The sequence below is a fragment of the Esox lucius genome, chromosome 8 (genome assembly GCF_011004845.1).
Source record: "Esox lucius isolate fEsoLuc1 chromosome 8, fEsoLuc1.pri, whole genome shotgun sequence".
NCBI classification, from domain to species: Eukaryota; Metazoa; Chordata; class Actinopteri; order Esociformes; family Esocidae; genus Esox; species Esox lucius.
The window spans coordinates 18,468,985-18,571,619 of record NC_047576.1 but is presented as its reverse complement, the minus strand read 5'-3'; the positions used below and the strand labels follow the sequence as shown (position 1 = coordinate 18,571,619).

Sequence of the window (102,635 nt, the reverse complement as noted above, 5' to 3'; positions counted from 1 at the left end):
GCTTTTCCCTGTACTTGCAACTTTCCCGTTTTTTGAGATGATCAAAAGACACAAAGCTGATGTATCATCAAATCAGTTTTTTCATTCCATAGATATATCTACATGAAGTCAAAAAAAGTGAGATTTGTGATGAGGATCAATCTTCTGACCTTGAAGGCTGATCATTGATTTTACCTGAATCATGTTATGTTCGGGAAGAGCAGTGATGTTTTTTTTACCTCATGTAGCGTCTATGCCTGTTTATGAAGACTGTAATTATGTTATAGTTTTGTTAAAGTGTGCTGTTACATAGTAACATTAGTACCCCAAACACTGACATAGAGTACACAACCAAAGAATGCAGTGTAGCCAGTGAATCGACTGCAAATAACATTTCTAATGCCAATATCCATGGCTTATGAAGCTATTTCCCTCTTGTCACACCAAAATGGCATGCAGTGAAATAGACAATAGTATGTTCATGCTGGCCCTCCATCCGGATAGTAAGCAGTCCTATTGAGAAGAGGACCAGGCAGAAAGGGAGGAATTAGCCTGATTCCTGTGTCTCGAGTAATGTAATGTAGAGGGAAGAGAAAACAGGAAACACAGAGAAGGCAGAGAGAAGAGGCAGATGTTGCATCGCTGTTGTTACTAGAACAGTCTTCCCACCTCGTGGTAGCAGAGTGAACTGTAGCTGCCTGCATGAAAGCGGGAGCGAGCGAGTGAGGGGGAGAGAGCGACACAGAGAGATGGAATGAGAGAGGGAGAGAAAGGGACGAGAGAGGGAGAGAAAGCGTGAGGGAGAAGGAGTTTAAACTAAGAGCTATGTTTTGGGACAAGCTAATCTGCCAGAGAGCAGTGTGAGGATCGGAGCACATTGTGTGAGAGAGTGTGCGGGGGACAGATAAGGGAACAAGCCCGCCAGCCCGACTGCTTGTTTTAATGTGCTGACTCTGGGGAGATAAAAAAAATATATTATTGACTCTTCAGTCGTGTGCCGAGACCCTGGGCACAAGCGCCACATCCACCAGAGGTGTACCAAAACAGGGGAAAAAGGGGACAAAAATTTGACACAAAACAGAAATTATAGAGGATTTTTTCCCCCATTTTTTGTATTTTTATTTTTTACATTGATTAATTTTTTTCTTTCTTTTTTTCTGGGACTGGCTCCCATTTCCAGTAGACAGAGGGAGGAAAATCACTGAAGGGGAACCGTTAGAAAATAAGAAAAGGACGAAAAAAGCATTAACTACTACAAGATGTTCGAAATCAGCCGAACACTCAACGCTGCTTTGTTGAGCAATGAGGTAAAGAAATTGGCTTTGTGTTTTTTCTCACCTCACCACTGTATGTGCTACCTTCCATTCTGTTGTACATTATATAGTAAGTCTGTATGTGCATTTCTGCGCTCATGGTTTTAAGTGTGAAGACTCATGGTTGACTAATGACTACATAGTGTATTAGCCAAGCTTGATGCTTGGTACTAGAAGAAAGATCGTTAGACTTCTCACTCATTCTTGCTTGCCTTTAAGAAACAGGAGGGAAAGGCGGCTGGCTGTTTTATTTCCCCCTAATTCACCCAAAGCAAGGTGGCTATCAACGCTAAGCTTGCTTGACGAATTGCCCATCTAGGGCTTCGGAATATGCGCGTGTGTGCGTATGTTTACGAGTGAGTGTGCCTGTCCGCATGCATGTGTGAGGGCGTGTGTGAATGTGCGTGCGAGTGCATAGTGTACCGTGATTGCCCTCTACCTCCTCTTCCCCTCTCTCTTCTTTCGTCTCCCCCCTCACTCACGTTGTCCTTTGCCATTCGGTTCCCATCCTTCCCCCCTTCTGGTTCTGTTCTTTCCTTTCCCTCCCTCTCTCTCTCTCTCTTGCTATCTGTGTGAGCGTTGCACTCTGTGAGCAGCATCTCAAGATGATGGTGAGGTACCCCCAGCTCTCGGGACTAGCCACTGCTGACGGCTCCGTCCCTGAGAGGTTCTCGCCGCTATTTCCCAGGGATCTCCCATCCGCCCAGATGGGATCCAGGTCACTTTTGGTAAGAGGATAGACAGAAATATCTCTTAAAAAACACACTAATTAAAAGAGTGAGAAAAAAAGACAGAGAGAGAGAGAGAGAGAGAGAGAGAGAGGAAGAGGGAGAGCAGCATGGAATAGCTACATTTAGGATGAGGACAATTGTATTAGCAGTTATTTACAATCTTCTGTGTGTTGAATTACATCCGCCTACTCTGCCTTAACCCTCTGTCAATCAGCCTGTCATCTGGGGAGTGAGTGAAGCTTGCGAATGTATGTGCAGTGTGTATGAATTCAGCTGTAACATCCTGACTGTGCGTAGTTTCCAGTGCCTGCATCTCTGTGTGCAATGTGTGTGTGTGTAATTCTGTGTGCGTGTGTGTGCGGGTGCGCGCTTATGGGTTATATGTTGTATGAACATTAATATATTGTTAGAGGAATATTGATAAACAATAATTGTAACTACATTTTTATCTGAGGCGGAGAATATGTTAGAATATGGAAATTAGTATCAAATATGCGTCAGGTAAAAAGTGTATGGTTGGGTACATTCACCGTCTTGACACTTGTAACCAGCAGACGTGATGTGGAGCACTTGAGAAAGACACAGCTACTGCAAGTACGCTAAAACCTTGCCACCATGATGAGATACTGTTAAACATAATTGTTAACATTATTTTCTGTACGGAGAGATTATATAAGTATGGATATGAGTGTACTTTAATATCATCTTTCCTTAGATGTATTTTCTGAATATGAGATTTGTTAAGGCAAGATACTGGACTGATTTCTTGATGTAATGCAGATAAGTGACTCTCGTAAAGAAGGAAAATAAGACAACCTGAAGTTAAACCATTGCGGACATTCTAGTTACATTCTGTGCAGAATGAGAAGAGGTAGCGGCAATGCAGGTACATTAAGTCTGGTCTCATTGTTTGAACACAAGTCTGCAGTACGTGTGGTTCATAATGTAGAGAGCACCAGTTCAAGGGAATGAGAAAACCCTCAGTGGAAAGCATTGGGAGAAAATCCCTTACTCGGTGCATTAAATCGACATGAAACTGTGGGTGTCTAATCTGTGATGGGCTCTCATTCGGCTCCCCTTCAAACAGGCTCAGCTTCCCACCCTAAAGCTTTCCTGAATTATTCACAAATCGTTGTAATGCTGACAGCATTGGGGTCTGCTGTACACTATACACGAACTCAGAGGAAATGTCTGGTCATCTACTGTATAACAACTTAATATTCATATTTACCTAGCAGAACCATCTTATTCACTAAAAAAGACTTGCATGCTCACTGGCTACCTGTGAAGAATTCCAGTGGTTATGCTATTGAGGGAAAAAAGGCTTGAATTCCATATGAGTAGTAGCTTGAAGCAATAATTTCTTTTTTACATTTAACAATGTAACACAGCACAACACAGTGGAAGACAGTGCCTTAATTTGTAATTAAAACTGATTAGTAGATTGTAATAATAGATAGTGAGAGGTTATGGCAATTATTAAACTATTAAATTAGCTTTTATAAGCCTTTTAGTTGCAGCATATCAAGTCATTGTGCATTTGGGTGAGCTGAAGAACTTGGTGTGGATGGTTATGTACATTGTTAAATAATTATTACATTTGTATTCCCTTTCACTGTATGCATACAGTTCTACAGTTACTATGAGAGTATATGTTTGATCTCCCTGTTTCTACATGATCCAGAAAACAAGTATGATGCTCTTTCCTGTTAAAATCCATTTGAATACAAGAGTTGCATGTAAGTCAGAATATATGAGGCATGTCTGAGGTTGGGATTACTCTGGTTAAAACAGACCATCATCACAATGATGAATGGTACCCTCATTAACCACAGTGAGAGCAGTTGCATACATTAGATAAATGAGCTGTAAGAATATTGAGGACATGCTATTGGATGGTTTACTAATACTAGAGACCAAAAATGTTGAGTCCTAGTTGTCAGATGTGACCGGTGGTAAACTGCGTGATAAAACTGTATGATGCCTATGGTAATGTTACAATATGATATCAGAATACAAGACAAAATTAAAACTGTGAATCATCTTACAACACCAGTACTGGTATGATAGCGAACACCTTTAAATGTACAAAGAGAATACCGTAAACTGAAGTAATAAAGTGAAAGGTGTCCCTTGATTGAGCAAAATAGCTAGCAAAATAGCTGCAGTCTCGAACAATGTCCCTGCAGTAAAGGCATCCATTTGTCAAGTTCTAAGCTAGATAACATTATGTTTTGAAAAGATGTCTGACATATTCTAGAACACTAACGACTTCTCTACCAGAACATAGTGGAGCGGGCCATCATCGACGGATAGGAGAATGCTTAATTTACATTATTAGCCAAAATGTATCGTCTTAGACAGATCTTTTTTTTTTGTCAGAGGCAAATACGGTTAAAGAACATACAATGATTTCTTATTTATGTAATGCCATAACAGTGTCTGCTTGGTAGTGAATTCTGTTAATTTGCTAGCTACTGATTACAGTCAACATGCAGCTGTTGTTTTTCATAGAAGGCTTGCACTTTGTTTGGCTAATTCATTCTGGGTCAAAAAAAAGTTTGATTTTTGCGGGGAGAGGGGTGTTTCAATTGGAGACATTATCACAGAAGATAGTAACATGTCAAGCAGAGAGGGAATTGTACAGCAATTGGCAAAAAGGTGTGCTTGGCACCCCAGAGATTTTAAGGGTCATCTCTATTTCACAACAATGATTAGCTCCTTCCATCTGCCGCTTCCATCACTTCCTCCTTTCCTGATTACAGTGTTTCTCTGGTTAATCTACCCCAGGAAATTAGTTCATTTGTGCTCTGCAACCCTTCCTTTGCTCATGCAAAAACAGGTGCAGTAGCACATGTATCATCTCGAAGAGAGGCAGCGCACCGTGCCAAGGAGTTGGAATAACCTGCCTATGCTGCAACAGATATCTTCAATTCAAAGACCACATATTGATACCGAACAGGACCGTCACTTTAGGATTAGATAATTGGATTCTGAAAGAACCTGGATTAATTTGACAATTGGCTCTGTACCAATATTAAGTGAATTGATATCTTAGCTCATAACATGCTGGTGCCAACACAAATCAGTAAACTCTGTGGGTAGACCAGAATTTGATTATTCTGGGGGGAAAAAGTATAACTAGATAAGAGCCAAGATACAAAATCCCTTACTGTGTGTGCTTGTCTGAAAGCATTTCCTTGTTCAGCGTAACCTTTACCAGAACTTTACTAAATCATCTGTGGCTGAGGTAATGTTTTTTGGCAAACTCTATTCTGTTTTAAAGAGGACTGCACACACAAATCACTAAAGAAATCCTTTCAGGTCAACCGGCAGTCATCTGTACATGCAGCTGAAAGATAAATACCCAACTCACACTGAAGAGCAACACTCAAATACATATCAACTTTACAATGTCTTTCATTATTGTAGTGTATGTCCAATAAAAGGGACCTTGAAAGGGAAATAGCTGTGCTAACATGATTACATTCAAGCGTGTGTTCTAGTGTGTAACCAAAAGGTTGCTGGATCAAATCCCCAAAGCTGATGGGGAAATTCAGTCGCTTAGCCCCTGAGTATGGCCTTTAACTACAAATGCTGCAGGATCACAGTCAATAATTGCTAATTCCCCTGCTGTGACCCCACTCTCTGTGGGTGTGTCAGGGAGAGTAGGATATACAAAAATATACATTTCCTATTCAAACATGCATATAACACACATTGTCCTCATGTGAAATAGGACAAATATAAGCACCCACCTAATTATGTTATACACTCTTACTGCATATTAACCATGCCCATACAGAAACTATAAATGTTGGGCACTATAAAAGTGTATACTCCCCCAGCTTCTTGTAAAGAACAAAGCAATAATCCAGTCGATATCCAGGATCCTTAAGTGCTATCACTTACTGTAACAACTGATATCTGATGTCACCCAAAAAGGCTTGTTATCCGGTTACAGTTACAGTTCACAGGACTAGCTTCCCAGCCACCCTGCACCATTCCATTGGCGGACAAGTTCCCTGAGACGGGTGTGGCTGCTACTGTAGCAGTGTGTGTGCCATCGGCAGGCAGGGCCTGGGAGGGGCAGACTGACAGTGCCAGTGCTGGGGGAGGGTGCTGGGGCCTGATGAGCAGCAGCTGAGCCAGAGTCCCGCTGGGAGCCGTCCCTGCTGAGTGGAGCAGGTGTCTCCAGCCAGGCAGAGAGCTTCCCAACGCCAGAGGAGAAGAGACATGGGCCGGCCACCACTATGTGTGCCCCGCAGTAAACTGGTGGATCTCAGTCTCTTTCCCTTTTTTCTCAGTTTTTATTCTCTCTCTTTCTCTCTCTTTTTGCCCCCTGTCTCTTGCTCTGTCTTTTTCTCCCTCTCTTTCCCCGTCTTTCGGAATAGCAATTGCGCTGTCCATGGTGCTGAAGCTCCAGATGGATATACACAGGGAGGCGGTTGTGATTTCATAGAACGTAGCCTCCCAAAAGAAACAGCTGAAGCATTCACCCAGCTAAGGGTCAGCTTTCTGGATACAGTTACCCTGACCTGGAAGTAACAGTCTGTGATTTCACCCGAAAAGAGACGAATAGCAAGGATCAAGGTTTCTGAGGAGAAACAGCTCATGTTGCTCTGCGCGTGTAAATGACAGGGGTCTATTTATCGACTGAGAATTGTCTTTGATTGTGTTGCTGAGGGAATGAACATCTGAACAGTGAAATTGGCGAACAGTGAAAGCTGTGCAGTAGAAATAAAAGCTTTTGTTTGAAGACAACAGTGCCAAGAAAAGACTGCAGAGAAAACACAGAAGAATGCACATACAATTGTGATGATCATTTGACAATTATGGCATCATTTTTTTATATTTCTTTATCATTATGTAAGAACGCATAACATAACAATAATTTAAAACCGCAAACATTAATTGTGTGTTTTTTCCTCTTACTACCCAGAAACATGATTCTATTGTTTTGATTTAACCGCCATTTCATTTTCAAGCAACATTTAGATATGTTGTGGCAATTGTTTCATTTCCAATCACAGTTATTTCAGGGCTGAAAAGGAACAATGTTGAAAAGTTTGGTGGGAAAAAACTGAATTGTATAGTGTCTTTAATGCCTAAGAGCAAAATTTCCTCTCGACTGTGTAAACACAGTAAATTAATGTTACTGCTAATTAGAGTGGAACGGCGAAAGGGTATTGAGGAAAACTGCCATGGCTTTATGCCATTCTCAGTCAACTGTTTACATACACTCAGTTCCAGCAGCATGGGCCACACGAACCATCCATAACAAAGGAAGCATTACCAAGCTTTAGCCTCAATGACCAGTGTAGTTCTATTGTAATCTCTCTTCGACGGCTGGGTTCAAAATCCACTCCTTAAGGGAAAAAAATTACAACTACTATTATGCTGGAGTCAAGATTATCTCCAAAAAAAACACAAATTCAAACTTTTTACGGAGATAAACTAAAATATTTAAATATGCATTTACATCCTGTTTTTTTGCAGTGTATATTGGTGCAAAGAAATACGTGACATCAACTGCCAGTCAAATGGATGTGCCTGCTATTCGAGAGCCATCAGTACTGGGCCGCCATCTTAAGAGCAGAGATTAGAGAATGCTATAGCTCACAACTTGGGTAATGATAAAGGTGGCTTACACTTGAGTGATAGGTCGCAACCAAGTCTTGACACGTCAATGAAAAAGCGCAGTATTTCAGAATTGATAGTGTCTTAGATGCCTTTTATTGATTTACTAATTGTTTGGGAACTAGAAAGTGACTGCTGCTGTCATGAATAAATGATATGTCCTGACATGTATGCATTATCGAGGTAGAGCTGCAAGGCCAGGCGTTACTTCCTTAGAGACATAGTGATTCTCTTTACAGCCCTGGGAAAGCATTATCCCCACTAGTTTTCCAAGCCATTAATAATGTATCCTTTCTAACAGCAGCATTCAGGGTTTAAATGGTTTACCATAGAGTCTGCCTAGGACATCAATGACGAGACTCTAACTTAACCAAATTCAAAATGGGAGAGAAACATATTTATATATGTTAATTATTCCTTACGGTATTCTTTTCTGCTCTCTCCATTCTCTATTTTTTTACTCTGCCCATCTCATCCTTCAGAGAATGTGTGTGGAGGGGAGAACTTTGCCTTAATTAGGAACTATACTGTACAAAAAGAGAGACTGACAGAAGAACACAATTTTCGTTCCATTACAGCTGCAGTAGTCAAGGGCATGGCATATACAATAGGTGGTTTGTCTAGAATACGGCACTTAGGTTAGCTTTGTTCACTTGCTTTCCTGCGAGCGCTATAAGAAGGAGCAGTAAACCATGAAGTGACATTTAGAAAAGATGAAATGTGCAGTGCGGACATGCTTGAAGGGCTTCAGCGCTCAGAGGCAGCACAGCGAAGAGCTGGGGCCAAGCAGAAGAACGGGTACCCGCTCTGAGGGGAGGCGCTGATTAAAACCACATCCAGATGGACCGCAGCGGTCACCCTCAGAGCATGGAGGTACCCCGACTGGGATCAAACACTGAGCGAGTCCACCCCACAGCCAACCACTACAAAACCATGGCAGCACTCACAACACATAATGGCAAAACAAACGGAGTGCGCAAAACTGATGATGAGAGGGGGAAACAGACAACGCGTCGTTGCCGATGAATGTCATTGATCAAGTGGCGGACACAGCTGTAATCCACGTTTTCTCCTGCTGTGGCTTCACCGTCTGTGCCAGAATACATTTCGACCATGCAAAACCCTCTGTGCCACTTTACAGTCCTCTCATTTCCCTAAAAGGTTATGAGGGCCTCCGTCCCTTTTTCCATAACCAAGGTAGTTATGATTACTCTACCATGGCGTTTTTGGAAGTAAACATAACTTGTGCACAACTTACATTGGTTAAGTATTCAGTAGCACGGCCATTGTCTTTTTTAATAACCAGCTATTGATATCATAATAACTTAATACTACCTGTATTTTGAGATAATAGTTGCTATAACTGCGAGCATTATATACAGTATGGGGCTTTCTCGAATCACATGGCGTACCACAGATAAAAATACCTTAGGCAATTAGACAAGGCAAGTCACTTCTGAAGCCTAAATACTCAAAATGGATTTGAGTTTAAGGGAATGACAGAAACCTGTGACAAATGTGACACAGCCTTATCCAGAAGTCACCATGACAAACTCATGTCTTTTTGAGACGTTTCTCTTAGGTAGTGACATAAGCATGAGTGGAAATGGTCATGACTCATGTTCAATAACACAGAAAGAAAGCTATTTACCGGAGAAATGTTTTTCAGGCAGTTTTAAGGTGTTGACTAAGGACTGGCAGATTTCTTGTCCATCGCCTTAAACATTAAAGATAACAAAATAAACTATTGCCAGCCAGGTCTAAATGCAGATTTGTAATTAATGCCTTATCTTTCAGTCAGCAATGCTGAGTTTGACACACTATGTCAAGACAATAGCTCTGACACCATGATTGTAACAGACCGAGAATGTAGCCAAAGAAGTTGCAAGGGAAGGTGCTGAAAATATGTATTATTCTAGTGCAAGTCAAACAGAGACAAATACGCTCCTGCATACTAACAATGAGACAAACATGGATGTTATTAAAAATAGTCAATTCATTTATGAGGCACATCATTGTACTGGGATTTTCCATGATAGGCTCAGATCCATGGAAAGTCCATGATGAAGAAAACATTTTGGAGGTTTCTCTTTCTCTGCCAGATTAGGCACAAATGGGCTAGAAAAGCAGTCAGGGGATGACACTTCCAATCCAGTTAGTGTCCCTCATAGGCATACATACGTAGGCTGGGAGAGGTGAGGCATCCTGTTAGCATTGCCAAAAATATCTAAGTACAGTTTGTGGTGCCAATCAGTGGCAGTTGAACTTTAACTGACCTGGTGATCTAGTGGCATGGTTAAAGTTAGGTTAGGTTGCAGAAACATCCAAACATTGGATTGTTTGCAAAAACCAATGGGTTCCTTCTGATGGGTCCCAGAAAGTAATAGCATTGAACACAGCCAAAACACACGGGGGCAAAGCATCAGCTTGAAAAATTGTCATACTCTGATTGGTTACAGATTATCCAATCAATAACAATTTTGATTTTCACAGCTCCCATTATTTTGATCTGAACTATTCTACTGCAGTGAAAGTAGTCTCAGACTGAAATATGTAGCCCTTGAACAATAATCAAGCTTTCAGTTTACTGTTAATTTAACAAATGAATGCGACAAATTCTGAAACTTCTATATAATCTTTAGTCAAAGTACATGTAGTGTTAAACACATAGCGTGGATGAGCATTGCACATTCAAACTTCTGACAATGTTAACAGTTCTTGAGAAACTTGACACATTTCAGGTGACACCTACACTTTGCTACCTCTAAATAAACGTGTGATTATTCAGAGTGAATCAGGAGAAGGGTGCCAAGATACTGCCTGGATCTAACTGTTAGATTGGTCTTAGATTCTATAAGACTAGCTATATCTGCTACATATCTAAAATGTTTTCATGCTAGGATTGGTTGCTGCATATTATCTTACAATTTTGCTATTCTAACCTTAATATAAAATTGTGTGTGCATGTGTGTAGTCAGCAGTCCGAATCCATCAATCCTTTGTTGAAATTCAAGTCAGCACTGAGGATGGGTCTCCATTTGCATCAGCAGAAAAACACATCCACTGGATCTTAATCCGTGGAGCAGTTTTGAGTGGGAGGGGATTGGGGTGAGTAGGGAGGGCAGAGGGGAGCAGGCGGAGTTCATGACAATTAGCCAGATTCTGGTCTTCAAAATTAGCAGGCTTTAAGCAGAGGCAGGAGCCGTGCTGCTGGGCCTCTATAATTGGGGCTACAGCAATCCGTGCGTCAGGTCGAAGGGACTTTAGGAACAAAGGGTTGGTGAAGGAAAGTGTCTGGGCCTGTCCAGGCAGACACGATCAATTGAGATGGGTTAGAGCCTGCAAAGCTCCTGGGCAAAAGCCAGTAAAGCTTTCTGCTCTCAGAAATGGACGAATAAACAACAAAGTGAGAAAAAATCTTCCAAAATAAAATATCATGGTCTTTTGTCAAAACATATTAACACACACAGCACATAAGGCTAAAGCTAAATCTACCTTTATCTTATCTTCACAACGCCTGCCAAAACCCCAAAATGAAATAATTTGATATGTTGTACTTGATGTCTAACACAAAACAATAAAACATTTAGGGGTGTGCAAATTGTCTCAGCATTGACCGGGATTGGGGTGAGGGATTGCCTTGCAATATCTGGACAAGGGTGCCTATGGTAGATCATGCTCCAGCCACTACTTGTGGTGGGTCGGGCATCTACAAATGCAAAGTCCCATTTACTGTGTACCTATTATTCCAATAGTTAGATTTGACAGAGTGACCGTTATTAATCTGTGTAATGCTCTGTTATTTAAAGCTAATAATTAAAAGGTGGAAATAAAAACACTGTGCCAGAAATAATATTAAATCCAGTGAAGCAGATAAATATTTCCTGAGCTTGCACAGAATGTGCTGAATTAAAAAAAGGTCAAGTCCGGGAAAAACAAAAGGGTAAAAAAAAAAACTAGTCTGGTATTCACAGCAGGTTTCTGGACTTAAGCACTGAACCAGAAAAACTCCCCCAAACAAATAGGCAGTTGGTATCTGTTGTTGTCTCTGGCAATAAGAGATAGAGTAAGATAACACACATAATTAAAATAATTCTAGCAAACGCATCCATTCGGGGAAACACCTGGGTCCTGTTGATTCCTAATTGAGGGTGGCAAGGCTTTAGCGGTGGCTTTAAAGCTCATTAGTATTTCAAGCACATTATTGTGCCTCGCTTTAGTACTCGATGTGATAGAGGAGACAGAGGTGAAGTGCAGACACCGGACAGCTTCATAGCTCTCCCTAGCAGATTCACTTTTCTATGCATGGGATGCAACTGTGGGCACATTCGGTGTCTTGTGATAGATAACTAACGTCTTGTCCTCCTTGTCTTTCATTGTATCTATGCATAAATACAGATTCGACATAATGTACAGGCGATAGGAGTAGAAATATACATTCCGTTCAAGCACACATATTCAAAGAAACTTTACATTTTTAAGTAACTTAAAGAGCAAATTGAAGCTCTCATCAACTCAGCTTTGTTGTAGTAGTGTTGTGATATGTTTTAAGGTTGTACTGTATTTAAAATGTTTGCTATTTTGGGATTTTACAGATAATATTGATGTTAGGATTGTGATTGTGTGTACTATTCAGTTGAGAACTGCTAGGAACCAATAAAACCTACCATTACCATTAGATTTTGAGATAATAAACCAAAGGGGGAAAAAATACTTTTTACTATGTAGGCTGTCAAGAGCTCTGTGAGATTTCCCATCAGCGCTTGTTCAGCTGTAGATTGGTGAACTCAGCCAGAGGTTAATGGATTTACTCAAGTTAGTCTGCCTGCCATGAGAGCCTCCTCCTTCTAATTGAATAAAACCAGCATGTGAACGAGAGGACCAGCAAGATGTCTCTCTGTCTCTGGTGTTTGGAATGAAACAAAATATTGAAATGAAGCAGGCTTGAACGACAGATAGAATGATCTCTAAAATAGTGCTGCTGCCTAAAACAGGCAAGTGCAGTAACACAACAAACAACCACACAGCAAATCGTAATACACTGTTCCCTGTCAACTAAGTGAATTAGCAAATGCAGGTGCTCGCTCCCTTTGTCTCTGTAAAGCTAGGGCCAGCTAGGATAAATCAGGTTCATATTTTTATTTTTACTTTGGTCCAATCACACAAGGTCTAGCTAGGTTTTAAGGCAGATAAGGTACATAAGATGATGTGATACTGTATTGAAAATACTGTGCAAAAATATTAATGGTGACCTAAATTGTAAATAAGATAATAACAATTGTTAGAAGTTGTTTACATTGAATGTATACATTGAGACAATCCCACCCCTTCGTGTTGGAGGCCATATTAAATACATTTATGAAGGCTAAGCAATGGCATTCTCATAATACAATGTGGACTTGTAAGTGGCATTACTGTGGCATGCATTAAATAGGACTGCAGTAGGCCTAGTGTTTACATAGGCTTTACCTGGGAGCAACAGATATATTCTGGCACAAGGATTCTGGAAGGCTGTAGGTATGGGATGTGAAGAATTTCAGATTCTGGTACAAAATACCTCCTACCAGAATTCAACAAGCAGCAGAGTTGAAATGGTTTTTGTTAGAGGCTGGAGCTGAGGGGCCTCATGTTAATTATTGATGATGCTTTCGTGCTGCTGTAAGGGTAACACGTGGTTGAAGCTCACGAAAAAAGACGGGAGGTTGCACAGGTGGATGGTGTAGAGATCACGCAAGGCGGTAACATGTAACATGAACAACGTCATAACGATAAGCAGCATCAAATTGGGTAAATAACAACAGTAAAGTATAGGGAAAAACTAATTTTCTCTGCGATTAATTTTGGTGGTACCACCCATGCCTAGGACACAAAACCTCGGAGGTGGACATTAGTTATATTTTTCCATTTTATCGCACTGATCTTATCTTTACCGCACATTGGTCTTATCTTTTGCCGCCCGGTGATTTGGAAGTGACATTAACAGCAGTGCTTTAGTGATTGTAATACTGTGTAATAGCAACTTACGTTGGTAGCATCGCCCCCCGTCGTCAGTTATACTCCTCTCATAGCCCTCCTCCTCAAACACTCCTCCACTATCGTACCACCCCTTCTCTGCTCTATCGTAGCCAATGAGATTCTACACCCGACTGACTGAATTCCCCATAAATAGATTGTAGGAAAAAGGGATGCTTGCACTAGCGGTTTCGTTTCAGTGAAGACCATACCCTTTTCTTTTTTGTTTTCTTTTTGGGACCGCTTCTTTCCTCCGACGCTCAAGAAGTGAAACGACGAGATTTCCACCCACGGCTCTCACAGCCGCCGACACACACTGCAGGCTCATTCATCTACTCACACGCGCCTTCTCTATCCGATTGTCCTTGGGACCACGCGCGCCCCGCACTAGGACCGACTCTTTCAACAACAGATTTTCTTTATATACACGAAGACTAAGCACTTGCCGCTCCCCTTTCGCTTTATCTTCCTCAACCCAAAACAAGAATGGTCATGGTGAGTTGGGAACCAGTTCTTTAGCATATGCTAAGTGTGTCTGTTTTTAGGCTACGTTGAATAATTATATGTCGTATAAATTTGTCTGTATTTTATGCTTTGAGTCACCTTCTACATCATTGCACCTCCGCACCATTAACCCAGGCAGGTGATGAACTTGGGTGTATCATGGTTGTGGTTGAGTCCGTGGTGAGCCTATCCCAATTTTTTTATGGCTTTGTTGTTTTTAGATGTGCTGCTCCTGCAGGTGTGTGTGCATTTTTTTTTTTAGGTGAGTTTCACGTATCTGTAGCTTGTAATAAGTAAGTCTGGCTAAATATTTTTACTAATGAATTAGGAATAAATATTTTCTTAAAAGAAAAACTATAACATTATTGACATGTTGAATTTGCTTAATTAATACATTATTTATTATTGTGTGAAGTAGGTTGATATGGATTGTTCATACAGTATCATCCTTTCAATAAGTAAAACACTCTATATTAAACAACTGTGATAATTGTATGTATGTATGAATGCATGTATGAATAAGAGTATTGACTATGTACAGTCTTTTACATTCATGCAGTAATAGCTAATTTATATACGTAGTGCTGTGCAGGCATCCCATTAGCATAGTGCCTAAGGGTGAAATCACTGTTAGCGCTTGCTCAAGCAAAGACCTTAGCCGCGATTGATTGCTTTGCTGCATGGTACCAAAAATGCCCAGTGCTTCTTGCATTTAAGGCTGCCAAAGTGAAGGTGTTAACTTTGCGGGGAATAGGGCTGGACAGACAGGCACAGGAGCCAGTGAGAAAGCTGTGGCGCACCCTTTCAGAAAGGGGGAGTTCTGACCTCACAGATGAGGAGGAGACAGGGGGAGGGCTGCAGCCCAAACCTCACGCTGAAGCTTTTCGCATTCTCACCCAGCCTCTCTGGAAGAAGGGAATGCCTGCTTTCACAAGCCGCCTACTGTCTGACCACCACTGAGGGAGAAAGAAAGAGAGCGAGACAGAGAGAGCTCCAAGTAAGGGGGACTTTTGCTCAGGCGCTGGGGAGAGAAGACTGCCGCGGCTCACAAATGGAGTGGAATGGGTTTAAAATGGTAAGGAGGCTGCAGTCAGCTAGCCATTCGTTCTGCCCTTGCATCCATCTGCCTGCAGTAGTAGCAGTAGCGCCTTACCTCACTCACTCGCAGTGTGCTTCTCCTTCCCTAACCGCTAAGGAGGTGTTATTCATTCAGATTTGGGTGGAGCAGATGGTATAGTCCTTGCTACTGAGAGGAGAAGCATGGAGGCGAGGGGCAGGGGGAGGTATACGGGGATCAGCACCCATTTTACTATCATGGTGTGTGAATCAGCGCTCCTCCCTGTAGGTTTGCACAAGTCTTAGAAAACTGTTCGTGTTACTTACTGCACAGCAACATTAGGTTGTTTTTATGTCTGAAATTGTGCCATCGTTAAATCTCGTTTTCATGTGCTTTTGTTGGTTTGGCATATTCATGTAATCAGTAAGTATTGTAGAGCACATTTTGATAGGTTTGATATATTTTTTCAGATTTTAATGTTTGCAAGTGTATTTAGGCCTACAGTTGTCAGTTGTGAGTTTGCAATTGTAAAAGGGTAGCAAATCAAATATATTGTGTGTATGCGCGTGCGTGTGTGGTTTTGTAACACGCATGCCTGCCTCAGTGTACATTTCCTTTCATTTAGATATGTTTCTATAGCATTGCCTATGACTCCTCTTATTCGGCCCTTGTCGCTGCTGTTAGCGTTTGCCCGTGCTGCCTGGTGGATGTGTTTGTTTGCGCGTCCATTACTGACAAAGAGCTCCGAGTTACTTTTTTCCGCGGCAGTCCCCCGGCTGGTTGGAAGCGGTGCCTGCCAGGGACTCAGTTTAATTCTCATCCATATACAACAACACAACAGCCAAGTGACAGGTCTGACTAACCAAATCAACAAACACATCATTTTTTCCCCCCTGAAACCTATGTTATTGCATTCACAAGAAGGTCTTTCTCTTTGACCTTTAAATTCCCTTAGCTCTAGCAAATATTGTTTTATTGTATGCTTTTAATAATGATCCTCATGAAAGGTTCAGGTGGCATTATACAGCCATTAAAAAGGTGTCCCTGTCACAAAGTGAATTCACCAGCCACAGAATGTGGGAAGCATTATGCATTTCTTCGAGAGGAATATTTGATTGTTTGTGTGTGGGCATTTTCTGTGCAATCAAAATGCTAATTGAAAAGGAAGCAATTCCCAACCATGGTGACAGCGATAGCACCCTGTCTCCTTGAAGGCTCATTGTAGCGCAGGGATGGAGGTGCTTGCCAGTAACTCAGTCCTAATGGGGGGGGGGTGTCCTGTGTTTACGTTATGGTTCTGAGCTTGTTTCTCTTTGAGCGGCACTTTGCTTTCTGGCAGTGTGGCTCAAGCGCTGGCTATTGTCACCACACTCAGGCCTACACCACTGCCCTCCAGTACAGCCCCAACACTCGTGCTGCAGTCCCTACTGTCCAGCACCAAGGTCATACTTCAATGCTAATGAGTACAGAGACTCCAATGAATATAAAGTAGGGTTTCGTGAGCAGGTGGATAGCATGAGAGAGGGAGAGGGGAGGGGTATGCTGACCTCTGCATTTGAGAACTCTGGTTGAGGGGTGAGAAAAGAGCTGTGGGGACTTGGCGGTGCAAACCTGAAGGTGGCAGAGTTTGCGCTTGACTGTACAGCGCTAACACACATGACACTGAAGTGTCAACGGAGCTCCCGGATTCTCCCAATTCTGTGAGTTACAGAGAGATGGTGGAGTTAAAAATAATATTTATATTAAATTAGATTTGTGGTTTATTTAGTTAGGCTTACATTGTTGTGAAGGCAAGTTTATAAAAAATTGGCTGTTCAAAACAAAATAGGATCAGATGTCCACCCAGGGCAATTATATATTTATTCCTGAATCAGTTCATTTTTAAAGAAGGTATATGTATGTAATATGTGCCACTATTAAAATGTGTAGTTCAGCCAAACAAAATGGTGGTGATTAATGGTGATTCAATTAGCTTGTCTTTTGCCCTCTTAGAACCTGTGCTCTTGATAGTACAGCTCTTCACAAAAGTGTTCTTAAATCAAACACGTAAAAGTATAGTTCAACTTGCTGAGTGCTGTTTCTCTCCAACCAATAAGATACCAAAAATCCTGTTTAGATGTGTAATGAAACGTACTTGAAAGGATTACATGATATTTAGAGAGCAGCAGATAGAGCCTCTGACCAATAAACGTAAGGTTACTAGAGCAAATCCCAGAGCTGGGAAGGTGAGATAATCTTTCCCTCTTTCTTTCTTTCTTTCTTTCTTTCAAGTTAACCTTAATGGCTTTAAGTCTTTCTGTAGAATATGTACACAATGAATAGTAAATAACATAATGGCGATGAAATGACACTGAACAGACCAGAAAAGAACACAAAGCGTAAATAAAATGTAAGGGATGTCAATTAGTTCTTATGGACACCGTTGCATTTTGGCCTTTTCTGTACAGATGCAGTTGGTCATAAAGATGAAGTACAACTGACGGGTGAACAAATGCTGACGGACATTGTAAATGTGCACCAGATGAACAATTAGACAAAGTAATAGAGCCATGAGACAGACTCGAATGGACAGTGGAATAATTCTCAATTTCTCCACAGGGCAGTTTATTTCTACCAGTCTACATTCAGTACTGTCCCTGTTATAGAGAGAACCAAACATTAATTACAGCAATAAAACTGACCTGGCCTGGCCTCTCACAAAGCAACCAAGTCATGCCGTAGAATCCACTGAATTGGCCAGATGTAGACAAATCACCAATGAATGCTCAGTAGCTCTCTAATGTTTTTTGTGTGATGTGATTGTACTTCTGCTGTTGACATGGTAAGGTGTCTCTGAGAGTGGACGTGGACTGAGTCTCCAGTCCCTGAGCAGCATGGGTAATTAGGCACAGCTGTGGATGGACATTCACTTGCAACTCCCAGCTGAAATGCCACACGGCACTGTTCAATCGTCTAATGCTATCTGTCTGCTGCCTGTCTTCCTCCAGTCAGAGACAATAACTAACATAGGAGTATCTGAATCAAATTGATGGTTGTTAGGTCATTGCATGTTTGGAATATTTAAATACTGCAGGAAATCTGTAGTGAAGCCGTCAAACTGGGATTTGAAACAGGGTGACGTATGTCTGAGTGTATGGAAGTGAAACATTTGCTTTGTTAAGAAGATCGACATTTGAACTTCCAACATATGGCATAAATGATGCTTGTGTATAAGTCACTTACAAATCAGCACAATTTATTGATTACTTTATACATTTGAAAGCTATGTAACTGTAGTGACACATTTGAATCCTAAAAGGATTGTCTCTATAAAGGTTTTGGTGGGATATTACTGTTGTACAGAACAAAGCCAGATGTTTTCCAGTAAATGTACTCACTTCAACTCACTTTAGCCTATATTCAGGAAATTAACTTAAGGAGTAATGAGCTAATGCCTATTTAATAAGCCTTTGTGAACTATTGTCTCAATTATCTGTCTTTTTTCTTAAATAGTATTATTATATTATAAGAATAAACATACACAAATATCAACAAACTGTTTCATGAAAAATGTAATAGGCTTCCGCAGACAAAGGAATTCAGCTGTGGTGGGGGTGCTGCTTCTCAAATGCAAGTCTGATTCCTTTGGCGGAAATTCAAAGTGCCACAGACAGACAATAATCAGCTGCAAATTCTCAGCACACACAACCTGGTAGTAAACACAGGGTCATGCTCATGTTTGTTGCTCCTGCTTCTCTGTGTGCTGTAAGTATTCCAAAGGGAAAACTTGGTCCATAAATATTCATATATCCTATCCATATCTGTTCCTTCAAAGATGGAAGTAGAACCCTGACTTCCTTATTTCTACAGTTTCCTGCTTCATCCTTCTTTTCTGCATTTCGTGTATTTGTATTCATATAGACATTTGGGTTCGAGTGACAGTTTCTCATGAGACTGTGCACAAAGCCAACACTTTTCTGATCTACATTTTGCATCATGGCAAAAGGAGAAAAGAATGCAGGAAGCTTGGTGTCGCTAGCACTTGCTCTGTCTCTCTTTTCAGAGCTGCCAAGTAAAGTGTCCTGTTTCCGTGATGTTAAAGGACGTCTCAAGGTCGTGCGTCTGAAGAGGGATTTTTTTTATCCAGCCTCAAAGACATTAAACATTGATATTTATGTTGCTGAATGAATTATACATGCAACATAACAACATGTGACAAAATGGCACTGCTGGTTGGATTACAAATACATTAGGCCTAGCACTTCCCTTCTTTACACACATACCCATAAATTCCTTGTGTCAATATAGTGGGGGAAGAAAACAAATGTTGCTGTAGATCAAGAGAAAGGGGCAGTGGATAAGAATGAGATGTTGGAGAGATGTGTATGCCCTCATACCCTATAGATAGCATAGCAGTTAGACCATCTAACCAGTAACCAGAAAAGTTGCTGGAACAAATACATGAACTGGTCCTGATGAGGTGAAAAATCTCATTCTGTCCCAGAGAAAGACAGTTAACCCTAATTGGTCCTGTAAATCGCTCTGGATTGGACTGTCTATTAAGTGACTAAAATGTATTGGACAGGGCCTCCACAGACAAAGCGATCAGAACTGTGGAACCGACAGTAGCTTTCTCAAATACCTATTGAGAAAAAACAAGGATATCTTTGCTGCCTAGAAGTATTCAAGGATGATGAAGAGGAATGTAGCTCAGACCTTTTTTTTCTAGCTGTCTCTATCAAAAGCTGAAGGAAGCGTGAGGATGAGGCGATTCTGATCACTGTCAGTATAGGTTGTTTCATCTGGGAAAGAGATTCATCCGTGTTACATCTGATATCTATTAAGACAGGTAAATATTTGAAGCATAAACAGAACCATCAAGTTAGAATCCAGCGAGCTAGATGTGTGCTACACGTCTCCTCTGTGTGCTATGTAAATAACACAGTTCCAGAATTTTCCACGGAAATAACGCTATATATTCTGGCACAAACTATATGAACATAGTCTCCTGTGGGCATTTTCAATTACACTGTACCACGGCAGAAGGAGATTAATCTTCTATTTTGAATGCATGCCACATTTTATGGTTTAGTTGGTATGCTGGAGGGGTAATCTTTTAGCTGTGAGTATACATTTAGGCTTTTTGTCTTTTTGCTGCAGCAAGAAGTAATTTATGATTGAACCCCGTTGCAATCTACACAGAGTAGGTTTTTATTGGAGACGTGCACCTTAAATATTGAAATTCCAATTTTCAAATGACCTTATATGGACCAAGTATATTATAGCAAGAGTAATTGGAAGGTTAGTTTAGCAGTTTTTATTATTTTTATAACTGTAAGATTCATAGAGCTTGCACTACATAATATTACCAGTAAAATGAAAATTAATTTTCCCAACATAGAAAGATGAATCAAACAGTGGATTCAAATAACAAACATTCCATTAAATAGTCATACAAGTAAATTGTATTCAATGAATCTGTCTCTTGCGTTTTCTAAAAAATAACCTATTAACTGTGTCCACTTAGGCCCTGGCTATTCTGGATTTTCTATCGTATTATTTAGTTATGAAGATGGATGATCGAAGGTTGTCCTTTCGTTTTGCAGCTATTTGATTATATGAGCTCCGGTTCAGATCCTAATCAATAACCGGATTAGCTCCTAGCAGTGCACTGTTATCGTGTGCCTTGGAATAAAAGGCCTGTGCAACGACTGGTCTCTGTGTGATTTAGCTTCCTGCATGAGCTGCCGGGCCCATGGCTGTCAGAGCAAGGCAAGCAAGAAATTCTGGCCATTGGAGACAAACAGGCAGGCAGGCAGCTTCATGGGGATGCAGAGATCAGAGGCAGTGATTAGATTTGGAGGCGACTTGCTCTGTTTGGGGTGGGCCATTGTATTCGTCTGTGTGTGAGCCTTGGACTTTTCGTCTTACTTTTACAGGTGAGCAGGCTTTTCTTTGCTGCAGATTCTTTACTGGTCTTTTACCTACAGTCTGTGCATTTTTAAATACCTGTTCTACCCGAGCAAATATGACTCATCCCAGCTTCAACATTAATTAAAAGCACAGTCATAGAGAAGCTGTTTAAGCATGCTCACAGGTTGGCTTAACTGAATTCCGACCTGTGAGCATGACAAGGCTGCTGGTTTTTACATATATCTTTCTATTTTAGACTTTACTACGTAAGCAAGGAGAGGTGGTCAGGAGCATTAGTGCCTGCACCAGTGCAGTGATCTGCTCTCGGCTAGTGGTCTTCATAACATCTAGTGCTGATGTTGTGGAACCATGCGTAACTTCTACACAGGTTAAAGACGTCCTCAGGAGGAGGACGAAATCAGGTTTTGCTTGGCCACATTGTACTTGAGTGCAGGTAGCTTTCCTTGTTCTCTAAATGCAACGTCACCTCTATTCAGATTAAGGCTTTTACAAAATTAGGATTGATCTGTTATTTAATACTTTGATTCATTGGATCTAAAAAAAAACATACCAATATTAACAGTTTTTCTATAAAATATTTTTTTGACTTTTTCATAACTTTGCCTAACGCTCTATTCAAAACAACTTGAAATAGTGTTTATCTTTATTGTATTACAATTCATCCAGAATTCCGTGATATGCTTAATGAACTTGTACAACGAGGCTGCTAACAAGAACAAATAGGGAACGATAAAACATCACTGAGAATTTGCGTCGCACATACAGTGGGGAGAACAAGTATTTGATACACTGCCGATTTTGCAGGTTATCCTACTTACAAAGCATGTAGAAGTCTGTAATTTTTATCATAGGTACTCTTCAACTGTGAGTGACGGAATCTAAAACAAAAATCCAGAAAATCACATTGTATGATTTTTAAGTAATTAATTTGCATTTTATTGCATGACATAAGTATTTTATACATCAGAAAAGCAGAACTGAATATTTGGTACTGAAAAATTTGTTTGCAATTACAGAGATCATACGTTTCCTGTAGTTCTTGACCAGGTTTGAACACTCTTCAGCAGGGATTTTGGCCCACTCCTCCATACAGACCTTCTCCAGATCCTTCAGGTTTCGGGGCTGTCGCTGGGCAATATGGACTTTCAGCTCCCTCCAAAGATTTTCTATTGGGTTCAGGTCTGGAGACTGGCTAGGCCACTCCAGGACCTTGAAATGCTTAGTTGCCCTGGAGCCACTCCTTAGTTGCCCTGGCTGTGTGTTTCGGGTCGTTGTCATGCTGGAAGACCCAGCCACGACCCATCTTCAATGCTCTTACTGAGGGAAGGAGGTTGTTGGCCAAGATCTTGCGATACATGGCCCCATCCTCCCCTCAATACGGTGCAGTCGTCCTGCCCCCTTTGCAGAAAAGGATCCCCGAAGAATGATGTTTCCACCTCCATGCTTCACTGTTGGGATGGTGTTCTTGGGGTTGTACTCATCCTTCTTCTTCCTCCAAACACAGCGAGTGGAGTTTAGACCAAAAAGCTCTAATCAAAAAGGTCATTGACCAGGTCCTGCCGTGTAGTTCTGGGCTGATCCCTCACCTTCCTCATGATCATTGATGCCCCACGAGGTGAGATCTTGCATGGAGCCCCAGACTGAGGGAGACTGACTGTCATCTTGAACTTCTTCCATTTTCTAATAATTGCGGCAACAGTTGTTGCCTTCTCACCAAGCTGCTCGCCTATTGTCCTGTAGCCCATCCCAGCCATGTGCAGGTCTACAATTTTATCCCTGATGTCCTTACACAGCTCTCTGGTCTTGGCCATTGTGGAGAGGTTGGAGTCTGTTTGATTGAGTGTGTGGACAGGTGCAGTTAATACAGGTAATGAGTGGAGAACAAGAGGGCTTCTTAAAGAAAACTAACAGGTCTGTGAGAGCCGGAATTCTTACTGGTTGGTAGGTGATCAAATACTTATGTCATGCAATAAAATGCAAATTAATTATAAAAAAATCATACAATGTGATTTTCTGGATTTTTGTTCTCCCCACTGTAGATCTAACTAATGAATAATGAAATTCGTTGCCAACTCTTTTTTTTTTTTTTTGCAACTATTTGACAATCCCACTCTCGTGCATGAGGGTCCAGTTGAAAATGTTACTGCAATAGAGTGGCTAAGTGAATGTGTGTGTGTGCTTGTGTGTGCTGCGAGTGTAACCCTAACATTGGGAAATCACCCTACGCATGGGGCTGATGGGTGATATAGTCCAACAAAATCTCTTCTGTGCTCTCGCTCTTTTGCTGTGGTAAATGGAAAGACGATATGTTATGAAAAAATAATAACCTACTAAAGAATCAGTCGTATCCCCCTACGAGCGCTATGATTAGGCCACTGAATGTAGTACTGACATTCAGTCGTTGACGAGGTGGTCCCCAGAGTTCAAGTCCCAGCAGGACTGTGGCAGCCTGTGGAGATCATTGCTCCTCTCCCCATGCTGGCTCATAGACAGGACATTCAGAGGCCCCTGGGCACAGGGCTGGGGGTTCAGACATGCAAGCCCAGAGTACTGGGTGCAGGTTACGGCCAAGCTGCCAGGCAAGAGGCGAGGTATTCGGGGGCAGGGCAGGGGGGGCTGGACAATTCACTGGAGCCCCACAAATTGAAGTATCATCTCAAAATCAAGATGCTCACCAATTTTCTGCTTCCATTCATGGAAGCGGAGTTGGGGTTCAGCCAACATCCAACTGGCTTGAGTCCATCTAGGGTTTGGCTGTGTGTCACCATGGTCAATGTCCATAGGCTGTTCATTCTCTAGACTGAGGCAATTTACGACTCCAATACCACAAGAGCAATCAAAAGGAAATTGCACTGCAGAGAAACTAGATTACATTTAGATTGAATTCAGACCTAATTACAATTTGGTTGTGTAAGTAAAAGTTTAAGTCCCTCTGAACTTTTCCATACTGTGGATTTTAAGTTGCATTTAGTTTACTGTTGTAACCTTTCCTGAAAGTAGCTTGCTTGAAATATTTTTTTTAAATAAAATGTTTTCCCCATTACCATCAGATCTAGGAAGGAGTGAAGAGTGATATAAGACGATAGCGTCAACCAGTGAGTATTCTATTTGATGTACATGGTGTTTTTATTGGACTGTAACAAAGCCAGAGACCCAGCTGTTTGATCTAAGACTGAGCCCATAGTCAAAGAATGTCAGGCTATGACCTTCAAGACAGCAGACCTCGGGTGCACTCACTTCGTATTTATTTCCTAGGGAATATTTCACTTTTGTCTTGAGAATATATTCTCAGATTTAAGTAGGGTCTACATTTGGACAATAAGACAGGGAATGTGTCAATTTTAAAAATGTAGAACATGTCCAAGAGGTCTGAGATTTGTGAAGATATCATCTGTGGAAAGATATTTAAAGAGCTTATCTCTGCTTCTGCAATTAAAAGCAGCTCGATGCCTTCTCATCTCCTGACCTTTCACCCTAGGAAGCATGTGTAGATTACCGAGCGGAGAGGCCAAGAGAGGGTTCTGGGAAAGTTGTATTGATTCTTACGAAACAGTGGACATCATAAGGGAAAAAAGTCAAGCCAAAGTTAAATGAAAGATTGCTTACATACACCACAGGAACATTCTGAGATACATAGTGAGAAGGGGGTGGGGGAAAATCCATTTCGCAAAGTAGATGCGGATCGATGTTAGCGGAGGCAGGCGGGCTTGGTGTCCCAGATTACTTTTGCTGATTGATTCAACCCAGCTTCCGTCTGACCTGCAGGATGTAAAAGAGCCAGGATGTGTCTGATGGAGGTGGCGAGGCAACCTGAAAAAAGATGGAAAATACAAATCAATAGCATTGAGAGAACTTCATTGACCTGGAGTTTAGATACAAAAAAAAATCATATAAATCCCTGTGTCGGATGGGCTTGACAACTCAAGCACTCAGAAGCACTTGGAGGGAGTTCAAAGGTTTGGGGTTTCTGATCCACCCTCAACTATCTGGAAAGAGCTTTTCAATGGATGGAGGACACTTTGTCCTATCACTGCGTTGAGTGTTTTGAGTGCATTTAGATGAGAGAATTACAGATTCCCATAGTGTATGAGCAGCCCTGATAATATTGATTCAACAAGAGGATATATTCAATAGACTGGATTTAATTACATGTTTGACAATTTCCCTGTAAACAGGAAATCTGAAGAATAATTTTACTGAATGCTGGGATGTGATGAGACAAACCACCATCCAGCTGACCTCCATTTTGAGCCAGGCGCTATCTGTGAAATAATACTACTTCCGCATTCTGATCCACTGTAGTGTCTCCACTCTGCATCCATCCCAGCGAAGTCACAGGAAATTGATTGTCTAAGCTCGTTTGGGCAGGGGAGGTCTGGCTGGCAGTAAAGCAGTGGTTTTATGGCGTCACCATGGCAGAGGAGAGGCTTCTGGTTATGTGAGATCTGCTAGATGACGCAGCCTGCGGAGAGAGATTATGTCCTCTCTGTGGGCAGTTATGACATGTCCTACATGACTGCCATATCAGACACACACTGCTCATTTCAGGAGCTCAAGGAATGAGGGAACACTTACAGGCTGTCAAATATTTATGGCACACTAGAGCATATTGATTATATAATAAGTCTGTTTGATGTCCGCCGAGCACAACCAAAATGTATTCTCTGAATAATTGAAACTGTACCCATGAGCGATTTCTCATCTCAGTGGTTTTTTTAGCATAATTGTGGTGTCCCTTTATTCGTGTGTTGAGATGTTATCAAGAAGACCGCGTGTGTGTTTGTTTGTGTGTGTGCGTATAATGGAGAAAGGTAGGAAGATATATAAAGAGGAAGAGAAACAGTGTGGCATTGATATATATGGCTGCATTTCTTTTTAGGTACTTGTTATAAAACAAAAGGACACAGCAAATTCTCCAGTGGTGAGACGTCATCAATAGTGAATGCTAGGTTGATGTGTATAAGGGTCCACACTTTATAGTGCAATTAACACTCTGCTAGCTACTGACACTTTTACACATTGTCAACGAAATTAACACATTTAGTGTTATCCAATACCACTACTTCTTATTTTTAACACTAGAAAGTATATCATTTACACCTATGGTTGTTATGCAAAGGCAACACCCTCACATATTTTTAACCACCATTAAGCCAAGGGATTGTGAAATTACATTAACTTTCCCCTAAATTCTCAGATGTCCTACAACATGAGCATCAAAACAACTAGAACATCAGTATCAAGTGCAAATTAATTCCTGATTGGATGAGTTCAGGATCATTTATTATTTCAGAAATATTTTTTATTTATCTTTGCAAGGCAAAGTATTGCAAAAAAAACATTTAACAACATTCCTAAATAATCTACCTACTTTAGACAATGCATAGGTTTTTATGGGAGTATGTCAAAATAATACTCTCACACCCAAAGCAGTTTTTTAACACCAAGTGTTAATTTTACACCGGCCAAGTTCATTTAACTGAATCAGTAGTGACCCTGGACATTTGGTGTGTGTATATACATATTGTAGTTTACGGCACTTCCATATTTCATAATCTGTACTGAAATCTCACAATATCTAAGACAGTTTATGCTTGCATAGAAATTGCATTTAGAATAGATACAGTGTTCTTGTTTGCATGAAGTAAGTCATGTTAAATCTATGTAAAAATAAAGGAACACCATCTACCCTTCAGCTGCAATACTACCACAAAATTCTCAGAAACCATAGCAAATGTTTCTAACTACACATGCTTGCTGCTTTTCACCACATTCTCTGCATTTTATGCTTGCTTCGGCAAACCCATTTCTTTTTAGACCAGCCTATATAATGCTATCCATAGCAGATGAGGTGAAAAAGCTTTTGATGTTTCACCTCTGTCTAACATTTCTCTTTTTCAGGTTAGCTTTCAAATGTTGAAATGTTATTGAAATTCACTTACAACAAAGCATGGTGCCTGTTTTATATTCATTTGTATGTATAATTTTATGTATAGTCTTCCAAGCCCTGGATGTTGGTTCACATGGGCTGCTGATTGTCCAAACCTTAAGGGCATATCTAGCTAAGAAAGACTAGCCCATGCTGGCTGAACTGGATAAAAATAGCTGGCTTGGTCATACCTCTGTTAACTATGACATTATAGCATGTACGTGGACAATGTGGTTTTGGTTGACTCAAGCAGATTGTAATCGAAAGCTGGATCAAAATTGCATATTAACATACCTGCTGATCCCTCAAACAAGAATATATGATTAATAATAATAATGTGTGATATAGTGTATGATTTTGTTGCTATAACCTTCGGTCTTCACCTGAACTAAAACAGAGGTGGCATCTGGTAAAAAAAAATAATGTTTTACCCTTAATACATTTTCCCCATCTACATTTGTAAAATGATCAACCCAAACATCCTGACACACTGTCATGTCAGCTGACCCAAGCTATCCTACCCCAATCCCACTCACTGCATTTTCCCCTTTCCAACTGACAGCCCCATTCTCATTTACAACCCCATTAAGCATTCCCTTTAATGTTGTTAAGATGTATGGGGATCAGTAACATACCCAGTCACCCTCCCTCCCCTCCAAGAGGGTTAAGAGTCTCTTCCATCACCAAGGCCTGGCTGGGTGCCTCCCATTGCATTCGCTACCTTCTTATCCTTATCCGGAAAGTAGATGAAGTCAGAGGTCAGCCTCAAAGTCTTTTCCTCTTCTCCTAAATTGGCTGTTTTTTTTGCTACTGACGATCCATCCACGACTCTACATTGTGTAGAGAACGCTGCCCACTGCTGCTGCTGCCTGTGGCTCATTTGAAGTGCTGTCTTTGTTAAGGGCCTTGTTTACCAGGAGTGAGAGAGATACCCGCATCATTAACGCTGTGGAGGTCACCTCAGTTCCCATGTCAGGTTCCATCCTCCTCTCCCCAAATATACCACTCCATACTCCACACCAACATTACAGTAATTGTCCCCTGTCTTAATCATGCCCGATATCCCCAAACAAAGTGTCAACGAGCAGTATTCCATATCAGAATAAAAACGACCCCTACCTTGAAGGAAAACCAAGCCACCTGTGTTTTTTTGGGGGGGACCGGTGAAAGCTTTTGTGAAAAAAATATATTAAGAAAAGAGTAATGTTAAAATGTTGACCCTGAAACCCTTCTAGGGATCGACAGAGACACAGTGGCGTCAGGCAGAACTCCCGCAGCTACAGGGCTGGGCAGAGAAGGGACTGCTGACTCAGCCAAAGATGGTAAGGAGACAGCCACAAATGGCCTTTTTACCCAACACTACCGAATACTGATCACAGTGCTGCTGAAGGAGCAGTGCTGTACTCTGGGCTGGAGGGGAGTGGGCCCTGATGTCGGCCCAGCTACTGTAGGAAGACACAGTGCCAGCTAGTTTTTCCTGCCAATCTAATGTACAGTTTTTCCAGGAGTAAAATTCATCCTGATTTTACTCAGGTCTTAAAAAAACGGTTATGCCTGCTACTTACTAAAACAAAAACAAACATAACTAATCATTAAAAACATTACTCACTCTAAGAAATATTTATATTTTTGTAAAAAAATGGTAAACAACAGATAAATACTAGTACATACTAGTATTTGTACCAATACTGAAAATGCATCATATGATGCACAATTGTTTCAAGTTGAGACTGCATGTCCCCTTAAATGACTGAACATTTTAAGATGACAATCATAACATTAAAAGCAAAATAAATGATATTTCACATGCAATAAAATAACTTTTCAAATATTTTTTATATACATTTTGCAAAAATTGATATAAAACTGTCATACCTTATGTATAAATTATTTATTGCTGTTTTTTTAGGCTAAATTATTCCCCTTGTATAATTGGTTTATTGCTTGTGCTATAAATATGTTGAATAACCAAGACAGTCTAGGTGAAATTATGCATTTTGTCAAGCTATGATAAAAATACTCCAGCTCTACAAATCATGCCTTACCTCGCCCACAAAGGGAGCTAATATTTCATAGCCACATAAATACATTATAATGTCAAATGTAAATAATACACAAGACTCTACTAACAAACCAATGACATTAAATCACCTTGTAGATTAGTATTATGGATAGGGCTAGATGATGAAGGAGTCAGTTCCTGCCCAACTCGTACCTCCGAGGGGTGAACTTTAACCTACCCTTTTAGACCTTTATCTCCTTTGTCCGCCTCCCCATAGACACACAGCCTCCAGAGACACCACTCTCCTTGCATGACTCACACACATTAGATGCATGAACCAATATTTATCCCTCCACTTGGAACTCCTTAAGGGCTTCATTCAAGTCCAGAGGAAGCAAGTCCCTCCCACACTATTCGCCAAGTGGCATTAACAGAGGCTGTAAATACAGCATTGTGTTTCGACCCGGTCAGGGGAAACAAGTTGTAATCAGAAGGTAGGTCTAGCTTGCTAGCTAAGAGTTTTGTGGAATCAGCTGGCCGGGTTCCTCGTGGTGTCACTAGAGCTATACTCTGAAGACTTTCAGAGTATAGCTCTAGTGTGTTATGCCACCTTGGCCAGGAACTCAGATCATTAAGATAATTCCTTCCTTGCCACTGGCCTACTCAGAAGGAGAGCACAGACACCCAAATACTGACTAAGGAACAATAGACTGTCCAGCCTGGGTAGTTCTGGTGGCAATGGGTTGTAGGATGATTGGTCATTACGACTCGACAGGTCTTGTGTAATTAAAGGTAGCCATTTTGTTTTTGTTCTGGTGAAAACTCAAAGCACACGTCCAATGGAGTTGAAAGTGTTTTTGACAGAATGGAGCCCAGCAGGAAGTGTAAACAGATTTAATAAGGCCTCCCAATCAACTTCCTTACCGCTAGGTACTTCATCCTTTATTCCTCGCTGTCTCCATGGTACCTCTTTGGTAGAGCAGCGAGGATACCTTAAAAACACAATTTGCATGCCCACAGATCTTGAGAGCTTTTAAAGAGGAGTTTTTGTGTTTGTATTCTGCTGTGGGCTCCAGGCATTGTATTGTCGTGTTGTTCTACGCTAGAGTAGACTGCGCATGGAATGAGAAGATGGAGGCTGAGACAATTCACATCGTAAGGCATTGATGACACTCTACAGTAGAAATATCTCGGTTTCGACACAGGCTGGAGGATAGCTTCAGAAAAATAGTCCAAATAACTATAGCAATTGAGCCCATGTGACTGACAGTGATTGGTTTAGAATAATGTAATGACATTTTCTATTTTAGTTTCAATCTAAGATTTCAGCAACATATCCAAACATATATTTAGCTCCAGTAATTCATATGGTGAATTTGAAGGTGTATGGTGCTTTAATTCTTTTGCTAATATTTCTAAATATGCTGGTTATGAATAGAGAGGGCCAAGCTTCAGTGCCAATTGAAATTATTTTTACACAGTTATAAATAAATATGCCCAAACCTCTACTAAAATTTTTACTTTTAAGTCTGCTCTATGATAATGCACTTTTGATTCAATCTGCAGGAACACGTAACCTATTTTCTTTGTGTTTTAGATCTTTATTTATATCACATTAAATTAGCCACGTCAGTCATGCTACAGTTGAGCTTTATTCACCCAGTACTGAATTTGGTTCTCCTCTGGAAGTGTTGGCCTTACATTCCATTTCATCAGTTAATTATTTTGTGTCTTATTTTCTTTGGGTCAGACTGACAGATATAACTCACACTTCACACCTACTCCCCAGTGTCTTTGCCTTATATACACTTTCAACAAAACCAAACAAATGATATGTGCTCTTGTTAATACGCCTACATTTCCTCTTTTGCTCACAACCCATCAAGTTTACCCTTCAAAGAATCTAGTTGTGTTTCTGTTTCACCTCCATGTGGGGTGAACACTTGTAACAGCAGGCACCCTGAGGTCCCTAGCCTGTCACCCCACAGCTCAGAAAACAAACACACGACACACGCCGTCCTTAAACCTCTTATGCTCAGCTTCTCGATCTAACTAGATGATGGAAATCAACCGACTGTAACGGAGAATCAACTAATTAAATTAAATACACACATTTTATGCTAATGGCTGAATACATTCGTTGGCAGTCTTGGGATCTAGAAATAAGTATTTGCCGGTTTATAAGCACAGCAGACTGGCTTTCCTCTATGCGTCCTCCCTCAGGGGCCAGCAAGCTCCACTTCAAACACCTGCTCTTAAAGCGCACTGCAAAACCAGCCGCAAAGATTTTCCCTGTGACAGGCAGCAATGCCCTGCTGAAGGGCTCACATTGTTAACCCTCTCTGAATGCACCAGCTATCAAAGGACAAACAAAGTATCACTCATATGTCTCTGACAGATATTTATGCATGTTTGCATGCATATGTAACAGTTTAAGTTGCACGTGTATTGCATTGTATTCACTTAAGTCAAGTTTTGATGGTCTAGAATACAGACAAAATGTGAAGTGCAATAACAAGCTCTCAGATTGAGAAGCCCTTCCTCCTGCTTCCCCTCTGAGTGTTCTTCTTCCCCGACCCGTCCATTCTCACAGATAATCAGCAACATGGAGCCTCAGGTGACGAACGGCCCCAACGGCACCACGGCCAACGGGCCATCGAGCAACAGCCGCAGCTGCCCCTCGCCCATGCAGACCGGAGGCCCTACCGACGACAGCAAGACCAACCTCATCGTCAACTACCTGCCCCAGAACATGACCCAGGAGGAGTTCCGTAGCCTGTTCGGCAGCATCGGAGAGATCGAATCCTGCAAACTGGTTCGGGACAAGATCACAGGTACGCTAAGACACAAGCCGCCGGGGGGAGACTAGTGCAGTGACACACAGGGAACAGGGAAATGGGCATGGCGCACCCTGGTAGGCGGAGTTGGGTATACGTTGGTACGGCGTGGCGCTTGAGGCCAATGATCCCGGGTGGTCTTCCAGCTGGTTACTGCGCAGTAAGAGGCTTGGGGCATGGGGTGGAGCTGGCCATTCAGAGGCAAAGCGACGGAGCACGGCGCCACGTGACATGGAGGTGTTTCAGCAGCACTTCCCAGCTAATCATGCCTCTAATCCTGGCCTAGTGGCTGTGTGGGTGGCATAGCAGATGGATGGGGAGGCTGCTTTGAGATAATGCCAGATAATGGCTTTCATTTTAGATCCTACTTAGTAACACTTCTTCCTTGATAATCTCATTAAAAAGGACCGGTGTTGAAGAGCAACATGCACTCTTGACCATGACATGTAACCAGGCTAGACTTTTGCTTGGGCAGCAGCAGGCTGATGGAAGTGCTGGGTCGTATTTTACAGTAATGGTCCTGAGCTGGCAGGAAGATAGTGCATTCCATAATAGCACCTAGAAACCACACTCCTAGCTACACTTTTTTTTACGGTACACAGTAGCAGATAATATCACTGAGAGTACGGTTTACCAAGAAGCTCTTACTGGCCTAAATGGGGAAAGTGAGGACGTTTCTGAGGATTTGTGAAGTTCTTCTCTGCCATGGAAGGTCTTTGATGACTTCGGAACACAAAGTATGTTATAAATATTCCTCTCCTGCGGTGCATGTCTATGTTGTGCTCCCATGGGTGCAATTTCGTCGTTCAAACTTTTAGACTAACAAAGCGCTTCTCCCTCTGTAGAGGGAATGCCAGGAGGCTGCGTGCACAACCAGTTTTGCATTATTAACTGACTAATGCACAGTTCAGACAACGAATCCAACTGAATAGAAATTAAGAGCGGGATGGCATTGTGAAATGCTTTGCTTGACGTAGGCTAACTATTTGTTGAATACAACCACTCTAAACCTGCTATTACCACACTGCAGGAATACTCATTGTGGTGAAGTGCATTTGGCAAAAGATCCGTTTGTATAGCACTTCTGACTTATTTCAGTCAGAATTAAAAAAAAGGACATCATCATTCTGGAGGTCATGTTTTCTCTGCGCATTATGGAATCAAATGAATTAAATGAATCTAAATGATAATTGTTATGACTGAATGCGTCAAAGATCTGAGTCAGTAAAAATAGTAAAACTGCTATTCACTACACTTTTGGTCAGATTCAGACATAATGGCAATGTTGCTTGCTCTTCAGGGACAGGCAATATATTGGTATGGCTTGTATTCAAAGTTAACCCACTAAGTTTATTGGACGTGAAAGCCATGAAAGATGTTTAACAAACCTGTGCAATGTAGAAATTAAGTACTATTTGAAATTGAAACTGTGAATATGATCGGTTTAATGTGTCTCTTGCTTAATGTAACGTGTCTTCAGATTTTATAACTCCTTTTACTAGGGAATCACAAAGAGTCTTGGTCAGTAAGCTTTCTGTAAAAGCCTGGCAGAATTGCTCCCTTCCCTCCAGATAGAAATCCTTGCACATAGCTCAAACTGCCTATGATTGTGCTTCTCCGGGTGTTGCAGGCAATTAATCCAAAGGTGCGCCAAAGGTGTAGGAAATGTTCTGTCAAACAGTATTAAACAGAGACGTACTTATTATTACAGAGACATACTACAGAGGATGCCGAACTACCGTCAAAAGTCAGAGAAGGTGCTTAATTTTCAGATGGCACGCTGTCCTCACTCTTCTAAAAAATTATGATTTTTATTTATTTTGGGGGGGGGGTGGTGCAGTGATTACGTGCTGTTTAAACTAAGGCTTATCTATGTTTCAAGGAGGACGTTAGTACACACTAGAGATCCACTAGTGCATTTCCAAACAAACCATTGAACACATTTGACCACAACACCATTTGAACAATACATTCTCTAACACCACATATTGGACATTAATGTGTCGAGACCTCACCCTTCTGCCCTTTCAGTTAACTGCATTTTTTAAGGGCAGAAAGCAAATTTCCTTTACGCAACAATTCAAAGGGAAGGAGGATGTCTGCATGGACAAGGTGAGAAAAGCCAGCTAAGCCCGAGCGCCATCAGAGACAGGCTTCTCCTTTCTCCGGACCAGGGCCTGTCAGCTTTGATGAAGCGAGAGCAGCATGAGGTACCAGCCGACCTGGCCACTCTGCACTCGTCTGTCAGGCCCGCTGACTTCAGCTCAGTGAAGTGCCACCTCAGATTGTTTACCCCGCTCCCTGCGCCTTCCTGCTACTCATATAATACACCCGAGACCTGCGGGTTTATCTTTTATTGAAGACAAACTTGCATGCGCTTCGCTAGAACCCACACATGGCCTCACTGACACTGGCACATCACCCCATCAACTTTTCTAAAGACTGAACTGAAGTGGGACACGGAGTGAAGTGTATGGGGTTGTAGAAGGTTCCACCTTTCTCTAGGAAGGGAGAAGCTGCCTGTCGTTATTCAAGCGAAGGACAGAATACGTTTGAGGCATCGACAAAAACAGATGGTCCGCCCCAACAGACTCTGTGAATATCTTTAAAGACAGCTATTAAGATGAAAATTCTCAGTCCAAGCGCATACTGTACATCTCCAGCCAAAGCAGGAGAAGCAGCTCTATTAACATAAATAAACATACACCCTTAGGGAGAGCTAGGGATTTTCTTGTGGACCTGGCAACATATTGAATGAAAACTTTTAATGGAATGCATTAGAAAAGTGTTAGCGCTTCTGGCCATCAGCACACAGAGAATGGAAATGACTGATCAGGCGCCTCCAAGGGAGAAGTTGGATCCTTGTCAGCTACCCATTTTTCGGGATCATTTTCTGCACTGGCTGCATTTATTTTGGAAAATGAATGCGTTTGTATTTATAATGACATGGCAGAAAATAAATGACTTTCATGCAGGAAACAGAAATTGATTGTGCCTGCGATTTGGTTCCTGATAACAGAGCGTCTTTACATATGGAGACAATCATTTGTTCATATTCCACACAGTAAATAATTACTGCGCTCTAATACGAGAGCCATCTTCTTCAAAGATTTCCTTTGCCAGAAGAGACCATCACGGGCTGCTGTATCCTGTCTTTGTTTGGTTTGCCCATTTGGTCCTGTAGTGATAACACTGGCCATTGTTTGACAGCGTCGAAGCCCATTATTGGGCACACAGTTATTGCTGTTGCCATTTTGAGCTTGGCTGTAAACTAGGTTAAGTTACAGTCTGTATGGCCCCACCAACCGCTGAACCCTGTACAAATCAATACTTGTCACCTTCCCTTAGTTTAAGCAATATTCTGCAATTAAGGCAAACTATACTGACAATGCACAATAAACATGCACATGTACTGTGTCAAATAGACCTCCTATTTCAGGCTGTGAAACCCCTCACTGCATCTGAGAGCAGAGCTGAGTGTAAAGACATGCCTTTAACTCCATGGGCGTGTGGAGTCTATTTGATTGGCTCTTTGATAAACACTACAGTACCTGTTGGTCTGACAGAAAGGAGATGAAATGAACAATTTACTGTTTCACTCACTTTAACCTAATCTCCTTGTAGATACTAAAATATACATTCTGAATGGGTTGGCGCACAGCCAGTGCTGTTTTATTGACTTGCAACACTTGGTTTGTTGCTGGAACTGTCTGTTTACCAAACTTTTGCACAATCTAAGCCTTCCATAGTGATGTGCATTAGGAAGGAACGATGAGGAACACAGTGTTTATTCGCTCTCCTGTGGTTCATATGAATCTCACTGGTTCATATGACAACATGATGCAAGCATGCATAAAATAACTTCCTCTGTTCAACACTAGCGATAAAAACAGTGTGATAAAAAACACTTAATATTTAAATTACGCTGGGTAGCTCATACATTGGACCAAAGTGAAAGATGGAAAACAGACACATTTACAAATAGCTATCGAATATTGCAACCCCAGATTTTCTTTGATTAGACAGAAATTATTGACTGTTTAATTAAGTTTAGATTATAAACTTAATTATACAGTCAATATGGATGGATATGTATTTGGTATAGCATTCAACACAAAGCCCAACTTCTGCTTTTGAACCCAAACACCCTGAATTGGAGAGGTGTGCAGTGCTGCTTATGTACATTAGGTAACAAAATACCTGATTAACAAAATAACATATCAACGGATCAGGCACTTTAAACTGTATCCATTCACATTTGTCATTTCAGCGTTTTTATTGGTCTACCTCATTGTGATGGTATTGTTGCAATGTGTTTGAATCATTCAATAGCATTTATTAAAGTCTTCATTGTTCGAGTTACATGCAGCCAAAGTGTTTTGATCTTACATATAACCGTCAATCCTATCCAAAGCAGCTTACAAGAGCAAGTTGGTATTAAGTGCCTTGCTCAAGGGCATCAATAAAAAAATGAAAATACCTTGCTAGCTACCGGATTCAAACTGGCAGCCCGTCGCTTATCAGCCCAATGCTTTAACCACTAGGCTTTCTGCTAGTCCTTTTCACATTCATCGTATTTTAAGGAATGAGGATATGTGCAATGTTCACCTACAGTAGGCTAGGCAAGTACATTTTTACGATTTTGAAAACTAATCCGAGCTGTATTGTTTGAATGTGTAAACCAACATTAACCCTGCAGAAAACACTAAACAGATTGTAGGATAACTACAGGCAGCCATGTGTCGTCATCCACTAGGGTATTACAGTGGAATTGAACAAGCAAAGAACCCCAAACAGTGAATTTTTTTTCCAATTCTGGTCTCTGCAAATATAAAAAATAAAGTAGACTACATTATTAAAAACTCATATAACAGAGAGCGGGAAGGCATACTTAACATTCACACTACTACATTTCAAACAGTGAGAGTTTTGACTGGGCTCATACATTCTAAGTAAGGTCGCTACAGTGTCAAAGATAGATCTATGAGCATAGTTATACAAGAGTTAGTTATAAAAAATAGACGTAAAGGTTCTTCATTCATTCTTAATGTTAATTTTCAAGGTGAAAACTGCAATTCCCCTTCAACACAATATGAACACGTCAATGGAATGAAGATTCAGGCTCAAGTGATGAGAATTGTGAAAAATGTATGCAGTATCAGTTATGGAGCTAAATGTCCTGACAAGACTAGTGGTGATGTTGTTCATTTATCAGAACATGTTGGTTGAGTCTTGGTAACAATGTTTTAGTAAGGCATGTTGGATTACCCTCAACTACAGTATGTAGATGTAAAAGGATTTTAGTTACCACATATAATTAGTTTTGTGGTTCCTTTGACCAGGTTGGTCTATGGTTAATTCTAGCGTCTAACCATTTTGGACCAATTGTTTTGGAATATAAAAAAATAACTGTTTCAGCAAAAGTTCATGAGTATGACTCTACTGGGTTTTCCCGCCAATATGTGTGCTGTTTCATTGGGTAATACCTCGTTGGGAAATTTGGCCAGTTAGCCAGTCCCCTGTGATCTGGAGGGCCTGAGGGCTGGTGCTGGCTCACGTCCCCTTCCCACAGGACTCCCCTGGCCTCGACTGCTGCTGTCGCTTTTGTCACATCCAGGCCTGACGTCACGGAGCTGGGGTGTCCCAGATTCACAGGGGCTCCTCTCCCTCCTGCCACGCCGTCATCCTCCCAGACATTCCACAAATTTCAGGCTTCCATCCAGTTCGCCTCAGGCAGCAGCAACGGAAGGGAGGAGGGACTGTGGGTGGGTGGGAGACTCCTGCATATTACAGTTGCTGCTACCTTGGCAACCCCGGAGAACAGACATCCGAGCGGAGGCAGTGCATGTGTGGTGCTGTTTATTTGGTCAGCAATTTAGTCACACTAATGTAAGCACATAAAGGTTTCGTGAGGCTGTATTAGCATTTGGATGCCATTATAGTCAAAAGGTTTGAATATATTATGACCCAATGTTAGTCAATTGTAGAGCCTCGCACTGTCACTTTATGCTGATAGTGTGGCATGAAACTGAGAAATATGGCCAAAAGGATATGATAAATAGTGGCATATGAAATTCGCTTAATAGCTTCGTAGGTCCAGGTTTGCTGTAATCAAATTACTTTTGCTATTAACTGCTGGTCAGAATGGCCTGTCAGCTTTTCATATTTAACACACTTACAGCAGCAACCAGTAAGTGGTTTATGTAGATTTAAAGTATGAATTATAAATGTATATTCAATCATATAATAATACTGCACATTAGGTCATTTAACTTTCTTTAGTAGATTAGCAACAAAACCAGCATTTTTTTTAATCTCTCATCCAATTTAATTTAAATAATATGCAATGATTTAAGTAGGAACCTTTGAGGATTTTCCACCAAACATATTTTTGTGGCAACAACTCCTGCAAGTATTTTGAGGAATGCTAGTGTGTCAGAAATAGCACTGTCCCAAGTTGTTGTTGCAGCAAGGGCAAAATGTCATGGAACCGACACAATGATACACATCTGTTTTGACAAACTGAAATATTTTCCTTCTTTCTCCACATCTTAAATGTGGCTAAATTTAAGACTGACCAAAGCGATTTGCCTGTTTCTACCTTCGGAACCTGGTGCTATCAAGGTGGGTTACCGTCAGCAGTTCATGGCACTGTCATTCTGCGCAGTGCCCCTTTCCCTCTCCTCTCTCATCCCATGGCATCCTATAAGACAGACTGAGGCCATGTTCACTAACAGGGATGGAGTGGGGACGGAAGTCTCATGTTGTCCGGGTGTTCCCTAAATCCCAACCCTAACCATGACTGTAACCCTTACCGTTCAGGGAGCAGAGGTCGTATAAAGCTAATGTTCACGACGCTGGTCATATTACTGCAGAGCATCACAATGTTGTGAAATATTAAGGACATTTCATATTTATTTTTAGTCATAGAATAATATTGTTTTCTAGATAGGAAGGTGCTATTGTGTACTGTCACACGTTAATGAATGGAATGGAAGGTACTGTCAACATGTAGAGGGTACTACAATATTGCAGGAGGAAAGAAGACAATGAGTGATTGTAGACAGTAACTGAGAAGGCCCAGTGGTCTCTTTCTCCATAGTGGGTGTGGTCATGTATATTTGCATGTTTTTGTACAGCATGATATAAGCGATGTAAGTCACCACATCGCAAGTGGCAGGACACCCACTGGAAACACGCTCGTTTTCTCATCTCACACATTCAGCGACCTGCTGCTCTCCAGGAAACAAATAATGGCTTAGTCATAGTGTAGCACCACCAAGAGGAGCCACTCGCTGGAAATAGCAGTGATTTGCCAAGGAAAAAACATTTGGTATGCTACCTATTTCCTGCTTGTATTTATTTTTGACTGTACAGAGAGTGGTGAAGACCTGGCAAGGTGGCCTCAATTAACCCGGCCCTCTCTCTCATCAGTAGTGGTTAAGGCTATAATGGGACAGCTGTTTTGAAGCATTATGGCACCACTGTGGTAATGTCACAACTAATGAGCTCAATTACCCCTACGCATGCCTGCTACGAAACCAACGCACCACTCTGAATCATGAGGGGGGGGGTGGGGGGGGCAACTATTAGCCCAGTGTTTTTAACTCAACTCATCCTAATGGAGGAGCTCCGCGTGAACCCACCGCTAACATTACCAAGCTGTTTATTTATGAAAAATATCCCTTTAATTGATGTTAAGCATTGTCTTTTTACATGTCATTCAAATGTTTCCAGATTTAGGAATGGGATGGGACTGCCATGGTTAGGAATTGAAAGTCAAGGAAAAATTTACATCTATCCTCATTAAAATGTCATTAAAACAGCAATGCATCATTTCGGTTTGCAGTTTTAATTGACAATTAAAATATATAAGTTAATGCATCCATTAGATTAAACGGCATTGGGATAATTTTCTGTTTGCTTCACCATTAGAGGGTATTTATTATGCTATCTTAATGGGTTCTTTTAGCTTCCTGAGATGCCTTTTTTTGTTGTTTGTCTGTAATTACCCTTAATGGTGTTTGAAGAATCCTTCAAGATGGCAGGCAGCCTTTCTAGTCACACATTGATCTAGTTTCCAATTTCACACAGTAAACAACCAGAAAAGACACCTTTAAATGAAAAAAGAAAGTGAAAACTAAAACACCTGTGCTACCCTGTAATGTACTGATAACTGATCTCATAGCGGTTGCTTTAACTGCGTTAAGGCATGCTGTGTGCTGCATTGCGCTGCGCCGCGCTTGGCTGAGCTGTGCTGTTCTGAACCACGCCGTGCTGTGCCAGGCCTGTGTGTTTATTTCAGGCAGGCAGCACGCAGAGATGAACCCGCTGGGCTGCTTGCGTGCGTGCGAGGCAAGCCGTTGTTGTGACAGGCCGCAAGCTCGCCCGTCTATGTTGGCCCACAGTCTGTGCATCGCCTGCATTGTGACCTTGTAAGGGTGTACGTACGGTGTTTGTGTATACTCTATTCACCGCGTTACTTTGAGCAGTGGATAATCCCCTCCGCAGCTCATAGTTTGCTCCGGTAATTTCAAAATGTTCTTTAACTTGCACGTATGCGTACTGTGTGAGTATCTGTGCGTTGGCGTGGTCTTCGGGAAGCAGCTAGCCCATGTATGGGCTGTTCTGTAACTGGTGGGTGGAATCCCCACGTGGAAGTACATCGTGCTGAAAGCAGCTGCTTCGTCTCAGCTCTCTTCTCACCTGGGGAGGGTTCTCGGCCAGGCAGAAGGTGGGGGGCGGGAGTAAACTCAGATCTCCCCTCCTGCCTCGCCAAGATCGGATTGGGTAGTGACTGGTGCCAATTCCCTAAAGACACACTGGACAGTGAACCTTGAAACAAAGGTAGTGGGAGAATTTCAACAGCGACGCATCCATGTGTTTGTTCAGAATCCACTCCAGCTCAGTCGTGTGCACACACGTGTAAATATAGTGCAAGTGCTTAGAAATATACATTACACGCTAATACGAGCACACAAATGTCTATTGTTGAAAGGTGATCGGCCAGTTTTGGGGAGTAGTGAACTACAAATTACAATTAGTAATTGAATTACATTTTTCAGTTGCTTGGGGGTAGATTAAAGCCCAGTATTACATTCATAATTTTTCGAACTGAACTACAATGGCCTGAACTTATACATTATTGTAAAGTGTTTTTTTATTAAGTATATTTGCATGTTAATAATTTAGCATAGCCTTTCAGGAATGTTTGTGCCAGAGTCAAATTTGAATGAAACGGAAGCACTGTATGTGTGAACTTCTAAATAGTGGACATTGACCAATACGTAACTCCTCTTCCGCAAGGGACCGTCAATACAATCAGGGGGACTTTTTCATGAGGGTTTATGCCACGGACTGGCAAGGGTTTGCAGACATGGCTTTGAGAAACACAGGTTTATGCACCTACAGATTTTAACAATTTGTTTGGCGTCAGGCCTGCCTAATTCTTACTTTGACAATTTTTTGTGTTCAGTAGGCTAAATTACACATTCTGTTTACATATGACCCCAAAGTGATCTGTTCTTGCAATATGTATTCTATGACATTTCAGATTTACATATTATATATATTTTGAAGGATTAGTGTAGATTTTAAGAGAAGCTTTAGTTAAACTTCTTTCGGGGGGTAGTAATTGAGGGCTTGTAAACTCTTCTCAAAGTAGCTTCCCCAACTCTGTGCTTAGCAGAGTGGACATGACATTTCTGGGGCCATGATGGCCTCTCAGAAGCAGAGTGCTGAGGGCCAGGTTGAGCATGCATAGGAGGGATAAGCACTGGAGACCCGATCCACACTCTCTATACACAGCGCCCACCTTCCTGTGGGCTGTGTGACTGTATCCTGAACCACAACCCAGCACGTCCAGGCAGCTCGGCATGAGTGTGCTTCGGAAATCACACTTCATTTCAGCTAACCTTTTGTAAGCTGAGCTTGTCGAGTCTCAAGTTCTCCTTGTGAAGAAGCAGAAGGGGTAGGAGGAAGGTGATGGAGAAGGTGGGGGGTTCTCGGCAGTTGGCTGTGTTGGCTAATTATTGTCTACCCACATTGAAGGGGTATGAGAAGAGATGTCTTTGTGAAAGACACTTTGATATTGAATCCACATCCACAGGCTCACAGATGTATTGCGTTAATGGCAGAGTTCTTTTTTATTGTCCAAACCTTTCCAAGGGGGTGCTGTCAGATCAGTGTCAGCAAGACGAGGGGTAAAAATAGCTGTGAACCACTGAGATTTTCTCCAGGACAGGAGGTTTTTAATGAACAGTGGGGAAATGATAATCCAGGGTAATCCACGGAAAGTGAGGGAGAAGCATCGTGTTTGATGTGAGGAGTACAGCTCCCTTTTGGCCCAAAGCTGAAGCCTGCCTGCCTTGGATGCTATTTACTTGGTGCTAAAGCAGTGCTGTTTTACATTTGTGATTCACTTTGTCTTTTCCAATGTGGACTTAATGCTGTCTGTTTCCATTAATGGAAATAAGTGTGTTGCTCCCCTTGTACTTGCCAGGCACTTGTGTGGTGAGTTTCCCCCCCTGAAAACTATCACACATCCACAATGGCTCTGGGCGGCTGTGAGCTTCTGTTGAAAGTCAGCTAGCTCATGAAAGCAGTTTCTGCCTGAAAGAAATAACCAAAGATGCAGAAATATGTTGAGTCAAAGCAAATCTGTTATTAATGATGCTGTTAGACGTTTATTTATTTATATTTTAACTATGAAAATTGTTCACATCTGAAAGCCAGTTGTAAAGACAATTCTTGGAGGGTTCATTGCAACCAACAGCCAGATTTTAGTGCTTTGCTGCAGGTTTAGGAAACATTTCTTAAAATGCTACTAATAGGAGATAACATGTACTGTACATTGCATTACGTTGCATGTAGAAAACAGACTTGCCTGCAACCACAATTTCTATATTGCTCTGTTGTCCCTTTTATATAAGATTTGCAGTGTTTTACTGAAATATATTGTGGTTATGTTTAGTTCATACAAAGACAAATGTTCATTCCATTCTTGTCAGCATGCACATTTTATATAGCCATTGCTGTGTAAGGGAATTCTGAGAGGTGGGAGGTGTTCGAAAGAGGTTTACGTTAGAGGTTCAGAATAACACCCTCATATTGTGTCCATCCATTTGAGATGTTGAAATGTTATATAATGAGGGGTAATTTCTTTATATATGTTTACAACAAGAAAGCTAAGCAGGCTATTCCTCTGTATAAGTGAATTGCACGTCACAAATATATAATGTATTAGTACAACTGGCCAATGCCGTCTGCTGTTTCTGCACTGTTGTAATTCTAGATCTACTGGGTCTCTTGCTTTGTTGTTAAATAAATCTTTTTTTTTTTATTTACAGGGCAGAGTCTTGGTTATGGGTTTGTCAACTACATTGACCCAAAGGATGCAGAGAAAGCCATTAACACATTAAACGGACTCAGACTTCAAACCAAAACTATCAAGGTAAGTCTGATTATAAAACACTCTGCTGTGCCCTAAATATATATTTTTACTCAGGGTCCATGCACTGTATGTTTAAGCTATGGTGGGTATTGACTGTGGCTTCAGATCAGCAAGAGATAAGATTAGACCAATTTACATACATGTAGAGGGAGAGTAAGAGAGACTGGAAACATGAAAAATGGCAGAATCGAAGAGGGAGATAAAATAAAAACTGTGAGGTATAACTGACTTTCTAATTTATTTGTAATTGTCAAAATGTAAAGGTGAAACTAGAAAACATTTCAGATGGAGTGGGGGCAGTATGTAAAAAGCATTTATTACATACTGCCTAATAGTGCTCTCAAATTAACTTAAGGACAGTGGTTGTCAAAGTGGTGCAACAGAGCCAAAAGCAGAGCCATATATTTTAGGATGGGCACAAATATGCAATGTCTGTAGCTTTATCAGTTGTCTTTTGAAACTTGATATCCATATCATATCGTCAATTTGAGAGATTTTTATTATTAAGAATTTCCCCATCAAAATGTTGCACCATATTCTATCAACTTGGGTGGAAGCCATTAAAGAAAATGTTGAATAACGTCATCTGGAGAAAACGAACTAGTTTTACTGTCTTGACCAAATCTTTTGGTAGCAAGCTAGCCAAAGCCCCTTACTAATGTTAGCTAGAATAGCTAACTGATTAGATGAAGCATGTTTGTTAAACTAGACAGAGCGTACAGAAGCTCCAGTTTAGCTTATGCAACACATATAAAGAAAATGCATGGTACTATCAATCTTGTCTCAACATTAGCTAGCTACTTGGTTTTCTGACTAGTTGTTATCTAATTAGCTACAGTAGCTCAGTGGTAAGGTGGTAATGTTTCTGACTACCTTTACTTTCTATTTAAGTGAAGATTACATATACTTTAAAAAAAACTTTCCACAGGGTCTACTTACATTTTCACATGGTAACCTGCCAGAGTAGGAATCCATTCCTCCTAGCTGATGCAATGTAGTAGATAGCAGATAATGATAGATACTGCACATGTATGTTTTGTTACTATGTTGCTATTCCAATTTAAATTTAGGTAGCTTAAGATCCTGGAGTGCATCTTTATTTAATGTCTACACATTTCAAATGTAATATTAAAGAAGCATAAATTGAGGGAGTATATTTTATTAGTAGTATGGTTTTATTACACAACATCTAAGTACTTTGTCTTTACTTGTTGAGCAGGAGTACTTTCATTCTTTCCATTCATATGGCTCCGTTATGTTGTTCGCTTTAAGCCATACTGTAATCTGCTCTGCTACCATAATCCAAGCCCTCTCAGTAACATATTTCTAAATCTAATCAGATCGGATTACCCTGCCAAGCTGAATAGGAAAAGCCCATACAGAATCCCCAATCCCTCGACAGCCATGAAGATGACAGGTCAACATTGTGAAGGGAAACAACCAAACCAAATCAACACAGCCTAGGCCGTTTTCAATCCTGCATAGTGCTTTGAAGTGAGCTCTGAGAGGCAAGGGCGTGGAGAGCCAGCCAGCCAGAGGTGTGTGTGTGTCTGTTTGTGTGTGGGTGCATGCGTGCGTGCGTGCTTGTGAGAAAGGAGCAATCAACATGACCCACAGTTTCTCCAGCGCAGGTCTCTCCCACTGAGCATAGCTGACAGGTTAGTATGAGAAACAGGGTCTGTATTTGTAGCGTCCCGCTGCCACTCATATCTCCCTAATGAACTCTACAGAGACGTGGCACCGGTGGGCCAAACTGGCACCCAGGCCTCCAGCGCACGCTACTGTAGTGGTGACTCTCCCCTGTCATTCCCATGCATCAGGCTTGTGTTCAGAACGCCAGTCCATTTAGGCGTCAACAGCATGCCAGGGCCAGTCCCCCCTGGGCCAGAGAGGAGAACCTACTGCCATTTTTCTAGATGACGCTGTCAAAACCCATAGCATATTCTGAGCTGCACGCAAGCTGCTCCCATCGCCGGCCCCTCGCGCAGCCTCCTTCCTCCCACAGCTTTTGTGTAATAAAGCGGGAGCGATCTTCCGTGTCTATCGTCCCAGGGCAGTCCAAAGAGCGTGCCCACCGGTGAGCCTCGTCTGCTCGCTCACGTGCACAGCCCTCCTCCCCCCATTTTCGGTCTTTCTCTCTCTCACACACACACACACACACACACACAAAACACAGAGAGTGTTCCACATGGCTCAGCTTCCTCTGTCTGTCCATCTTAACCAGTCAGACGGAGCGGCGTCTACTTCACCTCAGCTCACAGTGATGGCAGTGGTTGCTCTCACTTGAGCTTTAGCCCAAACCTTCTCCCTCTCTTTTTCTCTGTCTCTCCCTTTTGATTTGTGATGTGCTCTTTTTAGTCTTGCCACTGAGAAACACATTATTTAGACAGTGCTACCCATATCAATGAGGTCTTTTGTGAGAAGTTGTGAAGAAAAAGGCCCCTTTTTTACAACTTCTAATAAGTGTGTTCAAGGACATTATCTTCTTGAAATATCCATTCAATGCCACAGGGCCTTTCTTTCAGCACCAGAGGTTATCTTAAGCAGCCATGGAAATGAAGACAGGCTTCCTAATAGCAACAGACAGCTCTGTCTTGCAGCCCAGTGTGAGGCTCTCTGTTGGGAGAGAAGAGCTAGCTGCTTACGGTGTCATTGAACTACAGTTCACACGCCTATGTGCCGAAAAAAACATTTAGAGCCCTTTTATAGTAAGACACTTGAAAGCTGTGTGATACGACTTCCCTCAGAGGATGAAATATGTGTTTTTTGATGTAGTACTGATTGTAGTTAATATGTAGGCTTTAATTGGTTAAATTGTGCTTGTAAGACGAAGGAAGAAGAAGGATTCATCCGCCAGGGTTATGCGCCAGGGTTGGAGTCAATGCTGAATTAAGTTGACAAACTCTTTCACAACCCTGTTTCCAAAAAAGTTGGGACGTGTAAAAAAGTTTTATTTACATAAAATACAAAATGAAATGATGTGTAAATCATAAATCCTTTATACCTATATTTAATTGAATATAGTAAAAAGACAACATATCAAATGTTGAAACTAAGAAAGGAAAAGAATACATGCCCATTTTTAAATTGATGCTGGAAACATATTTCAAAAAATATGTTTACCACTGTGTTGCATCACCTCTTCGTTTAATAATACTCTAAGTATTTGGGAACTAAGGAGACTAATTGCTGTAGTTTTGAAAGTGAAATGTTTTCCCATTCTTGCTTTATATTGGATTTCAGCTGCTCAACATTTCGGGGTCTCCTTTGTCATATTTTTCATTTCATAATGCTCCAAAGGTTTTCAATGGGTGACAGGTCTGGACTGCAGGCAGGCCAGTTTAGCACTCAGATTTTTTTACTACTCATGCAGAATGTGGTTTGGCATTTTCTTGCTGATAATAATAAGCAAGGCCTTCCCTGAAAGACGTCCTCTGGATGGCAGCATACAGTATGTTTTGCTAAAACTTGTACATATTGTTCAGCATTAACAGTGTCTTCACAGATGCGAATCACCCATGCCACGTGCACTAATGCACCCCCATACCATCACAGTTGCTAGCTGTTTAACTTTGTGCTGATAACCAGCCAGGTGGTCCCTTTTCTTAGTCCGGAGGTCATGGTTTCCATGATTCCCAAAAGAAAATTCTAATTTTGATTTGTCAGACCACAGGGACAGTTTTCCAATTCACCTCAGTCCAACGTAAATGTGCTCAGGCCGAGAGAAGGCAGTGGAGTTTCTGGATCTTGTTTATATATGGTTTGTTCTTTGCATGGTAGAGTTTTAACTTGCATTTGTGGATGCAGCGACATACTGTGTTCACAAACAGTGGTTTTCGGAAACTGTTCCTGAGCCCATGCTGTGATGTCCACTACAGAATCCAGTCTATTTTTAATGCAGTGCCACCTGAGGGCCCAGAGATCATGGCCATCCATCATTGGTTTTCGGTCCCTTGCATACAGAGATTTCTCCAGATTATTTTAATTATATTAGGTACCATAGATGATGAGATCCCCAAACCCTTCGCAACTGTATGTTGAGAAACAGGGTTGTAATTCAATGCTTGAATTTGAATTGACTTTGAATGGACCACACCCAACAGTAAGCATCATGTTAATTTAATTTGAATTTAAAGAGAAAGATCTTCAATGAAATGCAATTAAATTAATGAAATAGCTTATTTATTTTCTCAACATCTCTGTAATGTAGCATTATTACTATCACTAATGTTAAAACAATTTTTTTACAAAATTCCCTAAAGACTACAGTCGTTTATGGTAATTCGTTTGGTCTGGAAAAAAATATCATGGTGAGAGTTACATGGTAATTTTTGGTGTTTTCTTGTAATAACAGAAATTTCAAAAGCATGCGAACCAGTCAATAGCGTCCGTTGTAGTATCATGAAATTATTTTTGTAGCTTTTGCCGGACACTCCCTGCTCAATCTGGTACCACGTTGCCCTATGACCTTGTTTGCTAGTTGATGTTAACAATGTTTTGCTTTTATTTAAAGACTGAAAACGAGGAGACATAGTGATGATAGGTATTGAACCGTAGTTTCCGGCAAGGAGCCACGTGACCATTGAGCTGGGAATGATACCACTGGCCCACAGCTCTACACAACTCACATCAAAAACAAAACAAAAACAAAAACTTAGTAGCTAAGCAAAGATAGTAACAACATAGTGGCTGACATAAGGAAACAACACACATTAAAACAGAAAGGCAACCAAAAAATTGCCAAAATGGGCACATACTGTACACACATACAGTACACACGGCCCAGCTCCCCGATTATTGTGGGCAGCAGATTTTTAGAGAATCTGACCAACAACCAAAAGGTTATTAGATGACATTCCTGAGCTGGCAAGGTGGAAAAAAATTAGGATGTCCTGTCCCTGAGAAAGGCATTTGACCCTAAATGCACCCATATCGCTCTTCATCACCAGCCGCCCCCAGATTACTTCACTTCCCGGTGATTTACAAACACCATAGTCCATCTGAAAAAGGAAAGAAAAAAATTGCATTAATCCCCAGAAGGCAGGGTATAGAAACACAAAATAAAAGTATATACATATTTATTGAAAAGAAGCACTGAAACTTTTCGAATGTTTAATGTTAGCCCATATCCCCTGTAAATTGACTGGTTCATGGTTGAGATGGTGCTTTCATGACAGTCTGGGTGTCTTCTATTCCCTCAACCGTTTAGAAACCAATAAATGGCAAATAATCTAATAAAAAAACATGTTTTCTCCAACCGATTGAGCGATAATGTATGAAAGTGTATGAAACAGTTAGTTTTGCAGGCATTATTAGCTGGGCTTTCCTGGGTAAGATGCCAGGCTGATGAGGTACAATTGAAAAGCATTTCCAATTTCCTCAGTCTGTTGTAATAATTCAACAATGTTAGTAGAGGCTAGTATAATTTAACACACGACTACATGTACTCTTCGGGGATTCTTACAACTACAATTTTGCTGACGTCAAATTACCCTGTTAAGTAAAATTTTATTTAATATGCAATGGAAAAACAATAGTTGACACATTTCTCAAATATATTTTCCACATTAACTAGTATAGCTTTCAGAAGCAGTTCCATAATCCACCATTTGGCACTGTGCTTAGGCATGGTCATGGCTGATATGTGAACATTCTCATGTGAATGTTTATATCAAATCCCTCCATTTGTGTAGAAATTATTGTTTGCATGGTTTAAGCATCATTTTGTGTGTACACACAATTGAGCCCCCAGGTATGTTGAATTTCGAGCAGTTATTGAACTGGTGAATAAGCTAAATTGTTCGGGTATTCTTCCCAGTTAATCTCTCAAGGTAAAGTGTTGCCTACCGCTAATAAAAAGAAATAGCCCTTCTAGTGATAGTGGAGGCATCCTCTATAGCCTTCTCAGTTAGTGAGCCTACAGTACCGTAGTGTAGTGAACCCACTGTGTGTGCTTGGTCTCACACTTGACTGAAATAACAGAGCCAGTTTGAGAAAAGGTACAATGGGCATGAACTTTCTTTCAACAGCCAAATGCACAATTCTGGTCATTAGGAACCCTGGCTATATTTAAAAAAAATTGAGTTCCTCATTCTAAATGTTAAACTCATTTTTATTTCAATTTTTACCCAATGTTGCATTTGTTGCATTGTGATTTATGATGTGAAGAATGTTCTGATCTGTCCCATAAGTCCAGTAGTGTTTTTCCCGCTGTTCCTTCAGTCCTGTAGCAGGCCACATTTTGGCAAATGAAAAACTAAATGACCTGCTGCTGAAATCCATGCTGAGATGGGAATTTCTTTCCAAATCCATGCAGACATGGGAATGTCTTCCCAAATCCATGCTGAGATGGGAATGTCTTCCCAAATCCATGCTGAGATGGGAATTTCTTTCTAAATCCATGCTGAGATGGGAATTTCTTTCCAAATCCATGCTGAGATGGGAATGTCTTCCCAAAGTGAGACCAACGATGAGGGTAACCACCCTTGCTCTCTGTTGATTGGCTTGTCGTTTGCTAGTAAGTGAAAAATGAGGTTGAACCGAGGAAACAGGACAACACCACCAGATTCTCCAGTGGCATTTCAACCAAAGCACTTCTGACATGCTCCAAGCATGCTCCAAATTGTACTTACATACAAGTAGTAACGGGAACAGATCCAAGTCGCCATGGTATACATTGACCTTAAACTTATCACTTCCAAGAACCTACCGACAGCAGTTAGAGGGTACGACCATTAACCAAATGCTTGTCGGTTCATATCAACAAGGTTATGTGTTTCTGCTTTTGAGCGAGGCACCCTTATTGCTCCGGCAAGTTGCGTTGGATAACACCGTCTGCCGAAACATTTATGTAAATGTTCACAGTTTTCCGTTATGATTCTCCTTTTAGTAAGCTCATAAACACTTCCCCACAGTGTTCCCTCACTGTACGATCTAAAAACAAAGAGGAGTGGAGCAGTTATCTCTAGAGTTTCACAGGTGCTGTCATTCTGGTACTTTTTCTGTCTTTTCAAATGTGTGGTTTCCTCCTCCATGACACCTCTGAGATTCTCAGCACAACTCTGGTGCTGCTACCATGTGGAGGTGTGAGAGGAAGAAGCCCGCTGGAGGTGGGAGGAGCAGGGATGCACGCTGGGATTGAATACACACACGCACACTCACGTTTATCAAACTCCCAACCCAGTCTCCTTACTCTCACACGTGCAAGTACTTTTAACAGCTAGTAAAGGTGTTGATAGATCAGAAAACTGGGGCTTGCTGACATGGGAGAACACAAGAAGGGAGTAGAACCAGGGAGTAATGAAGTAAAGAAGGAAAGACAGTTTGAAAGGAGAACAAAAGGGCAAAGTGGAAGATGACTGTCAGTGAACTGATTCGGTTGCCTTCAGAGCAGCTCAGGACACCCTGTTATTACGTCAGGATGTGTTGCAGATCCATCGTATTTGTACACGTTTAACAGTGTTTGATGGCTTACATCTCTAAATGTCAATCCTAATGAAAACCCCAGACAGAAAATCTCAGGCGGTAGCCAGATTAAACTCACATTTGATAGAGCACAACCAGATTGTGATCTAGAAGTAAACAAAGGACATGGACTTTTTCAGGTAAGAGTTATTATAACACAACTTCGACATCGGCCCTGCTAGAGAGGAAATGAACACCTTCTAATGAAAAACAGAGCAGCTTCTCGTAACTCTTTCAAATGCTAGCTCGCTATGTAGTGAATTCCCTTAGGTTTTATAACCTTTTAAGAGTTAAGAAACAAGAAAGAAAGGATACATCTAAAGGAGGGAGGTGAGTGTATGTGCTGTGACAGAGTGAGAACTGTGACCCAGTCTAGCAGGGGAGATGACAGCCAAGCGTCAACAGTCTGTGTGAGAGTGGGAGTGTGAGGGACTGCTGTGAAGTGTGTGAGAGGGCGCCAGCGCGTGTTGCACCGAAAGAGAGGGTGTTACAGACCCGGGGAGGGGTTGTGAAAGTAGGAACCTACCTCACTCAGCCCAAACAGTTGGAGTCAGTACAAGACCCCGCCCCCCACTCCTCAAACTGGGATTGAAAAATAAAGAAATCTCACCAATTCGTTCTGTTATCTCTCACACACTCTCCTTACACAGGATGTGAGCCCACTTTCTCCCCCTGGCTCACTCTTGGACACACATATACACACACATATGCAGACACATATGCATGTGTGTATTTGGTCTGCGAGTAAGCAAAGGTAGCAACATACAGTGGCCTCTAGTACTATTGTCATCATTTCTGAAGATGAGTTAAACATTAAAAAATTACTTTTTGTTTATCATCTATAATATGAGATCAATCTTAGCTTTCATTAAGGTAAAAAAAAAAATCTTAATCAAGAAATACATATATTTCACAGAAACATGTAACAATTAATGACACAAATTTTTTTATGAACCAAATCAAACAGACGTTTCTTCCTACTTCCATATACGTATATTATTTTTAAGTTCATCTGAGACATGAGCAATCCTGAAGTGTTCATCTATGAGCTCCTGTTCCCAGGAGTATAAATACAGTATTTGTTGATGCAAATGCCACATTACCTTTTTCATCTATCGACATTCAGAGAACTCACAAATGAAATTAGGCAAAGTTTGTTGACCATAAATAAGGCAACGGCTATTAAATAAATTCCTGAAAATACCCATCTCCACTATTAGGCAATTATTAAGAAGTTTAAATCTATTGAAGCTGTGATGAATCTGCATGGAAGAGGACCCAATTGTATTTTGCCCCAATGTAAAGCAAGGTGGATGGTTTGAGAGGTAAAATAAATATTGAACGATCATAGTTGGGTAATTGCAGAAGTTTGTTGAATCTTGGGGGTCATCAAATCACCAAAACTAAAGTTAGACATCATCTCCATGCCATCAAGCTATCTGAATGTCTTATCAGAACCACAAACACCAGAGCTGGATTTGGCGTAGATACAAAGACGGTCATGAAAAATAAATACTACCAGATATGAAGAATGGTGGATATGGTGGTGGGTATGTGATGTTCCGGACTGTTTTGCTTCCAAATGCCTTGGGAACCTTATTAGAATACGTGGTGTTGATTGTGTCGAAGTACCAGCTGTTAGAGCAAAATTCAACTGCCTATGCCAGGAGGCTAAAACTGGGTCGTCATTGGATTTTCCAGCAGGACAATGATCCAAAATGTAAAACTGGTGGGAGGAGTTGAAGAGGAGAATCGACAAGCAATGACCAAAGACTCTGAAGCGTCTGGAGAGATTCTGCATGGATCAACGGTCTCAGATTACTTGCAATGTGTTCTCCTACCTCATCAAAAATTATTGGAGAAGACTCTATGGTGTTATCTTGGCAATGAGAGGTGCTAAATTCAGGGTCCAATAATTGTGACACATGAGAAAAATCTTTTCATTTACTGACAATTGGTTGTTTTTGTATTTGTATTTTTATATTATGAATTATGACTCAATTACAGAATAAGCTGATCATCAACAATTAAATGTTTTCATCTTTATCGAGGGTGCTAATAATTGTATTTGTTACTTTATATTTTTGTCCAATACTTCCATATGAACAATGGAGTAGAAGGTTAAATTCTAACCGTTTTGCTACGGGACAAAAATAAAAAGTGTTATACAACAAATAAAATACACACTAAATTAGCAGCCATCTACCTTTTCTCACACCTCTTCAAAATGGGGTCTCCAAGGCTAATTTGCAAATGGCTTTTAGATGAAAGCTGCTGTAATGCAAGTAATGTGCTAATTAAAAGAAGCTCAGTCAGGTGAAGCCCTGTGATTCAGGTCATTTTTTTGCCAGTGCCATAGACAAAATACAATCCAGTGCTGTTGGCACATCTTTCTCACCAAATTGTAATGCAGGGAATAAAAGTGTGATTATTGAATTGAGAAAAACACTTTGTACAATAACCATTTACTTTGGAGATCACCAGTTAGAGATGTACAACAAACCAAAATCTATGCCAGTCTGTCCCGTCTAATACCTATCTTGGTGCCTACCTGTCTCCTCAGGTGTCATATGCGCGGCCCAGCTCGGCTTCCATCAGAGACGCTAATCTCTACGTGAGTGGTCTGCCAAAGACCATGACCCAGAAGGAACTGGAGCAGCTCTTCTCCCAGTACGGTCGCATCATCACCTCCCGCATCCTGGTGGACCAGGTCACAGGTATCCATGGGGTGCCTTTTCATTAGTCTCAAACATACACACACACGCAAACTCCCCAGGCAGCCCAGCGTGCACGCACACACGCCTAAACGCACCAATGTATGTTCATCTGAGTCATGTACGTCCTACTCAAAATCTGGGCACAGACACACAAAGGGATTAAACCAAATGTCATGACGCGCGATCATGCCGCATGACTTCCACTGCACAGCTTTTAGATCCATTACAGAGGTTGGGCCGGCCCGCGGCAGGCTCCGGTGTTATGTGTGATGTGTACTGATGAAGCAGAATGAGTACAGCACATTGTAAGCCACACTAATTTGCCTAAGCAGAATAAATCAGCCCTGGCACTGGAACCCCATCCACACGGAGCAGAGCAAAAGCCGAGCAAGATCAAGTTTACCGCATGCCTGTTTTATTTGTGGCTACGCTTCCACAAGACCTGTTCCTGGCCCTCGGGGATTCCGAAGAACAACACGAAAATTCAAGGCGGTGGTAAAACACGTCTGTTCACACAGCTACGCCTCTCGGCAGCCAGATATCCCTCTCAACCTATTCTCAAACCACGGTCATGAATAAAAGAATCCAGGGATAGGCCTAAATGGTCATGGAATGGAATGTCTGCCACATTTCCGGGGAGCAGGATTTCTTTTTTAGGTCTCAATAATTCATGGTATTACCATGCTTGCACACGGTTTCGGTCTTAAGAGGCGAAGCATGTTCTCCACAGGCCCGGTGCTCATCCTGCCGGTCCGCCAGCAGTCTCTACCGCTTCCATCTATTGTTTCCCAATCGGCACTGTTGAAGGGAACAGTAGGCACTACTAAGCAGGATCAGAACCTTTACATGTCTTACACTGCCAGAACCACTCCGCAGAGAGACAGCCATGTACACACACACACCACACACACAAACATGCTCTCTTTCACTCTATCTTCGTCACACACGTTCAGGCACACACATGCACACTCTTTCAGTCTGTCTGTGACACACACAGAGCCTAGCCCAGCAGCACATGCAGGCCCTGCCCAGCTCAGAGAGGCATCCCCTGAGGCAGGAGGATTCGCTAGAGGAATTTTAATGACTAATTACATTTTAGTTGCTAGTGATTAAGAAACAAGGAGGATTTTAGAGGACCCAGAGAGCTCAGTGCTGGCACATCTTCCCAGTTCACACGTACCTCCATAAAGAGAAATGAGACGCAAATTAAAATTCTCCCACGACTCCGCACAAGTGTAAGCATTGGGCCAGCAAGATTGAGGGGAAAAGAGGCCGTTGACTTTCGAAGTTACTGCCTTTGTCTTTAACATTTTTAGTGGGTCAATGTTCATATGTGTGGGACAGTTTATCGTGCATTTATTTCAACATCATTAAGCACACAAATGCCAGTGTCATCAAAAGAATGTGGTATTCCATATCAAAAAATTCCCTCTTTGCGCACGAAGATTGAGTTAATTTCCACAGACCTTCATCAGCGTGATGGATATTGCAGTCAGTCTCCTGCTCAGTATCGTCAGAAAGAGCTTAGAGTCACAGTTTGCATAATTTATAGAGTCAGAGAAGACAATGTTCTTTTACAAATAGTCCAAGGATGGCTGACTGAACTCACATTGGCTTGACAATGATTTAGGACCGGGGAAATGACAGAGCCTTAGCCCATATGAGTGTCATTGTCCTGATCATGAAGACTCCCCTCTCCAAACACACCCCAATGACCTTTCAACTTCACAGAACTTTGGAGCTTATTGGCTCAACCTCTCTGATGGCAGCCCTGGCAGTCATTGCTTAACACGTGAAGTTACCAAAATATTTTGTCAATGTTAATATCTTCCCTTCCAATTGATCCCTGAAGAATGGATATGCATATTTCCCCTCTAAAACGGAAACAAATATCACAGAGCAGCGTTTTTTTACACCCCACACTCTCTAACCTTAAGGGAATGTTGCCAGATCATGATGTTCAACAGGAACAGTCGTTTCTAAGCTAACATCAGTGTGAAGGAAATTTTATATGGTGAGGCCTTTGATCAATAGTTAAATATTCGGAGCATCTCTGCAGGGCCAAGGCACACTGCAGTCAGTCAATACTCATCTCATCAATGAGAGCAAATACAATTGATCTGGAGAGCTAGCTTTTACCACTTACAACTGAACTGAAAAACGCCTGCTTCTATACTCCTGAGGGTTGTTCATAGAAACACTCTGTCTGTGTCTATAGTGGTACGGGTCATACACGCTCCAGTACATAACATCCACCGTATAATTCCAGATAATGAGCATGCAGAACACTGACGCGCGCTACAAGACTACACATATTGTACATGTACTGCACATGGATGAGACCTCTATTGAGTTAGTACTTGATTCTCTCCATATTAAAACATATATGTTTTTCTTGGATTTGTTTTTGGTACAAACCTCAATAACAACAACTGTAGACTAACAGGGACTTACACTAGGAGGTTGACGATGAATGCAAACACATTTTGGCTCATATCAAATCCCCACCGTGTGCAGCTGAACATCAAGGCTACATAGGTGCAGGCCAGATTTTATTTACAGATAAAATAGCACCATGTACAACTCATCTCTTCCTTGGTCTCTCTGTAACCAACCAGACCTGGTGGCTATGTATTGCATAGTTACCTTGGCCCGCGGTCACACACAGAAGCAGACAGATGGCTTTAACTCGGCTTTTACCAGTTGGAGCGGAGAGCACCTCAGCTCATCAAAGGCTTCTTTCTCCCAATGCCTTTTTCAAAGACCATCTGTATCCATCCCCGCAAACTAAGATAGAACAAGGACATTTTCCCTCTACCTCTCGTTTTCTGTCTCTCTGATTAGGTTTTGAGAGTTTTTTTTATATGTATTTAACGTGTCGATTTAATAAACGTTCCATACAGTTGGTACAGCCACTTAAAAGAGCGGAATGAGAAACAGCTGCAAAGTGCTCAGGTTTGGAGAGCAGAGAGAAGGCTTTCATCAGCTGCCTGGCCGGATTCTCAGATCTCTCCAGATTTCCCAGAGGAATGTTCGCCTTTTTTTCCACGGGTAGTGTTGGGGAGCGCCGTGTTAATGCTCGGGTGCAGTGGGCGTGCAGAAAGCTTTGTCAGGGCACTGGCAGCTCCTTGCCACTGTCTTCCCTGGTTCTGGTTAGGGTTATTAATAAACCAGCCATTCTCTGTGGTCGTGTGTGCTGGGAAGCGATAAGTACAGGTAGAGAGAGTTGCATAAGCCTTGGCTGATTACTGTGGAAAGTGCCTGTAGTACATTCTGACCTAACGCTGTATGGCCGTGATAAATTCTGGAACCAGCTGAAGCTGCTGTCTGATTCAGAGCTTCCATCAGCGTGCCTGTTTGTTTTGCTTTGTTATTGTTAGGTTTACAAAATAATAATCAGTTGGAAGCTCGTTATATTAATGCAGAAAGATCTAGTGGGGGAAAAACACATTGTTACAGTAAAACATTCGTTTTTTTTGTTTTTTTACAATTAGGTAGATGACATTGGGGATTATTTTCCAGGATCTTTGCTCTTTTTTCAGGAACCGCTGATGAAAGCAAAATGATACTCTACATTAGATTGTACTCTTTCTGAAGAAACAGCTGTAATCTGTCTGTAAATACATACCACATACAGTATCTATTTGTATGGAGTCCCACAGTTGCAGGGTCAAAGGTCATGGCCTCCCAAACAACTCTGCTGTAATGGCCCAGCCAAACTTGGAGTACACAGCAGTGTTACTTCTTATGACTTAAAGGTCTATTCTATAGGACCAGTGAGATGAGAAATGAAAAGTGTCACTGTTAGTGGAGTCTCACTTTTTGCCACAACGCTACCGCATAGCTTATTTGGGGTAACAGTGTTTGGCCAATAACCAAAATTCCTGATTCAAATCCCTTTTTTTGTTCCCTTGAGCAAGGCTATCAACCCTAATTACTCCTGTGAGTGCTCTGGATAATAGAATCTTGTAAATGACAAAAATGACAAAAACGGACAGAGCTAGTCCCCAGAGACCACAGCACGAGCCTTTTACTCTTCACAATCCTCTCTCAGTGGCACCACTTCAAGTCCTCACTTCATTGGGCTGGGCCATTTGTTTTCCCTCAGATCCCACCCTGAATGTGTTTGCAGCCATCATCTGTATGCCAAGCAGTGCTGTTGTGCAGACCTCAAGGAGCTGCTGTCCGGTGCAGTTCAAAGCCAAGGGCTAAGAGGACTAGCACTTTTCCCCCTCTCTCTGTCACCAAGGTGTGATAACATCCCCGCAGGACACAAGTCCACAGATTGCGGCTCTAGAACGTGAGAAGTAAGCACCTTGCATTTTCAAAATGCCGTAGACTTTGTATGTCACACCTCTTCCGCAAGGGATGTCCTTGACATGAGCAACTACCGGGTTTATGTCGGGAGGAAGGTAAACAAAACATACATGAAGTGAAGTTGGGAAACAAAGCCCGACGAAGCATTCTTTGGATTGACAAATGCTTTTTTTATTACCTCGAAAGTGACAAACAAATCAACATAATGAATAACAACAGTATGCAATAGTTACCACCTAGGAATTCCAGTAGGATATCATTTTTCTACCGAAGCAGCAGTGACCCTAGTTTCACAGCAGCACCAGAGCTGTATGGCAAGAATTCAAACCCCTTTGGAATAACAGGCTATGTGTTTATTTATCTCTAGCTGTGACAACCTAATTATAAATTACAGGTACAGGGATGGGTGGAGGGGGGGCTGTCAAGAGCGGCAGCAACCCTAAGTGAAAATAATACAGCATTAGAGTGTGTGAAAGCATTTGCATTGGAGAGATTGTGTGTAAATATTTGTTCAGGGCCGCGCATCTGAAGAGAGGCTGATTCGAGAAGACAATGAGACAGCGGAAACAGCAAAACATCAGTAAGCGCAAGCAGCGTTTTGAGAGAAGAGAGAGAAATGACAATAAAAAGTGTCTTTGTGTGTGCCGCGAATATGTCAGTCTGTGAACACACAACATTATGCAAATAGTCCTGGCAGCGTGCTGTCACTGAGCGAGGGTCCCCTGGGCCAGTGAGCCAGCCTCATTAAAAATGAGCAGTGCTTTTTTTTCTTCCTCTGAGACCAACAAAAGACCCCCCGGGCAGCGCGTCTCTCCAAATGTTACTTTCAGGTGGCAGTAAAGAAAAACATTGCCTTGGAAACAATTCAAATGTCGCCCGCAACGTGATGCGAGGCCTGAGTGTGTAGCCCTCGGCTATAAGGAGAGCTGCAGTGTGTTGGGTCCCGACGCACTCACACAGTAGCTTCAGCGAGCAGCTAGCGCACTAGCAACATAACAGCATTCGCCGTCAGGCATCAACTCCATAACTTCTATGTTATTCAGATAAAGCTGGAAAATGATACCGTTTCTCTCAGGATGCATTATACCATTTGCAACATCCTGTATCCCTTTCACAAAACAGTTGGTTTATATGCCATTACAAATATAACTGAAAAACCATACTCTAAAGAGAGACAAAAGCCTTTGAGATGTACTATATCGGGTGTCCTAGATCATGCTAGGCATGTACTGCTTCAGCTTGGGTTTGAATCTGGCCCACTTCTTTCAGCCAGAACTCTCTGCAGTATCAAATACACTTTTAACCACTTTCCTGTCCAATAAACCATAAAATGCCTGAACAAATATATCTCTGAAATGATCATAATATATATTTTTTAATTAATGTCTCAGGGTAGATATTTGTGCTGGAGCTTGAACCAGGTGAAGTAAAAGGAGCCCCCTTCCTGTTTGTGATGTGTTGGTCCCACAGGTGGGTCCCGGGGTGTGGGATTTATTCGCTTTGATAAGAGGATAGAGGCTGAAGAGGCGATCAAAGGACTTAACGGACAGAAGCCCTCCGGAGCTGCCGAGCCCATCACTGTTAAGTTTGCCAACAACCCCAGCCAGAAGACCAGCCAAGCTCTGCTGTCCCAGCTGTACCAGTCCCCTAACCGCCGGTACCCGGGACCACTTCACCACCAGGCCCAGAGGTTCAGGTAAATACCTGGGGTTCAGGAGGGTCAGGAAGCCGGGGTGAGGTTAAGCCATTGGTTTAGAGAAACATTTCGTCGGTAATATATACTGTAGAGCTTGGAGTAAGTGATTTTAATGTCTAATTGATTAACCACCTCATGAGCCATCAATCATCAATACAGTCTCTGATTCATGCTATAACCAACCCAAGCAAGCATTTTTAGCTCCAAAAACTGGGGTTCTTGCAGCTCAACCCATATCAGAGAAGAACTGGTGACAAGAGAAACAAGGGGTTCTTTTGTTCACAATGTCTCCATTACATCACACCTCATATATATATATTTCATCCCTTATGACCATCCACTATTCATTCCAAACACAAATGTATTCTCCAGACGCTAGTCCTAATAAGAATATTGAATTTGATTTGAATAGAAGCATTTATACATTTTTATACAGTATAATGTATATAATCATTTCCCAGATTCCTTGGTCTGACTACTCTTAAAATTGCTCTGGATAAAAGTTTTGATAAAGGACAACATTTAAATGTGCCCAGTTTTAACATACACAAACGTCCGACTACAACTAATAACCACAGGACTAAAACGAATCCACCAAACTCAGTCAGAAAAGCCTCAACCATGCTGCCAGTGTTGCCCATTTACCACCAATAAATATAATGCCTGTTGGTCTGATCCTCCTCTAAGAAGCAAACATAATCCTTTAAGCAAAAAACAGTGCGTTCTCGTTATTAGCAATGCTCCACAATACAAATGACAGTAATAAGTCAATTAAGCTTATTATATCTAAGGTAGGAGCAGGTTTTATTGAACAGATTTTCGGGGGAAAAGGACATTTTCACATTCTCATGCATTGAGAGGCAGCACAAAGGCCCTATTGTGTTTTGTGGGCTTGGAGAGGGTGTGCAAAAAGCTGGCATCTAAGGCAGGTTGGTTTTAACACAGCAGCGGCCCAACAGATGTCTCCAGCACAGCGGCCTGAAGCGCCTCTTCTGGGCTTCCATTCCGATTGACTCATTTACCCACAAAGCAGATTGCTCAGTCCCAGCACACACAATGGCCTAATTGCTGTCTTAATGAGTCGTCCCCCCCCCCAAAGAAAATATGCTTCTTTGTTTAAATTTTTTTGCTGCTCAGGTTCACGGCAGGCATGTCTGGCCACTGATGACCTGCAACACAGGCATACAGTGTGTTTCAGAGGGGAAAAGTATTTCGGAATGGCCCAAACCCTTCCATTAGGCTGGATGAGTTAATAAGACGTGAAACAGTGCAGACCCATGTGGCAAATGAAGGTCATTGGCTGCGCATCCAAAAAGGGTCGGTCTGATGCACTGTACATGGCTGAGTGGTTTTAACCCCACAGAGAACAGTGACAAGCCGTCTGCAGGACCAAGCAGCATGATTGGTCCGTTCTAGCCAGCTAGCAGCACTGACTAACACATGTCATCCCATTTGAAATGTTATGCCCTTTCTTCATCAACAGGTGTTAAATTACAATAACAAATTACATTTTTTCTGCTTCTTCAAACCATGCAACGTGATTCCCTAATTTGTCATCTTTCTCTTGTAAAACCTTTATCATCTCTCATTAAAATGCCAAACCATTACACGGACAGAACTCTGGATGGGGGTGTCTTCATTTAAAAAGAAATCTGTTACTAACAAAGTATTTGGCAGTATGATATACAACCCCGTTTCCAAAATAAGTTTGGACGCTGTGTAAAATGTAAAGAAAAAACAGAATGCTATGACGTGCAAATCATTTTAACCCTATATTCAATAGAAAATAGTACAAAGACAGCATATCTAATGTTGAAAATGTGAAATGTTATTGTTTCTTGAAAAATACATGCCCACTTGGAATTTGATGCCCGCAACATGTTTCAAAAAAGCTGGGACAGGGGCAACAAAGGACTGAAAATGTTTTGTATTGCTAAAAAAAGTACCTGGTGGAACATCTTACAACTAATTTGGTTAATTGTCAACAGGTCAGTAACATGATTGAAAAGAGCATCCCAGAGAGGATTAGGTCTTTCAGAAGTAAAGATGTAAAAATGGGGAGGGGTTCACCACTCTGTGAAAGACTGTGCAGGCAAATAGTGCAACAATTTAATAATAAACGTTCCTCAGTGTAAAATTGCAAAGCATTTGGGGATCTCATCATCTACGGTACAAAATATAATTAAAAGATTCAGAGAACCCAGAGAAATCTCTGTACGCAAAACTAGTGTTGGATGGCCATGATCTTCTGGCCCTCAGACGGCACTGCATTAAAAACAGACACGATTCTGTAGTGGAAATCATTGCATGGGCTCAGGAACACCTCCGAAAACAATTGTCTGTGAACACAGTACATTACTGCATCCACAAAAACAAGTTAAAACTCTACCATGCAAAGAAGAAACCATACATAAACAAGATCCAGAAACCCCGCCGCCTTCTCTGGGTTCAAACCCATTTAGAATGGACAGATGCGGAAAGAAGTGGAAAACTGTCCTGTGGTCTGACAAATCAATATTTGAAATTATTTTGGGGAATTATGGACACTGTGTCCTCCGGAATAAAGAGATGGACCATCAGGCTGGTTATCAGCGTACAATTCATAAGCCAGCTTCTGTGATGCTATGCGGGTGCATTAGTGCACATGGCATGGGTGACTTGCACATTTGTGAAGGCACCATTAATTCTGAACAATATATACAGGTTTTGTAACAACATGTGCTGCCATCCAGACAATGTCTTTTTCAGGGAAGGCTTATTTCAGCAAGACAATGCCAAACCACATTCTGTACATATTACAACAGCATGGCTCTGTAATAAAAGAGTCCAGGTGCTAAACTTGCCTGCCTGCAGTCCAGACCTGTCACCCATTGAAAATGCATTATTAAACGAAAAATACGACAAAGGAGACCCCGAAGTGTTGAATAGCTTAAATCCAATATCAAGCAAGATTGGGAATACATTTGACTACAGCAGTTGGTCTGCTCAGTTCCAAAATGCTTACAGAGTATTGTTAAAAGAAGAGTTGATGCAACACAGTGATAAACATGCCCCGTCCCAACTTTTTTGAAACGTGTTGCTGGCATCAACTTCAAAATGGGCATGTATTTTTCCAAAAACAATTTCTCAGTATCAACATTTCTTCTGTTGTTTTTGTACTATTTTCTATTAAATATAGGGATAAATGATTTGCACATCATTGCATTCTGTGTTTTTATTGTCATTTTATACAGCGTCCAAACTTTTTTTTAAACTAAATTACAAACAAAATACCCTAGTACCTGAGGGGCAATTGGAATGAAGTTTCAAAGTAATTTTCATAATTTATGATATTAATAATTATTATTTCACAATTCTGTCCAGAATCAGGATCTACATTGAATTTAATAAGAAAGACAATATTTTTTATGGTACAATTTTTTATGGTACAACTTGTTAATCGGTGGTTCTCAACTCCTTTCTCAGGGACAACTAGTTGTTTTGTAATTTTCTGATTCACCTGTTTAAAAGCTTGATCATACATTGACATGTTGAATCTGGTGTGCTAGCTCGGGAATAAAGAAAATGCATGGAACTGCTGGAGGTCCCTGAGGACAGGTTTGATAAACACCGCTGTAAATCACTTATTTGACCTCAGCACAACAGCAGAGATGTACAACGGAACCACTCTGAATCTGCCATGCACCATGATCGTTTGTGGAGTGTGAGAGTGCTCTCTATAGGGCCTCATACAAAAACAAAAAGGGATCTGTATGCTGGTTGATTGGGTGTCAGAGTGGCCTCTTGTGATGCCGCTGTACAGTACTGTTGCTAGCTATCCTGCTGCTTTGTTGCTGTGTGAATGACACCGCCCCTGACTTGTGGGGCTCCTCAGTGTAATGGCCCAATCCCTGAATGGCTCTCTTCCTTGAGTGAGGCAGCGATGTAAGAATTAGTTCCATTTAGCCAGTCAACCATCTGCCTAGCATTAACCCTAGAACCCTCCTTCTCTTTACAGGCTGGACAATTTGCTTAATATGGCCTATGGCGTAAAGAGGTAATTAAAACTTCACCGAATGCCAGATGTCCATGTTGACAAAATTATTTCTATCCTGTTTTCTTTGTTTTTGGAAGTCAATTGCATTCAATTCAGTTCAAGGTTATTATGCCTTGATTTCTTTTTCCTTTTTTTTGCCTTGTTTAATTTAAATCCACCAAACACTAGTGCAAAAGGAAAACAATCGTCTTGTGTTTTCTAATGTTCAATTTGCTTTGTTTAAAGGGCAGCTGAACTCAAAACTTTGTTTTTTTTGAAACAGACAATGTTTAACACTAGTCAGAAACACTGGATTTAGTGTAAACATTTACTGCAAAGTGAAAATAGCAACATTTTGGTCATAAAGTCAGTGTTTGAGTAGGCTTTTATGTTACAAGATCCTGGGATATCTGAGGCTTGGATTAATATGCCTTGGAAGAATTTGGCATGCACTAACAAACAGATAATTACACTCTTTCAGTGGTAGTAGCGGAACCTCCAGTGACAGCCCTGCCTATTATACAGCGCTTCAGAATTATCTAGCAAGGACAACATTTCAACAATGTTGTGTTTAAAGGAGACTTGGCCCTAAGCCCTTTTGGTGATGTGTTTGATAGTGATCACTCTGGTCTGACACAGTTTTGGCAAAAACTTAAAGCAGATATGCACTTGTATACCAACTGCCACTTGTCAATACAAAAACAATAAAACCCCATTTGCAGCATCTAGTGTCCGAAGTGACCTGTTTTGTAACATGATACACTATGAAACTGCCAGGCAGATGTGCACTCTGATTGATTTAAAACAGCATGGTGCTTTTGTCACTCACCAGTTACTTGATGAGCTAATTTAGCTCATGTGACATGCCTCTTTTGCAAGCTCCTTTGCAAAATACAGAGATGGAACTTTGACTAGCAATTTTGGGTATTGGTGCTATGTTGGGAGTTTGCTGGTGAAGTTGTAGAAATACTCTCTATATCGATTTTGGGCAAAAAAAACGTATGCAATACTGCATCTGGGACTTATTTGGACTACTTGTTGGCAAATTGTTGCTATGGTGACTTGAGCGGCGCAAACAACACTAACTACCATAGGAAAATAACATCCACATTGAAACACACACCAAAGGCACAAATCTTATTTTTCCTAATGAGCAGCAGAATACCCCAAGTTGGATCCATGAGTTCAGCCCCCCTTTAAGTATGATGAGTGCTGACTTTTAGTTTTCAATTGCTTTGAATAGTTTCTGTGTATATTTATGTTCTCTTGTGTGTAGCTGGTTTTCAGGCGTGGGTTTTCTACCGGATTCAGGTCCTCTAGCCTAACCTATGTCCAGCTCTATACATTACACTTGGATCAACCTATGTTTAGATGAAACCTGATTTGAAAGTATTTAATCAGTAAAGGACTCATACCACCAAATTCAGTAGGACTTGCCACCATGGTTATCATAACACATTTATTACAACAGGTTATTACAGGTTATTACAGTAGTGCTGAAGAAGTCAGTAAGGGGTAAGGGGCGAGGCGGGCAAGGCTGGAGACACCTGGATCCCTGCAGGAAATGCTGTTTCACTGCAGCAAGCGCGACTTCCGATCCTTTTTCTTCATATCTTTTTGATTTTGCTACCGTTTAAGCAGCTCTGAAACCACATGTTATCAGCCGATGACATTTTGTTGCATGCTACAGTAATCAGTGAATTCCTTTGATGTCCGTGCACTCAAATGGAAAGAGTGTGATCTCAGATGTAGCATGAAAAAAGAAGCGTTCGCCTTTTCCGTTTTTAAATGGAATGATTAAATAGCTTGTTCTGTGAAAAGAGCAAATTTCACCGAATTCATCGGCTTCCATAACTGTGATTAGCAGCGACTCCTGCTTGGCAGAATCAGAGTAAAGCTTCAACTACAAACACGTGACAGAATGAAGCATGGGAAAGACTCTGTAGCACCTAGTTTTCCTCAGTGTCCCAGGCAACAATTAATTTGTTTAGTGATGCTCGGCAATGCGCAACTATTTGTACCAAGTCAAAGAAAAAAACTGCATTCACTTAAAGGGCCTGTTCAACAGCATGACAAATACTGATGTAAAAAGAGTCAAAGCAGTAGAGTTTAGAACAGAGAAATCCAACAAGCCCTGACTCTAGAAGTGTCTTACACACTAGTCGCATGGATTTGAAGTGGTGGTTAATTAACCAAGGCATAGTAGTAATCTAAATTGGGATTTAGAAGAGAGCATTACAAGGTGGACATGGGAGGTAGGAGAGGGTGGGATGGCTGCAGGTCAGCCTCATTGTTGCTATGCAACTCCTCTCCTCCACAGTGGAACAAAACGCTGTTTGGTCCTGCCCTGTAGACACCACTGGAGGCTTCACTGTGGCTCTGTTAGTAACCATGCTTGTCTCTCAAACGCTAAAAAACACATATGCCTGCAATTTCATCCAAATGACCATGGAGGTGTTATTTCTGCAGACAGTGAAATCTCAATACAATTGAATGCGTTAGAAAAGGCTTTAAAGATCTCTAGTGAAGAGAAACGTGTTGTAAAAAGTAGAAATTTCATACAGGGGGACAAAGTAACGTATGAGACAAGTACCAGAAAACATTGTGTTGGCAAAAATGTTAAGGCTGAAGTAGTTGCCAAAGTACTGATGAAAGATCTTAGTGATTCTTGGCGATACTTAAAGGCAGAGAGAACGTAGCCTCTGTGGTCTGAGCAAAGCTATCGATTACCGTCATCCTCGTCCGCCCCATAACAGATGACTGCAGGAGTGGGTGGGGGAAATGCACTTTGTTCTTAATGCGACTGGGCTGTTAAGTGCTTCCATTTTCCATTTAGTTGGCTCCTTCCTTCCTTAGCAAGGCTTCTCCAAGACAGCTGCAGCAAAGCGGAAATCTCAATTAAAGCATAACCAATAATGCCTATAGTCACTCCTAGAGAGGTGGCATAAGAAATGAACCTTTTATCCCATTTACCTTTTATTTAAAGTGGCAATTTCCTTAAAGCGGAAAGGCAATTAAGTGAAGTCAACTGAGCCTTCAAATCTTTGTATCTCAAAAAGTGAGAAGATTACAAGGCGAATAAGAGAAGATTTACTTGGTTGCATACTCAATCTCTGATGAATTTCAAAATGGTCTAATTCAGCAAGTTCCTGCAATTTAGCTCCCAATAGAGGCACTCAGAAAGAAAAGCTTTCTCTGTGCCTCCCTCAGATGCTGCTGCAAGAGTCATTTCCCAGCAGACCCCCCACTGAACAGTCAGTTTTGAGATGATGCCGCTCAGTCAATACCGAGGAGCACAGAGGGGAGAAAGTCAGTAGGAGACTGTAAAGAGAAAGCCAGACCTCCAGTCATAGTTTTAATGTCATAAAAAGTCATAATGTTTGCACTGGTAATAATCCATTTCAGATGATAGGAATACTAAAGCAGCCTCGTCGGTACTGTTTACTGAGGGCTGGTTGGAGCTAGTTACAAAGCCTTAAAACAAATACAGTAGATTATCTTAAGTTTATAGGGAAATGTCTCGGCCCCCAAGCTCAGAGCTTGTACTTTACATTCATGCACACAGTGGGTTGCCTATTTTTCCCTTAACATTGTGCTGTTTTTCCTCCCTCCCCCTTTCTGCCTATTTTGTGGTACAGGTTTTCTCCCATTACCATTGACAGCATGACAAGCCTGGTTGGTATGAACATCCCTGGCCACACAGGCACCGGATGGTGCATCTTCGTGTACAACTTGTCTCCAGACTCTGACGAGAGCGTCCTGTGGCAGCTGTTTGGGCCCTTCGGAGCGGTGAACAACGTCAAGGTCATCCGCGACTTCAACACCAACAAGTGCAAGGGCTTCGGCTTCGTCACCATGACAAACTACGATGAAGCAGCGATGGCCATCGCCAGTCTCAACGGGTACCGGTTGGGCGACCGCGTCTTGCAAGTGTCGTTCAAGACCAACAAGACCCACAAGTCCTGAACCCCTCCTCCCTCTGAATCCCCTGTCACCACTACCACGACCACTCTACAGTCACCCGACACAGCAACTCTCCAACAGGAACACAGCAAACCAACAAAAAAGAGAACTAGAAATGGCTTATAATATAACTTTGGACCTATAAGCCAATGTTGCCTAAGTATTACAAAATGAAAGATTAAAATATCCATGATTTGGAACACCTGTGGTAATACAGGTTTTTTTTCTGTTGTAAATCCTTTCTGTTTTTTTATTTTATTTTTGTGGTTGTTAAATGATTTTCTCTTCTATGTAAACAGTAGCAAAACCAGTCCCCCTTATTTCAAAGAAGAGAATGTCCTTTTTAGATTGACGTTTCTTGGTCTCGATTCAGGATTTTGTTCTTTTTTAAATCCGGATCCACTGTCGTTAGAATTATACCTCCCTAACAACAGATGAAGGGAGGGGGCTCTTTTTTAAATTGGTGACCATTCATTCATTTTTAGTGTATATTAAAAGAAATCCTATCAATTCTAAGGGATGACTCAATCCTGTTTTCTCTGATGCAGAAAAAAAGAATTTCTAACATTTTTTGTTTTGTATTGCAAACAAAACACATGTCTTTCCTCACTTGGGTTTGGGAGATGGGGAGAGGGAGGGGATGGGTTAGCTTTCCTGATGACACGTAAAGTGATTTAAAAAAAACACTGTTGCCAAAGAGAAAATCTCTTTGCTTGAAAATGCGTTTAGAAAATGAAAAAAGAGAAGAGAAAATCTATTTTTATAATATGATAATTAAAATAATAATTATTGAAGAATTTTTACAAGAATCTGGATTTGAAAAAAGAGAAAAATATTTTGACTGGCTAATTAGGGGGTGGGGGGAGGGATGGGCGCCACCTTGTCTTGTTCGTTCTGCCGTGGTACTTTTTAGGATCAAAGGTTGTTTGTTTTTAGGAGAAATTGATTGGCGATGATTTTGTAGATGGAAGGTTTTGTCAAGGGATGGAAATTGAGGCAGGTGATCTTCGTAATTTTTCATAGTGCGTAATTATTCAACAGCGATACCCAAAAGGTAAGGGAGAGGGGTCTTTTGAGGCCTAACCATCCTCACAGTCCAGAGCCCAAAGCAAGAAGACCCATTGTCCACTTATTTTTTCTTTTTTCATCAGTCTATGGGATATTAGTAATAAATATATATAACATACACATCTCTCCATTTAGAAAACATACATTATAGTTTTTTTCCTTATTATTTTGTGGAAAATAACTTCCTTTAGCGATCAACGGTAGGTGCTATATTACATGATTCACATATCTTAAATATCCAAGTTTGTTGTTCTATGTGTTGTTTAGAGAAAAAAATACTTCGATGTTGGCATTGAATTGAGCTGCTGTTCTTGTTTATTTTTATTGTTGGCCCCCATCTGGTGACACTATTCCTTGCAGACATACCAGATAACTGACTTTGGGCCATGTAAGAATCACTTACGAATTTTCTTTGGCTTGCTAACTTTTAGTTTTCTTGCTGAGTGTGAAGCGTTTGTCGAAATTCAATAATAATTAGCTAGTTCTGTTAGTCTAGATATTTGTTTCCTCAAAGGATCTATTACAAATGTGTTTTTATTTGTTGTGTACAAATAGATAATATATAGTCTACATTTGTTTTACAATATCTATATCTATGAGTTGTCACTGTTTTTAGTTTGAGCTTGTCTTTTTCATATGACAAATTTATGAAGTGATGGTTCAGTTACTTAGAAAACTTGTGAGGAATCCTGTTCAATATGTTGTCATGTCGCTTGTGAAAAAAAAATATTTGGATTACATTTGAGTTAATTACCGCGGCAAAAGAAACCGAACAAAAACGTAGAAAATAACTGTATTTATTTATTTATTGATTGATTGTTTCATTGACTCAACTATTTATTTATATTGATTATTTATTTTTGTATTTATTTGTTCCGTTGTCTGTGTATTTTGCGTGATTCTGGTACAGGGAGAGGGGATGTTTCTGAGCAAAAGGGAACAAAGTGACTAGGGGAGAGGCTCTTCCATTAGTCCACTGCACTGAGAACTTTTAGTACGTTTGTGCTTTGTACCGATATATCAAAATTACAATATAAAAAATCTAAAAGTTGAAAACAAAAAAAATGTCAAGAGGGTTGGTGACGCTCTTCCCTTATTACTAGAAACAGTTACTCGCTATGCATAACCTAGTTGATAGTTAAATTTGCTATTGCTTTTTTCTTGTCTTGTTAAACAAAATCTTTAAATCTTTTTCAATAAAGTTTAGTCTTAATAGAATGTTATAACAGTTGTTCTGGTTCAATATAACCTGTGATAAGTTTGTGTCGTTTTAAAGCCACTCCGCACCCTCCCTCCACACTACCGCTTTGTGATGAAACTTTATGCAAAAATGTGGGTCTGAAGCATAGTTTTCCATTTTCAAACATTTTATAACACCCAAGTTTGGAGGCTCGGGCATATAAATTCGATAAGAGAATTTCCATTGTATTTGAGGGTCATTCATTGCACTGGACTAATCAGTCAACTCACCTAAGAGTCAAACGTATTTTTAAAGAATGGTCATGTTTAAAAATTACATAAGAACATCTCTTTAAAGAGATCTTGAGGATTGCACACTAACTGCACTTATGGCGGCAGTTGTTGCTATTTAAAAAGACTGAAGGTATTTAATGGATTATACCCATTCTATATTTTATACTATAATATATATATATATATATATTTTGAAACGGTAAAGGTAGGGAATGGTTCCAGAAATACTGAATTGGATTTTGTTGAGCCAGAAAACACGAGAAGGTGTAGGGAAATTGTAAAACCCTCAGACGCATGCATATACATACTCTGTCAATACCACATCATAGGAAGCCCGTCTGACATCATGCATATACATACTCTGTCAACACCACATCATAGGAAGCCCGTCTGACATCATCAACCAGTACGGTTCTGACCTCAGAACACCAACAGACCCCTTTTCATGCTCCACAGCTGTTGGGAGCTTGAATTATGCAACGACCCCAGTAGAATGTTGTTCTGATGTGTGCTGTTCTTATATTTCCTATGTCTTTTGAACTCTTATGACGTGTGCCTGTGTTCCGTCTAGACCCTCTTGTGCGTATGTATGAGTGTGTTTGCGAACACATTTGTGTTTGTGAGTGTGTGTGTGTATGTAAGGGTGTTTGAAACACGGGGCTGTGTCACCTCAATCTATGCCCAACCCTTATGACTCACACCATCCCCTGTAGCGCCTTATAGTGGCAGCCTGCCAATAGGAAATCAACAGCCCGTAGTGTGGGAGGGAAGGTTAAGAGAGGAACAAAGCTCTTGTCATTTTTCATTTTCTCCGGAAATGTGTTTGTTTACTATCTGAAAATCTATAAAGTATCTTTAAAGACAAAAAAGACGAAAAAAGTTCACAGGGCCTTACTGGTCTCTCCTACTTATGTTATTACTTATCAATTATTGATTATTATTATTATTGCTATTATTCTTAGTATTCTTATTATTATTAATCAAATTACTGCGATGAATATCCTTGCTAGTTTAGGTCATTTCTGAAACTGGAAACAAAATAAAAATCTTGCTGTAAATGTTTTTTTTTTCTTCATAAAACTGTTGTGTTTGAATTATTTGTACTTTTGAATGTTGGGACAATAAAATGAGGTGTTGAAGAGCTTAGTTGTTTCTTCTCGTAATTGGTGTCATTCAATTATAAATTGTGTATTGGTAGAAAGTACTTTTTGGGCTACTCCAAACTCACCTTAGATCCGAGTAATGTGTCTTAATCCTGGTGCAAAGTGATATATCTATAAAGTGCTGATGACTTGATCACTCTAAAAAAGTTTCTGTGAAGAAACTTCACAATGAAACACTAGAAAAATATTTGTATGTGATTTAAGGACAAAGGGAATTTTAAATTAAAAACTCAAATTCTTCCTCAAAGATTAATTTGAACAACATACCATACCAAAATCCAACCCCAAAAGGTGTAACAAAAGGTTACTTCGGGAACTATTAGAAAGAAATGATAGGGGTTCCCGACAGTTTAAGTGTGAATGATCCCTAAATGATCATTCAAAAGAAAAGATCATCCAACCTTTTCTTTTTAAAGTATACTGTCTACTTCAATATAGATTTTATAGACAATTCACTACTTGATTTAAAATATAATGCCATCAGGACAGCTGTGTATCCAACTCAAACACTTGAAATGCTGTATTTAGATAAAGAGAGTCATATAACATCCAGTCCAGTGACATGTGAAACAGTATAATTGTGAGATTATAGTGCCCCCTGCATCCCTGTGAAAGTATTATTCTATCGCATCTATTATTCTCACGTGTTGACACTGAGGTACAGAGCAGAAATATTGCCCAATCTTGTCCAATCATGTGGGACATTTTCTAGCCACACTTTTCTCAGAAAGAAAAACAAAGGCCATTCTGGATGCCGAGGACATTATGGATGTAAGAGGAGCTGTCCATCCAGCCTTGCCTTTCCCTGTTGTTAGAGGTTTAATGAGGCAGGAATCCCATCAAGGCAGAGTTCTAAGAACATGAGTCACTCTGTTCCACTGCTCTGCCATCAGCATACTGATGGAATAATCTTGCCATTAAATTTACGTTCAGAACGGCACAGTTTCTTAAACTAGTTTTACTAAATTCTATTGAGAGCAAAGGCACTTTTGGGATACATTCCTGGGACATCCCTTATCCCCTCCAGCTTCTTCCGATCTGCGGCGGTGTCACATGATCCAGATTCTCAGTTTTTAATATAAACATGTGTTACATTGTGTGAATGACAGCCTCCTGCGCTGTTGCGATAGAGAAGCAAGCTGCCAAAGGAAAAGCATGAAGCTGCCTCAGTAGGAGACATATTTTGACAAGAGTTTTTTTTCTCTCTTTCTCCCCCAAATATAAATCCATATGGCAGTGTGGATGCGCCCCTCTCCTCTCCTTGCCCCTCTGTCACCTCCCCAGGCAGCAGACGTCTTTCTACGCGGTGTGGCAGCATAGTGGCACTGGCTGGCAGCGGCACTGGGCGCCTGACACTGCCTGTTTGTTTAGAGACAGACGGCATGACTCCAATGTGTTCAGCCCTCAGCTCCAGGCCTTTGCTAAAGCCCCTCACACTGGCACGAGGCAGTTATGGATTCAGTCTCTCCCTCTTTTTGTCATTTGGCTATTAATCCTCCCTACGTGGAATATTGTAAGAGTGCAGGCAACAGCATAAGGCGTCTTTTTTGGCCACAACCTGTAAATAAACTCCCTAAGATTCTCAATACATACTGAGGTAAAAACTGTTTTACAACGTTCACAATGTTCTTATGAAGGACAGCACTGAAGACAGAAGTGTGACGTTTTGAAAAACTAGAGCTGATCATCTGCCAATATATCCATCATGAATTGAATCCATTCTTTCCCGATGCAAGGCATGGCTGTGCCCAGAAACTGTCCGTAGATCTGTGCGAGTATCTCTGCTCAGTAACCATAGCTTCCAACCATCTGTCGCAGAGGGCGGCCATGTTCCAAAGCCAATCATCTCAATCCAAGGCCCCTAGAATATTCGCTCCACAATCCAACAGCAGACTGGTACACAACCCAACGCCAGGTTTGGTGCCACACGCATCTGTCGCAGACACACCAGCCACACCTTGCACATACACAGACCAAGCTTTCAAAACATGACTTCTTTCTTTCCTTGGTTTCAACAACAATTACTTGAATAACATCTAAATGATGTCTTCTTTAATATACAACCAGCAAGGACACAATCATTCCTGCGCTCAATGACATGACATTATGAATATAACTTTGCCGATCATTTCACAATACTATGGTAATGTCAGGGGCATAACTGCATCTCATTGGATATCTGAACAATACATGAGCATAGTGAACACTTGAAGAGGGTTGCAAAAGGTCAAACATGCGCTTGCCTTTGTTCTAAATCCTTAAGGCCCATTAGGTTTATGAACAGACTTGTTTAAAATGGTGGTCATGAAAAGAGGATTCAACAAACCTTGAAATGTGAATACACCTCTATACTGCCGTCTCATCAAATGCTGATGAGAATATCAGGGATAATGAAGCTCCTTATACAGATATACCATGATCCACCAACTTTATACTTTAATCTTTACAAATACAGCATAAAGTTCAAAAGGTCAGATACAGTGGGGAGAACAAGTATTTGATACACTGCCGATTTTGCAGGTTTTCCCACTTACAAAGCATGTAGAAGTCTGTATCCAGAAAATCACATTGTATGATTTTTAAGTAATTAATTTGCATTTTATTGCATGACATAAGTATTTGATAAATCAGAAAAGCAGAACTGAATATTTGGTACAAAAACATTTGTTTGCAATTACAGAGATCATACATTTCCTGTAGTTCTTGACCAGGTTTGCACACACTGTAGCAGGGATTTTTGCCCACTCCTTCATACAGACCTTCTCCAGATCCTTCAGATTTCGGGGTTATCGCTGGGCAATACGGACTTCCAGCTCCCTCCAAAGATTTTCTATTGGGTTCAGGTCTGGAGACTGGCTAGGCCACTCCAGGACCTTGAGATGCTTCTTATGGAGCCACTCCTTAGTTGTCCTGGCTGTGTGTTTAAGGTCGTTGTCATGCTGGAAGACCCAGCCACGACCCATCTTCAATGCTCTTACTGAGGGAAGGAGGTTGTTGGCCAAGATTTCGCAATACATGGCCCCATCCATCCTCCCCTCAATACGGTGCAGTCATTCTGTCCCCTTTGCAGAAAAGCATCCCCAAAAGAATGATGTTTCCACCTCCATGCTTCACAGTTGGGATGGTGTTTTTGGGGTTGTACTCATCCTTCTTCTTCCTCCAAACATGGCGAGTAGAGTTTAGACCAAAAAGCTTTATTTTTGTCTCATCAGACCACACGAGCTTCTCCCATTCTTCCTCTAGATCATCCAGATGGTCATTGGCAAACTTCAGGCGGGCCTGGACATGCGCTGGCTTAAGCAGGGGGACCTAGCTTGCGCTGCAGGAGTTTAATCCATGACGGCGTAGTGTGTTACTAATGGTTTTCTTTGAGACTGTGGTCCCAGCTCTCTTCAGGTCATTGACCAGATCCTTCCATGTAGTTCTGGCCTGATCCCATACCTTCCTCATGATCATTGATGCCCCACAAGGTGAGATCTTGCATGGAGCCCCAGACTGAGGGAGATTGACCGTCATCTTGAACCTCTTCCATTTTCTAATAATTGTGCCAAAAGTTGTTGCCTTCTCACCAAGCTGCTCGCCTATTGTCCTGTAGCCAATCCCAGCCTTGTGCAGGTCTACAATTTTATCCCTGATGTCCTTACATAGCTCTCTGGTCTTGGCCATTGTGGAGAGGTTGGAGTCTGTTTGATTGAGTGTGTGGACAGGTGTCTTTTATACAGGTAACGAGTTAAAACAGGTGCAGTTAATACAGGTAATGAGTGGAGAACAGGAGGGCTTCTTAAAGAAAAACTAACATGTCTGTGAGAGCCGGAATTCTTACTGGTTGGTTGGTGATCAAATACTTATGTCATGCAATAAAATGCAAATTAATTATAAAAAAAATCATACAATGTGACTTTCTGGATTTTTGTTTTAGATTCCGTCTCTCACAGTTGAAGAGTACCTAAGATAAAAATGACAGACCTCTACATGCTTTGTGAGTAGGAAAACCTGCAAAATCGGCAGAATCTGCAGTGTATCAAAACTGTAATACGTTTTAGTAGGAGTTGATCGGACATCTGTGATAAGTTACAAACTGATAAAGACTAGCACACAGTACCTTCCTGTCTGAGGTTACACCTATGAAAATAAATTGAATATCCTAATTCAAGTCAATTTACTGGGAACCCATACAAAACCCACAAAGTTAAAGGATAAAGTGTGCCCATTAATCGGTGGTGCCAACTCAATTGACCAAGGCCAAATCCAGGACCCCAGAAAAGCTATGACTCACAGCAAACAACCCGCCCATAAAATGTTGACTTCCATAAATCAAATCCATGCATTTTAAAGTTCAGATCAAAAATGTAATTTTATAATCATTTTCAAAATATGTAACTTACATGATCTCACATGACCTCTTGACAAATCAATATCTGAAATGCTTTATAGCCTTTATGATTTCAATGTCTAATGTATGCCAACAAGCAAACAACTTCTGCGCATTGATCAGTTGAATCAATACAAAACACTCTCAAGATAAAAACTGAAAAGATATTCACAACTGGGAAATACATTCAAGTAGACTGAACTTGGGATGTATCTATGGGCAAGTCAAAAACCTATTCCTTCTGTGCCTAAATGTCCCTTTCTGTTTCCCCTCTCTGGACACCCATGAAATATTTTTTCTAAATTAAAAATATGTATTACAAACGTGAGGGGTAGATTATATTATAACTTTTAACATTTAAACATGAATCAGGAAGGCATGGATATGTAATTAATACATGTACTATACAAATATGCACATTCCCAAAATGTCTGTGAACTCACAAGTATACTGATATTTCAACCCAATGGCCGACTTTTTGTCTATAAAGCCCTTTTGGGATAAATTCTCACACTATCTAACATTTTCCTATACAGAAGTTCCCACCAACAACATAAGTGAATTGGTGAAACCTAGAGGTCCCTTGCATTGACCTAGTAGAGTTTAAGCATGGCTGAATTTTCTAGGATACATTACTAAGTGTATCTTCTTTGGCAATAATCTGCCATTTCAAAAAATTCTAAAGTTTAAGTTTAAATAGGCTATATCAAAGAGAAACATTGGTTAGAAATCCAGTAATTTCTAACGAAAGAGTTGGTCAGTCATGTGCCAACACTAGAACGATGCATCACCTTTGCGGATGCATCCTGTTCGAGGTGTTGCATGCATTGCATTTAGTGATGGCTCGTTGGCAAATATTTTTGGTGAATCGTGATTCATGATTCATCTCAATAGGATCTTTGGATCTTCAAATCTCGTTCAACCGAAGGAACGATGAACGGTGATCCATGGCTCTTTCAGATCTTAGAATCTTGTTCACCGGAAGGAATGATGAACGGTGATCCATGGCTCTTTCGGAACTTCGAATCTCATTCACCGGAAAGAAAATCCTGTAATTTCTAATGAAAGAGTCGGTCAGTCATGTGCCAACACTAGAACGATGCATCACCTTTGCGGATGCATCGCGTTCGGGATGTTGCATGCATTCGATTTAGTGATGGGTTCTTCACAAATCTTTTTGGTGAAACGTGATCCATGATTCATCTCAGTAGGATCTTTGGATCTTTGAATCTCGTTCAACGGAAGGAACGATGAACGATGATCCATGGCTCTTTCGGATCTCCGAATCTCATTTACCGGAAGGGACACTGATCCACGGATCTTCGAATCTCGTTTACCAGAAGGAACGATGAATGATGATCCATGGCTCACTCGGATCTCTGAATCTGGTTCACTGGAAGGAACAATGAACGAAATTAGGTTTTTAGGCACTTTGGATCATCTAAGAAATATGGAAGGCAAACGACTAATGAGGAAATAAGGCCCAATCCTTATGTCCACACTCACAGACTCGTGGACTTTGAAATGCGTTCTCGCTAAGTCTGTGAGGGCTTAGGGCAGTCCCACTGTCAAATCATCAAGTGCGCAAGGGCTCTTTCGCAGACATTTTGAGGCCTTTTTGCACCCTTTAGTAAGTCTGAATTTCTGCACACTTTGCCTGAGGGAATTGTCCACAGTTCATAGCATTGTGACGTGAAACAAGGGGGTTACCAGGGGAAGCCCAAATGTGAGAGAAAAATCTCGGCAAAGCCGCTTTACACTCACCTAAAGGATTATTTGGAACACCTGTTCAATTTCTCATTAATGCAATTATCTAATCAACCAATCACATGGCAGTTGCTTCAATGCATTTAGGGGTGTGGTCCTGGTCAAGACAATCTCCTGAACTCCAAACTGAATGTCAGAATGGGAAAGAAAGATGATTTAAGCAATTTTGAGCGTGGCATGGCTGTTGGTACCAGACGGGCCGGTCTGAGTATTTCACAATCTGCTCAGTTACTGGGATTTTCACGCACAACCACTTCTAGGTTTTACAAAGAATGGTGTGAAAAGGGAAAAACATCCAGTATGCGGCAGTCCTGTAGGCGAAAATGCCTTGTTGATGCTAGAGGTCAGATGAGAATTGGCCGACTGATTCAAGCTGATAGAAGAGCAACTTTGACTGAAATAACCACTCGTTACAACCGAGGTATGCAGCAAAGCATTTGTGAAGCCACTACACGCACAACCTTGAGGCGGATGGGCTGCAACAGCAGAAGACCCCACCGGGTACCACTCATCTCCACTACAAATAGGAAAAAGAGGCTACAATTTGCACGAGCTCACCAAAATTGGACAGTTGAAGACTGGAAGAATGTTGCCTGGTATGATGAGTCTCGATTTCTGTTGAGACATTCAGATGGTAGAGTCAGAATTTGGCATAAACAGAATGAGAACATGGATCCATCATGCCATGTTACCACTGTGCAACCTGGTGATGGTGGTGTAATGTTGTGGGGATGTTTTCTTGGCACACTTTTGGCCCCTTAGTGCCAATTGGGCATCGTTTAAATGCCACGGCCTACCTGAGCATTGTTTCTGACCATGTCCATCCCTTTATGACCACCATGTACCCATTCTCTGATGGCTACTTCCAGCAGGATAATGCACCATGTCACAAAGCTCGAATCATTTCAAATTGGTTTCTTGAACATGACAATGAGTTCACTGTACTGAAATGGCCCCCACAGTCACCAGATCTCAACCCAATAGAGCATCTTTGGGATGTGGTGGAACGGGAGCTTCATGCCCTGGATGTGCATCCCACAAATCTCCATCAACTGCAAGATGCTATCCTATCAATATGGGCCAACATTTCTAAAGAATGCTTTCAGCACCTTGTTGAATCAATGCCACGTAGAATGAAGGCAGTTCTGAAGGAGAAAGTGGGTCAAACACAGTATTAGTATGGTGTTCCTAATAATCCTTTAGGTGAGTGTATAAGAGAATGGTAAACTGCACTACATTAACAAAGATTTAAGATGGCACCTAGAACACATGAAATCAGAGGAATGTAATCACCTTATTACACACCTAGTATATTCAACTATTTATTATTATTTTTGCTTAACAATGCTGTTTTGACCAAAAATGTTATATTGATTATTGACAAATATAGATTGTTATTGACAATTACCTCTTGTCCACTCTGTAGTGCAAAAGCCTGCAAGGCATATAAATCAGGCATTCGGTCTATTAAGTGCCTTGGCCTCGAAGAAAGTAAAAAACAAAAAATAAAAATGTCCAAACCCACAATAGTGTGCAACATGTTCCAGTGTCATCAAGGTAACATAATAAAGTCGCAAAGTGCTGTCCAATTACTATTAATAGCATTTACAGTCCTTGCAGCCTCTTGCGATTAATCACTTACCAGGTGACGTCAGTTAAATCTGTGAGGGTTCAGGACTTAGGGTTTAGGGGGGACATTGGGATTGGGCCTCAGTCTTTCAATCTTCAGGAGGGAGGGAGACTGACTCAAATGAATGAAATGATTCGAAGGATTTGTTCTTTTTACTGAACAATTCGAAAAGATCCGGATCAGTAAAGTGAGTCGAACTTCTCATCAATATTTGGATTGTTCCTACTCCCGAGACAAAATGTGTGCGTTAATCAAACCGGAGTTTGTGAATTTATATTTATTTATCAAATCTCATCTAAATAAAAATATTGTGAAAGCAGAATTTAGTTGTATATATATAAATATAAAACTTTGGTATAGCCAGTGGTTGACTAGGCCGGAACGGCTTCTAATTCAGCGGTTCCCAACTCCGGTTCTCGTGTACCCCCAACAGCAAACATTTTTGTTGTAGTCCAAAGTGCGATTATTTTTATCCCAAGTCAAGTGCTGGGTATAGCTGACAAGTTATACAGTAGCTACTGACCTGGTAGATGTATCAGCCGTTTAATCGAAGATGTCATGATACCTCGCGACCGCGCATATTAGCATATCAAGACTAGAGCTATCTGTGCATTGTATTTTTTAAAACGCTTTGCGGTAGTACCAACGGGTGAAATATGAACTTCTGTAGCACACATACCCAGATGATGCATGCATAAAATCAATAGGATCAATTCCTCAAACTTGTATGCATCACCTGGAGCGTCAACGCACTCTGGTACACAACAAGTTCATTCATTTCTAATGGAACTTATAATGCTTTGATGGTACTCACACAGCAAGATACTCAGTTGTTTGTATTGTGTAGGTTGGCTTATCTTACAGTTTGATAGTTTCTCTAGGTCGTGACTAAAGACTGAAAGGGGCCACAGTGACAGAAGAAATGTAATAAACTGTAAGGGATATTGGGTTAATGTACTCGTACTCGGAAATCTACCGATACCACGTCATGGAAACATTAAGTGAAACTCGATGGCTGTGTAGCCTCTGGACGTGTAAGTATAGAATAGGCTATAGAACTCCGATTGGTAGTGCGGGACGAAGTAAAGTGCAAGCTCTGCTATGCTAAATTTTCAAGAGGAGGAAAGGAAAACACAAATGTAACACAAGCAATTTGATCAAACATTGTTATAGACACAGCACAGCGCGAAGTTCAATTCGTATGCTAATGCTAGCAGCGCAGAACCACAACAACAGCTAACTTCAACACAGTGGCAACAGGAAATGTCCAGAGACAGCCCGCGTGCGGAAAAAAATGAAAGAGCAGCGCATGAAATGAATCGCACACAGATTACTATTGCACGAGCATCAGAGCAGAGAAGCAACGACCTGCACGTTCAGAGCATAGACTGTATATATAATGGACGATGCCCTTTCGCTCTTTTCCATTGGTGAAAAATGAAGCCACCAGTGTCCTGATACGGCGCTGACATCTTGGACTTGCGTCTGCGCAGATAGCGATCTTGGGACCAGTTCTGCGCAGTAGTTATGCGCAGTAGTGAGAAGGAAGTAAAGCCGTAAAGCCGCGAAATCAACGGCGCCACCCCTGTGCCCCGCCCTCACTCTCCCTCGCAGAATGCGCATACCGTAATCAATCGCAAGTCCAAGTACAGTACAACCTTTGCTTGTTAAACCTAGACGATATGTTATAGCCTAACTTACATCATGTTTAACCTTAATTTAGAATAGGCCTAATACAAAAATAATTGGTAACTTCTAGCTAACGATCACCTGCTAGCTATTAACATGGCTATTAACGAGGCTTGTTGTCTTTTAGCTAACGTTAGCTAGCCCATTACATTTATTTACTAATTAAATAGCTTATAAATGTAACTTACCGAAAAAAATTCAAAGATTGATTGGAAATGCCAGATCGGTTAGCACAATGTACTGCAGAACATCACATTATGTCCGTGTGAAATTATATCAATTATAGAAATTTAGAGATTAAATGTAAAGTTCCAATCTCCTCAGTCCTCCGAAGATTCAGTGGCTCCTCGGCTCAGATAGCTGTCAATCACAGCTGTGAATCACGACGTCACACCACCGTTTTTAGAGCATTAAATAACTAACTAAAAACAAACTTATTTTAAAAACAAACTCTTGAATTTACATTAGCGTGATACAAAATACAGTAAATGACAGAAACCAGCTTCGGAAAAAATATATTTGAAGGGTAATTTAATTGTTTAGTTGATCTCGCGTCCCATTGAATAACATGGGGAGGGCGGGGTTTATGACCTATACTGGGACCACTCACCAGGGGGCGATCGAGACGTTTTGGCTTCACTTTTCAGGGCTTGTGCGGCACGCTTGGTTCAGAGTATTAAACTAGCTAGTGAGGTCAGAGAAAAGTAATTGGCTGTGTCTGTTTATGCGCACGCTTGTGTTGAACTGTCAGTAAGTGGGTGTCACATTCATATAAAGGTAGCCATCGTGTGAGCGACAACGCAATGTAAGAAGCTAACTAGACAACTTTAACAACTCGATAGCTACAATGGATTAGCGTCATGCAGGCAACGTTAGAGATTCGGCAGCAACAATAAGACTTCAGATGTATTTTGCCTTCAAAATAAAAGCCTGCGATGGGTATTTTCAAAGGATAAAAATATATTACTATTTAAAAATAAATTATAAACAATACTGTAAAGAATATTATAAGGTGGAGCACATTCAGAAATGGTTAGAGCTTAAGTTGACGTAGAGAACCTTTCTTATATAGGAAAATCTGATTTTTTTATGTTGTCTAATTTGTTGTTGCTCCTTAGGTTTGGAGGGGGATTGTGTTATAAATCTGGGAGGCGATTCATGAACAGTTTTAAAGAAGGTTTAGTAGGGAATGATGTTAAATAAGTATTGTCAAATAATGTTAAGTTTACAAGGAAGAGAGACTGATGACGTTGTTGCAATACATAAAAAGCATGTTTGTTGCATCACATAGAAAAATAACGTTTTGTGAGATTTGGAGGTTTGGAGATAGAGTTTCAAGAGGGTGGTTACATGTTACAGTATGATGCCGAGGCTGTGTTGATGAGTTGTTCTGTGTGTGGCCAGTATGCTAATGATAAAAGCAGAAACAACTAATTTCTCATTGGAAATAAAAAGTTTGTATACAACAAAATACCTTATTATCTCAATGAAATGTACTGAAATTAATGTATGCATGACATGAAAAGGAAATTATTATTTTGATCAGTAAAAAATATGCTTGGCTGGTGGATTTTTTAATCTACCAGTCCCATTGGCAAGTGAGCCAAAAAGTTAATTTTGGACATTGTATGCCAGTATTGAGAACGATTGGGGCACACTAACTTGTCATAAAAGTGTGTCTAAACATTAGATCATTTTGTCATGCATTAACATCATGCCAAGTTTGAATATGTAGCTAGACACCACAAAGCATTGAATTAAACTGACAAACATTTCTTGTTAAGTTTACTTCCACCACAAATAGCACCAACTGTATTGTTTTTCTCACTGGCCGTTTTAATAGCTTATTAGCCTGAAATAGACCTACTAGTATCTTACTACTTGGAAAACTCATAATAATTTTGCAATTGCTAGTGAGACTGAAGACGAACTTTACACTGACAAAGCTATTTCATTTCATGGCACAACAACGCTTGTTTTTCTTTCATTCGTGAATGACATTGACACAATAACTGTCAATATAGGTGACAATACCTGACTTTTTCGTCAAGTGAAAAGACGAGAGAATCGTAGAAACATCAGAACCTGTTCCAAACATGTTTATAGGGGACAAAACTTAAAATAAAATCCTACTTAGTGCAACTTTGTGTACTTGGTATTTATACTCTGTATCAGCAAGTACCCAAATATTAGTACTCGTGCTTTTACTCGTGTACTAAAGTGGTGCACGTAATGCATTTCGGTTCATCCCTACTGAGAATGTCTGCGGACCATATGGGGATGCTTCTCACGAAGTGGTATCAACGGGTTACATTTGAACTTTTGCTACGCACATGCATGCAAAATTCTTTGAGGATTGATGCTGTAGGTGTGAAGGAGGAATAAAGCCTGGTTTATACTTTTGCTAAAAGAACATAGACAGCTCTGCGAAGCACCGCAGAGCAAGGGATTTTGGGTAACTGTGGCTCACAGAAGGAGCATTCGTACACACCTCCCAACACTTAACAACATGTTGCGCAGATTTTATGATGCTGGGCGTCAAACAAACGCTGATTGGATGAGCAGATCATATCCAGCAGTACACAGAATGATAAACATCCTGCACACAACAATACAATGAGCTGCGTTATGTCTCTTTTATTTTTTTTTACATTTCGCCATATGCATTTCTTCTTCATTTTGTGTAGATTCTGTCATAATAAATACAACATTGCCCTCTAATTTATGCATTCGTTTTACGTGCAAGTATATTGGCAAGCACCTATGCAACCATCTGCGGAATTCAGTAACCGAAATGTTGCCCCCCTTTAATTTTCAATGGAGTCGTGTGACCATGTGTGCCGGTCAGTGTGGGATACCTGCAAAGGTGGCGTTAGAGGCACAGGAAAATAGACCCCCCTCTATATTGTGCAAATAGAAAAAGTTTACTAGCTGGCATTGAGCGACACCCCATAACAAAAGATGTGTCTCTTCCTCCTGTCCGTGGACATTCTCTGTTCAGTACATTTATTTTCTGCTACTGTGGCCCTTTTCAGTCTTGTCCTAGGGAAAATGTCAAACTATTAGCTAACCTACATTATGCAGCTACAACAACTGAGTGTCTTGCTGTCTGAGTTCTGAGCTCTGGTTGCACAAGTGTAATCCAATCAGTAAGTGCATCAAAGAAGTATAAATTGACAGGTGTCTCCACATTTTGTTGTGTATTAAAACATTATTATAATTGATCATTTTTCACCATCAAGCTATGCACAATTCCTGATAACGACAAACTAAAAACAAAATTTTAGAAATCTGTGAAAATGTATTGAACAATTGAAATATTTTATCTACAAAAGTATTCAGACCATATGGGGATGCTTCTCATTGGCAGGGTCTTGGAGACTGGTCAGGTTTCAGGAAAGAATGAACAAAACAAAACACAAAGAGGCTGTTTATCAAGAACACACAGTACCTCAGACTGGGGGTGAAGATTTATCTTTCAGCACAACAACAACCCAAAGCACACAGCCAAGACAATGCTGGAGTGACTTCAGGACAAGTCTGTGAATTTCCCTGAATGGCCCAGCCAAAACCTGGACTTGATCCCCAGTGAACATCTACAGGTTTGTGAAGACCTGAAGATTGCAGTTCACTGACACTCCCCATCCAGTCTGACAGAGCTTGAGAGGATCTCAAGGAAGAATGAAAGAAACTGCCCAGATGTAGGTGTGCAAAAAGGCTACAAGAGGCATACCCAAGAAGAATTAAAGCTCTATTCACTGCCATACATGCTTTACCAAAGCACTAAGTCATGGTTGTGAATACTTATGTACATGGGATATTTGACTTTTTGTTATCAATAAATTGACAAACATTTCTTTCGCTTTGTCATTGTTGCATATGTGTGTAGATTGATGGCAAAACATTTTTTTTTTTGGATAAATTATAAATTACATTTATAACATAACAAAATGTGTAGAAAGTGAAAGTAAAGGCATGGTATGCATCCAAGGCATTGAGAGTTTTTGCTAATTTTTTCAGAAATTATCCATTTCTTTTTTACTTCAGTACAACAATTCAGGTAAGGTTTTTGGCCATTCTGAGGTAGACTTGCTTCTGTGTTTTGGATTACTTTCTTTCTGTGGATGCACTTCAGATTCTGCTCACAGTCGGATTGGCAGACATTCCTTTTTACATTTCTTTGATACAGAGCAGAATTGATGGTACATTCAATAATGGAAACCTTTTCCAGGTCAGTATGTAGCAAAGCATCCCCAAAACATCCAAGTACCATCACCATGCCTGACCTTTGATAAGAGGTCAATACTGTGAAATGCAGTGTTTGCTTTTGGCCAGACATAACAGGTCAGAGTTGGCCATAGCTGCCTGACCTGTCATAATATATTGCTTTTTTATTTAGTTTTTTCTTGATACTCTTCGAAAAGCACAACAGACATTCAATAAATTGTTAAAATTAATCTGTGCCTTCTTGGATCAATCAGACCTTGGAATGTATAGACATTCCATTGAATGGGCAACATGAGTATGAATTATTTTGAATGGACATATTACATTGAAAGTCTTGAATTACTGGACCCCACAAGCATAGATTTAGTAAATATGTCAATGGAAAGAAGAACGTGGTGTATAGAAGAAGCCATCTGCCAATGCCGCAGTCAAAAACCTTAAATTAACAAAGCAAATATATTTTCAAATCTGTTCTTATACAGTAACAGAGCCACAGTGTGGTTACTGAGCTCAAATTTTGACATATGTGCATTTGTTGCAAAATATTTAGACATTTTGGGGTTTACAACAATTGACTAGAAAATGCTACTTTCCATTCATATAAGTTTATAGCATAGCTAGTATACAGAAACCACTGGTGGTACTGAAAGTTGTTTGAAGCTGTAATGCAGTTTATCAATGTCAATTACATGAATATATATTGGAGATTTTTACCTAAACATAGTGAGAAATACACATACCAAAGCCTTAATTTGTATTGCATGTGTATTTTTTTATGTTAAAGGTTGATAGCACATTCTCTTTCTTCTATTTATATATCATATTCACTGTGTTATAACACCTGTAATCACAGGTCCATCTGTTAACTAAAAATACCTCTGGAAATGGACAAGCTGTTTAAGATGACCAAATACAGGCAATAATTGGATAGAAACACTGACCTTTATGCACACATCCAGTAGACTACTAGGTACCGCCTCTTGGACTCAACCGGCTCTGGCCTGAGGGGAACCTATCATCAGCACTGCGCTTCTAATTTGAAATCAGCAGGTCAGGCACAGCGTGGATTTAATTTGGCCCTTGGTCAGTGAAAGAGGAGTTTGCAAGCATGGCAACAAAAAAACATGGGCACACACTCACACCCCTGACACAGACCAGCTGGGGCCAGAAAGCCAGACAAGTGGTTCACCTGGTGGGCACTCTCTTCTTTCCCCGCTGTCGCCACTGTCAGTCCTGAATGCTTCACTTCCCTTCTGGGTCAACCGGCTCAACACCATCTCACCTCAGCCTCACCTCCAGGTTTAATTAAGCAGTACTTCCTGTAGCAACCCCCCACCAACACACACACACACAAACACACAACTAAAACACTGTAAACTTCCTGACATCCATGAGAAATTGTGGAGGAACACTTTATGAAAATATAATTTCTGCATTGGAAAAATCTGAATTGGCTACGTAAAAAGCTGAGGGAGTGATGTCGGGTGGCACGGGTCACCTGTGTCAACAAGCCCACTTAAACAGACACCAGTGCTTTTAGTCCTCTTCTGGCCAAGACCAGGAGAAGTGGTAATGGATATGAACTGCTCCGCTGGTGGAGTATTTCACAAGTAGCCGCTAGTACCTTCTACAGAGGGTTCCACTCACAGGCAGTGGGTCAATTATGATCCAATTGAATGCACAGCTCTAGAGTACACTAAAATCATGACCCTCTTGATCACAACGCCACCAATGGTGTAATAGGCAGGAAACAGAGAGAGAAAACTCCCAAAGTACTGCTAGAATACAAAAGATAACATATGCCTATCTGATTTACTTTTACTAATAAAAAAAATGACTAGTAAACAACAGTAAGGTGTCAGCAAATTAAGGTCCCTCCCTGCTTGACATCTTCTCAGCAGCATGTTACCTGTGAAGGAAACAAAACGCCCTATGCATTCGGCCCGAACACCGCCGGTCCTGCATGAACATGGGCAGTATTGAACCGGTATCTGATTCACTGACCTTCGGTAAGCTCATGCCTTGCAAATGCAATCATGTGCAGCTCTCGCTGCCATTCCCCAGCAAATTAATTCTGGCGTGTACACCCAGGAAAGATATATTACCCAGCAATGCCTCAAACCTAGTTGCTCCAGTAGAACTTCCTACAATAGAGGCTCAGTTAGAGCTTACAACTCAGAGAATGGGGGAGAGCTGCTGCACAGGCCGGAGAGAAACATCCCAAGCCTACAACCAGTGATTCAGCTCTGGCTAGTGGGTCTAGTGGATATGATAGAAAAATCCCTGCTGGAAACCCTGGTGCGCGTTGGGTACACTGGCCTCCAGGGGAGGAGGGGGCCAGGTTAGGGGAGGGCAGTGGGTCCAGCTGAAACAAGCTTTGGAGAAAGAGATCCCTGGTTGCCATTTATATCTGCCTAGCTCCATGTTCCTGCAGTAGAATGTCTCTACCGTGTGTGCAGGTGGAATTTCGCATGCATAGCTGAGCTTCTCGGCTGCAGCCAGCGTTGCTAGGCGACAGGCGATCCAGCAGCAGAGGGGACCTGACATTAGGAAAAGCAAATTGACCACAGGAGGGCTTATCTGGCATGAAACAGCAGCTGGCCAGGCATACTCCATCAGCAGGTCCAGAAAGCAGCTGCCACTGTCAAGGCCCAGGGACATGCCTCCCCGTAGGCCAGTGTACCCAGCCTGACTGGGCCCCCACAGGCTGCAGCCAACCAAAAGGGGCCCTGCTATGTGATCCACATTGGAGGTCAAACAACACATGGTTTATAGACCTATGGAGTGGTGGTATTCAAACTAGGGGCCGCAAAACATACTGGGATTGCAGAGAAACTGATAGGGGTTCAGTGAATCAAATATGACAAAAATGCAAAGATAAAGACATTCAGCTGTCCACTTAATGAAAAAAAACAAAAACTGAATGACAACTTCAAATGAACGCAAGGTTGAATTTCAACCCAATCTCATTTCCGTTAAAACAATCCACAAAATGGGAATGGTGTGAATGGCCGCCACATTAGGTGCATAAAAAGTATTTTAGAGTAATAACGTTTTCCCTGAAAATAATATAGAAAGAAATGTATGCATTTTAAGGTTGTGGATTTGTGGAGCGCTGGTGTACTGTAGGAGTGTAAACATTCTTCCTAATAAAATGAGGAACCCAAACATTCTGTCTGAGTAAACAGGAGTCCCCCCTGGTTTATTAAAATCTTTGCCAATGTTACAGAGTTCAGAGATGACAGTAGTGGATGATGTCCGATACTGGCATCTGCTATGATGTTGGGGGTGTGGTGTGTCTTTCTGTCTAGACGCTCCTCCCTGGGACTGAGTGAAGAGCGGAGATACAGAGAGCTGAAGAGTGGCAGCTTATGAATATCAGCCAGTCAGTGTAATGTTTATTCAAGGGCATTCATCTTCGGTAAAGTAACTCAAGTGCAACAAGAGCTGGAGAAGACAGCCAGAGTGCTGAGATAATTGAAGCAGAAACGCCAGAGGATGAAAACAATGACATAGGGTAGGCTTACGAACTGTCAACAACCAATAGAAAACTTTTAGGAAATAATTCATGCACGCTCCACCTGGCCGTTAAGCCTATAGCAGGGGCTTTCGTTCCAACGTAAAACATCAAAAGTATGAAAGATCAGATTGACGTGGATTCTGTAATAAAACCTGGAACAGTAACAAACACGAGAAGGGGACATCAAAATGCAATATTTGTCTGTCAGTAACTAAGCGGGCTGGAGAGCTTTTGACTTCCCTAACAGCAGATAGACAGGCAGACAAACAATCAGACGCACAGACTGTGTATGTGCGTGCAAGCCTCTTTTTGTGTTTGTGTGTTGAGTATGCAGAGCTGTAATGAGAGGGTACAGTCTACCTCAGTAACACAACAACCAAGAATAATGATGTGGTGGACTTCCCTGAATCAGTGCAGGCAGGCGGGGGTCTCCCTCTAGTCAGAACCCTGTCTGCCTAATCATAGGGCAACCCAACTAGGAGACAATAGGGCAACACACCGCCCTCTTCAGACTCCCATTTTCTCCAGAAGCCAGAAGCCCAGGAATTATCTCCATTTTTAATTCCAGGCCTTCCTTATTAACTGAACATTAACTTGAGATAATTCACTTGGAATGGGAAGTCAGAGGGATGCTAACACAGCACTGTGATTATAATCATTTCAAGCATAGCACCATGATTATATTCAATAAAATAAAAATAAAAACTCAGAGCCCTGCTAGGTTTCTTCTAAGGTTTCTGGAGCCACTGTTTCTTTCATATAGCTTTCATAGTCTTTCATAGCCACTGTCTGTAAATATCTTGTTGTTTGGGTTTTACATTTTGGGCAGGGTGTCTGTTTAAGCACTTTTGAACAAGTGTCGCTTTAAAAAGGGCTTATAGCAAACATTTCATTGATTGATTTAAGCAGTACATTTCATTGATTGGTTTTTGCAGTTTCTTCTGCAGATTTTCTGTGATGCTCAATGAGACTTTTTGCATTGATGTTGTCTTCAGCAAAATCATAGATTTGCAGCAGGAGTCAGCTTTGATGTGTTTGTCAATCAGTGTTTTGCTAGTTACTTCTGACTATCAAACAACAAGAAGGTGAATCCACATGAATTTCCCTGGCAGCAGATCTTGCCCTGTACCTCACCAGTTAATTTGGAGAAGATGTAATTGTGGAGCAACTAATACATAACATTACATAGCATTAAATATTTGTATACTAATATTAAATAATTTTTTTAATGATAGAAAGAAGCAATCTGATCAATTTATTTGTATTCACAGTGAAACCTATACTGTGTGTAAATTAGTACGTGTTAGTGTCTGCAATTAACATACAGCAGTTCTGTATTGAGTTGGGAATAAAATGGTAAATGTTTTCAGAGTTTATTATATTCCTAGACAGCACTCTCAGAATCTTTGTAATATATTCCTTGGCAAAGTTCCACATTTACTGCAATTACGAGTGTTTGACCATTTTTCCTATGCCCGCATTATCAGAGACACTTTTAAATTAAGTCTAAATGCTATCAGATTTAATTAACAGTCTGTCGTCTGGTGTAGATCGTTTTGTTTTATGACTGATAACTTATTCACCCCAGGGTATATTAATTCTAATTCATCTATTAAAGTCTATCTATGACAAATTATGATTAGTCACTTTGTTTTGCAGAAACTCCAGGAGCGTTTATTGAGATACTGTGAATATCACAGGTATTCATTACTCCTTATTATTAGTCATGATGTTAACTTTATTTGGCCCTTTGGATGTTACACATTACAAGGAGACATATTTTTTTAAAGTTGTCTGCCATTCTTATTATAATAACATGAATATATCCTGAATTCCCTGGTCTTACATTTAACAACACAGTGGGGAAGGCTACCAGAGGTTAGATTGATTCTGATTCTTGTTCCCCTTTAACACACAGCTTCACCATTGTGTCATATATTGGATAACGTCTCAAAATGATATCTTCAGCTGACCCGGACACAATTACACTCAAGCCTTACAGCACTCTGCAATGCGCTTTGGGAAGCAATAGGAACATTTACCAATTCTTAGTCACAAATTCAATCAAATCAAATAGGTTAATTTCTATTTGATATTCCTGCATATACTCTCTAGCCCAAGAAATGTTTGGATGCACGCACACAGAGCACTCACAAACTCACAAAAATGTCAACTGCATTACATGTTTTCTTCCATCCATCTCGTTGACCTAATTTGGTCTCAAACCAGGGGCTCTGCACTAATCTCCAACAGTCACCAAAGAAGAATTGTTAGTAACCCATCATTGCAAAAAAGCTGGAGCCCTTGCAGAGCAAGGAAAACAACTACTTCAAGGTCTCAGAGAGTTTGAACACTACTAGCACACACTGCTAACTAGCTAGCTATTTCACATCAGTTACGCATGAGAAAGACTATTACATCTAAATGGCCATTGGAGGCAGTGTTAAATGTCCTGGGGGCTCAGAGGTCATTACACCACTAATGGAGCCATATGGTCAGAAAGCAAACACAAACTGTTCGTTTTCTCCCCATAATAAGGTCATGAGATGAAAAAACAACAAAGTATCCGTGTTTGCAGCTGTAGTTCTTTAGCTTAAAAGGTCAATAACTAGTCTTGTCATCCTTTTTGCGAGGGCTTGAAAGTTGAAGGTATTGAACTTTGGACGAGATTCAAAACAAGGCACGCTTGAGTCCAAGGCATTATATAGCAGACATGTGGCTTATAAAAACATTTTCCTATTTGTGGAGATCACATTCATTGCAAATGCTGTACATTTCGGCTCAAGTGTCAGTTGCCTTTGATTAAAATCATTACATACTTTTTATGCACTCACCTAAAGGATTATTAGGAACACCATACTAATACTGTGTTTGACCCCCTTTCGCCTTCAGAACTGCCTTAATTCTACGTGGCATTGATTCAACAAGGTGCTGAAAGCATTCTTTAGAAATGTTGGCCCATATTGATAGGATAGCATCTTGCAGTTGATGGAGATTTGTGGGATGCACATCCAGGGCACGAAGCTCCCGTTCCACCACATCCCAAAGATGCTCTATTGGATTGAGATCTGGTGACTGTGGGGGCCATTTCAGTACAGTGAACTCATTGTCATGTTCAAGAAACCAATTTGAAATGATTCGAGCTTTGTGACATGGTGCATTATCCTGCTGGAAGTAGCCATCAGAGGATGGGTACATGGTGGTCATAAAGGGATGGACATGGTCAGAAACAATGCTCAGGTTGGCCGTGGCATTTAAACCATGCCCAATTGGCACTAAGGGGCCTAAAGTGTGCCAAGAAAACATCCCCCACACCATTGCACCACCACCACCAACCTGCACTGTGGTAACAAAGCATGATGGATCCATGTTTTCATTCTGTTTCCGCCAAATTCTGACTCTACCATCTGAATGTCTCAACAGAAATCGAGACTCATCAGACCAGGCAACATTCTTCCAGTCTTCAACTGTCCAATTTTGGTGAGCTTGTGCAAATTGTACCCTCTTTTTCCTATTTGTGGAGATGAGTGGTACTCGGTGGGGTCTTCTGCTGTTGTAGCCCATCCGCCTCAAGGTTGGGCGTGTTGTGGCTTCACAAATGCTTTGCTGCATACCTCGGTTGTAACAAGTGGTTATTTCAGTTAAAGTTGCTCTTCTATCAGCTTGAATCAGTCGGCCCATTCTCCTCTGACCTCTAGCATCAACAAGGCATTTTCGCACACAGAACTGCTGCATACTGGATGTTTTTCCCTTTTCACACCATTCTTTGTAAACCCTAGAAATGGTTGTGCGTGAAAATCCCAGTAACTGAGCACCAACAACCACGCCACGCTCAAAATTGCTTAAATCACCTTTCTTTCCCATTCTGACATTCAGTTTGGAGTTCAGGAGATTGTCTTGACCAGGACCACACCCCTAAATGCATTGAAGCAACTGCCATGTGATTGGTTGATTAGATAATTGCATTAATGAGAAATTGAACAGGTGTTCCTAATAATCCTTTAGGGGAGTGTATATAGTATGTAATGGTTCAGCCATGTACAGTGCAGTCCATAAGTATTTGGACAATTACATAAGTTTTGTGGTTTTTGGTCTATACTCCAGCACATGGTTTTGCAACCAAGCACCAAATATTATATCTTTATTTAAGATTGTTACAGTACTTTTGCTCTTCTAAAATGTTGGGGGTGTATGTATAAAATGGTCTTTAATTGAATGGTTTATGGATGTAAATTCATTCAAATGAATACTGGCAGTCTGCATTTTAAGATGTTACTTTTTCATTTCAAATTCAATGTGCTGGAGCAGTGGTTCCCAACTCCGGTCCTCGAGTACCCCCAACAACACACATTTTTGTTGTAGCCCTGGACAAGCACACCCAATTCAACTCAGTGAGAGCCTGATAATTAGTTGACAAGTTGAATTGGCTGTGCTTGGCTGGGTAACTTGTTCTCAAGTCAAAGTCAAGTCAAGTCATTTTCATACTTTAATCAAGCAAGTCACAAGTCCTGAAAATTGTGACTGGAGTCAGACTCGAGTCAAGTCATGTGACTCGAGTCCCCCACCTCTGGTTTTGAGACATTTGGTTTTATCTGAGCAGAAAAGATGTACACTTCTGAATATATCGTACTGTTGCTTTCAGCAGTTACATCATCAATGAAAACAAATGAGCCAGTTCCAGTGGCAGCCATACGTAATCAAAACTTAACACGTCCTCCACTTTATTTTTATATGAACTTCATCCACTGTAGAGGTCTTCTTGGGCATCCACAGTAGAGTAGGAATCATTTATCCAATCATTTATCCAAAATAAAGTAGCCCTAGATCCATTATTGATTATTGGATTTTTATTGAAAAACTCCTTATAGCACAACTTTTCCAACTGCAAACATCTCAGCGCAGTGAAGTACCTCTTTATCACCCCATAGGGACTCATCTCTTTTGTTTTTAAGGTTTGGGGTGACAGGACCAGCAACAAACAAATAACTGAGTTCATCGACAAACTGTCTCCACAAGATGTGTTTCTGACAAAAAGTGGGTTTAGCCAATCCCTGTCTAAAGACACCTACCTTCACTAGGCAAGTCTCAACTGCATCCTGCCATAATGAAATACACCAGGGGTGCGTTCTGTAAGAATACATGTGGAGAGTGATAGCACTTGTGAGGAACAAGTACACAAACCTCCAAGTAATGTCCCAATTACACTCTGTCAGGCAGCCCCAGGAGGCATCACTCCCCTGTACAAGATTTGTTCTTAGCAACGTGTGCCCAAAGTGTGCCCTTCAGTTTTCTCAGAGATCTGAATGAACATAGTTCAGGAAGTACAATATGATGTCCTCTTGTACATTAATCAGTTATCTGAGTTAATTGGTTGTTCAAAAAATTTCTACCGTGCCATATATCAATTGTTATAGCTACAAACCCGATTCCAAAAACGTTGGGACAAATGTACAAATTGTGAGTAAAAAGGAATGGAATAATTTACAAATCTCTAAACTTATATTTAATTCACAATAGAATATAGATAACATATGTTGAAAGTGAGACATTTTGTAATGTCATGCCAAATATTGGCTCATTTTGGATTTCATGAGAGCTACACATTCCAAAAAAGTTGGGACAGGTAGCAATAAGAGGCCGGAAAAGTAACATTTACAGATAAGGAACAGCTGGAGGACCAATTTGCAACTTATTATGTCAATTGGTAATATGAATGGGTATAAAAAGAGCCTCTCAGAGTGGCAGTGTCTCTCAGAAGTCAACATGGGCAGAGGATCACCAATTCCCCCAATGCTGCGGCGAGAAATAGTGGAGCAATATCAGAAAGGAGTTTCTCAGAGAAAAATTCCAAAGAGTTTGAAGTTATCATCCTCTCTAGGTTTCTTCCTAAATTTCGGCCTTCTCAGGGAGTTTTTCCTAGCCACTGAAATTCAACACTAGTGTTGTTTGCTCCTTGGGGTTTAAGGCCGGGTGTTTTGTAAAAGCACTTTGTGACAACTTGCTGATGTAAAAAGGGCAAGAGAGGGCAAGGAACATTGGGAGGCCTGGGTTAAATGCACAATCCAGATTTTATAGATTTGATTAGACTCAACTTTATTGTCATTGAACGAGTAAAATTACAGTGCAGCAATATGCAGTTTGCGTCTAACCAGAAGTGCCAATATGGACATTTTTATTTTCATAGCATGGCAAGTTGAAGAGTGAAAAAGCAATGGAATGCCCAAATATCTGCCTGTATCCGATGAACAGTACTTAAAGGTCACTTCCTTGATGGACAGAAGAAGATTTTGTGAAGTGCATGCTCATTATCAGGCAAAATTATATGGGACCAAAGAAGAGTCATCTGGCATCATAGAAGTCTTACAAGATAAGACAACCTATGACTGATTGGGAAAACGTTATCCTTCAGCACAATAATGACCCTAAACACTCTGCCAAGACAATAAAGACCTACTAAGTCTGTAGATGAAATACTCATAGCATTAGACTAGCCTCTCAGATCCATGGGCACAACATAATTGAAGTTTTGTGGAATTGCTTTGACAGGGAAAGTTACAAAAAGCACCCAGAGTTTAAAAAAAATTGTAATGGAAAATCCTGCGAGAATCTTAGAAGAATTTGACACATGACAACATATTGCGTGAGTTTTGCTTCAGTTTATTCAAATTCTCATGGAAGCCACACAAAATACTGACTTCATTGTTGTTATTTTCAGTGTATTATTGTTTCTTTTTGTTTACTTAAATGTTCATTTTTTTTTTTACAAATACACTTCTGCACAGACAAATCTGCATAGTACTGTAATCTGAATATAACTGAAGTATCACTTCCTTTAAACCTCTACTTGTCTTGCATGAGGACTGAGTACTACATTGGGAATAGTAGATGTAGCCTTAACATTCTAAAGATTTGCTTTAAGTATTGACAACAAGGAACTTTGATATTACATTTGCCATGTTATGCACCAAAAATCCTATAAATAAATAAACAATCTATTTTTATCAACACAATGACTGCAAATTATTTTTGGCTCCTTATATATGCATAGGCAACTTGGAGGGGGAAAAATCCACAGTTTTAACCCTCTTCTTTTTTGCAGGAAAATGGTGAGCCAGCTGGTGTGGTTTTTGATGTGCATTTCTATTTAATAGCAAGCTCTGGCTGCTCACTCCTGTCTCTGCTCGACTCTCTTCCTCCACTCCCAGCTCTGAAGCAAAATCCTTCTGGGTCCCAATTAAGACTCAAAGCTGCTGTTCCCTGTATGATAACAACACCAAGCACTAACAACATGCTACCTGTCAACGACAACATCAACACCCACCATCTGTTCCCTTGCAAATTGTCTTCATTACTCTCAACTCACAATACAACGCTATTCTTTTACAACAACAAAAAATAAAAAATGATATCTCTTTTTGAAATCCTTTCCAATTACCTGTTAATCTGACTGCAATGAAATAGCTCTATTTTCAGATGTCCCTTTCCCTATTCAAATATGCCTTTTGTTTTTGACAGGGGAATGTTTGAGATGAATACCATAAAAAACTGAGCATTCTAGCTAAAACTCTCACTAATTAGATTAGAGTCAGCCTTTGTAGGTAACCACATTTCCAACCTAAACACCTCTGTACTCCTAATAGCTTTAACAGTTGGAACAAATTATCCACAGGAGCAGACAATAGATTTTCCTTTCTAATGAAAGCAAATGTTTTCCCTCTGTCTGGGCAATCAGGATGAAACAGTTTTTTGTATTTACATTTTAGTCATTTAGTACAGGGCTTCCCAACCACCGGGCCCCTAACGGTTTTGGTCCATGGAGAGTTTGCTCCAAGCTTCTGGGCTTTGACACAATAAATGTTCCCTCCCCAGCTTGCAGGATGGGTAATAAATTGAAACGCCAGTGCCCTGCTCTGATTCATATGGTTGAGCTTGGTATGAAAACACTTTTCCAGAGTTTTGTCTGAAGAAATGTTTCCCATTCCCAACACTTGTTTATATTAAGTCATTGTCTTACATGCGCGTATGCTCACATTAATTTTCATCTGATTTCTTTCCATTGTATTAATTTACATTTGATTATTATTCAGTTCAACTGTTCTAAATGATTGTTTTGTAAACCTAAAGATTTTAACCTGTCTTGAATACTACAGTACATAATTCTAGAGGTATGTAATGAAAATATATGAGGGAAATTGCAGCATTTGGTATGAAGAGTAATGCTACAGTATGGTTCAGTACAAATTGTTGATTGGCTATAAGTGAAACTCAAATTTACATTATATCATTTTAGCAAGCAATAAAGGGTCAGTTGGGCTCACCCGGTCTAAAAATAAAATCCCAGTGCCCCAGGGTAGTGAAAAAGACTTTGGGCCTCATTCTCCAACAATTCTTAAGAAGAAATTCCTTCTTAAAACCTACTTACGCAGCTTCCACTAAGATTCTGACATTCACCAATGTTTTCTTTTAAGGATTTGTTCTTAGGTAAAAACAGATTCTAAGCACACTAAAGAGTACACTTATGCACATTTGAGTGCTGTCATGTTTGTGCCAAATAATTACTGTAGTTATTGCATTTTCTTAAATTCTACAGTTTTACTACTTTGTCATACAATTGCGAAGTAGTATAAGTAGGTATACACTGCCAAAGCTTTTTAATTTAAATTTCAACGTTTGTTTCTCTATTATATGTGAATGACATTAATGCAATAACTATCAATACAGGTGACGATAACTGACATTTTTCGTCAAGTGAAAAGTTGAGGGAATTGTGAAATCTCTTCCTTTTTTACTCCACAAGGGTTTGTGGTCAATATAACCCCAAAAAGCATGCACGGATGCATACTGTGAAAACCCAGCAGAAATAGTAGACCATCTGGTACTTTTGTCATACTATTTTCAGCATACTATGGTTTGGGACATACTAATCTCACAATCTTGCATTATCTGACATACTACATAGTTTCAGGTATGTTTAAAAAGGTGCCCTGACTCTCCTATGTCACTAAATATCCATGGCAATTATACTGCAAAGACCTCATACCAACATAGCTACCTAATCATCCACATCTTCCAATTTGCTCATTCATCCCACTCCTCCCCCTCTAACTATTCCCCAGGTTGTTGCTGTAAATGATAATGTGCTCTCAGTCTGCTTACCTGGTAAAATACTGGTATATATAGAACAGCTGTATGCCTGGATACCCATGACATAATATAAAGCACTGCACATATGTAGATCCTACTTGCTACAAAACAACATAAAGCTAAACCAACAAACTAAATATGAAACATTGCATTGCCTTATATTTGCTATTTTTGGAGCATGTAATAATGTGTGACTGATGAACATACATTTTTTTGGGCTAATATGTTGTTGCAGCAATTAATAAATTGTCACTAGGCTGTCAAATCAAGATGTTGCTAGTTTTGCCAGCTGTTTTCAGGAACTTGTTGAATTGGGTTGTTATTATTGGTTTATTTGCTATAAACAAATAATTTAGCTTGCTTTTAATTACAGAATATAATTAGATCAATATCACTAGAAAACAGCTTTAACAAAGATAAATTCAGCTACTACAGGCTACAGAGGTTTACTGTATTTGCAGTAGTTCTCTAACTAGCACAATTATTAACACGGTCAACTAGCATGGTAAAATAACATTTGGAATTGTCCATCAATTAAGATGAAACAATTGGGTTAAATAGACATAATTGATCTGTGCCATCATTGACAGAACTAACGATCAGATGTAGTAGAAAGATGAGAAATCCTTCAATGTCAAAATGAATATGTCACTGTATTTGTAAAATTGCCTTAGCCTTTACAGTAGGCCTACTTTAATTCTGTAATATATACTATTTGGGTAGCATGTTAATTTAAGGTGACAACAGTGAGTCCACACATTTCTGTATGTGACCCCAGACAAACACTGTAATACATGTAGTAAGAGATACAATACCATTCTGCCAAAAATACAATACATGATTACAATACAGGTGGACGATGTAGGATTGCCACTCCATGGGCATACTAACCTCCTTCATACAGCAGAACACAGTAGAAACCTCTCCTTGCGTATGGATCTCAGCAATAAAAGATAAACAAGTTTGTGAAAGTGTGCTCTGCTGAAAGGGTGTTTCCGCTAATGATGTCCTGAACAAAATCAACAAAGTCAAACACAGTTCTCAGGAGACATACCCCTATACTTTTAGACTGACATTGCAGAGCAGTGTCCACCTCAAATATCTCCACAGTACCTCAAAAACAATGAGAATGCACAAGAACCTCTTTTTGCACAAGAACTAATAATTCCAAGCCCCCCCTGTGGGGACAATGTAGAATGTTGGACTAATAAATCCTATTCTGAGATCACAGGATGCAGATAGATACATGTAAGAGTTGTGCAACTTTGATGTAATTTTGTCTTTCTCCTGATTTACTGTGAGCGCATGACATTGCGCCATTCTTTGACAACATGAATACAGCCCGCTTGTGACAACAAGAATGCAGCACTTTGACAACAAGACGGTTGTCTGTGTTAGATTTGAAAGCTTCCTGTGATCGGTTCACTCAGAAGTTAGACTTTGTCTAAAGATAAAACAGCCTAGCAGGAAGTTAGTGTGTTTGGCTGAGAATATGGGGAGAAAGGTGGTTTGAGTCATGTATCAGTCCTTCCGGGAGGAGCTGAAGATTCCCAAATGTAATTTTCATTTCATTAAACTCCTATACTTACTAATGGTTCTTTTATTCATACTTCTGCCTTTAAACATATCACGCATCTCAAAGGTAAGAGAAACAGTGAATCCTCCCAAGGGAGGCAATCTCAGGAATGGAGATTGTTCTGTCTATCTTTTCCTGTTAATTGCCCCATTCACATGTTATGTCCTTGATGTCTGAGGGAAATAATCATGTAAATCTTGAAAACCTGGTTTGAAGATTACAGAAGTCAGGTGAGAATATCAAACAGGATTTTGGGGAAATCGCAACATTTAGGGAAAGTTACTGGATTTCTGGAACTGTACAGTACTTATATTAAAACAAACTACTGTATGCTTTTATGTTGTTTTTCTGCTTTTATTTTACCAGCAAAATCTCATTGAGATTAACAATTTCAATTACTAGAGAGTCAGGCCAAGCAGCACACATTCACAACAGAGCACAAAGCATTTAAATTGTTTAGTGTCCTTAGAATTCCAAATTGGATAACCTTTCAAAATCATTTTTTCAGACCAGAGCACAGTTTTATCAGAGTTTACAATTCTCATCAAAACAGTGAAGCCAAAGGTAAGTGCTTTCCCTGTTCTCCATTCTAGACCTTTTTGAATGTTTCTGTAGTCTAAAGAAAATATGTGTATTAACAGTTATGCCTATGTTTTGTCAAAGTTTGATTTATAGCAGCATAGGCTATCCAATCATGTCAGATATTACATAAAATAGCATAACCAATGCTCATTGTGATTCCATAGTAAAAGGGTTATTAAATCAGAAGTCAGTTTAGGCCAGGTTAACATGACTAACTATCCAATGACCTTGATTGATCAATACATTTAAAAGGAAGCGTGAAAACAAGAGGTTGTTTTGTTGCTCAGACAAGAGGTTGTTTTTATGCCAGAATTTGGGATCGGGTTGTCTAGGATCGGGCCTAGACAACCCGATCCCTGGACACGGAAACTAGCTCTAGAGACGTCACCTCGCTGGAACATCACCTCGCTGGCGGGGAAGGAGCCTGAGATCGTGCGTGAGGTTGAGAGGTTCTGACTAGAGGTAGTCGGGATCACCTCTACGCACGGCTTGGGCTCCGGAACCACACTCCTTGAGAGAGGATGGACTCTTCACCACTCTGGAGTTGCCCATGGTGAGAGGCGGCGGGCTGGTGTGGGTTTGCTTATAGCTCCCCAGCTCTGCCGCCATGTGTTGGAGTTTACCCCGGCAGTGACACCTGGAGGGGCGTGATTGGGAGGAACGGCCCCCCTGATCTGAACCCGAGCGGTGTTCAGTTCTTGGACTTTGTCCATAACTAACACCATGTTCAAGCATAAGGGTGTCCATCAGTGCACGTGGCACCAGGACACCCTAGGCCGCAGGTCGATGATCGACTTTGTTGTCGTTTCATCTGACCTGTGGCCGTATGTCTTGGACACACGGGTGAAGAGAGGGGCGGAGATGTCAACTGATCACCACCTGGTTGTGAGTTGGATCCGATGGCGGGGGAGGAAGCTGGACAGACTCGGCAGGCCCAAGCGTACTGTAAGGGTCTGCTGGGAACGTCTGGCAGAGTCTCCTGTCAGAGAGATCTTTAACTCCCACCTCCGGAAGAGCTTCGACTGGATCCTGAGGGAGGCTGGAGATATTGAGTCCGAGTGGACCATGTTCTCCACCGCCATTGTCGAAGCGGCCGCTAGGAGCTGTGGCCGTAAGGTCTCCGGTGCCTGTCGAGGCGGCAATCCCCGAACCCGGTGGTGGACACCGAAAGTAAGGGATGCCGTCAAGCTGAAGAAGGAGTCCTATCAGGCCTGGTTGGCTTGTGGGACTCCTGAGGCAGCTGACGGGTACCGACAGGCCAAGCGGACTGCAGCCCGGGTGGTTGTGGAGGCAAAAACTCGGGCCTGGGAGGAGTTCGGTGAGGCCATGGAAAAGGACTATCGGCCTCGAAGAGATTCTGGCAAACCATCCGGCGCCTCAGGAGAGGGAAACAGTGCCCTACCAACGCTGTTTACAGTAGAGGTGGGCAGCTGTTGACCTCAACTGGGGATGTCGTCGGGCGGTGGAAGGAGTACTTCGAGGATCTCCTCAATCCCGCCGTCACGTCTTCCATTGAGGAAGCAGAGGAGGAGGGCTCAGAGGTGGACTCGTCCATCACCCGGGCTGAAGTCACAGAGGTGGTTAAGAAGCTTCTCGGTGGCAAGGCACCGGGGGTGGATGAGATCCGCCCTGAGTACCTCAAGTCTCTGGATGTTGTGGGGCTGTCTTGGCTGACACGCCTGTGCAACATCGCGTGGCAGTCGGGGACAGTGCCTCTGGGATGGCAGACCGGGGTGGTGGTCCCTCTTTTTAAGAAGGGGGACCGGAGGGTGTGTTCTGTGATGGCAATTTCTAAAATCCAAATAGTTGTACGAAAATGGTAGGTAAGACAGGAGAAATCAATTGCGCAATAAACGGTTTTAATGAAACTTGCAAGGAGAAAGTATACAGGTTACAAAGTAACGGTGGATAGTTTCTAAATAAAACAGGCAATCGACAGTCAATCAGGACACATTCCCTTTGTTCTATAACACACGTCAAATGCTATCTTCCCCCACCTTATCCCTCCTGCCAGAATGTTTACTGTAGCGTTTACCCAAAGGTTCACACCAAGGACAGCTCTCCTTCCCGCCATAAATACCTTCTTCAACTTAAAGAGTTCTTACAGTATCTGGACAGACAATAGATGCCCTGGTGAGTTCAAACAGATAAGGAGATAAAGAGTAACCCTTTCATCAGCTGACACCAGTCAATGATACCCCCTAAGCAAATGCCAGAACCCTCACATTCATCTATCTATCTAAACAGAGGGACTTAGTCCTTTAATCAGTAAAAAATACACTGTATTAAGAAATTTCCACAACAGTTCCAACTATAGGGGGATCACACTTCTCAGCCTCCCCGGGAAAGTCTATGCCAGGGTTCTGGAGAGGAGAATACGGCCGATAGTAGAACCTCGGATTCAGGAGGAACAGTGTGGTTTTCGTCCAGGCCGTGGAACACTGGACCAGCTCTATACCCTCTACAGGGTGATGGAGGGTTCATGGGAGTTTGCCCAACCAATCCACATGTGTTTTGTGGATTTGGAGAAGGCATTCGACTGTGTCCCTCGCGGCATCCTGTGGAGGGTGCTTCGGGAATATGGGGTCCTGGGTCCCTTGCTAAGGGCTGTCAGGTCCCTGTACGACCGAAGCAGGAGCTTGGTCCGCATTGCCGGCAGTAAGTCAGACTTGTTCCCTGTGCATGTTGGACTCCGGCAGGGCTGCCCTTTGTCACCGGTTCTGTTCGTAATTTTTATGGACAGAATTTCTAGGCGCAGCCAGGGGCCGGAGGGTGTCAGGTTTGGGGACCACACGATTTCGTCTCTGCTCTTTGCGGATGATGTTGTCGTGTTGGCCCCTTCAAGCCAGGACCTTCAGCATGCACTTGGACGGTTTGCAGCCG

General features: G+C 41.1%; 1 protein-coding gene across 8 annotated transcripts; it reads left to right on the top strand.

The window, feature by feature from the left end:
- Positions 1–725: 725 nt before the first annotated feature.
- On the top strand, positions 726–71,224 carry elavl4 (ELAV like neuron-specific RNA binding protein 4). 8 transcript variants are annotated; one of them, XM_010897803.4, is made up of 9 exons: positions 727–1,286; positions 1,889–2,020; positions 28,314–28,400; positions 31,674–31,914; positions 43,266–43,369; positions 53,397–53,550; positions 59,338–59,563; positions 63,561–63,599; positions 67,217–71,224. In XM_010897803.4, the coding sequence occupies exons 1-9, from the start codon at positions 1,239–1,241 to the stop codon at positions 67,542–67,544; spliced, it is 1,359 nt and encodes a 452-aa protein (XP_010896105.1). In that variant the 5' UTR covers positions 727–1,238; the 3' UTR covers positions 67,545–71,224. The 8 variants fall into 8 exon arrangements, with proteins under 8 accessions (XP_010896107.1, XP_010896105.1, XP_010896104.1 ...); XM_010897802.4 differs by having other exon boundaries at positions 59,329–59,563; XM_010897805.4 differs by lacking the exon at positions 63,561–63,599 and having other exon boundaries at positions 726–1,286.
- The last annotated feature ends 31,411 nt before the right edge of the window (positions 71,225–102,635 follow it).

Excerpts from the sequence above, each read along its gene's own strand:
- elavl4 (XM_010897802.4), top strand. The coding sequence starts at position 1,239 with ATGTTCGAAATCAGCCGAACACTCAACGCTGCTTTGTTGAGCAATGAG. Across the intron at positions 43,370-53,396 it reads TTCAAACCAAAACTATCAAG|GTGTCATATGCGCGGCCCAG; the intron begins GTAAGTCTGATT and ends CTGTCTCCTCAG. Across the intron at positions 63,600-67,216 it reads ATGGCCTATGGCGTAAAGAG|GTTTTCTCCCATTACCATTG; the intron begins GTAATTAAAACT and ends TTTGTGGTACAG.